Source organism: Hyaena hyaena, unplaced genomic scaffold (assembly GCF_003009895.1).
Source record: "Hyaena hyaena isolate Hyena2069 unplaced genomic scaffold, ASM300989v1 scaffold_175, whole genome shotgun sequence".
NCBI lineage: Eukaryota > Metazoa > Chordata > Mammalia > Carnivora > Hyaenidae > Hyaena > Hyaena hyaena.
This window is the reverse complement of record NW_024080808.1, coordinates 913869-1058047: the sequence shown is the minus strand read 5'-3', so window position 1 is coordinate 1058047 and position 144179 is coordinate 913869. Positions and strand designations below refer to the sequence as shown.

At 45.1% G+C, this 144179-nt stretch overlaps 1 protein-coding gene and 1 non-coding gene across 4 annotated transcripts; both read left to right on the top strand.

The window, feature by feature from the left end:
* The first annotated feature begins 18038 nt into the window (after positions 1-18038).
* Positions 18039-18145, top strand: LOC120237295. Its single transcript, XR_005529912.1, has one exon. It is a non-coding gene; the product is annotated as a U6 spliceosomal RNA (small nuclear RNA).
* A 22311-nt stretch (positions 18146-40456) lies between these two features.
* On the top strand, positions 40457-137167 carry SAMD4A (sterile alpha motif domain containing 4A). Of its 3 annotated transcripts, none has more exons than XM_039240502.1 (12): positions 40457-40748; positions 54234-54752; positions 88687-88950; positions 100376-100485; positions 102715-102801; positions 110433-110766; positions 113015-113100; positions 118300-118418; positions 122684-122885; positions 124216-124342; positions 132441-132524; positions 136947-137167. In XM_039240502.1, the coding sequence occupies exons 2-12, from the start codon at positions 54341-54343 to the stop codon at positions 136973-136975; spliced, it is 1854 nt and encodes a 617-aa protein (XP_039096433.1). In that variant the 5' UTR covers positions 40457-40748; positions 54234-54340; the 3' UTR covers positions 136976-137167. The 3 variants fall into 3 exon arrangements, with proteins under 3 accessions (XP_039096433.1, XP_039096432.1, XP_039096434.1); XM_039240501.1 differs by lacking the exon at positions 136947-137167 and adding an exon at positions 132816-132994; XM_039240503.1 differs by lacking the exons at positions 88687-88950; positions 136947-137167 and adding an exon at positions 132816-132994.
* Positions 137168-144179: the final 7012 nt, after the last annotated feature.

The window sequence follows — 144179 nt, the reverse complement described above, 5'->3', positions numbered from 1 at the left end:
AAGATGCACACTTTGAGAATCATGGGCTTAGTACCTTCAAAAGCCATAGCAGAGAAGAACAGATGACAGGTGTGGCAGAATTAATATGCTGGCTTTGGCTAGTAAGCATACATGGCCCCCTCTGAATTTCAGCTACTGAAGGCAGGAAGAACTATCTCGGGCTCCAAATGTGTGGAATATGTATTCTCATTTTATTTGTTCACTGGCATGATGAACTTTTAAGCAATCAGTACAAAATGATGTCCACATGTGCTTTGAATTAGAAATCTTTTTTCTATTATTGTTTTGTTTTTCAGATTTTCTAAAAGACTAGTATGATTAGTTGTAGCCTGCCCATTTAACCACTTTCCACATTTCACTTTTAAAATGAAATCATCCTTCTTGCATTTAACTAATGGAAAGTTGTTCAGCTTGCCAAGCAAGGTTCCACGGTTCCTGAAATAAATTTTCCAAAGAACTGGAAACTCTATGCAGCTTTTATACAAGAAGCAGAATAGAAATGTTCAAATTTATGTTACTTTGATACATATTTTCCATGATTTGATATTTAAGTAATATCCATCACTGTATCTGAAGACATTCACTTGACTCTGTAAGATGCGCAGTTTGCCTTTGAGATTTCTTCTTCATCTGGCTTTTAATCTCAAGTGTTATTTAAATTTATTTTGTTCACAAGTAGCTAAATTGATATCGTTAGCTGACATTAATGAGTGATCATCATATACCAACCATGGCTGAGAGAGATTGATGGGTCTGATCCCATTTAATTATCACAAGTCTATGAGGAAGACAGTTATCATTTTCTCCACTTTACAGGTGCTTACACTGAAAATGAAGGATTAAATAACTTGCCCAAGATCCCTCAGGACAAGAACTCAGAGGCAGGGTAACTCCAAGGCCCAGGTGCTTTCCTGCTATGCAGCCACCCTCATTAAAACATGCTTTTGGAAGAGCCATTGGTGCTCGGCATCATTAAGTATTGGCTTTGCCCGCAAGAGCATTCAGCCTAAAACAGTCAACCTTACTGAGCAGATAGTGAAGGCATAAAAACTAATTAAGCACTGAAAAAAAAAATAAAGATTGAATAGTTATATATAAATATTCCCTCTGCACAGGAAACTTTCATGAAGGGAAAGTCATGTTTATGTGTGCTGAGGACAAGAGTATGGAATGTATCCTTCCCTTAAAGTTAGGGTACTACTACTACTGAAGGCATTCTTCCCCTCTCAGGGAAGAAAGTTTCAGGAGCTCCCTAATGTTGAGACATGATGTCTTGGTAAAACTCGGTTGAAAGGGCTTGTTGGTTATGGGATTCATTGTCCCAGAACCATCTGTTTGGGGAGTTGAGTAAATTTTCCAGAGGGGATAGGTTCCAGCACTGCCCAGTAGAGCTTTCTGTGATGATGGAAATGAACGGCAGGGTACCCGCTAGCCACATGTGGCCACTGAGCACTTAATACGTGGCTAGTGCAGCTGAGGAACTGAATTCTTTGTTGTATTAAATTTTAGTTAATTGCAGTGTAAATAGCTATGTGTGGTTAGTGGCTATCATATTGGACAGTATAGGGACAGTAGAAGGCAATAAAAGGACAAAGTAGTGGGAGGCAGGAATGGAGTCTGACATGGATGCACTTGAACTTGGGTATAGAAAGAAACCCTTGCCAGCCCTCGTAATGGGCTCTTGTACAGCAGTATGAGGAAGCTAAGAGACCAGTGGAGGCATAGGATTTCAGACCTGAGATGACCAGGACAGAAGCAGAACTCTGAATAAAGGGAGGAAGAAGAAAGGGGGCAAAAGTGAGGCATCCGTGATAGGGGATGTGGTGGGATTTGGCACCTGACTGATTGTGGGTGGGAGCTGCTGATTGGAGGTTGGCAGCTGCTTCAAGGTTTCCAGCCTGGTGATAGGAAAACAGCTCAATTTTGCAGAGTCTAATTTGTGTTGGCATGAAGCATCTAGCTTGAGATGCCTTGTAGACAGAGTGTGTATCCTGAGGCTGGATCAGAGAGACAGGTGTAGGTGGATAAATAGATTAAACATTTGCATAGAGATAATATTTAGTCCATGTGCACAGATAAGATTCAGAGTTATATATTTTAAAAAATGGCAGGAAAGTCAGCATGAGTGGAGTTGGATGAGCAAGGCAAAGTGTGGTTGGAAATAAAAGTTAGAGAGGTAGCCTTGTAGGTTACAGGGCTACCAGGAGCCATACCTTGGGCTTATAAAACCTTGGGCTATCTTCTAAGTGTGACAGGACGCCTTGGAAAGTTTGAGAAAGATAATGAGTTTCACTGGGCTTTGTAAATGACCACTCCAAATGGAGTACAGAGAAGGAGTGGAAGCCGGGAGCTCAGTTGGGTTACTCCAGTATTCCGGGTGAGGGATGCTGGTGGCTTGGACCAGCATAGCAGTGGTGGATATAGAGACAAGTGGTTGGATTCCAGAGATATATTTTCAAAGCAGAGTCATCAGAATTTGTTGTTGGATGAGATGCATGGTGTGAGAGAGAGGAGTCAGCGATGATTTCGAGCTTTTGCCCTAAGCGATTGAGTAGTGCCATTTGTTGTGATGGGAAACCCTGAAGAAGTACCGGGTTTGCAGCCACAATCAAAAATTCAGTTTCAGACGTGTTGAGCTAGAGATGCCTATTAGACATCCTAGTGGGGTTTCAAGTGGGCTGTTGGACATGTGATTCTGGAGTTGTCTCATGATTTGATGAGTTAGGGTTTGCAGAGGTCTTTAGGGGGAAGGAAGGGGCCAGAAGAGAAAGAGAAGCTGAGTGATAAGAGTATTCAAGAGTGGGACGGAGGTTTAGGAAATGGGAAGTTACAGGATCCTGTTTTGGAATGGAGGTGCTGACCTAGGGGAGGACACGCCATTCTGGTTATGGTGTTGTTGAAATAGAAAAGGTGTTTTTTGAAGAGACCAGTGTAGTGGGGGGGTGGGGGGTGGAGGGATCACTGGGAGAAAGGTCCACACTGGGAGGCTTTGGTGTGTTCTCAAAGAAGGGAGAAAGGAGGGAAAGCAAGAGTCGAAGATGGAGCTCAAGTCAAGGTTTAGGAGGGTTCCAAGAGAGCACATGGGTAGAAGTCAAGCTACAGCATGACTTTGTTATGTATAAGTCAGTTTTTGCCTGCTCCTTGTGCATAGAAGCATTTTTAGGCTATTTAATCAAATTTTTATGCCTCGGGGTTGAATAACAGAGTGGGAAGTGTTGACTTAAATTGTTTTTTCAAGCAAGCATAAATGTCAGAATTTAGGAGAATTGTATGCTGAAAAAAGAGTAGTTTATTTTAGAAGAGGGAACTTTTTTCTAGTTTTTCTTATTTGCCTATAAGGATTTGTCACACAGAATCATCTTGCCTGCTTTTATAAATGTAGGATTTCCATTTACATGGAAATGCGTACTTCACATTTTTTCCCCCATCAAAATGGCCAGTGTTGAAATATTCAGTATTCTAGTTTATTCTTGCTTCTAGTCTATTCAGGCTTTTAACCATTAGACTGTTTGCTATTAAAAAAAACTCAGGGGACGCCTGGATGGCTCAGTCGGTTGGTCGTCTGACTTTGGCTCAGGTCATGATCTCATGGCTCGTGGGTTCGAGCCCCACATTGGGCTCTGTGCTGACAGCTCAGAGCCTGTTTTGGATTCTGTGTCTCCCTCTCTCTGTGCCCCTCCCTTGCTCATGCTGTCTCTCTCTGTCTCAAAAATAAATAAACATTAACATTTTTTTAAAAATCAGGGTTTTCTATTATAGTGACTTGCTTATAATATACCCACGGGGCAGTGGAAGGGGTTATAGAGAACTCTTACTTAGGGAATGAATATTCCAGAGAGAACTTCATTTGTAGTTCGCTGATTCTCACTTGACAAAGTTGACAGAAGAGTAGTGAATGCAAGTAAATTAAGTCCATCAGACTCACAACTTTTTTTTTTAATATTTTTATTTATTTCTAGGAGAGAGAGAGAGAGATAGCGTGAGCAGGGGAGGGTCAGAGAGAGAGGGAGTCACAGACTGAAACAGGATCCAGGCTCTGAGCTGGCAGTCAGCACAGAGCCCGACGCGGGGCTCGAACCCACGAACCGCGAGATCGTGACCTAAGCGAAAGTCGGACGCTTAACCGACTAAGCCACCCAGGCGCCCCCAGACTCACAACTTTTATCAGATAAAAGACTTGGAATAGAGGGTTTACATATTGTTTATAGATAAATTAAATCACGTATTGATTGACCAGTCCCTCCTGCTCCTGAACCTGTGTAAGTAGTTAATAGCGGCTTAAATAGATAAAATTCGAACTCCTCCCGTGAGTCCTGTGTATAGGCAGGGATCAAGTGCTTTTTCCCTTGGCACGTTTGTTGGCGTAGTCCCACTGTCAGAGGTCTTGGGGCACTAATTGGATGGGACTCCATTTTGTCCCCTTTGTCCCCTTGCTCCCTCCAGCTCCTGCGACTGGATTACACTTATGTCTTGTGGGTTGGCAGTAGGGAAGAGGGCTTCCTTCCGACACTCGTGCTCAGGCAGCTCTTTCTCTTTCTCCAAAAACTCCAGTTTCCCCAGCCCCTAGCTGGTTCCTCCCTGCTAGAAGCCCGAGCCTGCCAAAGTCTGCTCGACCGAGCTCACCCTGTGATGGTATAAGTTACCCCATTGCCTTTTCCTCCTCCTAAGCTTTTCCCAGCAAAAGCTTTTCTCCTCTTTGTCAAGAGTTTACTTTGTCATCTGGTTTCCCTCCCTTCCCCCCTCTCCCAAATAATCCATCGTTTCCCCACCAGACTCCCAGGACAGAGGCGTGCCCCGTGTCATATGCTTGTACTGAGCATTCTTTCAGTGCTTTTTACTTGCTTGACCTTTTAGTTCTTTTCTTTCATCCCTATCAGGATCTCTAAACTGAGGTCATGGAAGGTCAGAGTTAAAAACGATATTGACTGAATGCTTTTCTGCAGAAAACTGAGCACCACACTTTGTGGGTATTTGCAGAAATTTTGCCTAGTCTGCAGTGACCCTCGCCACACATTTGCTTCACTATTTTTGTTTCCCAGTTTGGAGGCCCTGATGATAGGAGGGAACTATAAATAAGAACAACCCTGAGAGTGATAGGATGAGCTCAGATGATCCTTAACTTTTTGGCCTTTCTCTTGGTTTAGAATTCCTCAAGGCCTATTATAGTGACTTATTTCACCTGACTCAGAATATCAGGAGTTCGGAGCAACCTAAGTCACTTACAGAAAGGACTCATGGTAAGGCTATCTGTCCACTTGCTGCTTATTGAAATATCTTTTATTTACGATGCTCAAAGTAAAGAGAGGCAGAAGCGGGCACTAGCTTAATGATATTTTACAAACACACGTAATTCCACTTAGGGAGTTCAGCATTACGTGAGTCGTGACATGAAATGACTAAGTCCTCTACTTCTCTTTTGCTTGACAGGTTCAGCTGTCACTCAGCAGATTTTCTCCATGGGAAGTAACTTTGTCCTTGCTGAGGATGAATGAGTGCCTTGCAACTAATTCTTGGTGTGTTGGAACTTAAACATAAAGAGTTAATTCTTTAAAAAAAAACAAAACTTGCTAGTAGCCATGCACTACCCAAAGAGATTTTGAAAATAATCTCTTCTGAATGGTAAATATGATATGTAGTCTTGCAGATATCTTATTCTGAGAGTTCCACGTACATATATCGATGCAAGCTCCTTTAGTAAGGAATACTCTGTGCATGTGTCTGTGTGTGTACGTATAGATTCCGCAGCAGTAATATATTCATCACAGGATAAGCCTGCGTAATCTTTCCGTTACCCCTGAAGGTGTCTGGAGTGTGGAAGGGCCATTGCTATTTCCTCATAAACAGAGTCGTAGGCCGTGGCTTTTATACAGACATCTGAGGAAATGCCAATGCCACCGCAGCCTTTGCCTGCCCACCGTCGTAATTGCAGGCACCATCCAGAACATTATTCCTTGTGGCTGATTCATCATGCTCCTCTTTGCTTCCCTTCCCCTTGTGAGGGCTTCTAAGATCAATCACACTCAAGAGTTAGCGTTTATCCACAAGGTCACACCCCAGGTTGCAGAAAGAAAACCAGAAATGTGTGCTGCTACCCTTTATCTTCATTCCTTGCCTGTGCTAAACCTCTCAGGATCTGTAGCCACGTCATATGATGGTCTGGAATTCTGCATGTTTCAGCCGACCAGAGAGAACTGTAGTCTGCTTCCTTTTGCATGTTTCCCGGCCATATAGGAGAAACCCTAAAAGAATGAAATGGTCCGATCCCTAACCTTTCCATTTCTTTTCTTTATAAATGAATAACAGTGATCTAAAAGTGAAAGAATGTAGCTAACCAGTGTCATTTGGGATCTTCTAAAGTAGTACGGAAACTCTGCATTCTTCAGACCAACTTGTGGCACGCCAGCACATTCCTCTCCGATGAGGTGGAGGGATGCTGGTGGCGGGGCTGGGGTTTGTAGGGCTGGGGCGGGGAGCTGCTGTTTAAAAATACATTTAATTATATTCCTTCTCTGCAGTCATATTGATACCATTTTTAGCCCATTACAAATACTGTGATTTTCATTTAAATCACGTCCATTATCTTATTGACCTAGTTTTTATTTTGTAATCAAAATGTTCTATTTCCGGATAGCTTAGCCCAGAATCCCCCCCCTTTTTTTTTCTTTTTAAAGGCTATGGACCCTTTGTGGAGGGTTTTTTTTTTCCTTTCTGTCATAGCCGCGTACAGACGGGCTGCCTCTCTGTTTGCTGTATTAGGGAAAATGGGACTGTATTGCTCTCCAGAAGAGTGAGGCTTTTCTCTATTTAGTTTGGCAGGATGCCATGGAATCTTACATCTGGTGACGTTTTTTGGGAGCGGATGGGGAAGGAGCTATGAAATTCTATTTCTATTCAAAATGAGAGGTAGGGGCGCCTGGGTGACTCTATCGGTTAAGCATCCAACTCTTGGTTTCGGTTCAGGTCATGATCTCAGGGTTTGTGGGATCGAATCCCAAGTCGGGCTTTATGCTGACAGTGTGGAGCCTGTTTGGGGTTCTCTCTCTCCCTCTCTCCCTGCCCCTCCCCTGCTCAGCTCTCTCTCTCTCTCTTTCTCTGTCTCTCTCTCTCAAAATAAATAAATGAACTTAAAAAAAATGAGAGGTAGAGGTCTGACTCTTCCCCTTCTTTCTTTGCTCTTTGACCCTTTTCTGCTTTTCTCTACTGAGAGGATTGCACTTCTATTAGACCTTGCCTTTTCTCTGTTTCTTCCCCTCCTGCCTTCTTCCTGCTCTTTTCCTTAGTTTCTCTTGGCTGCATTGTAGGCCCACTTCTTCCATTTCCTTGCTCTGGCCGTAAGCTCAGTCTGGGGAGACCCCCTGGAGATGCCCATGGGGTCTGTTCCACTAGCTCATCTTTCATCAGTGTCTAATCAGGACCTCGAGACACCTGAGGAACGCTCCATGTTTCCTTTCAGTTTTATTTCCCAGTGTCCTTCTTTACCTGAAGGTACCTTGCTCTTTCCTCCAGACAATGACCAGAGCCAGAGAATGTTAGGATTCAGAGCAACCAAACATGTTATTTTGCAAGTGAGGAAGGAGAAGGCCAGAGTATGATTTCTCCTAAGATTCAAGGGGAATGTGGTGGCAGAGCCAAGTCAGCGACCCCCATCTCCCATGTTGGGGTTCTCCTCCTACTTTCTCAGCCAGTAAGTCATATCGATGTGGCGCCTGGTTCCTTTTAGCGTTCATTTCTCTCCATCACCATCAGCCTTCTTAAATATTTTTCTGTGTAAATGTATTTTAGGGGAACTGAGTCTTGAGTGTGACACTTTCTTGTCGAAAGAAGACATAAAAGATGCAGAGCGGTAACAGGAGTCTCTCCCTGAGTTGTTAGGGATTTTCTCAGGAATGGTATTTTGCTCCAAGTCATTTCTGTTGATGTATTCATTCCTTAGAACCGGTAGATGACTATGACATATAATATTTGAGCTTGAACTCCTTCCTGCCTAACTGGAGTCTCTCTGTTAATCAGGAAACCACATTTAAAGCTGTGTTCTGAACTCTGCCCAGCATGTCAGCTTGGCCAGGAAGGATAGGGAATTCCTATTGGTAGCAGCCCCTGGGGACCAAGGGAATAACTAGAGGTCAGATAGGGGCTTAGCAAGGAAGCCATTGGCAGCACGGGGTACGGTTCAGCCACTGGGATTGTCTCTTGTTTTCTGAATTCCCCCTGTGGTTGAGGCTGGACAAAATCCAGACTATCAGTCCCCTGGGCCAGTGACCTTATGCTTTGGAATTTTATGATCTAAGAATTTTTTTTGATTGAGGAGTTTCAACATAGGGTTATTAGCTTTTATCCTGAGAAGTAAGGATGTTAAAAAAAAAAAAGCAATAGCAAAATTGCCGTATGATGTTACAATCCTTTCCTAAAAGAAAAGATATTTTAACACCAGCAGTAGGGAGAATATAATCTCAGAATAAGGGACAGTCCTCTATACCATACCCATAGAGCTTCCGGGAGAACTCCTATTGTATTGTGCAGCTTTTTCTTATTGAGCCCCAGGCCAGCATAAGTTTTGTCCCAGAAGCAATGTTAGTGTGCGATACGTGGGCTCCACGGCCTTCCTTCTGGGGCTGGTAAGCTCCTGTCCCTCTCTCCAGGGAGCATACGGAAGGATGTGTGAAGAACATGGCACCGATTAGTGTCTACCACGTACATAGTAAGTGCTCAGTAGATGAGCACTTTTCTTCTCTCTTAGAGAAGTGAATTATGATGGATGACTACTTCAGGTTGGATTTCAAGGGACACTGTGATTGTTTGTCTTGCTTTTATTGTGGACTTGGGTCTGATCTTCAGCTTTACAGATCTTTAGCATGATTTCATCAGTTACCTCATAGAAGGTTAGGAGAGACATGCGCCTCCTAAGTTCACAGGAGGGTAATCCATAAACAGAGATGCCAGTTCATTATTTTGCAAATAGACGATATGCTTTTTCAGGGACCACATCAGTATATTGGTCTGCCCAAGTCCCATGGCCTCTCCACAGTGGGGAGAGGAGACATGAGTGCTGGGGTGGCAGTCACGATGTTCACTGTCCTTGGAAAACCCAGAATAAAGCAGTAGGAATTTATTCACTGAATTTATTCCAGCAAGCTTCAGATAGAACCCGTTTTATTTCACTGGCCTTGTTTTCTCTGTTTCCTTTGGACATTCCTCTTCATGAAAGACAGTAAAGCGTAATGGTTAAGAGCAGAGGTTCCAGAGGCAAAATGGCCACATGAGAATCCAAGCTTTACCTCTGACCGAGTGTGTGACATTAGGCAATTCATTTGACCTCTTTGTGCTTAAATGCTGTCTTCCGTAAAATGAAGGTAATAATAATTGAATTTGCCACATAGATTTGTTTTGATGAAGAAAGGAGTTGATACATGTAATATGCTTAGAGTGTTTGGCATATAATGAATGATCAACAAATATTTATTTTTTTTTATGTTATTGAGGAAGCTAGTTTTGTGGTGGGACATGGAAAAATGAATAAAAATCAGACGGGCAGGATTATAGATTCTAAAGGGTTAGATTTTTTTTTTTTTGAAAGAGAGAGAGAGAGAGAGGGTGCAAGTGCATGAGGGGCAGAGAGTGAGAGCGAGAGAGAGAGAGAAACCCATGAGTGGCAGAGAGAAGGAGAGAGAGAGAAAGAGAAAGAGAAGTGGGGCTCACCCAAAGTGGGTCTTATGTTTTTTTTTTCTTTACTGGAAGCTCAAGCTCACCTGATGTGGGATTCGAACTCATGAACCATGAGATCATGAAGTCAGATGCTTAATGACTGACCCACTCAGGTGCCCTTAAAGAGTTAGATTCTTACCCTTAACTTCCCTTCCTATAGAATTCAGGTCTCCAAAAATCTTTAGCTTCTGTGTTTTTTAAAGTATTTAAAGATTTTTTTTATTTTTAAAGTTTTATTTTATTTATTTTGAGAGAGAAGGAAGGAGAGAGAGGCAGAGAGAAGAAGAGAGAGAATCCCAATCAGGCTCCACACTGTCAGCGCAAAACAGTTGCAGGAATTGATCTTACGAACTATGAGATGATCACCTGAGCCGAAATCAGCAGTCAGTCGTTTGACTGAGTCACCCAGGCACTTCTTTAGTTTCTGTTTTTACCCTCCAACATTTTGGTAGATTTTCATATCCCATCACCTTGTCCAGATTGTTTTTCATTGACAACATTTTTGGTTGGCTATTCTCTGTTGACATATGGAGAGATACTTTGAAGCTATCAAAGGCTTTTCTCCCCAGGGTGCTTGTTTGGAGAAGCTTCTGTTCTTGGTGTGCTGGACCCCTCTCAGGGTGTCTTCCCTAGGTCACCCCTTCCTGGCCTTTCCCCCTTGAATTTGGACTTGCCTTATTTGGTGGTATTAGGAGGACCCCCGCCCCCCCCGGTTCATGATAAACCAAGCATGAACTTGTCTGCTGAGATACAGACAGGTGCTGAAATACTTGCACAGATATCCTCTAAAATAAGTAGCAAGAATTATGGTAAAGCTGATTCTGGGACTAGCTTTTTATGTGCTTTCTCCTATTTTGCCAAGCCCACAGGGCAAGGTGACAGATAACCTGATCTTTTGCCATTTCTCCATTCCCTGGAGAAACTTAACATCTATTTTCCAGTGGAAGTCAATGCCACATTGACTGGTACTCAGGATGCCTTGTATAGGAATGCATGCGTTCTATTTAATCTATACTTGTGTCTAATACCTGTAGTATGATCATTTTTCAGTTTCCTCACTAAACTTACTATGGTACATTATAGTTAATAATGGCCATTAAAATATTTTACTATAAAATATTCCAGGTACATTGGCCACTGAAATAGGTTAGTCCACCCACCATCTATCTGGGGTGTAATGAGAAACCGAAACTGATAATTAGCTAAAATTTTCCCTCCATAAGTAACACAGTCATGCCATTCTTGTAGGAAGACTTTTCCCCGCTGCTCTGTTGCATTCCCATTTCTTAAAGTGCAGCCTTCTCCCCGATTCTTTTTTTGCTTTTCAAGACAGCTAGAACTATGTGATGGGCTGTTTGTCTTACTTATTTACTGCCGGTTGAGGTCAGAGAGATGCTAGGTTTTTGGAAGGGAAGAGCAGAGGTCAGCTGGAAGCGCTATTTCTAGCTTTGTAGTCAAGGTTTTTTGCCAAGAGCATTGCAGCCTTGCTGTCAAAAGTTGTGCTGGGTTCTCTGCTAAGGCGTAGATACCTGTCTGTCCTCTGTGGTGGTACAGTCACATCAGATGACTACCAGCTCCTTCCTAAGGGCCAGCTGCGCCAGTAGGACAGTCAACCTTGCAGACTGAGTGACAGTTTCGGGAAGCTTCCTGTGAGGACTGTTGAAATGAGCCAGGGAAGAGCCAACCTCCTTTCCACCTATCTCTTGGAAGTGAGGATGTCCTCTTTGGGTTCTGCTTTGCATTTCGGTACATCTGGATAGTCCAAAGATTGTATGGTGGGGAGATCCCACTCATGCCAGGAGCTGAGGACCTGCAGAGTGAAGATTCTTTCAACAGCTCAGTTCAGCTTTGTGAACCTAAAGTTCTAGGACCTTGAGGTCCAGGTTCCAGGACTTTGAAGTCAAAAGTATTTTTTAATGGAATCACATGAAGTAGATGTGAGAGGAGCTTAAAGGGAAGATGCAATTATTTTGCTCTCTAGTTAATCATAAATGTTAACCTAGGGCCACAGAGCTCCTAGACCTCCTTACGGAGGCTCAGTGAGCCCCTCCCGATCCAGATTCTCTGGCAAGGTCTCAGCCAGCCCATGATTCAACCTTCTTCTTTGGGCAAATGACTGCCAACTCCCATCTCCAGGTAGCCCCCATCCTCGTATCCCTGCAAGTTTGTTTGACATTCTGCTCTGGTAGGTAGCCATCTGGCTCTACCACAGTCAGACTACCCACCAACAGGAGTCTCTTCCCCATCGAGCCATTGCCTACGGCCTTACCTCTCTGTGCCATTTGTGGCTCTACCTTCTTCCCATTTCCACATCCTTACTTTTCACTTTTGTTTCCACTCTCACATCTTCTAAGATTACACTCATTAGAAGAGAAGTCAGACCGAGGAATTAGGAGTATGCCCTGGCTGGGTACATTTTACATGCTGTGGAGGAGGTAGAGGACGAGAATAGGGGCCAGGCTGGTGCTTAGAAAGGGATGACACTGGGCAAGTCACTTGGCTTCTTTGAGGCCCGGTTCATACACCTGTCAGCAGTGGGCACCTTGTTCACGGGCTGCTTGCGAGGGCCTGATGTCATAAGTGAGGAATCGGACAAGGAGATAAATGAAACTGAGGAACCAAGCATCCAATTTATATCTACCTCTCTGTATTATAAAGAGATGTTTAGGATTGCAGTTCCACATTGCTATGTTCGTTTTGGGGTCCCTTACATGACCAGGAACATGGAGAAAGCTAACGTGTTCAGCGCACTGGAGTCCCCCAGCTACCCTGGGCTGTGCCCAGCTGCTCAAGGGTTAAGGGGATCAGTACCTCCATAGTCCTGTGATGCTTTTGAGATGTGTCATAGTTAGGAACTCAGTCTCACAATTCATGAGAGACCTGCATCTTCCCTTGTGGTGTCCATTCTTATCAGGACTATTAACAAAATTTTCTGTGTTGGGGGGATTTTTTGGTGGGCGGTGTCTGGTTCTTTTATGACCCTTCCTTTATCTGTACTGTGAATAATCAACTGATGAATCCTTATCCCTGTTCTCATTCTTCAGCAAGCATTTCCCAGGGATGCTCTTCTTGGTGCTTTAGGGTAAGAAAGATGGATAGAACACCTGAAAACACACACACACACACACACACACACACACACACACACACACACACACACAAACAGTCACAGAACCCAGCTGTCAGAGTACTGGCTGCCTCAGGACTCTGGAAAGTTCCTTTGGCAACTACCTGTGCTTTATCTCCACCTGGGACTATGTTTGAGACAGCCTCAGCTCTCCGAATAACACCCTGCGACAGAGTTTAGGTGGCCCAGTGTCATCATGGGGTGTGTGTGTGTGTGTGTGCTTGGGGCTGGGAAAAGGAAGTGGGGAAGTGAGCCAGGCCCACTCTAGAGGTCCTTTGTCTGTCTCCCTCCCCTGGTCCCAGGGTCTTGGCTAATCTCATTTCCCAGGCTTCACTGATATCTAAGCTCTTCTCTGGATGGTGCTGTGTTGTTCTCAAATTACCTTACTTCCTTTTAGCCTCATAGGAACATGGGATGTAGGTATTATTTTCATTTTCTCCATAATGAGGGAACTAAGAGTCCTCTGAGAAACTGGATAACTTGTTCTGGAAAGTGATAGACTGGGGACATAAGCCCAGACAGTTGTCACACTGTCATCCACATCTCTCTAGGGACATTTACCCCTGCACAAGCTTTGCCACAGGTGTCTTCTGTTTGCAAAGAACAGGAGAAAGTTCCTTCTACTGCTGAGGAATGTTCCTTGGGAGTTTGTGGGAACAAGAGTCCAGGGGACTGTAAGTCTTCAGGACTGGAGCAGCACAGCCCAGGAGGACTGCAGCCCAGTAAAGCGAGAGACACCTTGATCGGCCAGTGGTGGAGAACATGTCAGTAATCATGACTCATTCTCCATTTGGCTGACTTAAACTCTCCATGTGCCCTGGATGGAATGACTGGATAGAACCTCAACTTCAGAGTTTTAAAAAAAATGTAGAATCTCATGATGTCTTTTTTTCTATTCTTTTAATGTTTATTTTTGAGAGAGAGAGAGAGAGCGCACAGCAGGGGAGGGGCAGAGAGAGAGAGAGAGAGAGAGAAAATCCAAATCAGGCTCCAGGCTCCAAGCTGTCAGTGTAGAACCCAATGCAGGACTCGAACTGGTGAACTGTGAGATGATGACCTGAACGGAAGTCAGATGCTTAACCAGCTGAGCCACCCAGGTGCCCCTCATGATGTCTTTTAATAGCATCCCTCTTGAACCACATTTATAAAGTAAACCATTTTATAAACTGAGATTCTTGCACAGTTTTTCACCAGTGACTTCAAATGGCTTATATCAAACTTGAAATCTAATCATACATGTCCAATCCTTTTAGCCACAGAATTGTTTGCCTATTAAAATATGCATTTCTGTGGGCAGACATTGAAAGCCCAGGTAAGCCAACTAATGACACAGTATTTGTATCTCTTAGTCCTCTGAAGGGATCTTTTCCCTCTTGGACTCGATCAGCAAACTCTTGTCTCATGAAGGGTAGAAGCATGAAAAAAAAAACAAGAGGCACAGCCAATGTTGAGTCAAACACTAGGATTCTAGACTCCAGTCTAATCACTTTTTTCTTTTTATATATATAAATTTTTAAGTTTATTTATTTATTTTGAGAGAGAAAGAGTGAGTGGGGAAGGAGCAGGCTCTGCACTCTCAGCATGGCACCTGACATGAGGCTCTAATTCATGAACCATGAGATCATGACCTGAGCTCAAGTCAGATGCTTAACTGATTGAGCCACCCAGGAGCCCCTCACTTTTTTTCTGAGCCTCGGTTTCCTTATCTGTCAAGCAAGGTTGTCATAATGATACCACACAAGGGTAGCATTAGGAAGTGCTTTATAGATAGAGAAGTGTGATTCAAATCTTATCTTTCAGTCTATGTGCATTTTTATACCCAGGACAAGGATCTACATTTACTTGCCTTATGAGATTAAAATAATATAGAATAAATATTTTTATTTTATTTCATTCTATATTAAAACAACAGAATAAAATTTTTACATACCTATATTTCAGATACACAATATAGAGTCTATAGATTTCTTTGTTGTCATTTTGTTATTCCTGCAAAATTCAAAGCCCTCCCCCTGGTGTGTCTGTCATACTCCCAAGTCTGTAATTGGTTAGTCAGATGGTTAGGATAAAGCGCTGATTAGCAGATAAGAGCAGACCACTGAGGTAGACCCTTAGGGAATCTAGCCCAGTATTTTCTATTCTGTGAAGGTAGCTTCCATTCCAGTCAAGGCCAGCATTTGGATCATCTGTCTATTCATTAACCTCAGTCCTTAGTGAATCTGCTAGTGTGGGTCATGGATTCATTCCCTGTGCATGTAAGTTAGCTTCATACTATTCCATGGCCAAGGGTCTCACCCAGAGCCTTTACCAGCTATTTCCGCACATCTGCTATTGGTTGAGAAAAGGTTGGTGGGAGAGTCTGTATGACGCATGCAAATCTGTTCCCACTAATGGAAAAATATGTTCAGATGGTCTGAGGCATCTCTGTTTTGTCTGAGGACAATCCCTTACATGGACAAGTGTGTACTAGGTGCCGAATGCTATTTATCCTGTCAGAGAGCAGAATTACCAGAGTGCAGGCTAGCTAACAAGGATAGATGATTGAATGCGGGGCTTTATTCACTGTTGGGGGAAAGTAGTAGGCATTGAGATCATCGGCTGCCATTCTTAAAAAGAAAAGCAAGAGCAAGGGATTGGGAACCTGAAAAGGTGGTCAAATAAGAGTGGCTCTCAGGCACAAGGACATTCAGGGACTTTCGCTTAAGCCACACGTGGCAGTGCTCACCCTGGGGTTCTTAAGTATGCCTGTGACCAGTGTTTTCATCACTAAGATGTAGATGGAGAAAACAAGCATAGTTAAGTTAGGTGATCTGTTCAGCCCCACAGGATCATGGCAGATTGAAGTAATGCCTATGGATCCTTTGTCCCATTTAGTCAGAGACTTGATAGGGCTGGAGGTGGGGGGTGGGGGATCCATAGTAGCTGAGATTGAGGCTTGCTCTTTATCTTGTTTCTCACCAAAGGGTGGGTGATTATTGAACATATTAATGGAGACCCCTACTGGCTCAGATACTTATTGGTGGCCCACATATTCCCCAGGGAGGGTCCTTGAAGCTACCCTTCAGCTTCCTCTGCACAGGGTGTGGAGCTGCTGCTGGACTCGTAGGTGGCCACACCGCACGCCACCGCCGGGAGGTCTTGACACCAAAGGGGATGCCCTGGGAAGGGCTGCCAGAATTTCCTGTGCTGCGGGGGCCATAATCCAAAGGTCACAGACTCTGCAAAGGCACCGCCTTTGTTGCTCAGTGGAAGGCCCAGACCACAGGGGTCCAAGTTAATTGATCACACTGGGGAAACAACTCCATTGAAGTTGGACATAGTAGGATGAAGGAGAAGTGACTGAACTGATTAGGAAAAGGCTAAACTGAAGAGCTGAACTGCCCCAAATCCTTCATGGAAGGAGGCAGGATGTAAATAATAAGTCATAAATAAATAAAATGCAAGAGCTAAATAAAGGCCCTTTAAATATACCATCCCTCACAGCTGCTAGCGCTGCCAAGTGGCCACAAGTGAAATTGGCCAGTAAGGATGATTGTGGGCTCTCACTCCTTGTCCCTGATACTGGATTCAGCTTCAGATACTTTTCATCTAAAACATGTTCATCCAAACCCCATATAGCAGCTATGATGAACAAAATAATGGACTGAGGTCTAAAGTAATGAATCAAGGCAAGTAAGCTGGTTTTTCAGTCCAGCTGGAATTTTAGGGATTAAAGATTGTCATCAAATTATTGTAAGATACAGTGTGAACCTCCATATCTCATGAATCACCATCAGATACATACATGCATACCATAGACATGTATATATACTCTTAGAGACATATACATACATACACATATATATAACTGAAAGGCAGAATATACAGTATATTTAATATAGAAGTATATATACGTTAAAATCTATAAAATAAAAAATATGTACTTTATAATATATATTGTATATATTTATGCTTATATACATATAAATACATATACATGTAAATATAAAATAAAAATATTTTATAGTATGTTACATATGAATATAATGTAAAATATATATACATTTTTATATATGTTTTAAAGAATAGATGCTTATCTAATACATATTTATATATACTTCTACAATATATATTCCACCTTTCAGTTTTTCTGTTTGGCCAAAAGCATCACTATTCTTTCTTTCTGTTCTGTTTACAGCAGTATTACTGCATCTTATGAGGAAGTTTATCCAATAGTCTGTAAGATAAAAATTGAGCAGACAAAATTACCCTTGAGCGCCTTAGAAAGGCATCGGGTTAGAGACTAACCTACAGTTCCTCCCTAAGTCCTACCTGATCCTTTTCTTCCCTTCCTGTATGAGAATAGATCATTAGCTGTTCTTTTGGTTTTGAGCCTCAGCTGAGATTCAGAGATGCTCTCTGGGTCCATCTCCAGTCAAGCATGTACCCTCATTCCCCCCCCCAACCCCCCCCCCCCCCCCACTCCCTCCCCTCCCCCCCCCGCAAGCATGCCCCATGCCTGGGGGCCCTGTGAGGCAGCTGCTATCCGGGGACCCTCCCACTTCCCCGATCAGTGCAGTCGGAAGCCAACTGAGAGCTGTTTGTTCCCAAGCCTGTTTACACCAGTTGTACTTTTTCCATTTAAGACATGTAACTAAATATTATGTAAACACATGATATGTGAGTGTGAAAAGGAGAGGTGTTTCTATGAAGCTACACCGTCATCTTGGAAAGACTTGTCAATGATGAACAAAAATTGTGGGCAGGGGCGCCTGGGTGGCTTAGTCGGTTAAGCGTCCGTCTTTCGCTTAGGTCTTGATCTCGCGGTTTGTGGGTTCGAGCCCCGCGTCGGGCTCTGTGCTGACTGCCAGCTCAGAACCTGGAGCCTGTTTCAGTCTGTGACACCCTCTCTTTCTGACCCTCCCCTGCTCTCTCTCTCTCTCTCCTAGAAATAAATAAAAATATTTAAAAAAAAATTGTGGGCAAATTAAGCATAAACAGCATAACTCTAAAAGTTTGTGGGGAAAGTCATAAAAATCTAGGCAGACTCTTCAGTGAGATTGCCTTTCAGCTGTCTTTGGATTTTTTATCTTCTTTAAAGAAAGTGGAACCTGAAAATCATAACAGATTTTTGGTTTATACAGGAAATGGGAAATTCCCAAAGACAAGGCATTGCTCCTGTACCAAATTTGTGAATGGGTGCACACTCATTTATATATCTGTGAATATAGTGCTCACTTAAGCAGCATGTATACTAAAATTGGAACAATACAGAGAAGATTAGCATGGCCCCTGTACAAGGATGATGCATAAATATCTGTGAATATATATAATGAATATCAATGAATATATACATATATGTTATGAGAGTATCAGTTTTATGATTCTGTGCTTAACCAGCTCTTTTAGACTATCAACCCAGTCGTGTTGAATTGGAGGGTTTCTATTGTAGCTGTGGTTTGCTGTGTAAATTATATGTGTCCACTGAGCATGTCAAGATGCTTCTACTATGCAGGTTACAAGAGAACTGAGCCAGGCTTGGGAGAAAGCAGACACACATCTCCCTTAGCATGCTATTCAAGGACCCGTGTAACTGGGGACACTGTGGGCAGAACTGTCTACACAAGCTCTCTGACTGCACTCACTAACTTTCTCCCACCCTCATTCTCTCACCCCCTCTATTTTTCTCTCTACATCTCTCTCCTGTCTCCCTAACCAATGTAGTCCCCCTAACCAAGAAGAAGTCTACATTCTTCCAATGGAGAAACCATTTGGAGTTGAACAACAGTATTTTTCAAAGTACTTGTTTTCAAGAAAGATCACCTTTGGCTTAAAAAGATTTGAAGTATTTATGTGAACCCAGCACACACACACAAACACACACACACATAGAAAGAGAGAGAGAATTCCTTTAAATGATGAGATAATGATATTTATTAATATGTGATTTACATGTGATAGTTCAGGAATATACCTTTTTCTCATGAAGGGAGATCAGGATATAATGAAAGAAATCTTATCTTAGATGTCCTAAAGTCCAATGTGATTTAGGTCATTTTCTATCCTCTTTGGTCTAAAACATTTTGGAAAGAACTTCCATGGTCTCTGTGCTCTGTCTAGACGCTATATCAGAGCACAAACAACTGCAGGAAAAACGTAAGAATGCCTGTAGATACTGGACACACTAACAGAGGTATCCGAGAGCCCTCAGGAAGAATAATATTTTACCATGAGGTGGTTGTTGTCTTTAGCAACAACAGCCATATGAATGTGCTTTAATTTTTTGCTAATGTGGATGCTTAAAATCATACAACAGGTATGATTATTGGGTTCCTGTTCACCCAGGGAATGCAGTTCCCACAGATGAGTATGCGGAACATGAATTTTGTGGGAAAGCATGAATCTACCTACCTCCAACAAATGAGACTGTCCTTCATTTAAGTAATAGCTCATAGGGGTTTAATTTTGATAGATCGTGAGGGTATTTTATTCTAACACATAGACTAGATGCTTCTCTCAAGTTAATGGGCAACAATTGATGGCTGCCAGATTAACTAGAAAGGAAATGTTTCTCTCTGCAGTTCTGGACAATAATGCAGTTTAATGGTATTTCACCTGGGTGGACTTTTAAGATGGATATATTTGTCTTTTGCCTCTCAGTGCATAGGTCCAAATTTGGAGCAGATGGTGGGAAAGATGGATGGCCACAGAGATCTCCAGGTGAAATTGGTTGGAGTTCTGCAGTGTCCTCATTAATTCCAGGTTGACCATCCATCTCCATCTCTCTGAGCCTACATAATGAACTCTGATTTCCGAGGGTTTTCTGTGTCTCGAATAACAAAAATGTGCTGACTAAAAGCTGAACAGATTGAAAGAAGGGCTCTCCTGATATTTCAGACTTTTGGAAGAAAGGGGATGTCTCAACCCCCTTTCTTGTCTCAACAAGAAATCTTGTTGTTTTGACTTTGAGCAGTAGTGGATTTTCTTTCCTGGTAAGGAGTCACAACTGGGCAGGGTATGACTCTAAAGCTCAGGGACTGAGTTTAAGAGACCGATTTTTTCCACTGTTGTTCAGGTAAAAGAGAGACTTTTTGGTTCTTTTTTAAAAAAGTTTATTTATTTTGAGAGAGAGAGAGAAAGAGAGTGCAAGCAGGGGAGGGGCAGAGAGGGGGAGAGAAAGAGAATCCCAATCCACATTGCCAGTACAGAGCCCATCGCAGGGCTCAAACCCATGAACCATGAGATCATGACCCAAGCTGAAACCAGGAGTTTGACGCTCAACCGACTGAGCCACCCACATGCCCCAGACTTTTTTGGTTCTTACGTTAAGTCTGATGAGGGACTTATCCCCCATGACCAAGCAAGACTGACCGTGTTCACCCAAGCCATGGATTGAGGTATAAGAAGAAGCAAGTGATTGTGAGAAAACCCCATAAGCATTGTTCTAGACTATAGAGGTAAAGAGGAGACCCCCAAGATCACTGGAAGGAGGGGCCCATGGAAAGTACTAGAAATTAGAACAATGTCTATGTGAACTTCTTGATCAATGGCCTGATGTTTTTGTTCACTTCCACATTAGGGTACGTTTATTGACATAGTTATTTTTGCTCATACTCAAGACTCTTCCTGATAACCGATTTGTATTACTATTATTTTTTATTGCATTGTATTTGCCCCCATTCTGAGCCAGATGCCCTCTGTTTACAAACATTGTGAGAGACTTAATTAAGAGGACACATGATCCCCATTGAAGATGAGATTTATGTGTGACTGACAGGGTGATCATTAACCCTTTGGTTGTTGTAGACGCAGAGATACACGTGTGCTCCCACATGTTGGAGGAAGGGAACATATGAGCAAACAAAATCTGACAAATCGCAGGTGCTTCCGACCATAGAAGAAAATGCCCAGGAGATGTGCACTTAGTTTTAAGAAAAGCTAAGTTAAGTGTGACATTTTCGATGGGCTTTTTCCTTCACTTGAGCAGAATGACAGTATTTTACTAGTCAACCAAGACATAAATCAAGATTTAAACCAACTTCTCACCTTTCATGCAAAGCCTAACCTCAGTAGTTATTAAAAATAAATGGGATTTAAATAGATGTAGAAGCACCTATTTTATTTCCAATTTCACGCTCTTGTATTTTGCACTGCGGTTTTTAGATCTGTTTGTGAAGGCAAAACAGCCCTGAGAGACAGCTGGGAAGGGAACAGGCTTTTAAGTCCATGACAAAGTCCTAGGCTCTGGGTTCAGCTGTTACCAACTCACCAAGTGACCTCAGCCCAATTTCCTCACCTTGACAATGAAAGCAATAACGCTTACTGTCTTTTAATGGTATGCAGTGGTATCCATGATTGGCACCATTAGTGATTTTAGACTGAGCGTCTGAGAGGAGGTTTAACTCTCTTCTCTTCCTCAGGGACTGTAAGTCAGGGATCCAGGTCCAGGGAAGGCATTGGCTTTATTTTCTCCCTAGTCTACATAGCAGTTACCGTGCATCATTCTGATTAGAGTCAAGGAGAGATACACTCCTCTTCCCCACATCCTGACATTCTCCTGGATTACCAGATCTCTCTCTGTCGTACTCTCCCTGCTCACCTGGGCAAAGTCTCCAGGGGGTCCCTCCCTTTGCTGTCACCCGCTATGTGTTTCACTAATAACTGACTTCTAGGTGAATAGTAATTCTTCATTCTCAGCTGCTCTCACATGTGTCACTTTGCTTTCTTGAGAAAAGCAAAATTTGCTTTGTTCTTACCACGTGCAGGCACTGTGCTTACACTTTGCTGTGTCATCGTCTTGTGAAGTTGAGAGAACTGTGAGTAAAAAGTGACGAGTATACCCCGGACTGGACAGCTGTCCTGTGGGGGGCCTGCCTCCGGAGCCCGCACACCTCCCCCCACCACCTCTGAGTCTTCACGCGTGTCTTGTGCAGTTGTCTTCCAACTGTTTGCTCTCCACCTGGTCTATCCTGCAGGCCACCACCACACATGTCTCCTCACACTGCCGTTCTGGTATTTTCTGCTCCTCGTGACCTGCCCGTTGTTGTATTGCACACCAGCCCTTCAAGAGCTCATCTTGTCTATTTTCCCTCCTGCTTTCCCCAAACCAGTTCTCAGCTGCCACCAAAATGTGCTGTTTACTAGTTCCCAGCTACTTTTGCACCTCCGCACATTATCCTTTGTCCCCATCTCCCAGCCTCCGACTGTCCTTAGAGCCAAGCATAAATTCGGAGCCCCGATGCCTTCTTATGACTGGCCCGACGGGAGACCATTTCTCTTCCTTCTGAGTTGTGGTTCTTACTGTATCATCACTCAGGTGGCACAGTGTGTGGGGCCTGGCTGGGTACTATTGCTTTCTGTTGCCAAGATCTCTAGAAGGGTCTTGTGCTTACAGGGGAGGGCGCCTCAAAGCAGTTAGTGACGGTGCTGGGGCCAGAGCACCGTTTCTCTAAATCCCAGACTGGTGGTCTTTTTCTACTATAGCTTTTTACATTCTGTCCTTCCTTGGGGGACAAAGACACTACCTGTCTATATGCAAAGTTTATGTGGCATCCAGTGTAGAGTCTTGTATCTAGGCGATATTCAATAAGTAGTTATGGAAAGAAAGCAAAGGAAAGAAGAGAGGAAGGAAAAAAAATACTAACCCTTACATGGCACTTTTGTTGTAACTTAATCCCTTTTCCAGTCTACTCCCTTGAAATCCCAATGAAATAGGTCCTGTTATTCTCAGCCCCATTTTACAGGTAAGGAAACTGAAGCAAGAGAGTCTAAGTAAACTGCCCAAGGTTACAGAGCTGGTAAGTGACACAGTGAGGACCTGAACCCAAGGAGTCTGGCTCTTGGGCCTGCGCTCCTCTTCTGCCATGTTCTGCTACAGGGTCATGAAGGACGGACAGACAGGGAAAGACACAGGAAGAAGGATGAGCCTCAAATCAGTGCCCAAGACAAGAGAGCAGAGGACATTTAGATTAGTCTGCCATGTTTGGTCTTCTTTCCACTGGGAAGAAGCACCACTTATAAGTCAGAGCAGTGGCTGGGCTGCAGAATTCATCACTACTACCTGGATCTGTGGGGAACTGATTGCTGTGAAACTCCCTGAACACAATGCACCCAGACTGCCTGCCTCATATTCTAGTCACTAGAGGAGGCTTAGCCAAGAGACTGTTAAAAAGCTCACGTGCCCCCGACCCAGAGTCCTTTGGTAAGGGGGAGGTTGCCACTTCCTCCCCTGACACTCCCTCCAGAACTCATGCTTTCCGTGGAATGCTTCTGTCAAGGTAACAATCCCAGACTTGAAATCACCATGACTAGAAATGAGTGGCAAATGTGTCAAGTGTGGCTGAATCAAGCTGATAAAGAATATTGAATGGGGGCTTTTATCCTTAGAAGCAGCACTGTTAACGTGGTTGGTTTTTAACCAGGCTCCCAGTAGCTATTAGCATTTCTGCTCACGATAGCACGCCTCTCCCTTACACACACAAAAATCTATCTTAAATGTATTGTGAACTTTAGAGCATGTTAGCAGAAGTGACCTATTGTTCAGGAGCACAGAAGGATGACTTTGCCAGCATCGAGAGAACACTTTGCACCCAGAATCCTAGAGTGAACGGAATACCTACGCCAGCTTTGATGAATCACAGCTGAATCATGTTTAAGTGTGTGCTGCATTTTGAGGGATTCCCTTCTTCCTCCTCCCCCCTCCTCCCTCCCCCCCCCCACTCCAGGGTGAACGGCATTGCTCTTCCTGTACAAAACCATTTTTTACACGCAAGACCACTAAAATGCTTTTGTGGCAATGTTGTGAATGCGTCAGGTGTTTGTTGTGGCCCAACTAAGACAACTTTATAGGTTAATGAAAAGTGCTTTATCTTTCCTCTAAGCAGAACATTGAGTTCTCTCTCTGCCTCTTTGATTCCAAGCAAATCTGTCTGGCCTCGGTCCTTGCCCCCTCCAGTATCTGCACCACTCTCTTGTAGAGCTCATGGTACATTTGATTGACCGCGGGCCTGTCTGTTCCTAGTAATTAAGAACTCTCTGAGCGGTGTGAATGTGGGTCACCGTTCATCTGGTTTCTTGGAAGAACTGTGTGTGTAGCAAAGAATGAATGGACCAGGTAACTTGCTTTTCTTAGTTCCTGGGAGACCTTAGGCATTGCTGTTGTAGTGGACAGAGCCCAGACTGACCCTGAATGAAGCAGATCTGGGTTCACGCTTCTGCGCTCTGTTTCACCAGCTTGTGACCTTGACCAGATGAGTTAGCTTTTCTGAATTTCAGTTCCCATCTGTGAAATGAGGGTGAGAAGGCCTGGCCTGAAGGGTTATTGAAAGGATTGCAAACACTGGATGTAAAGTGCCTGGCACTGGCATGCAATCATTTAAAAAAAATCATTAAAAAAAATCATAAAAAAATCATTTAAAAAATAATTATTCATTTTTGAGAGAGAGAGAGCATGAGGGAGGTGGGGAGGGGCAGAGAGAGAGGGAGACACAGTCTGAAGCAGGTTCCAAGCTCTGAGCTGTCAGCACAGAACCTGATGCAGGGCTCAAACTCAGGATCCATGAGATCATGACCTAAGCCGAAGTCGGACGCTTAACCAACTGAGCCACCCAGGCGCCCCTGCGATCACTGACAGCAGTTTTTATTGTTATTTCTGCTCTTGTCCTGACTGTCGTTGCCACTGCTTCTACAGGTAGCTCTTGTATATGGCAGGAACTGAGGGGAACTTGAGTTCTGTGGTCTCCCATGCACGTAGGACACAGCTTTATTTCCAGGCCACCTGCTTTCCTTACCACAGCAGCTAAAATCGCTCCAAAAACAATAAAAAGTAAATATAAAAAATGCAACTACATAGGGGTGAGAACAAAAAATGACGTGTTTCCTCACTCCAGCAGGGATCCCTTGCTGAGTGGATACCTTCTTCCTTCCTTGTTTACTTCCTTCTGCCCACAAATATTGACAGGTACCCACAGCACATGTGCAGGGCTCAGCAGTGAGCCACAGAGGCCACAGTTGAATCACACATGGATTCTGTCCTTAAGGAGTTTATCATCTCCCAGGAAAGAGGTAGGACCGTAAGAGAGACACTATTAAAGGGCTGTGGAGTTTAGGAGGAAAGAGGTTTTATGAAAGAGGCAGCCTAGCATCATGAAGAACATATATTGGGGGTTGGACCATTGGGTTCAGACCTTGGCCTTGCTACTTCCTCGTTCAGGCTACTTGGACAGGCTAGGTCACATCTCTGTGTCTCTACTTCTTCACCTTTAAAATGGGTATAATAATAGGATCTACCTCTCATTAGGTGAGATGTGTAAGGTGCTTAGAATAGGTATGGATTTTCCCTTCAAGAGAAAGTGGGCAAAATGGTCTTTTTAGATGGTGGAGAAACATGAGATAAGGCAGAGTCTACCCTGAGGTAGAGGGTTGGAGGAGGTGAGAAAGAGGGAGTGGCAGCTTGAGATGAGGTTATGGATGCTCTTGAGTGGCAGGCCAGGAACCTTGGACTTTACTGAAAATGTGAAATGTAATCCATCTTCTAGAGTTCCGTGGTCCGTGTGCGTGAAGCCAGAATCTGAACCTGTCTCAGGGTTCGTCTCTACATTTCAGTTGCAGCAAACCCGGCAATGAACCAGATGTCAGTGGGCATGAAGTTGAAAGTTGGATTAACAGGGCTCAACACATCGGCCTGAATTGATACGTCAGGGAAGAGGTGCAGTGGAGCCCCAGCAGGAAGTGAAACCATGGAGCAGAGGGAGGGGAGGTGTAGAGGCATGGGGGTGGGGAGGGGACAGGAAATGTCCTACCATTACCCATGCCCCGCTTCCTTTTTACGTTGCAGATTTTTTTCTGTAGGGGATAGTCAGCTGTTTGGTTTTTGTTTTTGTGTGCTGTTTTATTTCTTTTGAGCCTTGGGATGCATGCAGTCATCTTGACTCTCTGCTAGGGTGGTGGGAAGGTGGGGGTGATTAAAGCTGACCTCAGGAGACCTTGGTTTCAGTGATCAATGCATGTCGCGCTTTGTCAGGATGTGGATGGAGGGTGTTGCTTGCTGCCTCCTCCTCTATGCACCAATGGTAGGTTTCCACAGGATTTCAGAAAGGGCTGTTCGGGGTTCACAGGGTCCCTGAGAGGATGCCCTCTTATCTTGGGATTTGTCTTTCAATGAAAACTTGGAGGGTCAGAATGCCTTACGTTTGATTCACTTTTGACTTTATAGCCATGACAAGGCTATCTTCAATTTTAAAAATAATCATCCAAGTTCTTATGAGTGAGAATTCTTGTTTGTAAGTTTTTAAGTGGAATTTATTGTTTTTAAGTGTTACGGGGCTGTAGGGCAGTTCCCGAGACCACATGGAAGTCATTTAAAATTCATTGTGGGACCAAATAGTATACGGTAAATCTATGTATGTGCCTGGTCAAGATCAATTTACCATAAAACTTCTGTGTTGCAGCATGGGAACCGGGAAATGACCGAGTGCAACTATAACGTGATCTGTTGCTCTGGAACTCGCTATGCAGCTCCCCACACAGGTGACTGGGAATGAGACACCCCCGTGTCAGCACTTAGAAGTGTGATCTTCTGGTCCAGGCCACATTTGTCCCGCAGTAGAGGCTCACCCAAAGAGATGTTGAGTGATCTCCGGAGAGGTGCCTGGGCCCTCTCTCAAGGGATCCTTGTGAGCTAGGAAGATAGACAAGCACATTCATAAATGATGGAAAGTATCTGTTGATTTAGGCTTTAAAGACATTTTTTTTTTCATCCTCCTTCAGTGTCTCTTTAATAGAGCCTGATAATTCAGTCTTGGAAACTATTAGTTATCCGTCATATCCCCGCTGAAGAGTGGAGTTTGCCCCCAGCTGTCTGATAGCCAAGTCACACTAACTTCAATGGGAACGGCACATGCTTGTCCAGAGGCAGAATTTGGCTTTTAAACTGAGGCCTGAGGGGCCTGTTTAATATATTATGTAAGAAAGAGTGAGGTCATATAAACAGTCGTGGCTCCTACCTTGAACCAAAAGTCGTCCTTATTTGGTGCTTCCAAAGTTAGAAAACAATACAGGCAGTAGAAGCTCTCTCGGGATCAGTGAAGAAATAATGGCTGCCTTGTTCTAGACCATGGGTTTTGTGACAGTGTCAGCAAAGCAGGCTGCCTGCTGCTTTTAGCACTTGAGCTTTGGACTGGTTTCATTTACCCCCTCAGTCTACTTAGAAGGAATGTTCTGGAAGTCCACTGAATCCCCACCTGCTGTCAGGATGCCCAGGCATCATCGGGGGTAGGCTCTGCCATGAGGCCCTGGGCCTTGGGTCCCGAGGTGAGGATCAAGGGCGCTGCAGCCCTTGGAAGGGAGCAGGTCCCAGCCCCACATCCCTGCCGCTCTTCAGGACCCCTCGGCAGCAGAGTCTAAGAAGACAGAGTGTTACGCTTCTCTTGGATCATCATTTTGGCTGCGCTAAAGGTAGATCATATTTCAGCCTTAAATAACTGTCTTCTGTCTGTGTAAACAGCCACAGCCATTAGTCTTAAACTTCAAGCCTCAGCCCATGGATCTGGATTGGTTTCTCTTCTGAACCATAACTCTGGAGGCCACTCTTCCTGTTCGCCGAAGCCTCCGATGCCTCCATCTGAGCGTGCAGCCTACTCTCTGAGTCGTAAAAGAACCATGCTGGGCCACACATAATTAAAGGGGGAAGGGAATGAAGAAAATTCATTCATTTCTCCTTCCTGGCACCTACACCCCTCTTAGGATCCCTCTTGCATCCAACAAGAAATGCCAAAAGATTAAGGCATGGTGTTCTCATTCTTTTCCCTGGGAAGAAGAGGTTATGCAAAGGAGGCCTGTGTCCCTACAGAGTGGGCGAGGAGCCTGGCAAGAGGCTCGTCTCATTTAAGAAGTAAATATATTCAGTGGAAGCAAAGACACTGCAAGTTAATTTATTCCATTTTCAGGGAGACAAGGGCAGGAGTTTTGCTGCTCCTTTATGTTGCTTTTAGATATAAATTTCCACATGAGGTTCTCTAAAAGAGTAAGAACGCAACAGCAACTTGTTTAAAACTTGACCTCTTCAGCATACCCAAGGGTTTGAGGAACAAAAGAGAAGGCGGTGGGTAATTGATTCTGTTCTCCAAAGGCCCATCCTGACGCTGAGCTGATCCTGGCTTGGTTTCTGCCATACAGGTGTTTCGTCTCTGCCAGCAGGAGGACACAGATGGAGTCTACCTTTCTGCAGATGTCTTTAAATGTCAAAAACACGAGGAGGAAATCCATTGACACGTTTGTCACCGTGACAATGCAGTCTATCCCTTAACACTGACGTAGGCATGCCCCAGAGGACACAAATCAGCTGAATGGGGAGAGATTTTAAAAGCAGGCAGAGAATCCCTTGCCATGAAAAGCAGCTCATTTTGTAGCCAGGAAGCCACAGAATCTTCTGCAATTTTTTGCTTGAGGACTAGATTTTAAACTTATTCCTTAGCCACCTGTTAGGTCTGACTAAGCGACAGTGTAAGAACGTGAGAATTCATGCTTCCACAGTGGAAAGCTCCGAAGTCCTTAGTTTGTTACTAAACGTAAAATTTAGGAACCCTGCGATTTAATCAAAATGATTGCTTCTGGTAGCGATTCAGTGGAGTTGTCCTATCAAGTTAAGTTTTAGCAAGTTTTGTCTGATCGGGATATTCACCAATCTGGATCTCCACATGGTGTATGCTCGCTGCATTTATGAAAGTGAGGCTAGTCCTGTAATCTCAATGAGGTCACCTTAATTGGCCTGTTGGACGCTCTGTGGCTATGAGGACATCAGAGCCCCAGTGAACAAGCAAGTAGCCTGTTAGGAGGCAGATCGCTTGCAAGGTTTAGAGAATCGAGTCCTTTAGTAAGTATCTTGCACAGACACAAACCTTAACTAAGTATAGAGGGCTAAAAGAGAATCCTTCCATGGGAGTGCTCCCTTAAATTAGCTCAGTTCATCTTTGCATCTGTGCGTGCTGACTCGTGCCTAAACATTGGAGGCCAAATCCAAAAAGAGAAAAAGCAAGCCTGTGGCTCGGTCCTAGGAAAGATGTAGAACCACTGAGAATTTACTCATCCTGCACAGGGGAGCCAATGAGAAGTGCAGCAGGCTCTTTCTGGAAAGAGGTGTGCCAGCCCCTTGCAATCCCCCTCCCTAATTAAGTTCACAGTGTGGCTTTGCAAGTGCCTGTAGCATATTCAGATATCTCCATTTACCACGATTCTTCCATTTTCAAAGCATTTCATGATCCAGGCTTCAAACTTCAGATAAGATCAGAAGAGATGGTAGCCAACGATGCTTTCAGTGTTTACCCCTTACCAACCTTCCCCAAATATACTCAAATAAGATATTTTTTTAATAGATGACAATGTTCTCAGCCTTCATCTCTTGAACATGGGAACGACTCTCAAGGAAGAAGAGGGCTAGAGAGATTTGGAGTCCCGATTTCCATAACTAGAATGGTACAAGGGAACATGACAGGGTGCGAGAGTCCCCTTGGTCTAGAGCCCGGTGTAATGCATTCCGTTTCCCACCGGAGCCAGAGATGCCTTTGGGCAGTTGGGATTGCTGTGCGAAACACACACATGCCCTGCCTGGATTTTGGCCATGCCTTTCCCTCCCTTGTTGTCTCCTGGAGACTCCCGTTTCACTGTGAAAGTCAGCTAGTGGAAGACACCTGAAGAAGGGACAGCCAGGACAAGGGAAGATGATTGGAAGTGGTCCTAAGGTAGCACTCCATGGGTTCCAGTGGCTGTGACGTTGCCCTTGAAAAGCTGGGATTGATCCTAGCGGTGTTACCACACTGTGCGTTGGTTGGACAACCCATCTGGTCATGGCAAGCATCCTAATAATTGGATGGATCTATGCTTCTTGCTCTTTGGAGAAATGAATTTTATGAATGTTTCTATTTAAGGAGAATAAAACAATAACACACCAAAAGAAAAAACAACAACAACCAATTTCTATTACCTTAACTCCTCCTTGCACATAGTATTCTAATGCGGTTTATTCCTGAAACTGACTCATTCAGCTTTTCTTCTGGAAGTTGTCAGTATGTATGCCTGGTTAATGGAGAAAATCAGTGCAATGCCCAGGCACAATGCCATGACTCATTCCTGGCATTTCAGGGGCTTTGTAATGGAAATCATAGTTCCAAGCTACAGTTCTTACCAAGTGGATATGTGAATATTAATGAAACAAAGCAAGTCTCCACAGCTCCTGCCTCACCCTCACCAGAGAGTCCGTGTTTGCTCATGAAGTGAAGGTTTCTCTTCATAACCCACGCATGCTGAATACCACAATATTGTTTTAATTAGTCTTTTCATGCGCAGTAAAATATTTGGCTTTGGTGAAAGGAGGAAATTCTCTCATACGTTGGAACTATTTGGTTAAAAGGGCATTTTTGTCTGCTGAATTAGTCTCTTGGGGTTTATACTAGCATCTGAATGCTTTTTAAAAAGTCTCCAATAACCTGCCGCCAGTTCTCGCCCATTCATTCTCCTTCTCTGTGTCAACCTGCCCATCTATAATTGTGTGTGTGTGTGTTGTATGTGTGTGTGTGTGTATATATATGTGTGTGTGTGTGTGTGTGCATGTGTATATATAGAGAGAGACACCACACACACACACACACACACGCACACACACAGGGTCTACTGAGAAAGCATAAAAAATTGAAACCCTGAATAATCCCAGCTTTTTAATTTACCTAACTCTGCTTGACCCATCCTCGTCCCCAAACTTCTTTCAAGTAACATTCCCCTTTTCTTTGTGCTATGTAAGACTTAAAAGTAGTAAAATAGCCAAAAAATAGATAGCAGGAAGAAGTAGGGGAAATAAGGAACACAGGTATTTCAAATGCTTATTTTTTTATTGACTCGAGTTTGAATTTTATGTATGACAGACTGGTATGACTTTGTGGAAACACAGATGAGCCAGTTTCCCATCATTCTTGGAGACTGGGATAGAAAGTCAAATATTTAAAGTTGGTTTTTGGTGATTCTTATATATCTAAAGTCCTTTGGATCAGGAATATTTTGTTTATTGTTGTTTTTTAGTTATTTTTTAAAAAATAGTTTATTGTCAAGTTGGTTTCCATATAACACTCAGTGTTCATCCCCACTGGATCAGGAATATTTTGGAGCTGCTAATTGGAAGTAGACATTGAGGAGATATTTTCAGCCAAAGAAAAGAATGAGCTATGTAGCTTATAACTCAGCTAGTTTATTCTGATCCTGTCTTCTCTAACAATATAGCTCCCTGCTCCGTGCTCTTAAAACACAAGTGCTAATATCATGAGAAACCAGTTTCATGAAAAACAGCCTAATCTTTTCTAAAAGTGCTAAAAATACCAATCTGCAACCAGGAATGTTTCAATTCTCTTCCCTTTCCAGAAGATGCAGGATTCTAGGCAAAGACTGGATTTCAGAGGATACCCTAAGACGTGGGCATGAGTGGGGGTTGTAGCTTGTAGGAGTAAAGATCTTTAGACAAGGACATTCAAAGTGAATTCCTTATCATTACACTAGTGCCGAGTCTTTAGATACACAAGCCATTGTTTTCCTGGTCATTGCTTGGAAGTGGCTGGTGATGGAAGGGTAATATGTTTATTTTTTTTTTTTTTCTTATGAGGAAACTGAGGTACAAGAGATTCCATTCCAGACTTAGAACCTAGTGCTACGTCCCTGAGGTCCTGTCTGCGCTTGGGAGACCATGTTTGCATTGCTCAATTCTGCATAGCAACTCTTCCATCTGCTTATCCTTACCAGATCAAGCTCTCAGAATGTGCGAAGGGACATACTTCTGTGTGACAGCCTTCAAGATTTGGTGAGGGGCTCTTCTCTGGGACCTGAGATAGAGAGGACAGGAGGGGATAATGACCTAGAGGACTTGGAGGCAAAATGGTGGTGGTGATGGTAAGACAGGTGCATGTGTGTCCAGAGAAGATGAGCATGTGTGTTCAAAGCCCCACTGGGGCCACACATCCTTATCTTCCAATCATAGGTGGCAAATGCCTTGTCCTCCCTCACCATTGATTGCTGTGTGTATCTGCTGGGAGATCTCACAGGTATGTCTGAAGTCACTGTGTATTGCTTCACACAACAATCTTTTAAAAAAATTCTTTTAATGTTTATTTATTTTTGAGAGAAAAGCTGAGACAGAGCACAAGCAGGGGAGGGGCAGAGAGGCAGGGAGACAGAATCTGGAGCAGGCTCTAGGCTCCAAACTGTCAGCACAGAGCCCGACGCGGGGCTCGAACTCACGAACTGTGAGATCATGGCCTGAGCCGAAGTCAGAAGCTTAACTGACTGAGTCCCCCAGGAGCCCCCCACAGCTGTCTTCTCTTAGGCTTCATGTGGTTGTAGGACAAGAACTATTGGAATGAAAAGTAACCATGTTGGTCTTAATACAACTGCCACATTTTCTGTTTGGAAAAAAGTTACTTCTCAGAAAATAAAAATTAATAAGAATGCATGGCAAATTGGGCCTCAGGAGCTGCCACTCATTTTTTAGTGTATCTGCTAGAGAGTTACTTCTTGCCAGTGTGGTGTCCTTTTCAGGACTGTGACTGAGACTTGGATTGTGTACATCTCTGGACTGTGAGTAGAGATAATGCGTAGGGTTGTAATGTGCGTATTGAGGCCTTCTTAGTGTCTGATTATTTTCTAATAACATGGCTGTTTTAAGGGAAAACTAACTAAAGTTACTGAAATTTAGCCACATTTGTTAACTATCCTTTTCTAAAAATTGAAAAGTAACTTTAGTTACAGTAAGATGCAGAAGTCTCTGTTTTGAAACAGGGCATTCTTCAGTTTATAATGTTAAGGGTTGAAGAATACTTAAAGTGGCCAGCATCACTGACACCTAACGAAACAGTTCATATTTTTACTTTTTTTTTTTTTTTTCCCAGAAGCTGGTTGCCATGTAGAGTAAAAGAAACCTTGTGCTTTTAATCTTTTCAGTTGACATTGCCAGTGAGAGTGTTGTTATTGTTAGATAATCATAATGGTATGTTCTAGAGGCTCTTCGCCTCTCACCCGACACACCCAATTCACTCACACCCGGCCTGCAGAGCCAGAAACAGAAGAATAAAGCAACATCTTATTTGCTTTCAGAATTTGATTCCCTGTTGCTTTGGAGACATGCTGGGATTTGCTCTTAAACTACTCTTATTTTCCTAATGTCCATATAGGTTTAGATTCATTGTAAGAAGAACAAAGAACACAGACGAGCTGGTCAGGCTGCACTGGGCAGACTCTTCGTCCAGCGAGCCTTAATTCAACCTCACAGCAAGAGGACAGGGACAGCAGTTCAGGGTTGGGGAGCGGAGTTAGGATGGCAGGGAGGGTCCCGGGCATGACACTTCACCTCCACCAGCCTCAGTTTCCCTACCACCTGCCACTCATGCTTACTTTGAAAATCACATGGGATAATGTTTCAAAAAGGCTGCAGATCTGGGACTCCTGGGTGGCTCCATCGGTTAAGCATCTGACTTCGGCTCAGGTCATGATCTCATGGCTGTGAGTTCAAGCCCCCTGTCGGGCTCTGTACTGACAGTTCAGAACCTGGAGCCTGCTTCAGATTCTGTGCCTCCCTCTGTCTCTCTGTCCCTCCCCTGCTCTCTCTCTCTCTCTCTCTCAAAAACAAACATTAAAAAAAGTTTTTTTAAAGAGTTGCAAGCTTCTTGAGAAAGTACTCTACAGATGTTAGATATGAAGTCAGCAACTAAACCAGAGGTTGCATACATAAATATAATTCTGGGTGTGTATTGATCAGTATATGTGGGGGGCATTGGTAATTTTGGAAAAGTTTTTCATCACTTCTTCATGGGACCTCAAGTAAAACATGTACAAGACAAGTTTAGCGGTTTCTTTGAGTTTAACCAAAGTGAAGATTGGAAGTCTCTCTAAAGGCAAGCGGTAGAAGTAAGGTATGACAGACCACCAGTCCTGATGATGGAAAGATTTATGACTGATGCAATATACTGCTTAAGAAGAAACACAGAGCTCTTGATGAGAGCTGTCATAATATACAATGTTTGGTTACAGGACTGGCCTCACAGAGGGTGGAGGGGTGAATATTATGAACACAGGTGAGGTGGGTGTTCCATTCAAGGGGTGTGTGATTCAGGGCCCCATGGATGAAGAAGCAGCCCCATTCTCATCCCACAATATGGCCTCATGTACGGGGTCATGGGGAGTCTCCTGCATGCATGGGAGAATGTTGAGGTGTGAGTTCAAAGTGAAGAATTTCAGATGTTGAGCTTATTCCCAGGACTCAGAAGTTAATAGAAGTAGCCGGGGCTTTCTCGGTTCCAGGTTGGCCTCCTAGCTCTACTGTTTGATTCCTTCTTTTTTTTTTTTGTTTTTTAAATTTTATTTGAGAGAGATCGAGTGAGTGTGCACACAGGTGGGGGAGAGAAGCAGAGGGAGAGAGAGAGACAGAGAAAGAGAGAGAGAGAGAATCCCAAGTCCCATGACATGGGACTCCATCTCACGACCTTGAGATCATGTCCTAAGCCGAAATCAAGAGTGGGATGCCCAACCTACTGAGCCACCCAGGCGCTGCCCCTACTGTTTTATTCCATTTGCTCTCTTCTGTGGCCTCTCCATCTCCCCAGGCCAGCTCTGTATAGGAAGGAGTCACAGAAAAATAAGGTGGTTTCTAGGGGGCTGTTGAGTGCTGACGGCAACAGTAACCAAGTGACACACACACCATATCTGGGTCCCTGACTTAACCAGCACACATCCCATTGAAGGCTCAACTTGTGAGTCTGACATTCCCCAATTCCTGGTAACCCTGTTGACATTAATACTTACTAGTCATAGTTATATTTTAAGCATTTACTTTTGTTCCCACAAGTATTTAAGATGGACTTTCTCAGCACGTAATCAAGTTCCCAAGATGGGTCTATAGGCCGGCTGTGGCTGCATTCTTAAAAAGATAAATAAAAAAGATAATGCAATGGAGAAGGAACATGTGCCAAATTGAAGCATAAAAGGAAATAAATTAAGACCGAATCCCCACTCTACTAACAATATAGTCCAGCCTTGTTCTTCAGGCATTTGGTAATTTGTGTGCAGCACTGCTACCTCATATTGTGGGCCTGTTGGGAAGGAAGGAAATGAATGAACAAGGAAACACCCTGTTTTCAGCGTTGCTGGCTATGCACCTGGATAACCAACCCCAGGTCTCTGCCGTGTAAAATTGTCCACACAGGAGAATGGGGAGACAAATCTCCAGGTACAGCCATGTGGGCACATTATTTTCTTCCGTAAGGTGCTTTTAGAGGTGGGCCCTCTTGGGGAAGCTGTAAACCCAGCCAGCACCCTGCCTGGTTCTCGAAGGATGGAAGTGTGCACGGATGCTCTGGCCTTCATGGGCTTAGGCTCCAGGACACTGAGGGACAGCTGTCATCATTGGGAGTCACATAGTCATTTCTTTCTTTTTGTTTTTTAATGTTTATTTACTTTTGAGAGAGAGTGAGAGTGCGAGCGGGGGAGGGGCAGAGAGAGAGAGAGATGGAGACAGACTCTGAAGCAGGCTTCAGACTCTGAGCTGTCAGCACAGAGCCCAACGCAGGGCTCGAACCCATGGACTGCGAGCTCATGACCTGAGTTGAGGTCGGATGCTCAACTGACTGAGCCACCCAGGCACCCCTTGTAGTCATTTCCTTTCTGGGGACCCCTGAGGGCGATGGAGTGGCAGGGGGATGGCATCAGATTCTAGGAAGTCTTAGAGGACTGGCCTAAACCCCAGGCACAAGTAGTTGTAAGACAGGACAGAGTGTGAGGCACAGGACCATGCCAGGGCTCAAAGGTAGTTTCTGTTTGGGAAGACCCACGTGGTGGGTGGTGATGCCTGAGCCCATCAGTCATATGTGATTCCTAAATTCTTTACTAATCAGGCTTGTTCAGAGACAGAGAAGTGCTGGAGGGGGCTAAGCATGAGGTTGGGAATCCAGATGACCTCTCTGACAGATTCAGAAGCTTCCATGATTCTGCCATTGAGAATCACTTCTCAGCCTGACTTATTCACCCCTCTGAGCCCACCATACACACAAACTCCTCTTCTCAACAGAGCTCCAAAAACATTCATCTAGCTACATACTAATCAGAACATTTAGATTACTTCTTACAGACTGTCTTTTGTTTTTTTAATTTTTTTAATGTTTTATTTACTTCTGAGGGAGAGAGAGAGACAGCGTGAGCAGGGGAGGGTCAGAGAGAGAGGGAGACACAGAATCCAAAACAGACTCTAGGCTCTGAGCTGGCTGTCAGCAAAGAGCCTGACGTGGGGCTCAAACCCACGAACCCTGAGATTATGACCTGAGCCAAAGTTGGACGCTTAACTGACTGAGCCACCCAAGTGCCCCTAGACTGACTGTCTTATGAGGGCAGAGGAGAAGATGGCCTGGGAGTCTTTTTGAAAGAATTGTTTAAGTGATCATTTGAGCCAAAAAGAAATCAACTTTTTATTATTCAAGGCAAAAGGCTCTTTCAAGCCAGCCGATTGAAGTGTAAAATTGTCCACACAGGAGAATGTGGAGGCAAATCTCCAGGTATAGTCAGGTGGGCACAGGCTTTTAGTGAGTGGTGGATATGTTAGATCTTCTGTGTGGAATCCCCGAAGCCAGTAGACTTACCAAGAAGGAATTGTTTAAAATCTCATCATTTCAAACTCCAGGCAAAATATTGGCATAGAAAAGAGTTTTCCAAAGTCAACCCATCATTGGCTCAGATATTAATAGAAAATCAGGAGTCAAAAAAAGTCAGAAGATAGAGATTTTTTAAGTCAGGACTGGTTTTAATTTATATGTGGTTATTCTAACCAGTCAGTCAAGCATACCCCACCCCACCCCCTTCCCAATCAATACCTTGTCCCAGGTATAAATTATTCACCCGTTAGAGATGAATTAACTTTTTTTAAGGGTTCCACCTTAAGGGTCATTAATTTAGCAAATTAACTGACATTCCTAGAAAAGCTCCATGGCTAGTGCCTGTAAATATTTACCTAGTCAGCGACACTTCAAACGGCACCCCAAAATCGTTGGTCCACTTCCAAAGGGTGAGCAGTTTACTTTCAGGAAATGGATTACTCACTTGTGGAATCAGACCAACACCCAGGCTGTTCAGTTTCAACATACTTTAAAATGCAAAAGGGAACTTTCCTACCTCAAACTTTCAAAGCTTTTCCAGAAGGAGCGAGAGGGGCGCGTGTGCCAAGCCCAGCGAGACTGGTTCAGCCCACACTGTTGAACGCCACGATGGTGGCTACAGCCTGGTGGTGGGTGACTGCTAAGAGACACCCCGAGTGCGTGGAAAGAGACACCTCCTGGGCCTGTCCTGTCTCCATTTGCCAAACACGTACGAGAAACGAGGGAAATCTAGAAAGGCTAAGACGCAGCCCCACTTCACACACTCTATTTGCCTCTCATGGTTTCACTTCTCAGCTGCAGCTGCCCACAGCTGTCTGGGAGGTGGATCTGGGCCTGAGGAAGCGGCAGTAGGAGATGGGGGTGGAATATGGCAGGTTTTTGAACCTGGCCCTTTTTGCTCAGGTAGCCCAAATAGGCAGTTAGAGGCTCCCTGTGTGCAGCTTTTGTCTGGGGGTAAAGCAGGGTGCCTCAGAGGGGGACCCTGGACGGGAGGTGGCTTGCACAGTCTGCTGTTTGGTTCTGGATGCCGGATTTTCAAAGAGACACGGAGTAAACCTGAGGAGTGTGGCCAGAAAGCTGTAAGGGTCTAGAAATCATATTATCTAAAGATTATTAGAAGAAACTGGAGATTTTGAGCCTGGAAAAGAAAATTTAGGAAGATAGCTATCTTGTGAAAGGCGGAATAGATTTTTTTTTTGTATTTTAATTGTAATAAAATGTCCATAGCTTTTGCCATTTGTTCACTTTTAAGGGTACAGTTCTGTTATACTGAGTATATGCCCCTTGTGGTGCTACTGTCACCGCTATGCATTTTCAAAACCTTTTCATCATCCCAAACAGAAACTCTACAACTCTTCACACATTAAACCAATAGCTACCCCTCTCCTCTCAACCCCAAGTGGCCGCCATGCTACTTTCTGTCTCTGTGAATTTGCCTACTCTAGGTACTCCTATAAGAGGAATCATAGGGTATTTGTCCTTTTGTGCCTGGCTTTCCTTTCTTTCGCATAATGTTTTCCGTTTGTATCCATGCTGTAGCGTGTATTAGAATTTCATTCCTTTTAAACGTCAAGTAGTATTCCATCGTATGTATGTACCGTACTTTGTTTATCCATTCGTCTGTTGATGGACATTTGGGTTGCTTTTGGTAATTGTGAATAAGGCTGCTATGAATGGGTGTACAAGTACCTCTAGATATCTTCTTTGTGGTTTCAGAGAAATTGACCTTTGTTGAATGGGAAGAAGTTGCAGAGAGGCCAATTATGTCTTTAATAATCCAGCCCTCTTTGATGGTAGAAGTGGGCTCCCGATGGGTAGGGAGGAGCTCAGCCTTGGTGAGCATCACAGAGGAATCATGGGGTGGGACCCCCACGCATAGTAAAGGAAGGGCCAGAGACTCTGTGAGGGACCTTCCATCTCCAGAATTCTGTGATTCTCAGGCATATGGAGTGCACATCCTGAGGGAGCCATCTGGGAAAAAAAAAAAGTGGTATCTGACCAACTTTCCCCTGAGGAAAAAAAAGACGTGTGATGGTTGAGGGTTAGGAGTGGGAGGCAAGGTCCAGAGTTCTCAGCACAGTCCCCTCAGTCTGCCCAGAAGGGAGGGCTTTCCCTGGGAGACCCGTCGGAGCCCTATCTCCCTGTAGGCTATGTGGAGTCCAGGCCTGGGGGTGAGGGAAGGTGGAGAATGCCGGGCTGGGGAATGTTCAGGAATGAGTGTCAGCTGAGGTGGGGATGCCCTGGGATCCAACACAATTAGCTTCATTCTGTCACAGTTGGGGGTTTTCTTATCATTAGCTGGGGAGGCCTAGCCAGAGAATTCCAGTATTCCAGAGTGAGTTTAATTGTGGGTGATTTCATTCTGCCCTTTTTATGTCGAAGCCAGAGGCTTGCGTCATATAACAGTGAATTCAGGGAGATTTTTTATTTGCATGTGAATCATAGCTTTTCCAGCTGAATGTCACTTACTTGGAATTTTTGTCTGATTTTGTTTTTGTTTTTGTCTCTTGGTGTTTTTCCATCGGGCTCTTTGGCTAACCAGAAAAAAAAAAAAAACTAGAGGAAGGGCTCAATCTGACTGGAGCAGGGTTTGAGTTGGCAACTCAAAAAGAAGAGTATTATGAATGTGAAAAAAAGAAAACGGATGCTTTATTTTGCTTTGAGGGAGGGACCGAGGCCAAGTCAAATTGAGAGCTCTAATTTGGGAATGGTGTTATTACAGGTCACTGGGAGTTGGTTACGCTCTAAATTGGGAGGCCAGTCACATGAGGAGGCAGCAAAGGCGGATCACATGGGGGACAGTCAGGACTCTTTTACAATGAACTTTTATTTTATTTACTACACACTTGAAATGTACTTCTGTCATGTTGAGAAACCAAGTCACCTTACTGACTGATGAGCCCTCCCTATCCTGGCCCATCATTCGTTTTATTAGTGAGCCAGTTCTTGCCATGTGTAGGTTTGCTGGGGCTTTATTTAGGTACTGGAATCTGGAGCAAGCCATGTGCTAAAGGTTATATATCTGCTCTTCACCTTCGTCTACAGATCTTCTGAGGGGCTTGCATCCTTCTCTTCCAAAGGCCTTACCCCATTTTTAATCTCAAGGTCAAGACATTCTGATAAGTATATGTGTGTGTATGTGTGTACACACACACACACACACACACTTTTTATTGGGTTATCTTTCATGTTCTGTTACTATTAATATGAGCTTGCAAAATAAAAACAAAAAAGATGGGTACTGCCCCCCACCATGGGCAGTTAGGAACAAAGTATTCTTCCGACCCCAAATTGTGGATCCATGATGTCCTTGGCATCTCGGGGATGATCCGGAAAGGGTGTGTGTGGTAAGCTGCTCGTTTTTCGTGGAGAATCAAAGTTGGCTTTTTGAACGTAGAAAACTCTGATTAGTTGGCTGTGTTTGAAATAAAAACAAAAATGCAGCCCAATAAGAGTATCTAGAACTCAACGTCCGGTACAGACAAGTTGTGCTCATGGTCCTAAATGGGGCGCGTTACTAAGTCTGTGACACAGAGAGTCTGCTGGTGCTTCCAAAGCATGTGGACCGGCGATGCTTGTGATCAAGGTTAGGAATAGAAGGTGTGTGGAAACTTTCTATAAAAGGCAGCCGAGGCCCCTGGACTGGTGTGGATGAGTGGTCAGGAAACCCTGGCACTGTTCATGGTCATACCAGAGTGTTGCTGCATGACCTTGGATGAGCTTCTCTGTGCCTCAGTTTCCCTGAAGCACAATATTAGTTTTGGGAGGGGAGGATAAAGGATTCCAGAGATGTATGAGGTGTGAGATACGATCAGCAAATGGAGGGAGCGTGGTGCCACGTGGTGTCACAGGAGCCCGAGTCAAGGCCACCAAACACGGCTGGGCCACCAGTCTCCTCCAGCATCGTCCACTGTGGGTGATGCCTCTGACATCACAATACCCAGCTGGACACTCAATAATGATGAGCTGTGCCCAGTGGACACCAGAGGAGGGGAGAAAAGGAGGAGGACAAAGTGGAGAGGGAGGAGATGGAGCAATCCCTTATGTGATAATTCCATCAACGCACAACTTTTCACCTACCATCAGGTTCAATGTAATGTGTTCAGCTCCATATAACCTATACAGCGTCTGTGCCCTCTCCCCCAAACTCAGCAAAATCTTATGGTCCACTAATCGAGAATTTTGCTCCTGTTGCTGCATATCTCGTGGTTCATCGTTGGACCTGTGAGTTGATACTTCTTCACCTAACGGCTCTCCGGAGCAACCGTCTAGAGGTAATGCTCTGGCTGTGTGGCCCAGGCTCTTCTGGGCCAACCGCAGTTCCACCTCCACCCTTCTTAGAGCAGCGCAGAACTCAGCGCAGAACCCCGGGTTGGCAGTTGTGGGGGGGGCATTGTGGGAGGGGTTCCTGAGGGTATGGTTCTGCAGTAAAGATACTTTCAAATGGTAATTCTCACCTGTGTTTTATCCCAAGCCACCCCCAGGCCTGGTCAGACTTTGTTAATGGTTGACTGCATTCTGAAACCCAAGTGGGCTGGTTTGAGGCTTTCCTGTGGAGCCTTTGAAGGTGCTGTCACTCCTTTTTAGTAGCTAGGTTGCTATAAATAGAACACTTGAGAGATCATCCCTGTCCTAGAAATATTATGATGTTTTTCTTGCTTATTTGTTGATTACTTTCTTAAAAATCCAGCAACTTCCTCTAAAAATAGGTCCCTGCCACCCATTGAATTGATTCCCCTAAGCCCTCCTCCTGGTAGGATATTATTTTTCCTACCTGGTTTCACATCAGCCTTAACCTGCTGATGAAGTTGAAGGCCTTGATTTTTCTCTTAGTTCCTTTGACCACTGGTTCTCAAACTTCAGCCTGGATCCAAATCACCCAAAGGGGTTTGTAAGCAGAATTTCTGATTTAGTAGATCTATGATGGGGATCTAGAATTTGCATTTCTAACAGGTTCCCAGGTGTGTGGGAGAGGCTGGGCAGGCTGGGGGTGGCACTATACTCTGAGAACCTGTGTCTTAGGCCTTTTTGGCTCTCCCAGCCTCTTCACCTCTCCCTCCCCAGCCTGCAGGAGAGGATCCCATGAGCATTGTCCTGGTCTCTTCAATGATGGTGACCATTGTTAACAGTTTTATAGCATTCACTATGGGCCAGACAGATTAAATAATTCAAACATCATAACAATCTTATGAAGTATTCCATTTTCCAAGTGAGGAAACCGAAGGATGCAGAGGCGGTTAAGTGAATTTTCAAGGTCATGCCGCTAACCAAATGGATGGTTGGGACTCAAGATTCAAACCCAGACAATACAGCTAGCATCTATGCTCTCAATTGCTATGCTTTCTAATCTTTCTTTTCCTCAAGTCACCTAGAGCACCTGATGCTCCTACAGTTTTTGGTGAATACCTCAGAAAGGACACTCAAGATAACTGAGCCTATCTTCGGTACTTGTAACCTACGTCTTGGGGTCTGAGTCTCCAGACAACTCAGCTCCTACCAGTGTGTGTGTGTGTGTTTGTGTGTGTGGGTTGGTGGAAGGTGGCTCTTTGAGAACTGCCTGAACCTCAGGAGGACCTCGGGAGGAGCTAATGTGAAGACACGAGCGGCATCCAACCCTGAAGGGAGTCCAGAGCCCCCTTCTCCTGGAGCCCACTGTCCCCTCACTATTCTGCCTTAGTCCAAAGGTTTCTTCTGTTGACACGTAGCACCCTAACCAGAGACAGACAAAGCTGGGAAGGAACAGATCTGCTGTGCCATCGGCTATGATAGGAGAGCACATGTATCTTTTGTCCAGTGTGGTCCAGCAAGCCTGCGTGATCAGCAATGACCTAGACCAGCATTAGGAGACACATACATGGGAGGCACTATCCCTGCCCTCAGGGAGCCAGCGGTTTCATCAAGGACAGTGTCATACAAGTGTGTACATCGTTGAGTTGGTCTGTGTGGTAGAGAGAGGCAGTGAGGGCCAGAGCAGACCAACAGGATTCAAGGGAGGAAGCAGACTCTTAAACCACGTCATGGATGATGATGGGGAGCAGGAGGGGAAGGGTTTGGATGTATGCAGGGTGTATCTACAGCCGAAAATATTTAATGGTAAATCATGATCTCTTTTAAGATTTGAACTGCCACAAGTTGTCTCCATTGGTGTAGTGATAATCAATTAAGCCCTCCCCCCCCCCCCCCCCCCCCCATGTGTTGGATGCTGGTTGGAGGTCTGCTGGAGGTACTGGGATTATTTTAGAAAATGGATTCTATTCCTTACAGAGTTGCTGGTTGGTTCTATAAATGGAAGCCTTCCTAAAGTATTTTTTCTCCCTCTCTCGTCTGGTTCTCTCCAAATTTTTTGTATTGCGGACATTTCTGTGGGGTACAAAACTTTTCCCATGGCTAGCTCTGACCCCGCACACCCCATTAAGGAAGACAGACCCTAACACTGGGCCATCTACATTGATAGGGACTAAAGATAAAGACCCGATGGCTTAATNCACCCTCCTACACTGTTGGTGGGAATGTAAACTGGTACAGCCCCTCTGGAAAACAGTGTGGAGGTTCCTCAGGAAACTAACAATAGAACTCCCCTAGGACCCAGCAATAGCACTGCTAGGAATTTACCCAAGGGATACAGAAATGCTGAGGCATAGGAGCACGTGTACCCCAATGTTCATAGCAGCACTCTCCACAATAGCTAAAACATGGAAAGAGCCTAAGTGTCCATCAACAGATGAATGGATCAAGAAGATGTGGTTTATCTATACCATGGAATACTACATAGCAATGAGAAGCAATGAAATCTGGCCATGTGTAGCAACATGGATGGACCTTGAGGGTGTTATGCTGAGCGAAATAAGTCAGGCAGAGAAGGACAAATATCATATGTTTGCACGTATAGGAGGATTAGGAGGAACTTGATGGAGGAACAAGGGGGAGAAGAAGGGCAGAAATGGTGGGGGAAAGGGAGAGAGGCAAACCATGAGAGACTCTTGAATGCTGACAAAAACTGAGGACTGATGGATGTGGGGGGGAGGGGGGGATGGGCATGGAGGAGGACACTTGTGGGGATGAGCACTGGGTGTTATGTGGAAACTAATTTGACAATAAACTATTTTTAAAAAAATAAATAAAATGTACAAAAGTAAAAAAAAAAAAAAGGTGGTGGTGTAAAGCTAGATTAAAACAAAACTTGCCACTGCTGTCACTCCCAGCACTGGACCAGTGTTATCTAAGTCTTCTTGCTGTTTTCAGGTCTTTTTTTGGTTTAGAATTCTAGACGGTATGTTTGAGGCTCAGGAAGGATGAGCTAGAAGCCTTTGTCGATAGTCTTTAAAACTGTGGGCTGTGAGCTCTTGTCTCCTACAACTTTCCCACAAAGTCTGCTAAAGCAAAGCGTCCTCATCTGGTCAGTGCTCCTGATTCTGGTCCAGCCACTGACCTCTGGGTCTCTTTAATTTCATAGTGGGATGCCCAGAAGGAGGGAATGGCCCAGGAGGAGGGAAACAGCCTTGTCCATTCTCATTTCTGATTATAGAACTTTATCCTTTTCCATTGTCCTTTCTGCCTTTCTTCCTTCTTAATGAAGGACTTTAGAAATTAAAAAGTAGCTCCCCTTCTCAGGAAAACCTAAAAAACCTTATTCTGAGCATATCGACAGACGTACTTCCCTAAAACGAACTTGGTGCACAAAGAACAGGTGAAAAGAAACTGCCTTTTCTGCTCACCTTTGCATAAATTCCTGGAGTTGGCTAATAGCTCAAGAGAACCAGAAGGAGAGGTGTGCCTCTCACTCCCTCTACAGGGCTATACCTAATGAGGAAAAGCAAGCAGGATTAGAAATGTTTGAGGGTTGCTTACCCAACTCAATCCTTACACAGTTGAGGAGGCCCTTCTTTTCAAATACAGTAACAGTTCATTTGTGACCATGGGTTTGAATATCCTCCTTCCACAAAATTGTCCATTCTCTCTTCCCCTAGAATAACTTTACATGTATTTCAGATTTCATACCTAAGTGAGTGATACATGAATTTTACTATCAACTTTTCTGGCACGTCTATTTTGGGGATGTATATGTGTGGTTCCTCGGTGACAGTATTTACACACATCACAGGGCTCTTAACGTTCACACTTACACTTTTGATTCCCATCTCTCAGGATGGGAAATTTTGCCTATAACTTGCTGAGCAACTTCCACATTATTTTAGAAAGCGTGAGACTTAACAACCCAGACTCATTTAAAGACATAGAATGGCCCCCTGTTGTCAGGGATGAACCGGCCCTTCCCAGGCTTGGTGAGGTTTGTAAACCTATTGTGGGAAGTGGCTGTTGTTCAGTTTGGGCTGTTGGATCAAGCACGAGCTATTCCTTTGAGATCTGACCTGTTTATATTTCTCTCAGGACACTCCTTATTGACTCCATTGGGACATTGCCAAAGGTTTTGGTCTCGGAGTTCTTCATTAATAAATACGATGGCAGTTAGGCTACCTGGACAACAGTGCACTTCTTTCAAAGCTCTCATTTGTAGAGCTGCTCCTGGAATAAGGCCTGAATCTGAGTGTTCTCAGACAATGCATGTTTTCCTCCTTTGCAAGGTCAGCATAAGGATTGCTAATTCATTATTTTGAAATACTATCGGAGAGTCATTTTGTGGTGTGTGGGGTTTTGTCAGTGGTGGTCTGGGAGTGCGAGAATGGCACTGAAGATTAGTGAGCGGGAAAGCTTCCTGCTCTGGGAACATTTATAGCCTCTCCTCTGAGAGGTTTTTGGTATTAAAAAAACTAGCCAAATGTGGTTTGTAAGGATTTGTCTTGCTTTTGTCAAGAGTAAGGTAACATTTTCTTCATCTCCCATTTATATGACTCTTAGGAGACCTATTCCGGTGAGGTTTTATTAGAACATAATTACTTATGGCCCAAAATTTTGGACGTTACAATAGTTTTAACACAACCCTATTGGCATTGGTTTTCTTTCTTTCTTCAACAGATGTTTGCAAAAGAGTCATATTAAATACATCTAATTCTGCTGTCTCAGCCTAATGAATCTTTATCATGAAGATTACTTTAATTGGTGTCAGTTACAATCAAGAAAAGCACCCATTATGCTTTTGTTTTCCAGCACGTGGGGAAATTTTCCATCCTGACAATGCTGTGAGGGGAATGTAGTAAAGATTTTGAAAATTAAGTTAGTCATTTTATTTTCCTCTTTTACACGTTCCTGTCTTTATTTGACGTTAAAGCTAAAAGAAACCAGAATTCTGGAGAGTCAAACAAGAAAGAGGTGACTGAACTGTTTTGGGTGACCCTTGGTACCCACCATAGTTTGCAGGTCACCGACTCTACCAGTCCTCATTTAAATTTTTTTTTCTTTTTTTATTTCTAGGAGAGAGAGAGAGAGTGTGAGCAGGGGAGGGTCAGAGAGAGAGGGAGTCACAGACTGAAACAGGCTCCAGGCTCTGAGCTGGCAGTCAGCACAGAGCCCGATGCGGGGCTCGAACCCACGAACCGCGAGATCATGACCTAAGCGAAAGTCGGACGCTTAACTGACTAAGCCACCCAGGCGCCCCTCTACCAGTCCTCATTTAAAAGAAATTTCTAGGAAGTGCTTAAGATTTTTAAGTAAGAAATCCCAAAGTCTAATCAACCATTCTCAAACAAAATGCCTGGGAACAATTTTATGTAGTTGTTTAAAAATGCAATTAATAAAGAAATGACAGTGCATGGGAAATGGGGACAACATCACTACCCTCATGGAGCTGTTGTCTAGTGGAGAAGGACAGAAAATAGGTGTGACACACAAGAGGTCACATGATAAATGCCATGGAGAAACATAAAACGGCATGGTGGATAAGGAAGTGGAGGGTGAGGGAGTAATATGGGCAATTTAAAATATTGTGGACAGAAAAGTTCTCACTCAGAAGGCAGCATTTAAGCAAAGACAGAACTGAAAGGGGCTAGATGTGGATCTGGGTGGGAGGAAACGTATTCCAGGCAGAATGAAGCAACAAATGCAAAGGTTGGAGGGTAGCACATATCTGGCATGTTAAAGAAACAGCAAGGAATCCAGAATGGACTGAAAAGCATGAGGGACCAGTAGTGGGAGATGGGGCTGCATCATAGAGGGCCTAATAGGTTATTGTATGGCTTCTACTCAGAGATGAGAAACTGTTGGAATGTTTGATCAGAGAAGTGATATGCCCTATCTTCTATAAAAAGATGATTCTATTTGTTATGTTGTTTGTAAGGCAGGGGGTGAATGGAATGCAGAAGCATGGTGAGAGGTGGTCAGAATCTGGGTATGTTTTTTTTTTTCTGTTTTTGTTTTTTTAATATTTTTATTTATTTCTAGGAGAGAGAGAGAGACAGCGTGAGCAGGGGAGGGTCAGAGAGAGAGGGAGTCACAGACTGAAACAGGCTCCAGGCTCTGAGCTGGCAGTCAGCACAGAGCCCGACGCGGGGCTCGAACCCACGAACCGCGAGATCATGACCTAAGCGAAAGTCGGACGCTTAACCGACTAAGCCACCCAGGCGCCCCAGAATCTGGGTATGTTTTAAAGATTTAGTGCACAGAGTTGCTAACAGATTAGACATGGAATATGAGAGAGTAGTCCAGGATACTCGAAGGTTTCAACCTGAGTTGCTGGAAAGATAGAAGGGCCATTGCTGAGATAGAACAGAGGACCGAAGGAGCAGATCTAGTGACGGTGAGCAGGGAGCTCAGTTTTGGACAGAGTAACTTTGAGGTCATCCGAGTGGACATGTGGAAGATCCAATTGGATGTGTATCCCAGGTGAGACTTGGGCCGGAGATACAAACGTAGGAGTCGTCTATACAGACATGAGGTCAAAACTGAGGCAAGTGGTCAGGGGAGCTGGCCAGTTTAATGTGCCCTCTGGGAATGGGCAGCCTTAGACCTACAAAACTTAGCGATAGCCAGGAGGAGGTCAGAAACCTGAATGTGAATCCCAACCCGAACCTGAGCTCTTGACAGAGATCTCAGGACTAATTGCCTACTGGCCTGGGTTCTTCAGGAGCAAAGGAGTCCTCCTGGAGCACCAAGTCTTGCCAGTGCCCAGGAAGAAGAGTGACTAAGATAGAAAGTCCCCAGTGAAGAGATGACCAGATCACTTGGGAGTAGTAAGTGGGTATTGAAGGTATCTGTTCAGGTCATGCATATGTACCTTTGAGGGTGGTCAATGAATGACCAACAGCTAATGACCCTCATGGTCCCAGAGAAAGCTTTAATGGTTATAATGGGCTATGAAGTCTACTACATAGATCCCTTTCTTTTCTAGGGAATTCAAGGGGCAGTTGCATTTTTGAATGATTTGTCTTTTGTCTTTTTACCAAATAACGTGAAGCTGTAATTTGTTAACTGTGGCTTGTAATACGTCACCCCAAAACTTAATAACTTCACATCATCTTCCCCTCACAGTTTTCTGAAGGTCAGAAATTTGGGACAACCTCACTGAGTAGTTCTGGCTTAAGGTCTCTTGTGCGTTTGCAGTCAAGTTGGTGCTGGCTGTTAGCAGGAGGCCCTATTTCCTCCCCACACAAGCCTCCCCCAGGGCTGCCTGAGTATCTTCGTAATTGACGTGGCTACCTTCCCGCAGAGTGAGGGAGCCCAGAGAGCAGGTGAGAGTTACAATGCCTTCTATGACCTAATCTCAGAACACCTTACCACACTCTCTTGGTCACACAGACCTGTTTGGATTCAGTGTGGGAGGAGAATACCCAAGGGCGTGAATACCAAGAGGCAAGGATCCATGGGAGCCACCTGGAAAGTTGACAGTCACCCTCCTTGAAAATGGAGAAGGACTCTTCTACAGTCCTTTGTATCTGCTCAAAGCACCACTGCAGCTCTAGGGGCTCAGTAACTGCAGGCTGTCCCAGTCCCCCATAACAACGAGTCTAATCCACGTGACTTATAGGGTTCCACCAGATTAGGGGATGTTTCTCCAGTCATTTCTAGCTCAAGTAGGTACCTTGGGAGACGATAGACAAGTACAGGTGCCAGCACAAGAATCTCACCATTTGCCATGTTGGTATTTGCCATTTTCCCCCCGATTCTTTAGGTGCCCTGTCAGCTCATACTCTTACCAAATGCACAGCGTCTGTTATTACTGCTGGCCATCTGTCCCTGAGTTGTGCAGAGTTGCACTACATTTCAAAAGCTTTATTACATGATGTGTCTAGGATTGAGTTCATAATAGAAATCCTTCCAAGGAGAATTTGACCATGTAAGATCCACTAGTATTTCCGCCTTTTAGTGCATTTATTTAAATAGCACTTCTTGTATGTGTGCACTTAATTTCCAGCCATGTCTCGCATGAGCAAATTGCCTAAATACACTTGTGAGAAACCCTTTTATAGTAAATGTTATTAAACCGAAAACAAGAGTATAATAAAATAGCAATTTAAGGGTAATTTACCAGCAACTGGAGCCCTTAAACATTGACATACTATTGTGTAGTAATAACACCAGACTTGGTATTTAAACACAATCTTTGTCACTCTAAGAATCATTGGGGCAGTTTCCTAATCCTCATGGTCTTTTATTATAGCTCCTTCAGGATTTTTTTTTACCACTCCTCTGTCACTGGTTTATAAATTATAAATCATCAACTTTTACCCACATAAAACATCCAGCAAATAACATCTTTGCTCCTTATGTAGAGGAATAATAGAGAAAATATTCAGAGAAAGTAGTAGAGGTGAGTTGGCACCATTGAATCTTGCTGTACTTGGACCTCTGTGTTCCAAAGTGTCTACTAAATAGAGTGGTATTGGAGTGTATGATAGTAGAAACTGTATCACAGAAGTGATTGACTCATTGAAAGTTTCAGGATTTCTAAATCTTCCCCAGTAGGGAGAATCTGTTGACTACACATCTCAGCAAAAGCTCCTTGCTCTCTGGAAGGTGGTGTGGACACCACAAAGAAGACCAGTGGGCAGCTGGACAGGACCTAGCTTTCATGTACCAAGTCCACACATGTCCAGGCTTCTGTTTGAAGGTGGAGATGCTCACTCTCTGATCAGGGTCCTGGGGATGCTCACCCTGAGAGACAGACTCAGTACTAACTAGAAAGTAGTAGATTCTGCAATGCTGGCTTATTAACTTGCCATGGGGAGCCATCATCAGAGGGACCAGATGTATTGAGCTATACTCCATATACCGAGCACAGGAAGGCCTCCACAGGAAGCCAAATCACAACCAGAAAGCATTAAATTGACCTGAATCTTGAAAGAGACGATCCAACTCTGTATGGTCAGGTCATTCTCACCCAGGAATGAAGATACCGGGAGCTAAATCCTAGCCCAAAAGTTGTTTGGTGAGTAGATAATCAGGACGAGGGAGGCTGAGGCGAATGTTTAGTGACAATAGGTTAGCTTCATGAGTTGATCTCAGAATGGGAATGATTTTGCCTGACGGGCTGAACTGCTCAAAGCCAATGCTAATGTTTCCATTTTTCCAGAGGTTATTCCATTTTGGAAGAGGTATATTGGGGTTTTTAAAATCACATAACAGATTACCCCAAAATTAGCAGCTAAAAGAACAATAAACACATTATCACATGCAATTTCTGTGAATCAGGAATAAGAGAGGTTCTAGCTCAGGGTCTTCTAAACGTGGTCCAGAGTGCAGTCATCTGAAGGCTTAAGGGGCTGAAGGTTCTGGTTCCAAGATGCTTCCCTAACATGACTAGCAAGTTAGTGTTGGCTGTTGGCAGGAAGCCTCAGTTCCTCACTTTCAAGACCCCTCTCCCTACTGGGTTCTTTGAGTATCATCATAGTACAGTGGCTAACTTCCCCCAGAGTGAGTAACCCAAAACAAAGCAAGGTAAACGCCGCCAGTGCCTTTTATAACCTAGTCCATGAACTCACACGCTGTCAGTTCCGCTACATTCAATTTGCTAGAAGTGACTCACTAAGTTTAGCCTCCCCTGAAAGACAAATGAATTCATTAGGCTCTCTTAGGAATGTCAAAGGAGTTGTGGACATATTTTAAAACCCACATGTCTCTGTAACTCCTATTTCCCCTGCCCTTCCATAGCTTGCAAGTCGTCTGCTGATCCATGTACTCTATTAATATATTCATATTATTCTTTGTAAATATAATATACATACACACTTTATATGTAATTATATATTATATATCGTATATAATACTTAAGATGTCACATGTTGAACATATTATCTATATTATAAATACTAATGTATTGAACTTATGGCCAGACTCTTCTAGCATGCTAATCATTATGTATCTTTATGCTAATTTGTATATCCCCATTCTGCCACCTCGCTAGTCAGAGGGACCTGAGGCAAATTGCTTGGCCTCTCTGTGCCTTTGTATCCTCATATGTAAAAATTAGACTGTAATCGGACCTCCCTCATAAGTTTCTTGTAAACTTTAAGTGAGTAATGACATTCACAGAGCTTGAAAGAGTGCCTGGCACAGAGGGCGTTCAGTATCATAGCTGTCAGCGTGGTATCTGTAGTTGTTGCAGAAACAGTTTCATCTAGTGGTATACCTCAGAAGACTGCCCTCGGAAGGCTGTCTCAGGCCCATGTTCCCAGCGGTAGTGAACAAAAGTCATAGTGGTCTTCCTGGCTACACCGCAGTCCCACTCCACCTGCGCCTTGTACCAAGAAAGAGGAAAGAACCATTTCAGGCCTGGGAGGGACCAGAGCCAGAGGTCTCTTGTTTTCCTTTCCTCTTTGCTGTGCTTGTACCTCCTGTGGCTCCCAGGTTGCCCCTGGCCCAGAGTGCTTACATGGAGAGAACATGTTTAGTTTGCACTCTGAGTCCTATTTATGTTTTGGTTTCGTTCCTTTTTTTTTTTTTTTTTTTAAGGCTGACCTTTTGCAGAAGGGCAGAATATCCAAACAGGGAAGTGACCTTGCAGAAAACTAGGGAGTTCCTAGGCCTCTTGAACTTGTATTAAGGGTTGTTCCTACATTTATAAATGTACGTTTTCCAGGGTGTACACCAGCTACATCTGATCATCTGACTGATGTCAGATGGATTCATCTTCCTCTCAGGACCTTTTGCTTCTTGCCAGTGCCTCTTTAGCTCCTTGGGATTAATGAATAGATTTTATCTTTATCTGAAGCATATTTATAATTAAAAACATGCTGGGTGTTTGCTGAAAATCTATTGATGGCAAGTTAGAGCTGGTGCTTCCTCCGTCTCCTAAAGCTACTTTAAAAGGGAAGCCATACCTGATGGAATGCACCAGGGTTGCCTTTTGTCAGGTGACAGGTAGCTAAATATAGAGGCAGGGAGCGGGAGGGACCTGCTGAGGTCACTTGTGCCCTCCTGCTGTCTGCCTTCCCCATCTGACTGTCTCTAGCCGGGTCTGTAGCCTCCAGCCACACATGGCTTCTGAGCACTTCAGCTGTGGCTAATTCAAGTTGAGATGTGATGTCAGTGGCAATATACACCCTGGATTTCGAACACCTAATGCAAAGACAAGCATGTAAACTGTTTCATCAATAATCTATACTTGATTACAGTTGATACTTGAAATAATATTTTTACATATTTGATTAAACAAAAGACATCATTAAAATTAATTTCACCTCCCTCTTTTCACTTTTCTTTTAATATTAGGAAATTTTAAATACCGTATGTAGCTCACATTACATTCCTAGCTGGTAGTGCTTCCCTAGCCCCTCTATCTCTATTCTTCAGGCCCCTAGCACATATATTATAAGGCCTTCCTGGGCGACTCCTCTAGGTCTTTTGTCATTCTGGCATGTCATTTCTTCTCCACATCCAGTCTTAATCTCTGTTGCTTCGATTTGAAGACTTCTGTTTCAAATAGTTGGCTGTTCATCTTCTTATGAAATCCCCACTTGAAAAGAGTCGAGCATCTCTTCATATTATTCACCTGGAAGCCCGGTAGCCCCATTTTCTTCCAGCTTTTGACTGTCTACCTCTTCCACCTCTGATACTTTTTAATGACCTTCCCTGGGTAATCCTTAGACTCTGTATATTATTTTTAAAACTCAGGATCCAGAGCCAACCACCATGGCTCTAATGTGGGCCTGACTACTGTAGAGACAAGTAGAAGAAATTATGTCCACCATCGAGTACTTGACCGGTCTTTTTGATGCACACAGGGAGGGACAGATGCTGCTGATAACCATCTTAACTAATGAGGCAATTGAGGCTCAGGTAGAGGAGGTAACTTACCAAGGTTCCACTGCAAATGAAGCGGCAGATCTGGTATTGATGGCCAGGCTTGCCAGATTCTGGAGTCTGTATTTGTTTATTATATATCATGTCTTCCTTGCCTGATACTTTTCTTTAAATACACCCTTGATCTCAAGGGGCTTTATAGTACGTGACTGATGGATTCGTAGCTTCTGATCAACAATGACTCTTGAGCTTGTTCTGATATGTTTGTGTCTTACTGGGATTGTGAAGCCCTTCTGCTAATACCAGATACCCCCTTTTAATTCTGCAGATACTGCATGAAAGCCCCTAGAACTGCCCTGCCCTGGCCTGTTATAGGGTAATCAGTAGGTGAGAGACAATGTCTTCAGATGTCAGGAGTGACTTTTCAGGAAGGGAACTTTCTTTCTTGTGGCCTGAGGTCCTCAGGATAACCATCGGTTTCCAGAACAAGCTACTTCTCAAAGGCCAGTTAGGCAAAGTACACTGTTTATCCATGTTTACCTAAAGGCAGCAAGTGTGTGTTTTGAGTAGAAGGGGACAAGAAGGGATCCTTGAGGGTGTGTTAAAAATGGATCTTCTCATGAACGAACCTTGAAGACATGATGCCAAGTGAAATAACCAGTCACAAAATGACAAATACTGTATGATTTCACTTCCAAGAGGTAACTAGGGTAGTCAAATAGAAAATACAGCAGTGGTTGCCAGGAGCTGGGGGAGGGGAGAAATAGGGAGTGATCATTCAGTGAGTACAGAGTTCAGTTTGAAAAGATGAAAAAGATCTGGAAATGGATGGTGCTGATGGCTGCACAGCATCGTGAATGTCCTTAAAGCCACACAACTGTATGCTTTAAAATGGTGGAAATGGTAGATATGGTGTTATATATTTTTTACCATAATAAAGATAACTAAGCAGATCTTCTATACATGAAGGAAAATAGCTTGTTTATCGTGTGTGATCGGAGGAGCTGCTGGAGCTAAGTCCCATCCCTAGGTTTGCGATCACAACTGTTTTCTGAGGCAGCCTCTCAGGAGAAAGTGCCTCCTTCACCGAGATGAGGGGAGTTTTTTCTTTTCCTGACAGATTTCTCCGTCTAGGAAGTTTTACTTCACACAAATGCATTTGCCAGGGTGTCAACTACTTTTCCACAGATGTCTGGGGTAGGGAAAGCAGCCTTACATCCAAGGATCCAGTGAACCTTTGACAACACTTGCTTTCTGTGGAGATTTTCTTATTCCTTATCCCCCTATCTGAAAGTGTGGCTAGACTTTTCTAAGAAAGAATGCAGGGCTCTTAAGTTCTATTCGGTTGTACCAAAGTTGTTGTAAGCTCTTTGGAGACCTGAATGGGAATTAGATTGAGCACCCGATCCTCTAAGAACATTTGTTGTGTGTTGCATTGATGTCACTGCCCCCCGACATCCCGAAGTAGTCATCCGATCCGATGTGTGGGCCGTTTTGAGAAATGGTACATAGATCAGCCAGGGTACATAGACTGAGACTCTAAACCCGTAGGAATTCTCTTCACAGTACGGTGTTTCCTGCCATTGTGGGTGTATTTGCTTATTTGCCCCGTATATTTTCCTTTTCAGGAATCATTAACCAATGGCAACAGGAATCCAAGGATAAAGTGATTTCCCTCCTGTTAACTCACCTGCCTTTGCTGAAGCCAGGAAACCTTGATGCAAAAGTTGAGTATATGAAACTGCTGCCCCAAATCCTGGCGCACTCCATCGAACACAACCAGCACATCGAGGAGAGCAGGCAGCTGCTGTCCTATGCTTTGATACATCCGGCCACTTCGTTGGAAGACCGCAGTGCTTTAGCCATGTGGCTGAACCACTTGGAGGACCGCACGTCGACCAGCTTCGGCGGCCAGAACCGAAGCCGCTCGGACTCTGTGGATTATGGGCAGACACACTACTATCACCAAAGACAGAACTCCGATGACAAGCTCAATGGGTGGCAGAACTCTCGGGATTCTGGGATTTGCATCAACGCCTCCAACTGGCAGGACAAAAGCCTGGGGTGTGAGAACGGCCATGTGCCCCTCTACTCCTCCTCATCTGTCCCCACCACAATCAATACGATTGGAACCAGCACAAGTACAAGTAAGTTCCTAGGAAGCCCGTAGAGCAGTGTGCTTTGGTGACTTGCTGTGCGTGGCATGTCCCGCTGCGAATGTCGGCTCTGAGCACCCATAACCCTGGGAGAGAGGGGCTGATGGGAATCGGCTGTGGGAAGGGGATCTTTGCATCCCGTCTCTGTTGTTCTTTTGACTCTGGAAAGATAAAAATGCCGGGCAGGTAAAAATGAGTGATGGTCCAAATTTGGGTTCTAAACAGACTGAAAAATACTTTAGAAGAGTAAGTGGTGAAAGAAGGAAACTTCCTGTTTCCACGAGTAGAAATGCCTTTTACCCGCATGCCTTTTGCCCTGGAGTTTTTGGATTTGCCAACACACTGAGTTATGAGTGATTCTCTAAACCTGATTCTAACCCATGGTTAACCAGATGCCCTCATGGGATTTGTGCATTTTCTTTTTTTTTCTTCTTTTTTTCCCCTTTTTCTTTTTCTTTCTTTCTTTCTTTCTTTCTTTTTTTTTTTTTTTTTTCCATTTCACCCTGGAATGTTCCCTCCCTTGCACTTTCTGGTTTTTATCCCCAGTTGTTGGGGGCACTTTTCCTCCTGACCAGGGAAGCAGGTTTGCTGACTTGAGAATGCTGCTCTCTGCTGTGGCCTGGTATGAATGCTTGGGCCTTTTCTTGCTCAGGCTCACCTAGGAGAGGCGGGTCACGAACGGCTTTGCAGAAGGGGAGAGCAGAGGACAGCTTTCTGCTCTTTTGATCGCTAAAGCAAAGTACCCTGCCCGCAGCTGGGAGTAGGGCCGGGAGTCCTCTGTATGGCTCCCCGGTTAGGCTGAGCAAAGTGACAAACATGCCATTTGTGCTTCTGTAAAGTGGCAGTATGGGAGGGGGGCCTGTCATTAAACAGAAATCCTTGATGCTAGTTGCGTGTGTTCATGAATACAGTGTCCGTACTGAGACAACTCTCTCAGTGGAAAAGCTTTTGTAGTTAGACGTTACCTGCCTGTCAACATGCAGGAACCCTCAATTAAAAGATCTGAGAGTATTAAGAATTAGCGGTGACAGCTTCTTGGCCTCTACCTCCACTTGGATCTTTCTGCTAATGGGCGCTTTTAAATGGCTTTCTCAAATACATAGGAGTGCCGAATTATACTACGTTAATTGAAACAGTACCTTAGTGGAATAACCGAGAAAATACTTAAGATACTGCATTCGTAATGCCACAAAACGAGATTTTTAATTCCTTTGTTTCTATTTGTACATTGGGATATTGATAACTGGTACATTTGGGGAATTAAGTGATTATTGCATCATTAATTTATTATGTAAGAGGTTCTGGAGACAGTCTGTTTCACAGACTAGTCACCCAGGGAACAGTTTCACTAGCTTGTGTGCGACAGAGTGATGGCCGGGACTATTAAAGCAGACACATGCAGGCTGGATGACAGAGCTTTTTGGCCCAAGTTTCCTGGGTCAGGGACAGAATCTAGTAATTGTTACAAAACTCTGATAGCCGGGAGAGATGCGAGCTCTCCAAGCTACCTGTCCTCTCAGAATTTGGTCTTTTATATTTTCAGGGGTTGAATTTAGTGTCATTTATCTTCTAATCATTCTTGGGTCATCATCTTTCTGTCTCTACTGATTTGCACATTCAGGGCTGTGTCTTGACAAGATTTGTCCATTCATGATGGTTTTCGGATTGTAGTCAGCGGGCACTTTCCTTTTTTACTGTGGCCCTCCAGCCTACAGAGGGCAGGTGATACAGCCATGACTGTCATGGCCTCCCAGATCTCTGAGTCCCTGTGTAGCCCTTGAGCAGAAAAAGACTTGAAGGTTTAACAAGATAACGAGATTACATATGTCAGGAAGAAGAAAGGGGTGGGAGCTCCATTTCAGAGCACTGGCAAAGAAATCTTAGATCAGACTTCCAGAAAGTTTCATGCAAACAGTTAGGCCATGTCAACATTGATATTTCAATATCTCTTTAACAAAACCTGAATGTCCTCTGCATTGTCGATGGTGGTGAAATTCTGTTTGTTGAAACTGCACACTTTTGGGTCATTCCTTCACTCATGCCTCTATTAAATATCTCCTGAGCACCTGGGAGGCAGTTTGACAAAATGGAGAGGACAGGACCTTGGTGTCAATGCCCTGCTAAGTCCAAATCTCAGATCTATGATTTGCAAACTACAACTTGGCCTCTCTGAGCAAGGTCCTCACTTGTAAAATGAACATTCATGATACCCAGCTTTGAAGGGTTGTGGGTGAAGGTATATTAGATTATATACGTAGATGCCCAGCACTGGCCAGAGCTGGTAACATGGTCTGCTCAGTGAATCAGTGAGAATGGGAAGGACAGTGAGGAGCAAAGTGCTAACACTGACCCCCAGAGTCTGTGCCCGCATTTGCACCTTCTGGTTGTCTGATGAAGCACCTTCCCTGAGCCCATGGCCATGCGGAGTAGACTAGGGGTCCTTGGCCATGCTGTGACTTTTGGCCATTTCACCACGACAGAAAATGGTTTGGACTGAAGGCTTCAGGACCTCTTCTACTGCACTGAAGAGCTTCTGTCTTTCAAAATGGAAAAAATATCTACACAAAACAACGTGATTATAAACCATAGTAAGAGAACTGAGATCATTTAGTGCCTTGCATTTTCAAATTATCAACCACATTAATGACAGTTCATGAAAAGAAACTAGAAGATAACTTCCTTTCACAGTTTTTGGGTTAAAAATTTTTTATTATTTATTTTTGAGAGAGAGAGAGAGAGAAACAATGCAATCAGGGGAGGAGCAGAGAGAGGGGGAAACCCAGAATCCAAAGCAGGCTCCAGGCTCCTAGCTGTCAGCACAGAGCCCAATGCGGAGCTCAAGCCCATGAACCATGAGATCATGACCTGGTTGAAGTCAGATGCCCAACCACCTGAGTCACCTAGGCACCCTAGTTTGGGGGTTTTAATCTTGGTTTATTCCTCTAACGTTTTGTCCCCTTGGTCATTACACTTCAGCAAAGTGCCTTAGCCTTCATGGGTTCCTATGTGGATTTTGTGTCATTCAACTGCACTGAAAACACTATCCACCTCCTGGGTGCCTAGTACTGTGTTTGAGTCCATGGAAAATATAAAGAAGCTTAAGGAAAGTGATTCATTTTCAGGGAACCTATAATATAACTAGAGAGAGAAGATATATCAATCAGCTTCACAATTAAAAAAGAAATATTTTCCTTTAGCCAGACTAATCTGCAAAATTTTTACATAAAAACCCATGCATTACATAAAAGCGCAGTTAAAAACAAATAACTCTAACAGCTGCCATAGGGCAATATAGGATTGTGTCAACTGAATGGGGAGTCTGTACTGTAAGCACTGTGAGTGTGTGAAGTGGAAAGATCCTTGTGAACTGCAGGGTCAAGAAAGCTTTTGCAGGGAATGGGGCAAGTAAGCTATGATGGAGGTGGCAGGGGTGGGGGTGAGGGGCCAAGGGTGGGGACATTCATTGCGAGCGAAAGGGTGGAAGTTACAGTGTGCACACAGGGTTGGAAGACAGTGAAGAAGGAAAGGTTCATCAATGCTAAGGCACTTTGCTGAAGTGTAATGACCAAGGGGACAAAACGTTCATGGAATAAACCAAGATTAAAACCCTATGAAGGAAAAAGAGCTCATGAAAGAAAGCAATAAAAGTAGACTGAGGGAGGGGATCTGAGAGCTCTAAAGAGTCCAAGCTTAACACCATGGGCATGACAGTGATGTGAGCAATGCTGAAAGGGGGCCTGGTCTGTTCTGTGCACACCAGATGAATGACAAGGGATGGGTACAGTGTCAGTGAGTTTCAAAATCTCAGTTGTGAGATAGTAAAGGTATCATGGGGATAGGAACAGGCATGGAGCAGAAGAACGGACACTAGAAACGTTCCTAGGTGTAATTATTAGAATTTGGATTCAGTATTGATTTGGATGTACATTATAGATTCATTTATTTGTTCGTTCATTCACTTAGGAAGTGTTTATTGAACGCCTACTACATGCTTAATGTACTCAGGGCTCTCGGTACATCAGCAGACAAGACAAAGATGCTGTCCCTTGTGGAGTTCCATCTATACTATTATAGTATATGAGGAAATTATAAATTTGATAAGTGGCATAGAAATAACAAAAGAGTAAGGTCAGTAGGGTCAGGCCTAGATAGTGAGGAAGCTATAGTAATAAATAGGGTGCATAGGGTGCTCAGGGTAGACCTCATTGAGAAGGTGATATGTGAACAAAGACTTGAAGGAGGTAAGGGCGTTAGCCAAGTGGGAGTCTGGGGGAAGAATAGTTCAGCCAGAGAAAAAGCTTAAGCAAAGATCCCAAGATCTTTTCCCAGCTTGCTGGGAAAAAGCAAGATGACCAGTGGCTGAAAGGGAAGGAGTGAAGTAGACAGTGGTGGAGGTTGCATAGGTAACAGGGAAAGAGAGATCCTACAGGGCACTGCCGGACATTGCAAGGACTTTGACTTCTGCTCTCAGTAAGCCAGGAAGCCATTGGAGGGTTTTTGGCAGACAAGGTGGGCAAGACCTGACTTACATTTTAAAGGGATCTCTTTGGCTTCTATATTAAGAATCCACCATATAAGGGCAAGGACAGAAATGCAAAGACCAGTTAAGAAGCTATTGCAGTAATCCAGGCAGGAGGGTGCTGACTCTGTCTGGGGTGGCTGGAGAGGAAGGGGGGAAAGTGATCAGAATCTAGATGTGTTTTGGAAGTATAGCCAGTGGTATTTCCTGACAAAATAAATAAAGAGTGTGAGGGAAAGAACTCAAGAATGACTCCAGAGCTTTTGCGTCTGCAACTGGAAGGATGGAGAACGTTTCTATTTATTAGGTTTGAAGGTAAGATTGGGAGTTGTGTCATCTGTGATGAATCTGTGTGTCCCTTAGACAATTGGAGGTGTCTAGTAGGCTTTTGGATGCATGAGTATGTAGTTTGGGAGTGAGGACAGATCTGAGATAGACTTTTGAGAGTTATCAGCACATGAGTAGCATTTAGAGCTACGAAACTGAATGAGATTACCAAAGCAAAGATGTCAGTAGGGAAGAGGACCAACGACTGAGCCTGGGCACTTCAACATGAAGGCTGGGGAAGACGAGGACAAAGCAGAAGAAACGCAGGAGAAACCACCGAAGTAAGGAAAAACTCAGGGCTGTGTATATCTTACGAGGCGAAGGAAGAATATGTTTCCAGGGGCAAAAGTGATTGAGTGAGTAAAATCCTACTGACCTGTCCACTAAGATGAGGACCTAGATGTAACCACTGGATTTATCAAGATATATTAGAGGTAAATTGGGAGTACTTCCCAGATGGTAGGCATTTCAGGGATGGAGAAAGTTATGTTAGTGATTCCAAAGAGATACAAGGCAAGATGGGGGGGGGGGGCGGGGGGACTAGCTACAAGCTCAATCTTGGATGTGTGTTGACTTTGAGGAGGTGCTAGAACATTGAGATGGAGAAAAATGATGTTTAGAGGGCATTAAAAACAGATGATGGTGCCATGCAGAGTTTTAGAAGGAAGGGATTAAGATAATGCTAAGAGTAGGGGGCAAAAACTACACTCTAATATAACAACAATCAACCAGTTTTCAGCCATTTAAGCAGAGGCAGGAGTACCTTTTTTAAAAAATTTTTAATGTTTTATTTATTTCTGAGAGAGAGAGAGAGAGAGACAGCATGAGCAGGGGAGGGTCAGAGAGAGAGGGAGACACAGAATTGGAAACAGGCTCCAGGCTCTGAGCTGTCAGCATAGAGCCCAACGTGGGGCTCAAACCCACGAACCATGAGATCATGACCTGAGCTGAAGTCGGATGCTGAACCGACTAAGCCACCCAGGCACCCCAAGAGTACCTTTTTATTAGTTGTAGACATTAAATCATGTGAGATCACACAGGGCTTCTGAGCTGGACCTTCTTTTCCATAAGAAAGAGACAAATGGGTTGGGACAGCAAAGAAGTTGGTTAAGCATTTAGGATAGCATCAAGGTGTTTCAGAAGAGAGGTAAGAATGTATTTTTCAGTATCTCACTCTCCCCGTAAGGCGACTCAGGGATCTGGTTACTGAAAGCAAGAATGTACATGGGATCAGAAAGGACCAAGCTATTGGCCGTCACAGACTGTGCACATATCTTAGTCAACTTTGTTTTGGCCATAATAAGCAATTCCAAGGGTAAGGTGCATAGAACCTGGCTTAGCATCTCTACATTTGCTTCCTGTCTGAAGTCTGCAATAGAAAAAGCAAACCATTAGGAAAAGAACATTCAGGAAAGATATCACCTGGTTTTCTTAAGAGCCCACAAAATTCCCTTGTGTGGAGGTCAGTGCCACCTCCATTACTCCAGACTGCCTTTCTAACCATTTTCTACTCTTTGCTGATGGAGTTAGACCTGGAAGGAAACTATGTGCTATAGTTACAAATGAAAGGAACTTGTTTCTGTTCAGATTGTTGTGATACTTGATTTTTCTTCGCATTCTTTACATTTGGATTTGAAAACATGCTGACCATTGCTAGCCAGCCCTGGTGTGAGGCAAGAACTCCAAAACATTGGGTAACAAAAATTATTCCAGAATATTCCACTTAAACTGCCTGATTCTACAGTCTCATGGTACAGCTTGGAACCTTAGTATTTCTTTTATTAGTCCCGACTGATTTTTCTGATAATGAAAACCATACATTAAAAAAATTTGGTACTATAGGTCATCAAAAGTAAATTAACAGTGGGGTGCCTGGTGGCTCAGTCAGTTACACATCTGACTTCGGCTCAGGTCATGACCTCACAGTTTGTGGGTTCGAGTCCCGCATCCAGCTCTGTACTGACAGCTGAAAGCCTGGAGCCTGCTTTGAATTCTGTGTCTCCCTCTCTTTCCGATACTCCTCTGCTTGCTCTCTCTCAAAAATGAATAAATGTTAAAAAATGTTTTTTAAATCACTTTTCAAAAAGTAAATTAACAGTGATAGCACACAACTGCATATTGTTTACTGCATGTTGGGTACTATTCAAAACGTTCTACATAAATATTAACTTATTTAATCCTCATACCTCTGTGATGTGGGTATTATTGTTATCACCATCTGACAGATGAGGAAAACTGAGGCACAGAGAGGCTAAGTAACTTGCCCAGTGTCACAGATCAACTAAGTAGATGATTTGGAGTTTGAACCCAGGCAATCCGGCTATGGAGTCTGGCTCTGAGCTTGAGGAGACATTGCTGTCCCTCTTAATCCTATCTTCAGGGACTGACTCAGTTACTAGCTTTGTTTGACCCTGAAATTGTCCCCACGTGGGCCCACCTCCCTAGCACCAAGGTTTCCCACAGCACACAGATCTAAGATTCTGCCCAAATTGCGCCCCAAGTGCACTCTCTTTGCACTGACCCATATACTTCAGGATCAGCCCTTAGTGTTCTGTGTCACTATTCTTGGTTGACAAGTTTGCCTTCTCTTCCCAATCACAAATTCCTCGAGGACAAGGGTTGTCTTCTTTATCCCTCTTTGCAGGCACCTAGAACGCTGTGTGGATCAAAAAGTCACAGAAACGTGGGAGATGGCAATTCCCTGGCATCCGTTCAGCTGCCATTCTCCCGTGGCAGAGTGTCTCTGTTAGATAATGGCTGTCTCTTGCTAAGGCCAGATGTGGCCTCCACAGCCTCCTCAATATGCCCCTCAAGGCAGCCACTATAATTCAATAAGAGATGGCATGTGACCTGAAGCCTGTCAGCCTGCCTTGCCATAAATGTTTGCTCAACACTAGGAACTTAATAAATTCCTGGGCTCACAAGGCAGATGTTCACGAAGTTAATGAATTTCCAAGATAAACGAGAAGACGTCCTTGGGAATTCACTAAGTATTTGGTGAGAATATTGGTCATTTAGCCTTCTGTCATAATCCTCAGAGTGACATTTGTTGTTACTCTTGCTTTTTCTGTGTGACTTATTTTACCAACTAGGTCTCAATACTCACAGACTTTTAATAACCTACTGTGATCTTGATTGTGGGCGGTACTTATATGAATTTATTCATGTGAACAGTGCCATAGGGTTGTACACAAATTCAGATGCCATCCCCCTGCCCCCCGAAAAATCAGAGCTGTTGAGATCTGAGTAAGGTCTACCATAGGCCTCATTAACTGTGTTATGTTAATGTTGAGTTTCTGGTTTTGATATTGCCCTGTAGTTAGATAAAATGTCACCTTTGGGGGGAGCTGGGAGATTGGATACATGAGGCCTTCTAGTATTTTCACTGTTTCTTGTAAATCTATAGTTATTTGAACATTGAAAGTTAGAAAACAAAAACCAGTGAGGCATCCAATGCCTGGATATTTCTCGGGCTTTGGTCCTTGTTACTTGGCCTTCTGGGAGTGTGGAGGATCCGTCCGTTTATGGGAAGGATGGTTACTGGAACACCTGGAACAAAAGGACTCCAGCAGGAAAGGTGAGGAGCAAATGTTGTGGGTCTCAGGGAAAGCGGCCCCTTTGGAGACCCCTGACCCACCAGTGGGAAAAACCCCTCCAGATCCATCAACTGACCCCTTCAGCCGGGGCCATCTCCTTCAGAGATATCTATTTGGTTCAAGAAGTCCTTTGCCCTCTGCCCTTTATGTTTTCTTTCTTTCTTTTTTTTTTAATTTGTAATATTTATTTACTTCTGAGAGAGAGAGAGATAGAGCATAAGCAGGGGAGGGGCAGAGAGAGAGAGACACACACAGAATCTGAAGCAGGCTCCAGGTTCCGATCTGTCAGCACAGAGCCGGACGTAGGGCTTGAAGTCACAAACCGTGAGATCATGACCTGAGCCGAAGTCGGATGTCTAACTAATGGAGCCACCCGGGCACTCCAGCCCTTCGCATTTTCTTAACAACACCAGCAGCCATTTCAAACTCATTCCAGTCAGTCTACAAAAAACTACCAGAACCCAGATATTCAAGGGAAGAAGAGACACCATACAGCTTCAGGTAGGCCCGACAAGAAGAGAGGTCTTGTGAGTGGCCTCTTGGAAACTGAAGAGGAAGGGCAAGGCCTGCAGACCCTGATTCTTTTTTGCAGGCAGCGGGTCTCCCCCATCCTAAGCCTCTGGTGTCATTGGGAGTTCCTTTTAAATCTTCATGGAATTATTTTGCCGTGTAGCAACAGACTTTCTGGGTGGAAAATTTCTTCCTCCCCAACATCTAGCCAACCTGGCATGTAACTGAAAAATTCCATTATTTCCTTAACCCCTCATTTGCTCTTCAAAGAGGTAACTCTAGTTGCTTTGCTTCCTTTGAGAAGCATTTATAACAGCTGGCATGATATATTTTTAGCTGCAGCTTCCTTCCCCTTCAGGGGAAACTTTTTTAGGCATGGCCCTGGCCTTCCTGATACTACAGTATGACGATGGCTTAGTGAGATTTCATAGGACCTGACATGGCCACCACCTAATCCTCCTTTTCCAAGAGTCTGAGGTTTTACAGGACCGTCCTCTTCTTCACCACGCTTCATGTTTATTTTGGGGGTGTGGGGAAGAACAATCGAAAAAACACTATAGTAAGCAAGAAGTCTGCTCATTTATTGCGAGTCAGCAGAGATCGGACTGCTTGGGAAAAGTCGAAGACCTCAGGAGCCGTGCGCCTTGGGTCATGAGGCTGTGCCACCAGTCCCCTCTCCAGGAGGATTTTTTTAGACCCTAATGACAGTGAGCGTTGTTAAACACTAGATGAGCGCCAGAGGAAGACAGTTGTCTTCTAATGCTCTATTGTAATTGAAAAATAGGATGGATTCTGGCTGGCATAAAGGGCTTAGATTGGACTAGCCCAGAAGAAGGAAGGAAGGAGGAAGAAATAAATAACATGGCTTCTTTAAGACTTTTTGAGCTCTGTAGTCTTATGATTTCTATTATTTCACAAGATTTAAAGTCATAGTCTAATAGTGGCTACTACACACACACACACACACACACACACACAATTGGACAAGAAAAGTTTTAATCTTGCACTTACTTATTTTTTCCTTTTCTCACTTTTAAGATTTCCAAGGACAAACTTCGGTTACTTTAAAGGTGTATCATGATGTAGCATATATATATATCTACATATACATCTATACCTATATATATCTGTGTGTGTATATGTATGTATGTATATACTTTGACATGTTTAATATCAAGCAAATTAAACTTGAATTTCATGGTTTCAACTGAGGGCAAATCTCAGTGGCAGTAATTACTGTCAATTTGGGGTATATTTTCTAACTCTTAAATACTGTACATAGCATTCCTGCCACCCCCATTCTGAGCATTCTATCAGATACAGTATGGTATCTGAGTATAGGAAATCTCAGAAAGTCCATTAAGAGAAGGATATGGAGACGGAGAAGCAAGGAAGATAGGGGGTTCCAAAATCTGGAAAATGCTATATAGGATTTTGTGGATTGGAGAGAGGCTGAAACTCCTAACATACCCTGGAGTAATCATTCTTTGCCAAAAGTCTGGACCATTTCCATAAACGAATTCCATGGCTAGAATTAGAGAAACCAGTGGGAGCACAGGGTTTGCTTTAGAGATTTGTTTCACAGCCAACCCTGCTGAGATGCATCCTTTCAGAAAAGCCCAGCAAATCCATATGGAGCTAAAAGATTCATAACAGATTATTTTATACTTCAGTCTTCTGCCTCACACAGGAAATGATAAGGCTAAGGGCATGTTAGATATTCAATTTTGGGGTATAAATGATGAGGCAGTTTCCATCCAGATCAAGAACAGATACTTTGGTTTTCAATTGCAGCTCACCAATCATTAGCTGCATGGTGAAGGACAAGCTACTTGACCTCTAAAGCTCCTTTCTTCATCTATGAAATGGGAATAAATTTCAATGGGGGACCTTTTAACTGACTTGATCAGGATGTGTTGATTGTAATGGCTGTTTAAAGCAGGGAATCATAAAAAAAGTGTAAGACCATGAGATCATGACCTGAGTCAAAATCAAGAGACAGATGCTTACTCGACTGAGTCACCCAGGTGTCCCTCAACATTAGATTTTTAAGCAAAACAATGACTATTTCTAAAGCATGTAACAAAGTTTTTGTGCAATTAACTTTTTTAAAATTCATGTCATTTATTTTGTTTTTTTTAAATTCTTTTTTTAAAGATTTTTTAAAGTTTATTTATTTTGAGAGAGAGAGAGAGAACAAGTGGAGGAGGGGCAGAGAGAGAGGGGGCAGAAGACCCAAAGTAGGCTCCATGCTGACAGCAGAGAGCCAGATACAGGGCTCAAACTCATAAGCCGTGAGATGACGACCTGAGTGAGATCAGACTCTTGGCTGACTGAGCCACCCAGGAGCCCCTGTCATCATTTGTTATACTTTTTCAAATGATATATTTACAGTAAGGACAACTGGCATAAACAGGTCTGGGAACAAGTTCGATGGGCTCTGGGTACACCTGCAAGTCCACTGGTGGGCGTAGAAATGCACGATCAAATTACAGTCCTTGAGGAGCTGGTGCATCGTGGGCATCAGGAAGTAGTCTAAAGGGAAAAGAGAGTACTGGTTGGTCCAGCAAGTTAGTTAAAGTGAAGATGAGTTGAGAGCTTCTTAGAGTTGTTGTGAGGATTTAGTGAGAAGTGTGTGTAAAGCAATCGCCAGCAGGGGATGCTCAACAAATAACAGCCCTCATTATTATTATTTCCACCCTGGTTGTTAATGCCAATATAGTAAGGGTGGCTTCTTTCACCAGCCCAGGCTCTGCAGTAAGTGCGGGTGAAATAGGCTTCCTGGGGGCAGCCCTATGACAACTGATTCCTATGCGCTAAATTGAAATCAAGATACTTTAACTCAGCTCCATAAAGAGCCAGCCTTCCACAAGTCTCAGTATTCTCATAAGGGTTGCTCCAAATGATATATCTTATCAAATGCCTTAAAATGGGTCAGAACAAAAAGCAGAGTTAAGAGGTAAAAATTTGTCATTGCTTCTTTGGGATTTATTGCTAACAAGAATGATTTTTTTTAAATTAGTGATAAGTGTAAGGATAATATTCAAATTTATAAAAATGAGCCTTAAGTAACAGAATTGGATTTCATTGAGATCTAATGAGGCTGCGCACGTAGACACAGGCCAGGGGAGTGTGGCCAGTGCCCGGAGTTCAAACGTTTGGAAGGAAAAGAATGTGCCATGGTGAAAAGAGCAGTGGATTAGGAAAGTCACTCCACTGCTAACTCGGTGTGTGATCCTGCACTCGTGGGGACTCCCACTTCTTTATGAAGGGCATGTGGTGGGATGACCCCTCAGGACCCTTCTTAGTGCTCTCAGCCTGTGCTTCCAAGGTAGAAGCTGATGACTATGCAGTGCTGCTACCTGGCCAGGGAGCGGGGGAAGGAGGGTGCAGTGCCAGCGGATGTGTTGGGCTAATGTTGGAGAAGCAGCACCTGCCAAAGTCAGGGCGAGGGTCCCCTGATATGCTCAACATGAACTACACGCTCCCTGAGAATCTGATATGATTTTGGTCCCCATCATTGTTAAAAGACTGTGAACGCCCACAGTCACTGCTACCTGGAATGTGGAACTGGAAGGTCTGGCAGACCAGGCTTGCAGTGGAACCACATTTCACGCTACCTTTGCGAGTGAGTCCATGTTAGTGCCATGTATCGCCTATTAAAAATAAAAAAATATATATATATAATGAAAACGATATGAAGATGTTAGTGAAGAAAGAGAGAGAAGAAAGATCTCCTAAAAGAAAAGAGAGGGTGAGTTAGCCTGGAGTAGTAGTAATGCTAAATAAGGAGTGATCTGATTGTTTAGAAGGATATCAAAGTATATTAATGGGAAGGGCACTATCCTGAGTTTCCTTGGCCTTTGCCATATAGAAAGAAAAGAAAATTGGCAGTAGTTCCAGGTTAAGATCTTGGTGATGATGAAACACTCCTGAGCATGTCATGGTTACAAATGTGGATTTGCTCTTTTCTGAGTTAAAGAAAATACATCAAAGGATTAGCAGGTTCAGTTGCCCGGCATCTGCATCCCAGGCCACCTGAGAGCCGCTCCTGCTCTGTGCTTGTGGCATCATCTTGGTGAGATTCTTTTGGAAGAAAAGCGGACTGGTCTTATTCATAATTGTACCATTAAATCAAACAGAGGGAGCGGGGACATGAAGCTTGGGGCTCTGTGTCAAAAGCTACTACCCATTTTGGATTAAAACATACACACACAACAACAGCAGCAACAACTTTGGCTATACCCAAGTCAATATATAAACATGTACCCCTCAGTGTTAATTTCCTGAGGAGCGGTCTCTGAGACGTGTCTGTGGGTGGTGATAACACCCAGCATGACCTTACAGAGCCTAGAAGGTCAGCTTCTCAGCAGAAGAGGGGTGGTAGTGACAAGGACTAAGACTCTGAGCATACTCAGGGCGCCTGGGTGGCTCAGTCAGTTGAGCATCCAACTCTTGGTTTCAGCTCAGGTTATGATCCCAGGGGTCATGGGATCAAGCCTCGTGTTGGGCTACCCACTAAGCATGGAGCCTGCTTAAGATTCTCTCTCTCCCTCTGCTGCTCTCCCTGCTCACACTCTCTCTAAAATAATTTTTTTAATTTTAAAAAAAGACACTGAGCACACACTCCTAATCTAGCTAGTATCAAGTTGAAGCATAAGGGAGAGCGCATATAGTATAGACTAGTTTCATTTGCATGGTGGCTATATTCTTTCAAAGTTGCTTGAAATGGCCTTTATTTGAATCAAATCATTTTTCCATTGACTAGAACTATGATTTGGGGCATACATTATCTTGGTTTCTAATTAATCTTCATTGACAAGAGCTCTTAAAATCAGGCTAGAGTCCTCAGTTCCTGAGAGAGTCTATCAAAGTCAATAATCTATAAAGCATTTTAAGATAACAAATATTTGAAAGGATTTCATCGGGTGATTTGTTTTTGTTTTTTTTTTTGCAATGTGTCTAATAGTCCTCTTCTCCGATTAGTAAATTAGAATTCTTTAGATGGCCTTACCAAGTCCCACCTAGGTGGCATTGGATGGGCAGGGCAGGTGGTGCCCTAAATCCCACCTCAGGCTGCATTTCTATATGTGCAGAGTGCAGTCTTCCTGAATACTTTCAGGAACGGGAGAGAGAGAGCTTGCTGAGGAGAGATGCTGATGTGAGGGCTTGGCTAGGGTAACGCCTGGGTCTGTATCCACTGGGTGCAAAGGGAGAATATTCAAGACTGCAGCATTCTTGGGAAGTTGGAAGAGTTTGGGGGTAGTCATTAGGCCTCAGGGAGCTAGGCTGTGAGAAAGGAAATTATTCACATATGTTCATCATTATCCAAGAAATCATTCTGTGCCTCTGATATTGTTATTAACTCGGCTGGGTTTAGCAGGATAATTTAAATATCCCAACTGAATGTTCTACATAAGTATTGCTCGAAAAGGCAGAGCTCGCTACAAGTACAATCATGGCGACTTTGGGTAACTATGACCACATGTGGACATTTCTTTACTTTTGGCAACTAGCTGCAAATTCACCTGGAATCTCAAAACACTGTGTGCTCAACTTCAGAGTCAGAGTTTTTGATTCCCCAGAGCGCCTCTACTTTTGGGTATGAGGCTGACAACGTGATTGAGGTCAGCCAGTCCCTAAGTCTGGATCTGAGCTGCAGACCCTAAATTCAAGGTAAGTCTTGGTGCATAGCTCACGGTCACTGAGGAATAAGTATTGTCAATAATCAGGGTGGGTGTGTGGCTTGAAGGCTTTCTTTTCAACCTATGAGATTTGTGAAAAAGAGTTGAAAGTTTTGTATGGTCACAGTTCTCTCCCTAATTTTCTGTTGGTGATCTCTTTCTCTCTAGTTAGAGACAGCTGCATCATTTTTATTTGCTTCTAGAGTTATTCTCTTGCTCCTCTTCCCCAGCCACTCAATCTGTATGCAGTTCCAAGAGCGGCTAATTATGGGGTACTGGAGAAGCAGTTGCTCAGAGAAAAGCTCTTCAAGCATTTGACCAGGACGGCTTGATGCCGAGGTCACGCTCATGACTCTCTCCTCATTCACGTCCACACGTCTGCATGGGAGCCGCCTTCCATCCTTGTGCGGTTGCAAGAACAAACTTTTCAGAAAGGTCAACACAAGAAATAAGTGTTTTTTCCAAAAGGACAGAGCAAGTAGAGGATTTCACGTTTACTTCTTGGGTCTTCACTCTGGAAAAAGAGCCACAAAGTGGCCAAGAGAAAAGATATGTTCCTTTCCTTAACCAAAGCGTGGTATTTTTGGCTTCCCCTGCAATGGCTTAGGAGCAAGATGCTTTGCTTTATACATTCAGGGGTCGAACCCCCAAACTGGTGTGACTCCAAGCAAAAAGGCTGCTAAGATTCCTTGCCCCAGGTGATTGCTTTTGCTTGCAGGTCATTGTTTTCAACTCCATTTCATCATAGTGAATAAACGGTTTACTTCCAGAGACACTAACCCTGGAGACGCTCTGCCACCCTAAATGGTAGGGACTGAGAGAAGCACAGCACTTACAAGGATAGTTCACTAAGAATCCTGAATTGGTGGGGGTAAAAAAAGAATCCTGACTTGGTGGGGGTAAAAAAAGAATCCTGACTCTGGAGAAGAGGGGTACAGAGGAGCACTTTCCCCTCTACCTCTCCCTCTTTTAGATCAGCTTAGACTCAGCCTCCTTGGAATCATCCAGATTGGCAGAGATTTGAATGGGCCCTTGGCTGAGCTGATGTAACTCTAGGAAAAACCTGCTTGATACCCAGATTTCTCTTCAACCTAATGAATCTATAGAATCCCAATGCCAAGACTACCCAATTGGAACTTTAGTGGAATTTCTACCTCAAACCAGTTTATGATAATCGTGAGGAATCCCACTGGGAATCCTATCTCTGGACCCATCACAGACTGGCACTGGGGGTGGGGGGGTCTTCCTTCGGTGCTGGAGAAGTCTGATTCTAGGACTGCAGGGAGAGTTAGGGCAGATGACCCCACACTTCTCAACATTCCTTCCTTGGTTATACTCTCGGTAACTCAAGAACATGTGCTGGGGGCACAGATCTGGCAAGGTCACTAATATACTAGGTTGCAGAATCAGAGTCCAGAAAGATCTCAGGCAATATCAAGTTGTGGTTCAGAGCACATGCTTTGTTTGGAGTCCGACGAACCTGGGTTTCAATCCCATTGCCACTGATTACTAGCTGTGTGACCTTGGAGAAATGCCTTAACATCTCTTGGCCTTGATTTCCTTATATTAAAAAGAGGGGAATAATCACCACCCCATGAGTGATAAAGTTCTCTTGGTGTTTTGTCTTAAAGATACCCTTACTGGAGCCTTCTATCCTATTTCATTCCTACTCTAAAAACATGTTCTCTTTCAGTTCTAGGTAATTTTCTCAGATTTTAAAAATATTTTCTTCTCACTCATTTCCTATCTTTTCTTTTTTAAGAACTCCTTTCAATCACATACTAGCTCTTCTCTAGTGATCTCATAATTTCCTTAACTTTTCCACTCCTATTTCCAATCTTTTTGTTCTACTTTCTGGGTGATTTCTGCAACTTTATGTTTCAAACTTATAATATCATTATTCATCTCTCTCACATTTGCAAACTGCAAGCGATCTTTCTTGCAATTTTTTGAATGTTCCTTTTTCTGTTGCATTCTGTTCTTATTTCGTGGATGCAAAATCTTTGCTAATAGCTCTGAAGACATTACAGTTGAGATTTGGGTTTTTTTTTTTTTTTTTTTCCAACATTGGGTTTTTGTTTTTCACTGCATTCCGTTTGTTTTGAAATTTGTTTTATTTCTCCTGCTTGGGATCACTTTATGCCGTTTCATTCTAAAGAAGGTGTACGTTTTTTTCCCACAGAGAGATCAGGTAGGGATGTGGCCCGGCTGCTTTTGTTGAGGGCTTACGCAGTATACCAGCTGTACTTCTTTTCTCATGGGTCGGNTTGCAATTTTTTGAATGTTCCTTTTTCTGTTGCATTCTGTTCTTATTTCGTGGATGCAAAATCTTTGCTAATAGCTCTGAAGACATTACAGTTGAGTTTTGGGTTTTTTTTTTTTTTTTTGCTCCCAACATTGTGCTTCCTTAGAGTTACTTTTTCCGTTTGTTTTGAACCCTGTCTCTCAAAGCAAGAGTCCTTTCACTTAATGGCAAGGCACTAGAACTTTATATGTGTGACTTTTCCCACAGAGAGATCAGGTAGGGATGTGGCCCGGCTGCTTTTGTTGAGGGCTTACGCAGTATACCAGCTGTACTTCTTTTCTCATGGGTCGGTCCATTTCCCCTAGAAGAATCCTTGTGTCTTCCTAGAAGATTCAGGACAGACTGCCAGGGTTCTGGGGGCTGTTAGGAGAATGGTGCTAAGATGCTTGGTTTTATGGGGTTGGGAAGAGAATTTAAGGGCCTCCTTGTGCCTTAGAGGTAGTTCCTACCAAACCTCCTATTTCGGCCCCCTTCCTGCACCTCTGCCTTCAGAAGTACCTGGTCTCTGAATCCTCAACTTCTTGGGACACCTGCAACATGAATGGTCATACCTCCCCCTCCTATGGACATACCCGTCATCTTTGTCTGGTCTGCTGAGTCAGTTATCCCATGCCCTTCTGTTTCCAGCTTCCAAAATGACTTCAGTGGTCTGGTGATACCCACCGTCTTTTGCTATCCTCTCTCCTGAATTCTTTTCCTTATGGTTTATGCATTTGCTGTCATTTTAGTCGGTTTCCAGAAGGAACAGAAGAACATCTGCATAAACTGGAAGTCTATTTTAATTTGCATACTTGTTTATGATCTTTCTCCTCCACTTGAATATAAATCCCAAGACGTCAGGATCTTGTTCATTGCAGTATTCCTGTTGTCCAAAACACTGCCTGGCACTGCATAGATGTTGAATAAATACTTAGTGAATGAATGTTTGTATGAATGAATGAATGACATGTAATGTAGATCTCTTTGTACAATGCCTACATCCCAGTAAAAAATAACTATCTTACCCATACCATTTCCATCTCTGAGGATTAGGCAGTGAAGTAAAACTTTATGCTACTCATACCCATTGATTTCAAATGAGGATACATCTGCTCCTTTTAAATTAAAATCTTTAATGGGGGGATGTCTAAAATATCTTTACCTCCCCTAAAACTTCCTCTTCAACCTTGAACTTTTTTCCTAATAGTGATCTTCCCACCCATAACTCTGGATAACTAATAGGATGTTGCCTGCTTCTGTTAAAGTGAGGGCTGCATTTGGATACTCAGAGACTCTCAGAAGACCTCATGGCCAGGTAGAAGGATTCTTGGAACTTGAGATCACTGCCTCTCATTCACTGTGTGACCTTCAGCCTGTCAATCATTTTCCCTCAGTTTTCATTGTCTTACCTGGGAACAAGGCAGCAGAGAACAGAAATATTGATTAAATGATTCCCCCAAGGTATTTTTTTCAGGCTCTAAAATGACAGATTCTGCAGTTCTGCTAATTATGAAGCATCAGTAAATAATAAATAACCATCTCCAAGACCCAGGTTAGACAATAGGGACATCCCAGCGAAAATGCCCCGTCTTTTCAAATGACAAATCGGTTGATTCATTAGATGATTAGGTATATAAATGATGGCTTCTAGGTCTACATATAGATATCCCAGCTGCACACCTCTCTGTAATGTATTGTCGTAATTAAAACCACAGAATTAAATAAGCACAATCCAAACTGATGAACAAGATTAATTATAATAGGGACAGAAGTCTTCCACAGGTGAAGACTTTGACTATAGAAAGTGTTGCTTTTACCAATCCACAAACAACACTTGATTTCACATCAGTGGTGGCAATCTCGCTAACCAGTTAGGAAAAATGAGAGGGTCCTGTGGCAGATCTAGAGTGGTGGATGGCTAAACAGTGTGGCCAGCTAATATGAGAAGGACAGTTGCACAGAGCACCCAGATCTGGAAAATGTCAACCCAGCATGAAGATGCAACAGCTCTGGCTCTGGAAAAACCCTGATGGCGTATGATCATTTTGGGGATGTCCTAGTCCCTGCTGAGTTTGGGTTACACTGTTTATGTGGTTGTACAAATCTACAGTTGTCAATAGTTGGGTTCTGCAGTGTATTACTCTGGTGTTAAATGGGGGATCATCTGTTTTAGATCACAGATTTATTATTCTATTCCTCTTTATCAATGACATTGACATGAAGACTAATAACCATTGATGTAATATGAATGACAAAGACCAAAAACATCGAGGCTCTAGTCTTAGCTTCAATATCAACTTAGTTGAGTGGCCTTAGGCAGTTGCTATATTTCTCTAAGCCTCTGATTCTTTAACTCCTAAAATGATGAGGGGAGGGGAGGGTGGATTAGATGATTCCTAAATCATGTGTTTAAATTCCTTTCCTGCTTTAAAGTTCTGGAATTCTGAGATAATTAGGAAGTAAATAAATGAGAGAAATAAATTGCAATATTATACCTTCCAGTCTTCTGAAAATAATATTTTTGGAGGAAGGCCCCAAGAAATGTAGCACCATCATTAAAATTCCATCAGGACCAACTCCACTGGGCACCTAAACAACAGCAACATCTACTTTTCCATAAAACATTGGCATTTCTCTCTACCAGTTCTCCTGAGGTCTTGCCTCAGGAATGAAAAGCTCTGTATCCATCCCTTCAAGCACCTGATGAGTCAGTGTTCATTTCAGGGAGAATCATTTTTGAAGCATAGCTTTTTGTTTAGGGAAACATTGTGGTTATCTTATATCCTTGAAGGGAAAAAAAGCTAGGTTGTTTCTCTTAAGTCTGCTGCTCCTACAGCATTTAATTTAAAATGAAAAGATCCTGGTTTGGCTCTTTTATGCAGATGATTGCCTGACTCTGCCCTCAGACCACCCACATAGGACCAAAACCATAAGCTTTATGAGTCATTTGGGGAAAGCCCAAATGGAAAAGAAATGCTTTCCATGTGGTTGAGCAGGTGATTTCTAATTCAGTTATAGGGAATCTTCATGCATCTCAGAGCCATGGATTCTAAATGATTGTATGGAATAGCCAACTTACAGCCAAGGAAGCAACATGCACATTTACCGTGGAAGCAAGAGAAGAGCTTTTTTGACTTTGATATATTTCCCGCTACTGTCAGTCTAAATTGAAGGGTCAGGATTCAGAGAGGCAGCTTGGTCATGGTATATTGCCACCTCCTGAAAAAGTCTGTTTAGTCCTTGAGATTCAGTGGTGAATTAATTGAAACTGAAATCACCCAAAATGTTTACTTCCTTCAGCATTTCTTCACCTTAATGCAAGGTGTTACTTAGAATATCAGCACTGCCTTCCAGTTCCCAGCTGCTGTGTGCTTCTAACCATAGCAGGTGGCAGCTTAATACACAGACGATGCTGACTGATCTGTGCAGCCCTGTCTCCTATTATACTTCCCGTGGCATCTGTAGCCCCAGTGACTAGTCCAGTGCCCAATGCATAGAGATACTTAGTTTGTTGAATGAGGAGGTTACCTTAAACTCTTTTCCCAGGAAGGTAACAACTCACATTTCATCATTTCAAAAGCAATTTTCCACACATCATCTTAGTGGGTCTTGATCATCCATCCTAGTGCCCAGCATATACTCAGCACAGGGCAGAGGCTCAACAAATTGGATAGATGGATGGATGGATGGATGGATGGATGGATGGATGAATGGATGATGGATGCATGGATGTATAGATAGACGGATAGGTAGATAGACATGTGGATGGGTTGGGATGAGGCAGGCAGCATGTGATTCCACAGCAACCCTGGGAATTGGGTAGAAGAGGTATTACTATTGCTGTAACTATTTTCCAGACGAGATCCTAAGACACTGAGGAGCCAATGGATTTGCTCAGGGTTTTGGATATTGAGTGTTCAGTGTCGGGGCTAAGAGTCTAAGCCCAGGAGTTCTTTCTGTCACAAGAATCAGTGTAGTGTTGATCTTAAGAAGGTAGGTTTGCAAGTCAGAGAAACTTGGTTTTGAACGCTGTCTCTTGCCCCTTCCTGTCTCATCTTTGACAAGTCCCTTATGCTCCACACCTCAGCTTCCTAGCTGTGGAATTTGTGTTGGGGAGGAATGGAAGGAGGAGTAATGATAGAACCTACCTCCAAAGGCATTAAATGAGGATTAAATGGAACAGTGTGTATCTGTGCATGACACTTAGTTGGCATTGGCAAATGGTAGCTGGTGCTGCTGCTGTGCTCACGGCCCTATGACCTCTTCTTCAGAGAATGAAGGACCAGAAAAGGTGGATCTTAAGGATAGGTCTTTTGGGTTGCATTTGGGGAAATGACAGTACAGTATCCCCAGCCTGGGGGCAGGTAAGAAAGAAGTAAAGTAAGGAGACAGGGCATTCATTCATCCAGTCACCCTTTCATGAGAGCCTGAAATGTGTGGGAGCAATGAGAGCATTGGGAAGAGCCAGGAAGTGGGGGGAGGATGATACAATTTAGTGCCTTCCCTTCTCCAGAGCCTCGCCTGTGGTGAGCAGCTGGCAGAGCCTTTGCCCTGACACCCTTGGCTGGCTCTTCTCTTGGTATTACAAGGCAGACTTTTAAAAAAATATGCAGAAATAAATAATGTGGAAATACCTTGTTCAAATGAAAATGGCACTCCATAAATATGCTAATAGCATTATGGAAGATTGGCTCAGGGAGGGGCTGAAAGATCATCCACTAGGCTATATTGGGTTTTTCAATGTTGTACCCTCAGCTTATAGAGTATGGAACATGGCAGGCACTCAACACGTATCAGATCCATTCCCCTTGTTTTGTACCTGCAGAATCCAGTGTTACCCAGCCACATAATAGGTTCTTAGCTTGAATTTCTAAATATAATGGAAGTACTTAGAATTTTCTATTTTGGGGGTAGTTTTTTATTTATTTATTATTATTATTATTTGTTTGGTTTTGGTTTTGGTTTTCTGGAGATACTTAGAATTTTCAAGAAGGACTTAAAGCAATCAGTATTGCTTACCAATGTCAGGACTGAAAAAGAGGTCTCATGAGGAGTTCTGGATACTGAAATCTAATGGTAAAGAAGGTAATTCATATGCCCTGACCCTCCAGAAAATAAAAATGAAATGTGTGAGAGGACAGGAAAGGCCAAGTTGAGTCTCAATCAAAGGAAGAGGTCTCTGATTAGGGCAGAGAAAAGTTTGTCCATGTAAGGATTCTGAAAGAGCAAGGAAGGTACTCTTTTTGGTACAACAGACTATGGGGGAAATTTCTCTCTTATAAATCTGTGAAACACAGATTATCAATTAATCAGAGATATTTTTCACACCAGACATAATATACTGAAAAGGATCCAAGAATGTCATTAGATTGGCTAGTACTTTGAGTTGATTTTTCCACTAGCAGTGTGGATTTACACTGAAGTATTCTTATTCTGACTACTAATAGCGAATAGTTTTGTAGCACTTCACACTTTGCAAAACCCTTTTATGTGTATTAGATGATTTGACTTTTTCCAGAAATTCCAAGATGTAGCCTTTGATAGCTACCATTGGGAGAAACCAAGGCACAGAAAGGTCATATGACTTACTACCCACATCCCAAATTCTTGTCACTTTAGGAGGCTGTTTTTTGTATGATTGACACCTACCTCAACGTCAAGAGAACAGTTGTCAGGCCAGCAGTTCAGAGCTGGGTAGAAGGCAGTGTGTCTTAGCCTTGAATATGCACACAAATCTAGCATCTTCTAATACAGATCCTGCTTCTCTAGATCTGTGGTAAGGCCGAAGAGTTCAACCTTTCTGACAAACTCCCAGGTGATTCCAGTGCCGCTGGTCCATGGAGCTAGAGCACAGTTTTTGTAGTTTGTGAATCAGTTATGCTCTCACCAGTGGAATGTCCAGACTAAGAGAAAATAAGCTCAGAGCTTCCTGCAGCTGATTCACATTCAGAAAGGACCTCCAGCTGGCCCCTGACCCTCTCTTCCTACTCAGCAAGAGTGGAATGGCTACAGCAAGAAGCAGGTTCTATTGTTCAGGAGTAAAAACATGTGTCTCTGGAATCTTTGGATATTTGTGCTCACATATCATTAAGGTTGGAATTCTAGAAGCAAAATATCATTTATTTTACTTGGAAGACAGGGCAAGAGTGATAAAATCCTGAGCGGAAGAGCCTGCACCGAGGTCTACATGTGAATCCAAAGCAAACAAGACTGGTTTGGTAGGAGAAGCGGTGATTTGTATGTTGTCTTTTCAAAGCCACTTGAAAAGTAAACAAGATGCCCATTCCTTGTGGGCATCTTATGAAGACCAGGCAGAAATGACATCCAACCCTGGGGAAGTTTGCAATGTCCAGGATGTGGGACAGAGTTTGGTGTGAACACTCAGGCAGCAAGATAGCCCAAGACGGTAGTTTTCAGCCTGGCTAGCCATTAAAAGTACTCAGGTGCATTAAAAAAGTATCAATTGTCCAACCCCACTACAGGGAACTTTCTATTAGTTTGCTCTGGAATGGGGCCTGGGCATCAGGAGTTTTTTAAAGGCTCCAACAGGGTTGACTGTGCAGCCAAGGTTAAGTACCACTAGCGTAAGGCAAAAATGTGGCAAATGTGACAAAAAATGTCCCAGGATGGGAGGTGGAATAAAGAGTATGTATCAATATATAACATGGTGTGTTATTATTTGCAATAGTTATGTTCTATAAAGTCACTGTGAACACTGATTAGCAAATCCTGAACCATGGCTCCTGGGGGAGATACAGGGTTATGATCCTGGAAGCCTCAGAACATTTTCATCAACCAGTCAATGCGTAACTTTGTTTCATGTGTGTTTAAAGACATCTTATGTATGTCTTTATACATCCATATATATGTATACATGTATACATATTGTATAAATATATTTTTATAATATATATTATATAAATATCTATAAATATTATATATTTAAAGACATCTTATATATTGTTGATGCCTTAACCTGGAACTCAAGGCCAACAGCACTATCACTCATACCTGAATGAAGCTTATCTACTCCATCTCTTCTCTCTCTAGGGCACATCACAGCCTTCTTGCACTTAGGAATCAAACAGCCCCTCAGCACTACTACACTCAGAGGCCATGTTAGTTATTTGTTTTTAAATGTTTATTTTTGAGACAGACAGCGACAGAGGGTGAGGGAGCGTGAGCAGGGGAGGGGCAGAGAGCCAGGGGAGCACAGAGGATCTGAAGCACGCCCTGCGCTGACAGCAGAGAACCCGACACGGGGCTCAAACTCATGAACCATGAGATCATGACCTGACCTGTAGTTGGACCCTTAACCTACTGACCACACAGGTGCCCCAGGGGTGGGAGGAGGCGTTTTACATACCAAAATCACCAAAGAAAAACATCAAAGTGAGAAAAACATGGCACTAAACAGACCTCGAAAAGGACACCCATTTATAGGATGAGAGAAGACACAGGAAGGCAGAGAGCAGTGCCTGTTCAACTTCAGTTGGGAATATGTGCCCCAGAGACTCCTGTTTTGCCACTCTGAGCATGTCCATGAATGATCATGACAATACTGTGAGTATTGATTTGGGGCTTACAAATAAAGTTTAGCAAATAGGTGAATGCACAAATATGGAATCAGTGAATGCAGAGAGCCACCAGTATATGACGTATAAGAGCAGAATACACACACACTATTCAGTTTGTGTGATAGTGAGCTGGCCATGTGGGTTCGACCCAGCCCTCCCAGTCACTCCCCGGCCCCTTTCTCTCTGACTTCGGATCCAAAGTCTCCAGACAGCCCTTCCCATCTCATCTCCTATAAGAAATGAATGCTGTTCGATTCCTGTCCTTAAACTAGAACAGTCCTGGGGCCTGAGTTATGCCAGGAACCTCATGCCTGCAGTGTCTCTGGAAGTCTTTTATTGCAGGACTGATTTATAATACCCAAGTAGATGAGTTGAGAGCAATTACGTAAATGCCGTTTCTCTGGGGTAGAGAAGAACAGTACGGTTTAAGTGAAAAATGCAGTGCCGAGTCAAAAATCCAAATCGTGATGTGTAATTACAGACTGCAGTAAATCAGTTTTACAAACACAGTACCAATATCACCATGTTCCGACACCCACGGGGGCTGGTTGTGACAGTGTGGAACCCAAGAAGATATCGAAGGTGAACTAAGACGGGAATTGGGATGTGTGAAGCCTCAATAGCTTGTCTTGAATCACATGGTGATTCAATCAAATATAATTAAGAAGCCAGGAGAGCCTACACCATCCAATTTCTCTTAATTAACAAAAAAAAAATCATCTAATTAGCAATGTAAGCTCAAATTGTGGGTTTTTTGAATGGTTATTTATGTGTATTATTACATTTGACATTTAGATTGAATGCTTTAATGAAAACAAGAACCAATTCCCTAATCAGTAAATTGTCCTGTGAGCAGCAGCGCTGAGAAACTCGGCTTCTCATTCTTCTGTCAAGTAACTAAGTTAAGCATTAGTCAGGACCACATAATACATCTCTAATTATTTATCACCCTTCTCCTCACACTACAAAGAAAAGGGAAAAAAGAAAGATTTTGCTCAATCAAGGCAAAGTTCAGAGTTTCGCGCTCAGAGAGATCTTGGCACCAGTCATGCATTTGGCTGGCACTGAGTGGAGGCCCCGATGGCAGGATTTATGCATCTAACTTGCCTAATGAGTGCTGTGGCATTTAAGAGCCTACCTTGCCCTCTTATCTGGGAGCCTTTAAGTTCCAGCGGCAGACTTTGCCTGTGGTTCAGCTCAAGGCAGTTCAGAGACAAGGTTTGAAAATATCCTTTGTGAGTCCCTTTCAAGGGGTTGACCTGCCTCTTCTCTGGACCGGTGTCACTAGCAGTGTCAGGATGTAAAAGGATACCCTGACGATTTGTTCAGTGACTCTGCCGTGGCTTTGGTACTGGTGCTCTGAGGGGGGCTAATGGTTATTCAATCAGGAAACCTTGGCTATTTGCATTTCCATATGAGGACTGCTTTTCCGGTACCCATGCTCAATTAGCAGCCCTGAAGTTCTTAAACACAGGATGGACGTCACATTTTGTAAACCTAAGAAGCACTTCCTAGATAGGCATGAGCTGAGGTGAGCACATCAGCGGTGGCAATTTGACAGTTATCTTTTAAGAAAGGGGTAGGAGGGAAGTTTTGGCATCAGCCTCTATCTCTCTGAGTTTCTCTACATTCTTCCTTCAACACAATGACTGGGGCACTTTTAGGGATACATTGGAAAATGAGGAAGGAGATGCCCTTGCAAATCCACTCCTGGCCACTTGCTTGACTTAATTATTTACTCTGCTTGGTGTCATAAACAAAATGATTCAAGTTCTGCATCTCTGTCTAAATTCATTTCTGGGTTTCATCTCTTCACTCTCTGTGTGGGTAGAAATTCCATGGACAAGCCTCAGAGTTGAGTGCATATAGGTATAAATATAGATAGGAAAAGAAACATAATGCAGGAAAGTAGAAGTTACCCCAGTATTCAGGAACTTTAGAAGTGGCTGGCTTGATCCCACAGTCTGTGGAATGGGTTTAAGCATCTGCTTTCAGTGGTGTCGAATTACTTCCATAGTTGATGTCATTGGTTTTGATAGAATGGAATCAGGATCTGGGCAGTTTCCTTTTAGGACTGCTTGACTTGAAGTTAAACCTGTGGGTAAGATTCAACCAATTTCTATAAAATGTATATATTGGCTTCTTGTCTAACTTATTTCATAAATAATGACAATATAAAGTCAAATAGCAGTTATCTAAAATAGATTTTCTACTGGATGACACCCAGTTTTGCCATTATAGAAACCGACAAAAGAGAACAAATGAAATGTACCAAAGATTAATGCAGCAATAAAAGTGTGCCAGAAACATCCTAATTTACTTCTTAAAAGCCCAAATGTTTAAGTGATAATGTGAAGGCAGAAACATACATCTTTGCTCTGCCCAAAGGCTGAGCCGTCTGTAGAGTAATAAGAGCTGACATTAATGACAAGGACTCACATTATTGAAGAAACCTCTCCAGGTGCTTTTCCCTGCATCAGAATGCTTTCATTTCAATATTGTATGGAAATGAAACTTAATAGGGAAAAGGAGATTTAGCAGGGTGTATTTGTCAACCTTGCTGTGATGTTCTTTGCGGCTTCATCTCCTGCCAGAGTCTCCCTTTGTTTTGTTTTGTTGCTTAGGCAAGTGTACATTTTCTCTTCCCAGAGAGTGTGTGGCTTCCTCTCTGGGCTTGTCGGGAACACCCCATCCACGAACCACATTTTCGCTTTGCCATGTTCTCTCTTCTTCCACCAGAATGAGGTGGAGTCTGAAGCTGTTTGGGGGAAATCATCTTCTGGTGTCCAGATGTTGTGAGCACTGCTTTTCCAAACCTTTGAACAAGAAGCAGAGAGCAAGCATGCAGAGTTGAGGCATATAACCTTCTAGATTTGCTTTTAATCTATTCTCTGAAGCAATGATGGCAGAGCATGTTCATTTTAACCTTAGTCATTAATCCCCCCTTGCCCCCCCTTTTACACAAATCCATACTTGGCCATAAACATGACTTGTTTTTTTTTTTTTTTTTTTTTTTTTTTTTTTTTTTTTTTTATTTATTTATTACCTTGGTTTTGTTTTGTTTTTCAATGTATTCTTGCAGTACTATTAATCTTTTCTTCCCCAAAGATTCCCACTACAGGGCCTCAGGTTACTGGTTGTGGCACCACAAAACCAGCTAAAGAAGAGGAATTCATTTCAGGGTCTAATATCGTTTCACCACTGAGTCTCTAAAATGCTGGCCTTTTTTTTTTTTCTTAAGCAAAGCCTGGAATCATTCGTACAAGTGGAGTTAACAGAACTCCAGTCTTTGAAAATGGAAAGCCTTTTTTTGTAGCAGTTCCTTAGATGCTCTGAAAGTACTCTCAGAAGAAATTCGTGGATGACACCTGAACGATGCCTGATAAGCAGGCCTTAAATAACTAAAAGGATGAACAGAAACACTCCCCCAGTAACTTGGAGATGATTTGATTTTGTAGTTGGCAGTGCGTGGTGCTCTTTCTCCTTTAAACATGACAAGTATCGAACCATCTCCTACAGTACAATTTAAGAACTATATGATGCGAGCCCTCAAGTTGGTGTATTCAGCAAAGGTTCTACTGATACTCTGAATTTCTTGTGGATGTACGTCTAGAAGATACGGTGAAAGTACACCATTAGCAACTTATAAGTAACATATTCCCTCAGCTTTATAGTAGTATATTGATACAAACAGCATGTACCTCCAGAGTAGGGAATTGCTACGACCTTTTAATATTGGAAAGAAATTTGAAGTTCATGTTTTAAAATAATACACAAATGCTTAGTTTCCTCGTTCTCACTTTTGAAAATCCCTAAATTAGAATGAGTTATGTTTGCAAAGTTTAGTCACGCTTGCAGTTGGACTGAGTTTTATCACATGAGCGGCTAGAATTTGAAAATTTTAATGAAGCACAAGTGGCTCTGTGAGAAAGGGCAGCTTGTTGGATTAGAAACGGAGAGACTGGCTTAGGAGGAAAAGAGATTAAAATTTCAAATCCCGTCTATGTGGCTGTACTTATAAGGAAATGATGAGAATGAGGAACTCAAGACAAACTATTTGATTTGATGAAAGAGTGACACAGTAGGAAAATGGGAGTATTTCCTACTCTTATTCAAAAAGAAGACACCAGTCTGCGTTGGTGGTATAGTGGTGAGCATAGCTGCCTTCCAAAAAGAAGTCACCTTCAATTTTCTAAATTCTAAACTCTAGGACAAAATGTTAAGCCTGTAAATAGGTGGAAATACAGGGGTAGTGATGCAGAGTGATGGTTGGCAGAATTTGAGGAAAGGGTATAAGTATGAAAGGTGTGCAGGGCATGAATTTGAGCATGGGGTTCCTGAGGCTACCTCTATTGCCCATGAAGACCTCACTCAACAAAGCAGAGGACAATAATCATCTCTATCATTTATTGAGTTTTGTCCTCAGTCAGTAACATTAAAAAAACGGGGTCCCCATAAAACAAGATTTGCACTTTGAATCTGTTCAAAGGGAAAAAAATGGCCAAAAGAGCTATGAATTTAGCAACATGTAAATTAATTTATATTGTATTAACTTTAATACTCTGCATATATATAAAAATTATTTGCAACACAGTATTTCATCTATTAACAAAGTGTGATGCATATAGGGAATTCAAAGTATTTCCACTACCCAGGGGTCCACAGCTCATAATTTAGGGATTATTGAATTACCTTCCAGGGGGCTTCCAGCTTTGAAATGCTATGAATCTATGTTCATAACAATAATTTAAAACAATTTTTTTCTAAGTTTTATTTCTTTATTTTGAGAGAGAGTGAGCATGAGCTGGGGAGGAACAAAAAGAAAGGGAGGGAGAGAATCCAAAGCAGGCTCTTCGCACCTGATGTCAGTGTGGAGCCTGGTGTGGGGCTCGATCTCACAAACTGCAAGATCTTGACCCAAGCTGAAATCAAGAGGCTGCCGCTTAACTGACTGAGCTGCTCAGGTGCCCCATAACAGTAATTTTTAAAGCATAAATTGCATTTGGTGTGTAAGTTTGGGGAGAACAGGAAAGTATGCAAGCATCTTTGAAAGTCTCCATTAAAATTTGTCAGGATAAAGTTTCAGTGTAACAGTGGAGCTTCCGTTATCTGGACAGCTCGCTTATGGGGATCACATCTTCTCAGCTGTGAGGTATAATGCTTAACCTGACAGTGAACCAAAGAGAGAGAGTTGGGCCAGTATCCCCAAACTTCCTCTTTCTACAAACTCTATCACATTAGAAAGCAGAAAAAATAGTTATACCTAATTTTCTTAAAAGAGTCTATCCCAAAAGTCTTTTACTGAATTTTATTTCAGTAACTAAAATTGAGATGAAGTCAAGGTTGGTCAAAGTAAAGGGGTAAGAAATCTGATTTCCAAGCTTTCAAGAAAATACTTCAAAGAACAGAACCCAGAGCCAGGTATTGTATTTTCCTCTAGAAAGACATTGAAAGCAGTCTCATTAAAGATAGTTTCGAGATGAAAAAGAAATCATGAGGTTACATGAGGTCAGAGAAGTTGGCTAGCCAAGAATGGTAAGACAGAGTTTAGTGCCAGATTGGAAGACCCTCTGTACTCACAACACACAGCTCTACTGCTGTAGCAAGATTAGTTTTAGATGCTTTTTCCATATTTCAACTAGACCTATTCAATAGATATTAATTTTTGGTTCACTTGAACTCACAAATGACTCCATAGATTACAGTATTCTATTGACATACATACACATACACACATATATATGTGTACATCCCGGACATTTCCTGTAATAAAATGTAAGCCATATTGAATCTATATTTCCTTCAATAAGCAATATTGAATCTATACTGTACACAGTATTAGTTTTAGCTTCAGTTTTTCAAGAGCAAAAAGAGGCACAGCTTTGTTCCCCTGGGTAATTTTTAGTAGCATTTTCAATATAATGAGTCTACCCTGAAACATGCTGCCCCCTCCTCCCTCACTACGATGAAGTCACAAATACAATATAAATTTAGGACTTCAATTCTGCTGGAAACTGCCAATTTCTAATCTATATTGAGATTGTTTTCTTTCAAGGTGTACTTCTGCCACATTCGAATATACCTGGGGGCACCTTAAGTCTGAATGGAGCATTGGCCATTGTCTGGTGCATAGCAGCCCACAAGCGAGAACATTCGAAAGGTCTGCCTCTAGCTAGAGTCTTTCTGGGACAGCTAACACAGAAGACTGTTTTCACTGCTCTCCCTCCCTACTCACAGGAAAAAGAATTTTATTTATGTGTTTATTTCAACATCCATTTTCCCTCTTTTTATCACCACTTCAGATGAGTTCTTTTGGTTAAAAAAAATGGATTGATGGGACAGTCATCGATACTCTCTCTGCCAGTGGCCACCTCATTAATTCCACAGCAGTGCTGCCTGTCTTCTTGCACTCTGCCCATGGCATTTATTATTTCCTCTGCTACTCCGTGCCGAACAAAGTGCTCTAGCACATGGAATAACACAAAAATTGGCTTTGTGGTCAAGGCTTCCACCTCTACCTGAAGATTTGTCTTCACCCCAATATGGTGCTGTTGGCAGGTCACCCATCACCCGCTTCTGTCTCCTTCCCAGAGGAAGCCAACCCTGTATTGCCTGGGGCCTTGGTTCTCTTTGCAGAAATGAGGCATTTGCCCAACATGACTTCACTCTTATTTCAGTGTGGCATCCAGCCTGGGTCTACACGCATGGCCCTCTCTGCAAATCAGAAGCTTAGTGTGAGGCATTTTGCTTGGTTGCAACAGTAGGTTGGCTCCTAAGGAGATCTTTCTGTTTTGGTGCCCAGCTGTAGGCGTCTCTATGATACAGACAGGGTGGGGCCTTCAGCAGAAAGTTACTGCGAAAAGGCTCTGGCACCTCAGGTATAATTGATTTTTTATGAGAGGTAGAGGCCGAGTTCATACCACATCCCCTGTGATGTCAGTCAAGCTCAGGAATATATGAAGACATGGGTGGAGGTTTCTGTGAATAAATCCCTTTAAGTCCCATTAAGTTAGGTACCTACTTTGTTCCGTTCTCAATAACCAGGGGATTCCTTGGATATTGACAGCCTTTCCAAGAATGCCCATCAATGGGGAGGTAACTTGGCTTTTAAGAAAAGTTGAGATGGAAAGAAGCAAATTGGCTCCATCCAACAATGGACTTCAACTGCTTATTCAATACGTGGGGTATTGTTCTCAGCATCCCAAGATGGGGACTCCCTTAGCAGGGTTACTACCCATGATTATAGATTTACGTGTCACCTCAAACCAGGCTAGGTGCTAAGGGTTCTGCCACTTCAAAGCTGTGTGTCTCCCTTTGGCAAGGCCTGTTTTTATGGTTTCTGGCTTACTCCAATCCAGGCTATGAAGAGGAGCCCCCAGTTCCACTCAAGGCCCACTTGGCTGGCACCATTGGGAGCATCCACCAGATACTCTGAAATGGTTGCCAAGGTAGCAGGGAGCAAAGATGTCTACGCTGGACCATCCCAGCACTTGGTGCAGGCTGAAACAAGTCTGCCCCATTTTATATAAATACTTAGACAGGCATGAAATGGATTTTCTGGATGTCTGGCTTTTCTTTCTATTGGCTTCTGTCTTCATTTTTGCTGCTGCTTCCTTTTTATTTATTTTTTTCTTTCTGCTTTTTTTTTTTTTCTTTTACTCTTGCTACTTCTGATCCAACCAGGTAGCAATGCATTTTCCAGGGTGCCTTTTAAAATAGTTTCTTCCCTAGTCTATTTAGAAGAAAGGAAAGCTATTTCAGCCTGTTAGGGTAAAAAAAAATTTTTTTTTTAAACAACGTTCCCTTCGCATTTTTTAAAGTTCGATGATGATTCCTTGCCTTTGATAGAATTTACCTAATGTAGAAACTTACTGGGTTACAAATGGTAAACTGGGCAGCTCCCTCTTTCCCTCCCTATTTGGTTAATAAAGAAGTTTCTAGCCCTTCTGATTGCTCCCCTTTCACACACTGCCCTTCTGGCCATCTGAAACCACATAGAAACACTGACAAGAGAGATGTGAGCCTCACTGCTCTCAGGGCCTGGTTGATGCCAGCTGACCATAAGCTACTTTCCCACCCCACCACTGCCCAAACACACTTTTTGGGAACACCCAGCCTTTTGGTGCTGGTCTTTATCTTTCAAATGGGGGCAAGGTAATCTGCTCAGGTCTTTGTGTGGTGGGTGCTCCCGCACCAGAAATGCAGTTTAACGAAGAACAGAACTTCTGACGTTGGGATGTCAGGTCTGCGGACTGCAAAACACAGAGATTAACACCAGCAAAGAAGCGCTTGTCTGGACTTGGGAGAGCAAGTACCTCACTGTAGGGGATACGGCCTGAGATGGAACTTAATGGCTTCCCTGAAAAATGTTTAAAAATGCATGTGGCTCGATTCCATGTTAGCACTGCGGCAGTCAAAATAAACTGGACCTGTCAGGGACCAGTGCTTGGAGAGAGTGTTATGAATAGACTTATTTTGTGAAGTTGTCACTTGACACGCCCAGAAAAACCAACCAAGGGTACCGTCGGCTCCCTCGGCGTTGATTTTGGTTAAATCCCTCCCTCGAATGACCTCCATTCAATTTGGCTAGTTATGTGAGTTTTGTTGCTTTTTCCTAGTTTTCTGGAAAAGAAATTTAAGACGGGGGCTACGTAGATGTTGCCCACCGTGCGGAAGAGTTAAACATGCTGGTAAAAACCACCCCTGGCTTACTGAGCGCACCCCGCTGGCTTCTGAATGAAAGCCTTGTTACCTGGAAGTGTTTTCAAGATGAAGTTTGGCATTAACCTGTGAAGCCAAGGGAAAGAATCGGCCCTTTCACACACAGCGGCCAGTGTCCCACATGTACCCTGAGGTCTGGTTTAGTACAGCAGCCCTCGCTGAGGCTGCGCCCTTTCAGAGGCGATAGTTACCCCTGATTCCATGGACGGAAGGACTAGCCTGCCTTCTAGCTCAGCTCAGCCCAGCAAAGATCCCAAATGGTGAGCAGCCGCCTGCCTGCCCTCCGAGAGTCTACCCTAATGACATGGGTAATGCTGGGTTTTGTGTGTTTAAAAAAAAAAAGAAAAAAGATGTGCAGCACATGTTCTTTTCCCCCTTGGCAAATAGCCACTTTGCCAGGCCGCCAAGCCTCACCTGATTTATAGGCCTACTGCCACAAATCCTGATTTCTAGAGTTAGAATGAGAACCAGATCCTGACCCACAAAGCCAAGGCCAGATGCTTGGCACTGTAGGCATAGCCTCCCTGGGGAAACCCAACCCACCACGCGGTCCAGACAGCCAGGCCTGTATTCAGCCTGCGGTGGCCACCGATAGAGTCGTCAGACAGGTTAGCATCATCTCTCAGGGTTAAAAGGTATTGGGGGTTCTCTGTGGCCCAGGCTAAAGGGGGGGGAATAACCTATTTCATTTTATTTTTTTTTTCCAGTTCTCTCAGGCCAGGCACACCACAGCCCTTTGAAACGATCTGTGTCCCTTACCCCACCCATGAATGTGCCAAACCAGCCTCTAGGACATGGATGGATGTCTCATGAGGACTTACGAGCTAGAGGACCCCAGTGCCTCCCATCCGATCATGCCCCCCTGTCTCCACAAAGCAGTGTAGCCTCTTCAGGAAGTGGTGGGAGTGAACACTTAGAAGATCAGAACACTGCTCGTAACACATTCCAAGAAGAAGGTAGTGGTATGAAAGGTGAGTGACTGAACGAGAAACCACTGGGAACGGAGTCCGTCCCTTTGTTTGGAGTTAGAAGGGTGAAAAGAGAGGTAGGTAGTGAGCAAGAGAACAGCCCCGCCCCCTCTCCAGGCTTCTGCATTGGACCCATCCCTTGCAGAGCCTCAGGGTTGACCATTCCTGGGATTCCCCTTCCTGGGAAGCCTGGGAAGCAGGAGCCAAAGCAAGAGAGGTCAACACTTTTTTTTTTTTTTTTTTTTAATGCAGGGACTTGTAGGCAATTAAATGAGTCACAGCTAACGGTGACAGGTCTACTGTTTGCACGTACATTCCTCAGCCTGCCCTGTTTGTAAAGGCGCTCAGCTATTCCAACCTTTTACCTCCTTGCGTGGCCAGGGAACCGTCAATAATTTAGCAAAACAAACCACAGTACCTTTTTTTTATTTTTTTTTAGTCTCTCTTAATGCAGAATCGTAGTAGTGTTTCCTTTCTCTCTCCCTTTTCCTTTGATATCCAAAGAAACTTTTAAACCCTTTTCTCTGCATCTGTTTAAGGGACATGAAAAAAATACCACTGAGAATCTCTGACAGTGTTTTAAGCCTGATAACAGATTTGCATACAGGTGATAAAGGCCTTTTTGTGCAGCATAAATAAATGTTTGTACATTGCCCTGTAAATCTGTCCTCTTGTTAGATACTCATCAGGAGATAGAGAATTTCCAAATTACCTGTGATAGGCTCAAAGAGGATACGTGCATTTTGTATTTTTAGATGCTAAGTTGTTCAAGGTCTGGGAAGTCCTTAGGGAAGGATGCTCATCAGGGACGCTAATAACAATTTTCGATGGAGGAACAATAACCAGCCATTCTTCTGGAAATATAGTGCTGGGGCGGGGGGTGGCTCTTGGAGCGCCCTCTTTGCTGGCATCCATGGTGCTAAGGTTTGTGTCTCTGACCTTCCCCCCAAGAAGGGGGGACAGTGTTAACACAGAAGGCTGTCTACCAGAGTCCCCTCGCCGCCATGACAGTATGGCACAGAAAGATGCCCACGACCACCCAGGGGCGGGCTGTGAGAGAGCACCAGGCTGAAACATGGAGCCTGTCCACTAGGGGAATGAAGTGCATTCCTTGAACATTCCTCTCCCTCAGCCGCAGGCCTGTGGGCTCCCCAAGCCACCCCCACCCCGTGATGAGTGCCCAGAGTGAGTGGGATGTGTCTTGATGCTTTCTTCTGCAGATACAAGTGGGTCTTTAAAGGTGTTTAACAGGCAGCACAAACAATGGCTCATTTTGGCATGGAGGGGATGCGTGTCCTCTTTCTCTTTCACAGTTTTCAAGGGAACGTGTCATAATTTTGGAGATGTAGCAAAACTCACTTCTGAGTCCACGCTACGTGGTTATGGGCTCAAGCGGCTGAGCCCCAGGTGACGGGTGGCAGGTGAGGCTCAGCCAGGCTTTAGGTAAGCCTGAAGGACATCTGTCACTGGGGCACCCGAGCACCTGAGGGACCAAGGGAGGCAGGTCAGCCACTGTTCTGGACTAGCTTCTTCCCAGGCGAAGTGGAGTGTCTGGGCGGCATTTTTCTGAGAAAGCAGATGTGCTATTCTAATTGGTAACTGTGGGAAGGAGGCCTTGGCCTTTGTGCTCAAGGGCGAGGAGGGTCCTGTGGGAAAGCTCTTCTCAGGATACAGACCTCTCCCAGAGAGGAATGCTGGTCCTGTCTGGTTATAAGAGGTTTGCTTTCTTTTCTTTTTCTTTCTTCCTTTTACTTACTTTCCTTCCTTCCTTCCTCCCTTTCTTTCCACCTTCAACATTCTCCCAAAGTAGGTAAAGGTATGCTGTGTGCTGTCATGTTGAGGTGAGAAAAGAATGATGAGAGCATTCTTTTAATGTTTTTATTTATTTTTGAGAGAGAGAGAGTACGCGAGTAGGTGAGGGGCAAAGAGAGAGGGAGACACAGAATCTGAAGCAGGCTCCAGGCTCTGAGCTATCCTGATGCAGGGCTTGAACTCACGAACCATGAGATCATGACCTGAGCTGAGGTCGGATGCTTAACTGACTGAGCCACCCAGGTGCCCTGCAAGCATGCTTTTAAAGAGAAATGAATGAGAGAAAAACCTGAATACATTTCTTTTCTTTTCTTTTCTTTTTTAGGAGTAGAAATTTAATTTAATTTATTTTTTTACAAATAGTTTATTGTCAAATTAGTTTCCACATAACACTCAGTGCTCATCCCCACAAGTGCCCTCCTAGAAAAACCTGAATACATTTCTTACAGCTGCATTAGAATAAAAGCCAAAATCAAAGTTCAAGGAATATCCCATATATAAGTTTCTTCTATTCTTTTCTTCAGAATTGATAAGAATTGTCTCCTCAGAGATTCTTCAGTCAGAAAGCGAACCAGATAAGCTCTTCTATCCAAGAGTTTCTTTATAGGCCTAAGGGATATGGCCAGAAAACAAGCTATTTGATGACCAGACAAACCAGTGAACTCTTTACTATGTATATCCACCTTCTGCTGACCTATTGAACTGCTTGCTCCCAACGAATTGATTTGGGATTCAAAATATAAAGTTCATAGCAAAGCAAAGTGCAAAATATATTTGAAAGAAGACATGAGAAACATTGAAGGATTCTGTTTGTGGGATAAGTATATTGGCAGTTCAGCTGATAGGTCAAGCAGTAGACATGTCCATACCCCAAAACAGTTAAGCATCCAGAGTTGGGGGCCAAAAGCCACCTCCTGGCAATGCCTGGAGAGGTCTTCTCAAGAAGGCCACTGCTCAACTCTGTCAGCAGAGACTATGCAGGATGGCCTCCCAGGATGCACCCAGGAAGCAGCCCTCACCACACCCAGCCAAAGAGGTTGTCCCTGGATTCCCACCTCCAAGAGCGGGCACCCGTTTTAAGTTCCAAATTAATTCATGCTTTCTGGGAAATGAAATATGAATTCTAAGGAAGTGCTTCTAAAAAGAGCCAGCTCTTCCTCTTGAATCCACATCTCTTTCTTGGGACCAGGCCCTCTGGCAGAATTATTGGCCCTTGGGGGCTTCTTTCCGGTCCACCTCGGGATGCCATCACTGAATTGCTCTTTTCCTACATTTTTTTAAGAAAACCTAGTTTACAAAAACAACAAGGTATCTGTAGTCGAATTTGGAGGCGTTCCAAATCTCCAGAAGATGCATGTCAGCCCTCCCCTACACCTTGGGAAAAGAATAAAAAGTCACCATAATTGAGCTGGATTTAGTATGAATTCATCTTTCTTGCCAACAGCTCTGCATACCTTGCTGAAACACTGTTCATCTCTTCCTTCCTTCTCATCTGGACAACCTGCCAGGTTCGGCTACAAACTGTCCCTTAGGAATGTGCCTCTTGGGTCAAAAGTGTGAAATAAAGCTCACGGCCCAGCATTCTTCTTTTTAAGATTTTCACAGACATTGATCTCTCCCTCTTTTGTCTTGGTGTCAGCACGCCCTGTCAGGGATCGTCACTAAGTTCTCTCCCAAGTAGACCAACTTGTGCTCTCAGAGGATTAACATCATCTGCCTGCTTTGCTTTGTTTTTCCTTTTATAGTAAATACCCATCCTGAAGATGTAAGTCAGCTCCAAAGCACAGATTGGATGTCCCTCAGGGTAGGGATCTCAGACTAATCTCAGGCTAAACCAAGAGTGGGATTAGCTACTCCAGGAGCAATTAATGAACAGAAGTGGGAAACAACAGGAATATGAGAGTTTCCCCTCTTCACATGCCCCGTGGAGGCTACTGGTTTTACATGTTTGGATCAGATATCCTGATTGTGGTTTCTAAATTCAGTTGTCCTTGTTTGCAAAAACGTCACTGTAACGTTTCCCAGGGGAAGAATCCCAGATTCATGATTCCCGAGTCGATACTCAATTATAATATCCTCCTTCCCCTCGGCATCAACATGAGTGGAATGTGCTCTCTTACCTTTTCTCTCACGCAAAGCCTTCAGGTGAGAGGAAAAAAAGACTTTCCCACAATTTCCTGAAAGGAGGAGAGAATATAGAAGAGCAGAAGTCCATTGATGGAGGAAGCACATCTGCCCCTCATATTAGCATCATGTCATCAGAAATGATGCATAGACACAACACCCAAAGACTTCGCAAAAGGCCAGCACTGCTGATGAGTGATGTGGCTGTGTGCTATGGGAGCAGAAAGGAAGGAAGACTTAATAAATAGGTTTTACTTTAGTCCTCATCAAGTCAGTTGACTTTTAAGCACCTGCTGAGAGAGGCTTGGGGCTAGTTACTGGGGAGACAGAGAAAAAAAGAGGCTGTACCTGCCTCAGGGGGGTCCCTGTCACAGGAACAATAAACAGGTACCTGATGCAGGTGTACGGCTATGAAAATCTCTTATCTTCAGAGACTTGAGCTGGGTCAGGACAGGCACCAAGGAGGAACCTAATACAAAGTGGAGAGAAGTCAAGGAAAGTTCCTGAGGAGGGCAGGCCTGGAGCTGAGTCTTGAAGCGTGATTAACGTTAGCCAAATCTATAAGGTGAGGGAAGGGTGTTCTGCGCAGAGGGGAAAGAATGCATGAAAGCATGGTGATGGGACAGATTGACTGAACGCCCCTATGGCTCGAGTGTCAAAGGCACATGGGAAAGAAGTCTGGAGAGGGGAAAAGCAGATGCTAGGCTTTGTGAAAGATTTGACGTTTATAGAAGCTGTTGAAGGCATTTAGTAGCAGAGCGACCTGCTTACATTTGCTTATTAGAAATCAGACCCTAGCAGAAGTGTCAGGGTGACATGGAGAAGGGGACAAGAGGCAGGGGATATTTTAGTGACTGAGGAGGAAAATGAGGTGGGTCCAAGGCAGGCAGCAGCGAGAGGATTCAAAGGAGTATGTCTGCGTGGTCTCCATGAGGTAGAGTTGAGAGAGCATGGAACTGAATGTGCACTACTTAAATGTCGATGGTGCAGGAACAGGAGGTATTTAGGACAATGTCCAGGTTTCTGCCTGGGACAGCTGGGTAGCCCATGGTGTCATCCAAAGCAAAGAGCATATAGAAGAAACAGATTGAGGGTCATTGTGAAGAGTATGGGAACCTATAGAACTTTCCAGTGGAGGTGTGCCAACACCACAGTGCACCATCTTCTTCCCTGGCCCAGCCTCCCTAAGCCCTGCCTCCCCTCCTCACATGCACAGGTTAAGCATTCCGCCTACCTGTAGGGAAGCTCACATGGAGAACTCCAGTCCAGATTTCTGGCTAGCAAGGCTCATAGCTTTGGGCTTCTAAGAGTGAGAGGCTCTATGACTTTCTCATTGCAACTGTCAGTGTGAGAGGGGTAGAGGTTGGGGTGTTTCTCTTGATAGGAGCTCCAGCCTTGCCATAATGGGTAACATTGACTGGGTTGACTTATGATGTGTGGCTGTTATATTAGTACAAAACATGGAGGTAATTGAAACTGTTACATTGTTTGTATACAATCCTGTGGCTTCAGGAACCATGATAGAAACACAGCAGTTAAGAGTGGACGGGACTGGGGACTGTGAAAATAGGCTTGGTTGCCTTTTCTAGAGAGTCTTTCTTAGATGAAACTTAAGTAAACTTTTTTTCTCTGCAGCAAAGGAAATATATTGCCTATTCTGAAGGACCCAGTTGTGGGGTTTTGAGTTATTTTTGAAATGTAAATCTCTGAACTTCTGCCGGTCTTAGAATGAGATTAGAAAAATTATTGAGAAGTATGATCCTCTTTAAGACAAAGAAACCCTGACAGCAACCTCTGTGAGCAAGGTTGTGAATACAGCATTTCTGAGGGTCATAAAGTTGTGACAGAGTGGGAGGTGGTTGGGACGCTTTTCAACATGGCTGCCAGGGGAACAAGCCACTATTTTCTGAATGTTGACTTTCTAGATGCTGTCTTGAATTCGTCTACCTTCAAGGCCAGGAGTTAGTAAATTTACTTCACTTTCTTTATTCCCAAATGCCAGCATATAGCCTGCATGGATGGACAGGTCCTAATGGGCTCAGATCACGTCCCCTCTTCTAAGGCAGACCGAAGCCTCCTTGTCCTTGAAGAGCAAATTTCCAGGATTCCCCCAACTTCTAAGGGTCATGAGTCTTTTAACCGCCATTCTTGGCCAAGCACGTGTCTTCTGCTGCAGTGCTTTCAGAACTGTGCGGGCATGCAGAGGGCAACTTTCCACGTGGAACCCAGCCGCTGTTTAACGATGCAATGCGAGCTGCCTGTGGAACACCACTTATGAATGTCATCGCTAATGGAAACTTTGAGAAATTGAGTCCCTGTATTTGTATCCAAACCATCTAAGTGGGTATTTCACTCAACCTGTTTCTTCACAGAGCCACACGTACCCTCCATCTGCCTGGAACCCCTCCCGGAGGGGACACCATGCACACTTCCCAGGATCAAGGAGCAGCGTGCTCACAGTTCACAAGAACCATAGACCAAGGCGCCTTTGCTCAGAGGCTGGAACAGCACTGGGCTGCTCATTCTGCTCTGGCCAGAAAGAGACAGGCTTCAGTAATATCAATGCTGTTCCTAGGCTTCTGCTTTGGATTTGAAAGGGATCTTTCCCCCTCTCACTTGAGCACGGAAGAGTTAGTCTCTTCTTACCCACCTCAGTTGGCTTTCTTCTCTCCCTCAAAGACCAAGGATGCAGTTTTGTCCTGGGAAGAGAGAGAGTTGTTTGGGATTAGCCTGGCTCTCTGTGGCAAGTGGGAGTTTCTCTTCTGTCTGCAGGTGCCAGGACCTCCACAGGTGAGGTTCCTTGTGGAAACCAAGGCTGTTCATGTTTCTCTCTTCCAGGGACGTTTTACTCCCTGCCCTTTATGATGCTTCCCATATCGGGCCCTTCTGCAGTACTGGTTCCATCTTTCAATCTTGTGGAGCCTCTGTGTTTGTGAGGCAGGTTCTGCATGGCCTGTTGAGTGGTATTTGCAGCCATCCCAGCAGCAAATATTTGAAAAAAGCAGCTCAAGTTCTACTTGGAGCCCAGCTTCTGTGTGAGCTATTGTGTGCACCACAACACTTCTTTGTGGCTGGTTTGTCCAAACTCTAAAATCAGCATAATTGGAAATTGATCCCATTGGTAAAGACTGTCAGGTAAACACAGAGCATGGAAAAGATGAGTGCAGCGCTATTCTCAAAAATGGCCTTGTGAAGATAAACCACTATGGATTGCAGCAAGATCTAGAAGGAGGTTTATGAAGGATGGACATTGTGCATGGGAGCCACAATCTGCACATGGTACTTTCTCCTAGAAACCTCCTACCCCTCGGCTTTCTCTTCCCAATTTTCTTCATGGGCTTCTCCTCTCACACCTTCTGCTAAAAGCCTCATGATCTCAGGGCTCCATCTTCCTGTTCTCATTCCATGCTCTTTCCCTAAGTGACCTCACCCACTTCCATGGCTTCAAACCACCACCATGTGCTGCTGACAAATTCTCCGGCTCAGACCTCACTTCAGAGATCTTTCCAGTTGACTTCTCCACCTGGAGAGAGTGGAGGCAGTAACACTCAGCTGACATGAAGTGGAGCTCACCATCTCTCCCCTGTCACCCCAAACCTGCTGCTCCCCTATACTTTGTCTTCCCAAGCTTGAATCAGAATAACCACCAGTCTCCCTCATATTCCCAATTCCCAGATCATCAAGCTTTCCTTCTCCTCACCACTGCCCTTCTAAGCCATCTCCAAGGGCTTCGGCTCATCTCCCAGCCTCCACTCCCACATCCCCCAGTCCAGGCTTTACACTGACAGCCATCATCTTTCGAACATACTCATCCAATTGTGCCTATGCTGCTCACATTTCAGCAGTTCCTCATCACCCAAAGATGAGGTCTACTCTCCTTGTTTTCAGCATTATAGATCTCAATCATTGGACCCCTGCCTATTTGTCCCACCTTGTTATATACTAGCCATTCTCTATCATTCACCCAAGTGCTTGCTCAGCCCCAAAGGTTCTCCTGGCTTGGTGCTTTGCTAATATGCTGTTCCTGCTTCCTGAGATGGCTTCCTCAGTAGGTCTGCCCGGTGATTCCAGGACTTCCAGAAGCTACCCCTTACTCCCCAGGGCAAACCAGAATGCACATTGTTCTGTGCCTGCCTAGAACCCTGAGTTGATTTAGCACTTGTCCTGAAACTATTATAAATGTTTTGTGTGAGTCAGCTATTTTCTTTGGATTAAAAGTTCCTTGGTGGCAGGGACATGCATGGCCCCCACAGCAAACATTCAAAATGTTGAGCAAATATCAGGATGCCCACACTTGCCAAGGAAGTCAAGCCAGCATACAGCAAAAGCATCTTAATCTTTCCCACACTGCCTAAGAGAGTGACTTTCTAGTCTGGGATCTCCATTGGCACGTCGATCAGAAGCAGCCCAGATGAAGCTAAATGGCTGTGTGCCAGCCAGAGGTGGGAACCCAGGAGGCATGCATGCCATCAATCATGTACCAGCTCCCACAGAAAACACCCCTGCTTGTCTTTGTCTCTCAACCATAGCCACAGCTTCGCAGAATGAAAAAAAAAAATATCTGAGGTTATGTGAGGTGGTTCTTAGCTTTGCATCCAACCCTGTGGCACCTGGACCACAAGAAAGGACCTGAACTTTTAGTTCGACTCTGCCTCTGGGTAACATCTTCACAGAATCTAGCATCCAAGTCATTGGAATTCCTGGCTTGGGAGGCGTGAAATGGTCCAGGTGCTCTCACTTTACTGGTTTATTTCCCTCCTCGTGGAGTTTTTTGTTTTAATTCCTGGCAAAGGAAGGTACCTTTTCTCCAACCAGAGGATGAAAGATTAGTAGGCTATGTTCTTAAGAACTGGGATTTCTTCTTCTTTGGTCATCAGTTCATGTTTCAAGAAGGAGAGCTCTTCAAGCACACAACACTGAGCTAGGCACTGACACCCACTTGCTATACAAGCAGAGTCAACATGTGCCTGCCTCAAGGAACATATGGCCAATCGGAGCTTACATTTCCCAGGAACATTATCTAGAGGTAACTTCTCAGGAAGGCCTGACTCACCATGTTATGTAGGAACCTTTTGTAGGAAGACAATTCCCAATGACCTGCGTTTTAACTATACAGGTGAGAGGGTCTTCCAGCCCTCAAATAGAAATTCTAGTTGTCAGATCTTTTGTGGAAAGGAATCTAGTATTGATTAGAGTATTCGTCTTGCAAAGCCCAGACTTTCACCTCTTTCTCCCCCAACTCTTAAAACCCTATATTGTCCTTTTGGCTTATAAATGACCCAGTTTACAACAATTTAGTAGCTGAGAACTCTGTTTTATCTTTGGTGGATTTTGCATGACTAAACTGTAGGGCACCCAGTGAAAATCTGGCCCATGAGATGCTCCATAATCTCTGGGACAGATTTTGCCCAAGTGTGCCTTGGGGTTACTCAGACTTCTCTGAATCATGATCATTGAGTTTTCTGGGCAGCAGCTTGGGCCTTTTCAAAGTAGCAAACATGAATCCTGGTGCCAAAGTTGTTAACAAGTCATTGGCCCAAAAGCCGGAGCTGTAGTTATTTGCTGCTCGCTCTGCAGAAGTATTAGCATTGTTTCAGCAACAACAAGACATGGTGGAGAACAAAGTCTGGTAAAATAGGTCCAGGATGTCACAGAAGGGACAGCACCAGAGCTGGCAGGGTCTGGACTCTGCCGAACCAGTTTGGGTCGAGGAGAATATAAGGGGTTGGTACTGTGTGCCTGAGGAAGCCTTGTCTCTCTGTGGTTACTGATGATCCCAGAGGGACCCTCCGCTTGTCACAATAGAATGAAGGGCCTCCAAGCACAAAATCAAGTGATTTCTTGCCTGAGATGACAGAGTTTGTTCTTAACATGGCGTGGGATATCCAATTCTGTTTCCCTAGAAGTTCCCCTTCTTTGGCCTTCATGTTACTGCACATCAAGAAGTGACCTCCCCAGGGCTACCCTCCCCTTGTATCTTTGAGTTTCAGGAACATCCCATACCCCCTTTCCGTAAGCCTATGTTTGGTTCCCCCGGGGCGGGGGTGGGGCAGGGCCTGATTTCAGCATAGGCCAGGTTTCTTTAATCAATCCCAGTTAACTACTTTAAAAATTTTTAATTGGAAGGTTCCCACTGACTCTGGAGTATTTGTCAGTGCCTCAGAATAAAGCAGTTGGCAATAGACAGTGTCTTGTAATCAACATGGTTAGTAATGGATAATACTTTATAGGAAACATGAATAATATTTACCCAGTACGTCAACATTTCTAAGTACTTTGCCGTCATTGTTTACCCAGCCCTAGCACTGACGGGCTATTTGGCCCTCATCTCGCGAGAAGTCGATACGATGTAGGTAAAAGCTAGGAATCGGGAGGTCTGGTTCTAGTTCCCAGTTCACCACATACTTGCTCCGTAACCTAGACTTAATGACTTAATTTTGCCATCTGTAAAATGAGCAAGGAGTGGATTCTAGAATCTACTAGCTGATTCTAGAGATGTCTCAAAGATCTTATCAGCTCAAAAACTCTAAGAGAGCATGGGCAAGTGCTTTGTTCTGGTTGTACTTAGCAAGGTGATAATTCTCATGAATTCTGATACAGTTTCTATTTAATTTTCCCAACTCTAGAGTCCCAGATTTGGGCTTATTTCAGATATGCTTTGGAATTTCTATTGTCCTATTGTCTAGCCAGTCTCTGGGCCCTTCCAGTCCTGGTACCTTTGTCGTCAATATTCAAGAAAAAGGTTAGGAACACATCCAGATACATTCCATAACTTGGAGAAGAGGTCAGCAGTCGCGCTCGCGCACCTCCCCCCCCCCCCCCCACACACACACAAGTGATAGTTTGGAGTCTGATGCCCTAATTCGCACTGGAGCAGGAAGGCAGAAGAAAGATTAGGCTAAGAATGACAACAGCCCCACCCATGGAGCCCTGCAGTTGCCTGGTTGACCTATCGCTGTGGAAAGCAGAGGAAACAGCATGTGAAGAGCTACACTGAACCTAGAAAGACGTTTTCTTTGAGATGAAGACTCATCATATGTAGTTTTAGCATTCTAAGTCAGTAATGAAGTAGTCTGACCAAAGCAGTGGTTCCTTGGCATGTTTTTGGTCATGAACCCCTCTGAGAATCTTATGGAAACTATGGATGCCTTCTGCCCAGAAAAATAAACATATTTACAAATTGGGATATAATTTTAAGGAATTTCCTATATGCCCTGAAGCCCACAGACCCCAGTTAACAACCCCTAGTCTAAAGTAGATTAAGGGAACCCAACAGCAAGAATATCAGGGCAAGACCAAGATTTTGAAGTCCAGAATTTGCTGCCAAAATTGAATTGAACGAATAGTAACATACAGGGTTTTTTTTTTTTCTTTTTTTTTCTTCCCCTCTGGCCATCACTTTCCTTTCCTTTCTCTACTCCCATATCTTTCGTCATCTCTTCTCGTTCCCTTTCAATTTCTCTCCCCATCTCTTGCGCATCTTGCACCACAGATGTTCCAGCCTGGTTAAAAAGCCTCCGCCTGCACAAATATGCCGCGCTTTTCTCCCAGATGACCTATGAGGAAATGATGGCCCTCACTGAGTGCCAGCTGGAGGCTCAGGTAAGTGCTTCAGGCGACCGTCCCCTGAGAAGCTGCCCCAGGTGGAACCTGAAGCTGAAGCCCAAGACAGACCTTGTTTGGACCCATACCTATACCCACCCAGTAGCTTGCCTTATTCTAGGAACTGTCAGGTGCTGGCCAGCATTGCATGGTGAGTAAGGCTGGGTTCTTGCCTTCAGGGTCCTGTAGGAGATGGGGACCAGCAGGTAACTAAATGAGACTCAGTGAGAAAGAGTATTATGAAAAAGGTATGACCTAGGTGCACGCTCTACGTTCAAGGTGCCAGGGAGGAATCAGTGGAGTGGCCTAGAAGTAATATTTGACCAAGGCCTCAAAGAGTCTGTGTCCCTGCTTTTGCTTTCCTTGCCCTGTCCCTCCATCTGTCCAGCTAGGGTTTGTTTGGACAATGACAAATTGGCTGTCGGTTGTCCAGTCTCGTTTTCAAATCAGCTAAATTTTAGTAGTTAATGAGTCAAAGCACCAAGTCATGCCTCAGACATTCCCCAACACAAAGCATTTTCAGACTGGACTCAGCTGAGATTGGAGTAAGTTGTACAAAATCCTTTCTCTTTCTTCTAACTACCTTGAATAATGTGGGATAGTCGTAGAGAATGAAATTACTCCAAGGCTCAGATTTCATTTCTCTATGTTTGCCCATAAAAGAACAAAGTTCTCCCTTCCTTCTAAGGCATCTTTCCCCAAGTGTGGATACCAAAGGCTAGGCCGTCAATAGACACTCCCCCCCAAAACTAAGCATGCTTCGTACCATGCTGTGCTCGAGTAAATAAATCTGACCAATGTCTTTGTTTCCCTTGCTTAAAATGCCATTTGCATGTTTCTAATTGACCTCAGTTTTCCTTTGAGCAATGATTTAAAAGAATTAATGGTCTGAACAAGCTAACAGTATTTCCCTTGCAGGAAGAGGAGATTGTACCATTTGGGGCAGGACTGCTCTGGACACATACCTCCCAGCTCATGCTGGTTTCCCATTGCATATTCAGTACCCTCAGTTAACCTCTGCAGGCCTGGCTGAATACCAGTATTGAGAAACAAGACAAAGCCCAAAGGCACTGCACATTCTCAGAGGATGAAAGGCACTAATTTCAACTTCCTAACACTTCTCCTGCTGCTTTTTAGATCTTGATTGCTCCTTGAGATCCCAGGGGTTGATGAAAGCTACTTCTAAGAGCATTTTTTATGTTTGGGGTCAGAGTTGAGGGGAAAAAAACTAAGTCCTCAGTTACTGACTGGAGAAAACAAAAACAAAAACCAAAAAACAAACAAGAAATAATTGACAGAGAGGGCTAAGCCAGAGGCCAGCACAAACTTTTCAGAGTAATTTAATTCACTTGAACCCAAAGTCAAGGTAAACAGAAATCTGCCCCCTAGCACTTCATCTTAGAGAGTGAGTTCAGTTGTCATTTGAATGTTAATATCTCTGAAGGAGAGGTCTCTGGTGTGCCCCCTCTTTTCCTTCTTTAAGAGGAATCCTATGACTAGTTGCAGGAAGTCACCAGAAGTTTGTATTAGAGACCTGACTTAAGAAAGGATCTTCTGCTCAGAAATATGCAGTATGTGTCGTCAACAAGTGTTTAAATACATCTGTAGGCTCTGCATTGCACACAGTTAAGACAAAATCCACAGCCCTAACTGTGAATCCTAATCATTTAGCTGAAGTGATGACTAAACTATAGTTTTACGTTCTGTCCTACTCTGGTTTTCCTTATGGAGACCAAAGATGACCTGCAAACTGCCAAAAATTGCCCTGTGTTATAGGACACACAGTGAGAATTGTACCAGCCGTCCCATGTTCTTGAGTTGGGAAAACCTAGGAAAGGTTTGAGAAAACAGTGAAGATCTGGATGGGATTCGAACCTTCAGGCAAACTGAGGGGCTGAAATGATAAAATACGGAGAAGAGGGTGTATGACTTTAAAATGATCCTTTGCAACTGTGAAGACATTTCATGCTGGGTGGGTAATTGCCTATTCTAGCCCCCTCTCTCCTCTCCTAAAGGTCGCCACCAAAGGACACAGGCAAATGGGTAGACAGATGTAGTGAAAACATTTAGTAAGGAGAGGTTTTATGACAATGAGTACTGAAGAGAGAGACAAATGGATACTTACTAGTCTGCAAATGTAGGAACCAAGATGACAGTAAATAGCCTCCAAGAGTCTCTAAACTGGTTCTTAAAAATATATCTTTAAATGCAACTTTTGTTTAATTACAGAATGTTACCAAAGGTGCAAGACACAAAATTGTCATCAGTATTCAGAAACTAAAAGAAAGACAAAACCTCCTGAAGTCTTTGGAAAGGGTAAGTTATCCCCAGGTGAAGGCACATCTCCACCTTCATCACAGGGAAATTCTCAGTTGAAGGTGTCCCCAGCAGACCTTACAGAGTGTATCCCTTGTTTCCCTACCAGAGGCAGAAAAACATGAAAGGATTTTCAGGTGAACTGTCCTGGTCCCCCATGCTTCTGGGTAACCTGACTGCTGAAATGTACTTATTCCCTGGGTTGAGGCAGCCTGTGACTGGCCATCCCGGAAACTCCCGGTTCAGTAGAGAGAATGAAAATCATTTCGCTGATAAGCACCTATCAGCTGCTACTGTCCCTTTTTGTTTGTTGCTTAAACAAGTTCTCTTCCTGTCTTTGTATCCGGACATCACCCTGGTAATGATATTTTTAGGACGTGGTGGCTTTATGATTTCATCTGAGGTGTAGAGGAGAGCAGGCCTGTTCCTGGGCTGCCCTCTGCCCCAAGTGGGGATTCTTGTGCATTGCTGATGGGAGGGGGTCGGGACTGGTGGGTGGAAAGTTCTGTAGGGATGTGCCACCTGCAGCGCCTGAGTGGTGAGGTCTCTAGAGTGTCCAGGCTGCCTTTGGAAGGAAACAAAGTATTGAGAGAGGAAGGGCTAATGCAGGTTTTGAGAACATAAACATTTGAATGCAGTGAGAGGGGTTTTTTTAATATATAAAACTGGGGGGCACCCGGGTGTCTCAGTTGGTTAAGCATCCGGCTTCAGCTCAGGTCATGATCTCACGGTTCGTGGGTTCAAGCCCCACGTCGGGCTCTGTGCTGACAACTCAGAGCCTGGAGCCTGTTTCAGATTCTGTGTCTCCCTCTCTCTCTGACCCTAACCTGCTCGCTCGCTCTCTCTCTCTCTCTCTCTTTCAGAAATAAATAAAACAATTTAAAAAAATTTTTTAAATGGGTGTATATAGGGACACCTGGCTGGCTCAGTCAGAAGAGCATATGAGTCTTGATCTCGGGGTCATAAGTTGGGTGTAGAGGTTACTCAAACAAATAAAACTTTAACAACTGTTTTAAAAGATGTGTGTATATAATTTTGCATACAAAACATAAAGTTATATTTAATGCATATCACATAAAATATAAAATATAGGTGTAGAATATGCATACATAACTTTATAAGGAAAGTGGGTTTTAAAACCATGGAACAGAGAGAGGCTACTCACATGCCCATCGTGCTGAAAGGTCTGCCCTTAATTAAAGTGAGTCACAAATGACAAGTGACCTATCCAAATGAACCCGAGGTTATTGTTCTTAATTTTATGATAACTCCTTCACCAAGCAGTTTGTCTAACAGAGTGATGATTATCATCTTTATTATAAGAAACCATTCTCTTTTGGGGACGATTCAAAAGGCCGGTTTCCTCCTCCTCTGTTAGATCGCACAGAAAGCTTTCTGCATAAGGACTAGCTTGCTAAGTATTACGGTGAATGGGTGACTGTCTTCTCTCCCCACCCCCCTTACCTCCGGAGCATCCTTCGGGAACTCACAGGAACTCTGGCATTGAGGAAATGCACCGACCCGAAAGACAGAGATGGAACTGCTGTTTGCTCTAGTCCCTGTGGCCTTGGGCCATATCACAGGGTAACAAGGGCACAGGGTGGCAACAGGTGGCCTTGATATGCCACAGACTTTCTATCTGGCTTTTGATAAGTCCGTGTCATTCCACACCTACGATGATATTGATTCCACAAAAATACTTTCTGCCTGGTTCACTGGAATGGGAACTTTTTTAAGTTTATTTTTATTTATTTTTGAGAGAGAGAGAACAAGCAGGGAAGGGGCAGAGAGAGGGAGAGAGAGAATCCCAAGCAGGCTCTGCACTCATGAACTCGTGAAGTGTGAGGTCATGACTCGAGCCGAAATCAAGAGGCTGATGCTCAACTGACTGAGCCACTCAGGTGCTGGAACAGGAATTGATAAAATGATGACAAATGTAATACAAACTCTGAGAGCAGCAAATGGTCAAGAGCAGAGCAGTACTGAGTTTACTTTGACATCCTTGAGGAGGGAAGCTTATGTGTCTATGAGACCAGTGCGTTAAGCTTGCTTCGGAACACTTGCGTTGGGACACCTGAACTTATCCCTTATCCCTTTGGGAGCTGATGACCTGGGGTTGGGGGTCCTCAGCAGCCCCTTGGCTGTGTTCTCTCTCCTCTGGGACCAAGGCTCTCCTACACTTTGAGGGAGGGAGTTTACCACTTGGGCCACCAGTGGCAGACTTGGTCAGTCCTGTCTCTGGTGATCCCAGATGTCCTGAGCGGATTATGCTGTTGGAAATGCTGTCATCAGGCCCCTGCTTGCGTACAGCATTCTTACCTCACACAGAACCTGGGGCCCCGCCCATGGCTAGTTCATAATCAGAAGTTGCTGCAGATAAGCTCCATGTCCAGATCTCTTCCACTCAGCCTGAACACTTACTAAGCAGCTGCCTTGGACTAGATTTACCCCATCCACTGGAGGCTAACCGTGAGCAACACAGTAATATGTGGCTCCTGCCTTGGGGAGCTTGAGATGCACACTGCGACGCATACGTGTGGCAGAGACACAGCCGGTGCTCTCAAATCCCCTGTGATCAGTGCCATCACCAAGGCAGGTAGGAGAATCCTCCTGGGATGAAACACAGCACTCTGCAGTGGTGACAAAGAGGGAAACCTTAGAGGGCCCGGTACTGGGTGGAAGACTCGTCAGGAGCCTACGGCCAGACTTGGTGTACCCTTGAGCTAAGGCAGGGGCTGCGGGGGTGGAAAGGGATAAGAGAGGTCATTTAGCAGAAGTCCATGCATTGGCCTCGGCGCCATGCCATTTGGAAACAGCAAATATAGGAGTGGCCAGGTTTGGAGAAGTAGAGGTCAGTTGGACCAATCGAGTCTAAGGTGCCTATGGGACACTCAGGCAGAAAAGGCAAATTAGTGGCCGGAAGAACAAGGTGAGAGTCCACAAGGGCTTGGAAGACGCGTCCTTGGGTCATCTGTACATAAATGGCAGTTGGCTCCCCGAGAAGTGTATGCTAAGTGGTTAGAGCTGAGGCCACGCCCTGAGAAGCACCATCCGGAAGATATGGAAGGGTTGAACAGTGACAGGCTGAGCCCACCCAGGGGGTGGGAGAAGCGTTTGAAGGAGCGAACCCCATCAGGTGCTGTGGATGTGTCCCCTACAGTGAGGACTGAACAGCGCCCCCCGGAACTGGCTGCCAGCGGGTCACTGGTGGCCATAATGAGAGGGGATACAAGGAGAAGGGAGGGATAGAAGCAGAAACCCACGAAGCCAGGAGTGTGAATGGGTGATGAGGCCATGGGGTAAGGAAGTACAGACTTCTCAAGATGTTTGGTGGAAAAGAAAAAGTTAAGATTAGAATGGTAGCTGGGGCAGACTTTTCACCATTGATCTTTAATAACAGAGTGTTTCCACGTGCTTTTTATTCACTGTCCTTTTTCAACTAACTCCCGAACTGTGAAGCTAAACTATTCCCTGGGAACCGGGCACAAAGAAAGGACACACACACACAGTGTCCCCACAGTACCCTGTCCTGACTGCACGCGCTCACTGTATGGGCCCCAGGAGCTGTAAGCATCTCAGGACAAGGATTCTGTTGCATTTGTTTCTAGGTCCCTGATGCCTCGCAGTGCCTGGCTCCCAGTAGGGCTCAGCTGGAGTGTGGTGAAGGAAAGGTGGCAGGGGAGTAGGTTCAGTAAGTGCACGAGTGCTGTCTACCATGTGAGAGGTCCTGTCCTTCCCACCCGGGGGCCACGGTCAGCACGTAAGTGCTGAGACCCTGGCTTCCCCAGCTCTGTCTTCCAGATGATTTGCCCCTTGCGGCCATCATGTGCCCTGAGAAAGGTTCCAAACCAGTCTTACTCTAAGACCTAAGAAAGCCAGGTAGGGGTTGGCAAGTAGCTGCCTATCCTGCGCGTGGGCCCTGAGCTGTGCCACCAAGCTGATTCCTGGCCCTGGGGAGCCGGCCTCCGTGGAGCCCCTCTGTCGTGAGCTCCTCAGCGAGGTGCATTAGTGAACGGACAGCTTCGTTTTGCCTCTTTGTGTTTATAATGTAGGGGAGTGTATTTATGGTCTGAAAGATCAAGAGACTTGGGTTGGTTCCCTATTTTTGTCAACATGGAGAATTAATTCCCACAGCTAGTTGAGACACTGGATTAAGTCCCACTTGGGCCATTTTCTAACTTCCTTCTCAACTTGGGCACTCAGTGTTGAGTTCTAGAATTGATTTTTGAAGAGTCAGATAGGTAACCCCATGGAGGCTGGCAAAAGGGGCATGGTTAACCTGTTGTTAGCCAAGTGTTTTCTTTGAGGCAGTGGCTTCAAGTCAATGGTGGGGGGGGGGGGGGAGCCAAACAAAGCTCTGCATGATTCCTGATAAGTTATGTTTGACAGAAAATGTCCATCATTATTCGTTAGGTTTATGGTTTCCTTTTTGGTATGGTTGTCTCCAGTGGAGTAAGTTAAGATTTGAACTTGGGACAAGTGTATGTTTCCTGTTTCAAAGAGTTCAGCTCTTAGCATAATCAAAATCTCCTTCCTCCATCACTGAGTAACTACGGAAGCCTTTTCGCATGTGACAGGAGCAGGCAAGGGTTGTTTGGTGGCAGTGGACACAATGTCACAAGGGTACATTTCTCACCTCAGTGGTAGCTGTCACATGGGATGGCATGGCAGGGTGCATGTGATCTCCCAAATAGGCCGGCCAGCTCTGCCGCCTCAGCTCCCACTCAGTGAGGAAGCTTCATCCCTTCTCTCTCCTTTCCCTTTCCCCCCTGCCCCCAGTCAGGGGCTGGAGAAGATCAGAAGGCCCCACGTCCCAGGTGCCTGTTGGCGGTGGGCAGGAAGTGGAGGACCTCGAGACGGGAATCCCTGTCACCCCAGTCGGCACATAGTTGGGTCAGGAAAGGCAATAGGTGCTCTCCTGGCTTAGGTCAGCTAGCTTGCTTCCATGTGCCCTGCCCTGATAGATCAGCAGGTCCAAAACAAGGGACCAGTCATGTGACTCCATGACTCATGCATCACGTTTGCTGGCACAGGCAGCAAGCTAAGTCTTTCCTCCACCATATCCACCAGGTTTAGAAGGAAGGCGGTAGACTCTTCAGCCCTCCTCTTTGAAAGAAAAATGGACTCTCTCCTCTACAATGGGCTGGACGTTCTCCTCTAAACCCATCTCTGGCCAGGACTGAAACAATTCTGATGGCTACTTAGCATTTCACTTTTCCTCAAAAGCCCTGGGTGCCAACTAGGCTAAGTTTCTGCTTCCAACCTCCTGAGCAAAGCAGGTTCCTGCCAGTGGTGGGGCTGGGCTATTGGTGTTTTGCTGCTCCGGAATGAAATGTGCCTGTCCAAGGCTGCCATCCTCCAGTTTCCGTTTTCTAATCGATTGGTAGGAAGTCCAATGTGCTATCCATTGCACTACAGACCCTCTAATCGACTGATCAGAAAGTCAGGGTATAGACGTGATTGTGTTCCTTGACACCACCAAGCAATTTTTCTTAGAGGATCCCAGGAATGGACTGGTACTCATGCTTCAGGCTTTTGAAATTATGTCCTTGCTATTCTGGGCTCTCGGGAGATTAAATACTTCATTAGTAATCAGGGCCTTGATTGTCAGTGTCCTTCCCAGGTCCCACGAAGAGGTCTGTTGCAAAAGCACTGGGGCAGCACTGGGGCAGAGGGCTGGACCACTCTCCATGCTAAAAAACATTCCCAGGCCCTGACCCCCAGCCACAAGCATCAGAGTCTGTTCTGTACCTCTGTGAGGATCTGGCACATAGATAAATGTCAATCAGAATCAGCATTCACTCCTTTTCCTAATAAATAACGGCCTGTATGTCAAACTGTATGTGCAGAAGGGCCCAATTTTATTATACAACATATAAAGCCATTTATATTATATATAATTTTAGTTGATCTTTGAACAGTAGGGGGCACTGACTCCTCCCCTGTGCAGCTGAAAATCCATGTGTAACTTCTGACTCCCCAAAAACTAAATACTAATAGCCTACTGTTGACTGGAAGCCTTACTGAACATACACTGTATGCTATATGTGTTATGTTCTGTATTCTTATAATAAAGTAAGCTACAGAGTAGAAAATGCTAAGAAAATCATCAATAAATTCATAACACTGTACTGTATCAAAAAAATCCACATGTAAGTGGATACGCACAGTTCAAACGCATGTTGTTCAGGAGTCAACTGTATAGTATACATATATTATCCATCTTTCTCTCCAGAATGATTCTTTGACAACATGTCGCTCCCTTGCTTAAAACTTCCCCTGAATGTCCCTTCTCATTTAGAAAAATTCCCTGCGTCCTTGCCTCCATGCTCAGGCCCTGGTAGAAACCTCATTTCCCACCTTCTCCTCTCACCATCCGGTTCCACCTCCTTGCTATTTCTCATACACCCTGGGCATGCCCCCCACTCATGCATCTGCCCTCACCGCGTCCTCTGTAGGGAGCACGCTTTCCCAGGACCCTCGTGCTCACAGTCATTTGGGTTCCCAGTCCAACGTCAGCCCCCAAGAGCCTCCCCTCACAGCCGCCCTAGCCTGCACCCTCGCACAATATTTTCATCTCAGGCTGCGGTGTAGACTCCCCAAGGGAACCAGAAAGGCTCTTCCCACCATGTCGTCTTGCCTAGCACAGTGCTCAGTTCATCAGTGTATCAGAGCGCTTGACACATACCCATTAACTTAACAAAGAAGCACATGACACAGTGATCTGACCCTGACCTGCAGCTTTACAAATATTAACATCCTCAAAACTACCCAGTGAGGCAGATCATGTTATCTTTATGTTATACATGGAGAAACTGAGGCACAAAGAGGTTATTTACCCAAGGCCATACAGTAGTGTCAGAATTTGAACCCCAGCACCTGTCCTAGAGTCAGTATTCTTTAAAGTTTTATTTGTTTTGAGAGAGATGGAGAGAGCCAGCAAGGGATGGGGAGGGAGCGGGGGGGTGGGGGGTGGGGAGAGAGAGAGAGAGAGAGAGAATCCCTAGCAGTCTCTTCACTGTTAGGGCAGAGCCCAAGGTGGGGCTTGATGCCACATACTGTGAGATCATGATCTGAGTAAGATCAAGAGTCAGACACTTCACTGACTGAGCCACCCAGGTGCACGCCCCCCTCCCCTGCCCAGTGTCTATATTCTTAACCACTACGCTGTGATGCTGGTGTTGTGGGCTGAGTGAGGGTGTGAACGAGCAGGTCCCTTCATCCTACACCTGTGTAGGTGACAGGAAATTACCACAAGACCCCAGCTTTATTATATAGCTTCTAAAGTGTGTGCATGTAAAATATATAAATGCTTTTTATAGAAATTCAGTGAGGAAGCCAGGGAAGGAAATGTACAAAACCGTTTTAGTGATCACCTCTAGCTGGTGGGATTTTCAGGTGATATATATTTTCCTCACTATGCATATCTGTATTTTGCCAAGTTTTCTACCAGGGCTAATAATAGAATGATAAAATTAAAATGGCTGCATTTCCAAAGACTGCTGGGATAAAGGGGCAGCAGCTGTGAGTCCCGTCTGGGAGCAGCTCCGGGCACGGGTGGGAGGGAGACGTCGAGGTGGGCCACCCCCGGTGCTGACCCTAACAGAAGTCTTCTCCCTTTGGCCATCCAGGACATCATCGAGGGGGGCAACCTGCGCATCCCGCTCCAGGAACTGCACCAGATGATCCTGACTCCCATCAAGGCCTACAGCTCCCCCAGCACCACCCCTGAGGCTCGCCTCCGGGAGTCCCAGGCCCCCCACCCGCCCTCACTGATGGGCCCGGAGGCCCAGAGCCCTGACTGCAAAGACAGTGCCACGGCCACCGGTGCCACAGCCACCGCCTCCGCTGGGGCCAGCGGTGGGCTCCAGCCACACCAGCTGAGTAGCTGTGATGGGGAGCTGGCCGTCGCCCCCCTGCCGGAGGGGGATCTCCCCGGGCAGTTCACACGTGTCATGGGGAAAGGTAGAACCTGATTCTCTCACCTCCCCCACTGTTCTCACAACACCACTGATCAGAGCTCCTGGTTCCTGAGGGGCTTGCCCAGGGTGCTGGATAAACCTGTCAAGGTAGATGCCCATTAGCCCATTTGCAGATGAGGAGAGTGAGGCTCAAAGGTTGTCATTTGGAACTGAACTCCAATCTCTCTGACCCCCAAAGGCCTTTTCCTTAACCCTGTCTCCTTTCTCTTCCACTCCCTCAATGCTGGGCCCTCCTAGCAGAGTGAGTACTCCTTGGGCCTCTGGGCCCATGGGCGGAAGGAAGTCAGCCCTTCCTTAATACAGACTGCTCCTTGAAGGCACCGTGGCCATGCTGTGTGCCTGTCTGGAGGGCAGACAGAATTCTCATGTGGTCCTTTGGGTATGAGCACTCTTTCTACCTCCCCTGTGCTGGCACGGTGACTACGTGATTATCTTTGCAAAGTCCAGTGTTAGAGTAATTTGTGCTCACGTGGGGTGTTTCACAAAGTATGATTATTTTAAGAACGCAGTGAATGCCAGTACTTTCCTTTGGGAAGGAGAAACAATTTTTTCTTCTTTATTTTCCAATATTTCAGATCATTTTAAAGAACCCAAGTTTTTACCAAAAGAAATGGACACCTGAGTCTTAGAGGTGCAGTGAGAAACTCCCCCGTGTGTCCATGTCCTAAAAAGAAGGACTTAGATCCACAGGTATCTGGTTCAGAGGAGACGATCTGTATCATCCCTTTGAGCTGAGATGGCCAGGGTGGGTCCCTGGTCTCCTCCCACTCACCTCCTAGCTCTCTCTACTTCCCAGCCTCCCACCCTCTAGGGGGGCTCTTCACAGTGTGGGATTAGAACAGATGACCCCATGGGTAAAGATACCCATGGGGGTGGACACCTGAGTATAACCCATGGTGGGCTCAGAGACCCGAACTCCTCAGGCATGGCTTCTTTTTACAGTTTCGCTACTTTCAAATAAATTATAAATGCATGCTCAACATAAAAAATCAAAACTAAGCAAAACGATGGAAAGTAAAAAATAACCTGCCCCCAAGCCCGCCTATCTACCTTTGCAGAGGTGACTGCTATAAACAGGTTTAGAATATCCCCTCAGGAACTTTGTAATAATCCCATACAAGCAACATGAGAACCTGTTTTACACACAAACAGGTGTTGTTTACACATTTTTCTGCAGCTTGTCTTTCGTACATTATATACTTTTAACATTTCTATCGATACAATATCACCACCCTGTTCTTTTTTAAACAGTTGCATGCTGTTCCACTATATGCATAAAGCGTAATTTAACAGGACCCCAATTAAAGGACACTGAGGTGGTTTTCAAGTTTTTGTTACTACAAACAATGCTATACTGAAAATCTATGTGCAAAGACATAATCTAAGTGGGATTCTGTGACATACTGGCTGTTCAGGATTAGGAAGAGAAAGGAGTCATGATGCCCAGGTTTGAAGCTTGGTCTACTTGAGTACAAGGCATTTTCACTTCTAATTGACATTTTTTGTCCAACCATCTCCGTCACAGCCTTCTATACACCCCCATCAAAACCAGAGCATCAGAGCCTCTAGGATGAGATGCGGATGCTGGCGGGGCCATGAGAACCCCAGTGGGTGTGTGCATTCTACTTGCAGACCGACTCTGCTCGGTCTTTACTGCTTCAGTTACTTGAGTGTGTAGGTGAACGTGTGTGTGTGTGTGTGTGTGTGTGTGTGTAGAAAGGTGTGTTATCACTTTGAGAAAATAACCCTCCACTGATGGAGTAGCAGGCTTCCTGCCCGTCCGTGTGCCCACACACCTCATGTCCTAAAAGATGTGCCAGCCTCATTCCTCCAAATGAGGTACACAGTTCATTCATCAAATTATGGAGACTGCTCTCTGAGAACGTTGATGGTCTTTGATGCCTTTGAACTCTCTTCTCAAAAGGAGCCTCTTTCAAAGATAGAGCTCAGGACACGACTGCATTCTTCTCCCAGAGTGTCTCAGGCAGGATTGCAGAAGGCTTAATATAGAATGGTATGCCTGGAATTAAGCAAAGGGGCTTCTCAAGGCGAGGGCTCCTGTGGTGACCAAGCCTTTGACTTCAGTGGAATGAGGAGCCTCCTGGCCTTTTTTGTGAACCTTACGTAAAGCCTCTCAAAATACTGGTCTGAAAGGAAATCAGAGACAGATCTCAGAGGTTAGAGTGGGTGTGCATGTTTCTAATTCATCTTTTTTTTTTTTTAATTCACAGTGTGCACACAGCTCTTGGTCTCCAGACCTGATGAGGAAAATATAAGTTCCTATTTACAGCTCATAGACAAGTGTCTAATTCATGAGGTGAGTAGGAATGGCTTTCACAAAACTGTTTTTCTCCTTGCTTAGAAATGGTTCTGAGAGTTTCTGGGATGTGATCACTTGGGTCTCCCGACAACTTGTTTTCGAAGGGTAGACGGGCATTAATAATAGCCTGGGCAGAACCAGTTTGAAGCTATGGCTTCACACCTAAGCATGGCGTGTATATGACTTTGGTGTCGAGATTAGACTGAGCTCTGAAGTGAGGGCGAATGCCCGAGATACTCCTGACTCTGGAACAATCCCTGAGTGACCGAGCCTGAGGTGGTTAACACGCACCCCTGCCACCTAGCTTTGGTGTCTTCAAGTCCTTTTAAAATTTTGTGTTGAAACGTTTTGTCTTTTGGCTCAGGGAAAGTTGAGGCAACGTGGAAAGTGTGCAAAAAAAAAAAAAAATCATGGGCTTGTGGGTCTGTTGTGTGTGGTCTGATTTGTGATTTTTATAGGAATTGTGTTGAGCCACATGCCCTTTTGAAGGAGAACTGAGACCACGGTGCTGGAGGCGTTCCCATTAGACTCAGTGCGAGTGCAGTCTTCCTGATGGGGAGACCAGGTGCAGGTGCCCTGAGACACATGTGGGGACAGGGGATTGTGTCTCAGACCCAAGACCGCGGTGGCTTCTGGGGAGCACCCCCTCTGAAGAGTCATAGAGACAAGAGTCACAGTGTGGACTTTGGATAAACTTAACAGCACTGAGGTCTTTCTGTGGGATTTTAATGTTAGAGTAAGATGGCAAAGGCCCCCAGGTCTCCTCACCTTTGCCAGGTTAGCAGCCTGAGCCCCAGAAGTGCAGTGGGGCCCCAGTGAAGGGAAACACCTGGCACAGAGGTCTGTCCCCACCCTTATCCACCACCCTGCTCACACTGCCCCCATCCCGCCAGCTGCCACACAGGCCCATCTGTCAAAGGCGAGTTCCTGGGACCCTACTCTTCTGCAGTCTGACGTCCCACCCCTCATGTGCAGGTTTTGGTCTCCTTCTGGGCTTCCTTCCCATCCACTGACCCACAGTCCCCTAAACTCTCCTTTTTGCCGTTTCCTCTCTCCGCAGTGCAAATTCTCACGTCCCTCTCCCCAGCCCCCAACTCACTCCTTGCTGTTTTCCATCCTGACACCCTACTTGTTTTGGCCAGCAAAAAGCAACAGGGAGAAGAGAAGGCAAGAACATGTTGAAGAATTTTAGAACTCATTCATTCCACAGATCTTTATTAAGTGCCTAGACCCCGTCCCTGACTATGTAGCGTATGGTGTGCGGGTAGCAGGGGAGACAAAAGGAAACCAGCTCATCACATACATGAGGATAAGGCTGTCCTGGCATCCCACGGGGCCCAGATGAGGAGCGAGGCCCCCAAATCCAGAACCGGAAATGGCTTTTCCCCAGAGGAACTGTCTCCAAGCTAGATCTGAAAGTCTTAGGGGTAAGGACTCCATACCGAAGGAGGTGGGAGTACTCCAGGCAGAAAGAAAAGCATTTGAAGAGCTCTGTGTCTTACTGGGGAGGAGTAGGTTTGGAGTGGGTGGGTTTGGAGGGGGAACTGATCAGGGGAGGATTTAAGCTTTTCTGTAAAGCAGCTAGAACCTTGCATCCTCTCCCTTGCCCACACTCACACCAAACCTTCAAGCTACGGGACGACAAGTTACAAGTTACTTTCCACCTTGCCTCAAGTCTGCTGAGCCCACAAGACAAAATAATGAGCCCTCCAGCTGCCTCTGTTGGACAGTGCACAAGCTTCCTAATTGGCCTCCGCCAGCCCCAAAGCTGTGGCCTGACGCTTCTCACTTTCCTGCCACTGTGCATGGCCTCCTTGGGCAGCCTGGCTCTCTCTTCCACTTCCTTAGAATATTTAGAAAATGCCTAGGTTTTTTTTCTCCCTATCTGCCCAAGTGATTAAATGCAGACATGGCACCGTGGGGACTCATCTGCTGCCTCGATTATAGTAGAGGGACCTGTGGCTGCTGGGAGTCCTGGGCTGGAAGGAGCTTATGCTATGTCTCTTTGCCTGAATTCATGTCGGGGTGGAGGGGACAGCACTCTGCTTTGGAAGGGAAAATGCTGGGCAAGACCTTTTATTATTATTTTAGTTCAAGAAAGAGGAAATGTGTCTGAATAATTTTCCACAGGCTTGGGTTATTCTGCTGGGCAGAACACACCCTCCCTGTGAGGCCCTGTCGAGCCACGCGGTCTCCATCCTGGCTGAAGTTTCACCTGGGCTCCGTGAAACAGGACTCCCTTTCACAGCCCGAATGCGCCATTCCTTACCTGACCGGATGGGAGAGTGCTGACCAAACCTAGACACCTTCCTTCCTCCCCAGGGACAGAGGGACCAACTCCCTACAGTAACAGAAGGGAGGACAGGAAAGCTCTGAATTTCATTTCTGATACCAGTCACTTTGTCTCCTGCATTATAAACCCTGGCTTCTTGCCTCCTCATTGTCTCCAGGAGGTTCTGCAGAGATGAGTTCTTGCCTCTTTTCTGAGACTTTAAATCTAGCCACAAAAGCTATGGGGCACACCCTCGCCATCTTCTTCCAGACAGACTCAATGGTTTGACCCTGATAGTGACACAGGACTCGGAAGTGACTGACTGGCTATGTCAGTCTGTATACTATGGAGGCTTCCTTCCCCTCCAGTCCCTGAGGAAGCTGCTACCAGCCCAACCCAGAGCTGCCAGTGGAATGGCTGAGGTCAGGTGTCAGCCATCCCAGGGGATAGAGCTCCCACAATGGAGGGCTACTTTGTAGACACATACACAGAGACCAGCTTTGGGAAATCACTCATTGCCACCCATGACCTAGCTCCCCTCCATGCCTCCCAGCTGCAGCCTCTAGGACTGAGAAGAAGTGGCCACCACACTCACTCAGCGTGGCTAAGGGGCTTGATTCTATCTGCGACCCAGAACTAAATGATGGCCAGTGTTGAGTGAATAGCTGACCTCTCTGGGTTGTGGGCGGTTATAAATATTTCCATCTTCTTGGATGTTGTCTGCTACCATGGGAGATGTCATCTACGTACCAGTGTCCTTGGAAGCACTTTGGATGTGCGTCTATACAGTAACCCATTTCCTCCTTTGTCACTTGGAAACTCAGGCCAGCTGTCCTTCAGGCTGGCCCTAGACCAGCTCACTATTATAGTTTTGAGAACTTGAAGTCATTCAAGTTGGGGCTAAAGGTGACTGTTGAATACAATATGTGACAAACATTCGTATACCACCACCAAAGGACTGGTCTGCACAACCGAAAAAACCCTGGTTAGAGTATCTATGAGCAGCAGTTATTGAACCATTACTAAGAGCCTGGCATGTTCTAAGTATTCTAATTGCATTTTGTGTATTGCCCCATTTAATCCTTACATCTTTTTAGGGAGATATTATTATCCTGGGTTTTTAGAAGAAACCGAGTCTCAGGTGAAAGGAGCTTGTATAAGGGTCTTCAGGGATTCAAACCCTACCCATAGCCATGCAGAGCCTTCTCCAACCAACTGGGCTAGCCTCTCCTCGCCAAGTCATCTTGATCAGTGCACCTGCATCCTGTGTCCTCAAACTTTAGCAGAATAAGCCAGTCAAAAGCAGAATCTATCCATCCCTTTCTTTATCTGTCCCGCAGCGATACTTACCTTTCAAGTTTTCAGAGACATTCATGTATAGTTGGACACTCACCAAGCATTGCCAGCAGATGAGAAGGGACCACAGAGTAGAACCATGTCCTTACCTTGTAACCATGAGACCATCCTACCATGTACCTTAAGCAGTGTCTGCACCCCTTCAATGAAGCATGGACTCATTGGGTTGGGTAGCCCTCCTTGGTGAATATCCTTATATGTGTCTGGCTAAGGTCATCCAGGAGAAAAGGGTTTGCAAGTCAATAATTTTTTCACAATATAACTAATATCTTTTTGCTTTTTTGTTCACATAGCTCTCCTGTGTTTAGGTCCTTAAAGATTAAATGTCATCTGGAGAAAATTAAGCTGTCATTTTTTTCTGTTTAAGGAATCTGTTTCCTTTATGGGAAGTAGTCATATAGTCTGCTACTCTAAGTAATAGCTTATTGCTACTTAAAGGATTTTCTGTCTTATTAACAAAACTACATGGGTATGTTATCTCCATCATTGTTACTGCTAATCAGTCAAAGCTGATGGGTCTCCCACAGAGTGTGGCCTACAGTTCTAGGCTCCTGACAGGGGATTACTATATTGCACATGGAGTCCTCAAACCGTCTAGAATGCCAAATATCCATGTTCTATCTGCAGCAGAATTACCAGGGCACTTGTTGCAAACATCGCCTAACCTCCTCTCCAGACCTCTCAAAACAGGCCCTAGGTATGTGGGAAGGGGTCTTGGTCTTCTTGAGGGATTCTAATATAACACAGATTTGAGTGTCTCTGCCTTGGGGACTCATAACCTCTATAAAGTCTTCCCCTGGGCTTCAGCATACACAAAAGAATGCATAATACAGAAGACAGTGTGTTATGAAGCGGGCAAAACGCCCCCTCAATGCCAATTTTACTAAAAAGGATTTGAGAAAGCATCAGATCTACTGGTTTTCCTAAACTTTAAGCAAAATTTAGGTCAAGATTGGTGTACTGGGGTTTTTTCCTTAGGGGACAGGACCCCTTAACTGGGGATTTCTCAGCAAAGCCCTATGCCCTACAAAAACCCCAGTGCACCACTCCTGATGTATATAGCACAGCACAGCACAGCATAGCATAGCAGAGACTATACTCCATTTTCTGAAACCCTGCAGGCCACTCCAGGGTGACCACACACCATCAAGCAGATTGATTATTTTTGGAGTGGTTTAGCATTTCCATTGATTATGAAAACGTAGGGAGCCTGCAAAAGCCAGAGTATTTAACAATCCATTTAGCAGTTCATTCCTGGTGAATCTGTAGAGTCCAGAGTGGAGTCCGGAGGAAGGGGAAGGTGAGTGTGGACCTGTCAGAAATGCAGCCAAAAGCCAGGGTTGCCAAAAGCTTAATGCATGCACCTTACCAGGCACCTCCACTGTCAAATAACTTTAATTGTCGGTACAGGTGGCTCCCAAGTGAAACTGACTGCCATCAGGATCAGGTAGGGAGCAGGTGAGGAAAAAGCGACTGCAGAGACTCCGATGTTCCCCCTATTAATCGCATGTTTCTCCCTCTAATGCCAGGCTGCGCCACCCATTAAAAAGTCCTGTTTGTTTTTGCAGGCATTTACAGAGACTCAGAAAAAAAGATTGTTGTCATGGAAACAGCAGGTGCAGAAGCTCTTTCGGTCTTTCCCTCGGAAAACCCTCCTAGACATATCAGGATATCGACAGCAAAGAAAGTATGTTGTGATTTCATTCTTCTTAACGCACGGTGGGTGCCTGTGCATCACTGCCTGCCTGGGCTCCTGGGCAGGACTATGGCACCCTGGTCCACAAGGGTGCCCTGTGGGGAGCTGGAGATGCCACTCCTTAAACAGGTGGGGTTGGGGAAAGCCTATGGAGAGAAAGCATCCCCAGAAAAAGAACTGAACATGATCTTTTGTAACTCAATTTACCTGATCAGAATGATGGTATTAGTCCAGATGGGCAACGAGGGGAGATGGGTAGGATTTAATAAATGCTTGCAAAACACGTGGTGGTTTAGCCACAACAGGGGGCCCTGAAAGGACAGAAATGGGTTGTTCTATCAGCACCTTACAAGGTAGTGTCATTTTTTTCTCCCTTCTAGCTGCAGACTAGCTAATTATAGTTGGTGGCGGGGTGAAGAGCCCAGTGCTGGTCTATTTTGGTCTGAGCTGCAATCTAAGAGTGGAGCAGTACCATTCTTGATTTTTCATAGTACTTCAGCTTCTTGGATGCAGTTAAAAATAAGCCTCGTTGTACTTTAGAACCCATTACCTTAATCTGGTTTTAAATTGAAGAATCCAATTGCATATTAAAGGCGAATTACAGTGACAATTCAGGGGGAGAATCGGGGGGGTTGGGGGTAAAGCCTTCTACAGTGACAGGGAGTTGGGGGGAGACAAAAGACTGATGGTACAAACATCCTGAAAAATCAACTTTCTATTTTACATTTTTAAACATGAGCAGATAGTTTTTTCACTTGCACCTAAAAAGTTCTGAATTCATTTCTTCGTGTATATATAGAGAAGCTCTGTGTTGTTAAAAATTTTGGCATTTATTTGCATAAGTGTGCCTTAAAACATCACTGTTTTACATTATTTAAGGGAGATAAGGATAGTTGGGGTTTACGAAGTTTTCATTAAGCATTAATGTAAAAATTGAAGTGTCATCACATTCTAGCATATATAACACCGTTATTTATTAAACAAACATTTAGTACTATGTGCCAAGTGGTATCCAAGCATTTTAGGAGTATTAATACGTTTAATCCTTGCAACAACCATATGAGGTAGAGTTGCTATTATTAAATTGAATTTACAGAGGAGTCTGTAGGCAGTGGTGTCCAGAACTTGGACCAGGCAAGCCAGCACTAGCTGCAGAGTCAGTGCTCTTAACCACTTTTCATGCCAGGCAGCTCTCACAGTCTCCAGCTGATGTGCAGAAAAAACAATCAGGAAGAGCAGCCCTCTTTACGGCAGCTCCCTGTCTCCAAGCTCTCTGGGGCTGCCCTTCCTGGCAGGATGGACTGGACCAGCTGTGCACCCTGAGGATTCCCAGGGACCCAGGTGAAAGGCAAGGCCTGCTCATAGGCCTCTCAACCCCGGGGACTGCCCCCTTCCCAGGCTCGCGCTCTCTCCTTGTAAGGGCAACCGTGCCTCTCAATCGAGAGGATGAGGTTCCAGACCCCTCTTGCAACACCAGGCCCTTAGGAAACAAGTTCCAAGGGGAAGAAGGACTTCAGAGGATAAAGATAAAGATAGAGCTTTTAAGCTGCTTGGCTCTCTCAAGACTGTCATCCCCTGCCTCTGTTCGGCTTTGTCCTTGGTCCATATGAGAGTTCCCAGTAACCCTGGCCTCTCTAGGGTGTTATTAACTAACGTTTGTCTTGGCCTATCCAAGGTTTGCTGTATTGGAATCTTGATGGACCTGTTTGTATTGATTAGATAAGAATAAGTTAAGTCAATTGTGGACATTCAATTGGAAGTTGCCAAGGCTCTAGAAAATAATTTGTTCTCATATTTATTACGTCTGGGATCTTTTTATGCTATTTATTTGCTTTGAAGACCTGTTCCTCCCATAGTACAAAGGTAACTGCAGCCCAGCCCCTGCTTGAATTATCACAAATCCCAAATTAATTTGTTCTTATTAATGTTATTTTCTCAGCCTTTTCACGCATTTCAAGGTAATGAAATCAGCTGGTTAGATTTAGGAAAGCAGAGATGGGCAGAGCAAAAGAATGAGGAATGAATACTTACTTGTGTCACTTTGTTCTCTCCCCAGAGAGGATGATTATGTCATTAAGCCTAGTGGTCTTAAGTAACCTAAGTATTTACTCTGGTTGCCAGAAGTGGCAGCCCTCAACAACTCTGGCTTTGAAATAACCAACTAAGGATGTCACAGTAGGGCCCCCCAGACATTAGAACGATAGCCTGGCCAAATTCTGCCCCCTCACCTGTCCTGACCCCAAAATGTTCTGGGCTCTACCTGCTGCATACAGCCCAACTCCTGCATCCTAACTTAAGGAGTCCCTTAGAGCCCTCCTTTCTTCAGTGACTGAGTGTCCCATAGCAGAAGCCTCTGCCCACATTGCGCAAGAACATAGTCTTGCCTTCCTGGAAGCACAAATCATTTTAGCATCACTCATTGACTACTGTACTTTGCATATGAAATAACTTTTTAAAAATCCAACCCAAAAGGAAAATGAGCAAAAAAGCTATCTGTACTAAATCAGGAAAAGTGTTAGAACACTGAATCATCCAGCAGGTGGCCAATATTCCAACCCTAAAAACCAAAGGACTAGTTTTCATAGTTTAAAACAAAAACAACCACTTGCTCCTCGTTTCCACCTGTCATGGATCTCAGACTGTCCTTCTCAAAGGAGGTCTCCTAGATCGTGTGAAATTACTTGTATCCCCACAAGGCCCAAATTTCTTCTTTCAAACCAAAAAATGTTAATGCTAGTAAAAAAGAAAGAGGTGGGAAAGGATGAGCTAGATACCTAGAACCCATGAGTGTCCTTCTTACCACATATAGATGAGCCCCTAACAGAAATCAGGAACCTTTTCCTTGGCCACAAAAACCTGGAAGTGGAAAGACTCAAGGCCAGAGATCAGTTGTGGCCAGCTCACCCGTGGAATTCTCTTCCCCACCCCCTTTCCCCCTAGGAAATTTAGGCATTCTGGGGAGAAAGAGAAAGCATTTTCTGAGACCTACTGTGCTGATGGCTTAGATGCCCCTCTCCACCCCCTCCCCACAACCCTCTTTCTCAGGAAATGACTGTTTTGCAGCACCCCTGCCCCCAATCATCTTCAGCCGGTTAAACTACGTCAGCCCTGTCTCCCGGAGTCTCCTCACAGGTTTGGTACAGACCTCCCCTGTCTGGCTGGGAAAGCAAGTCTGTTCCATCTTGTGGCCGTTGGAGGTAAAGCACTGTGAGTTAAACACCAGTGAATGACTAAAGCTGACTCCTCTTGGAAGGAATGTGCTGTTTCTGAAACCCTACTGGCTGCTGTGTACCCTCCCAGAACCTGAGGCATGTTGGAGACGATGAGTTCTTGGGCGCTGAGGTCACTGGAGCAACGGCAGCACAGTGTCCAAGTGCAATGCCACGGGTCCCTGGCGGCCTACCTAGGTCCATGTGGGAAAGCACGCAACCTCCCGGTCTTCCTGCAGGAAGGGTCTGTGGAGCGGGGAGCTGTCAGCATCCTAGGTCCGGAGCGCTTCCAAACATCATCATCGCTGTTCTTCTTCCCTCTCTCAACCTGGGAGGCAAGCCCCAGACGTGGGATCAGCTTTTCCACAGGGAGAAGCATCGTGAGGACAGAGATTCATTTATTCATTCAACCTGCCTTTGCTGTGCCGGGAGGTGACTCAGGCATGGGACGTGCAGGACTGATGAGGACAGACGCCACGTTTTCTCTCTTGGAGCCTATGTCCTAGTGAGGCTCACAGGCTCCTGTCTCTACGTGTGCCATACAGACAGACATCAGAGAGACTTGGGAGGGTGATGGAAGGAGCACTGATCCTGGCTCGGCGGCTTCTGTGCCGGGTGGCTTCTCGATGGGCCCGGGAGTCCAGCATGGAGGAAAGCTGGAGAGCACGTTGGTTAACCTTAGACTCCTAGTGCAGCCCTGTCGCCTGCTGCTTGTGTGACCTTTGCAAAAGTGTTAAGCTCCCTGTTTTATTTCTCCAGCTGTGAAAGAGGATGGAGCACCCACTTCATAGGCTTGTCGTGAGAACTGAAGAATTAACGTGGTAGTCCCAGGACAGTGCACATGATAGTCACTCTCAGATGTCTCTTAGCTGTCACTTTAATCATAGCCCTTTCCTGGCACAGAACCACCCCCTGCCCCCTAGATAGACTTCATAACTGTCAAAATGTAAGCAGGTTCCAAGGAGGCATCCCACTGGCAACCTGGGCTTTGGGAAGGGCTAAAGGGCGACTGACAGTCTCTCCATTCTTCTCTGTTCCCTGTCACAGTCGCGGCTTTGGGCAGTCCAACTCCCTCCCGACAGCCGGCTCTGTGGGCAGTGGTATGGGCAGACGGAACCCACGCCAGTACCAGATCCCCTCCCGGAACGTCCCTTCCGCCCGCCTTGGCCTCTTGGGTACCAGTGGATTTGTCAGCTCCACCCAGCGCAACACCACAGCCAACCCCACCATCATGAAACAGGGGAGACAGGTTTGTTCTGCCCCAGGAAGAGGGTGGGCGGCCAAACACAGGCCCTGAGGCTTCAGGACCTACCCCCACATGACCCCAAGGTGAGCGGAGAGGCCAAGGGAGGCCACAGTAAGATACAGGTGTCCCTGTGCTCAGAGGGAACCAGCTGTTTGCACTGTTTCCCTGGGAGACACAGCAATTACATGGCTGCACCTGCTTCGTGTTGACTTAACTTAGGATACCCTATAACCACGTTAACCTTTAACTGTGTGGGCCCTGCACATGGGGCCTTTAGGAAGCAATGCAAGACCTATCCTTTATTTGCCTGGCTCCTTTTCCTGCCCCAGCAGACCTCAACACCTCCCAGATCTGGGTTCCAGAGGAGCTGGAGCATCTAAGGAGCTCCTCAGCCTTTTTACTCGACGGATAGCTCCTCTGTCACGGTCCCAGCTGTGGTGGAGAATCCAAAGAGGAGCCTGAGAGAGGCTACCAGAGGGAGAACTGGAACATTCTCTGCCTGTTCAAGGCCAGGCTGCCCAGAGGTCTTTAAAATGGGATATAGAGCTGACTTCTGTCCCAAGGCTCCTCGCCCCCCAGTCCTGCTTCCCTACCCTGCCCAATGCATTCCACCCGGGTGCCCAGCTCTGTGGGGCTCTGCAGGTTGGGGCTGGGACTGGAGGGACACACTTGGGCCTGGGTTGTCATGAGAAACTTAGGGATGATAGATCGGTTTAAAAACAGGAAAACAGCTCCAGGCAAGATGGGCAACATTTACTCCCTAGACGACAGGACAAGGTATGAGAAAGCCCCACTATCTGACTGTTGTGGGAAGCCCCAAATCAGTTCAAGAGGAAGTCACCACTAGGACACCCGCATAATAATAAACGCAAGCTCAGTGTGCCAGCTCGTTGCCAGCTGAAAGATTCTTTTTTCTCCCCCTCGCTTTGTAGTAAGTTGTAAGAATCTCAAAAGGAAAATCAAATGAGAGCCTTGAAATAGTTTGTGCTCTTCGTTGCAAACATTTATAGAACTCTTCCGATCCCTGAAAAAAGTGATAGGAAAAGCAGAGGCAACAAAAGGAATAAAAAGAGTTTTGGAGATAGGGAGAGAGCAGTCCAGATTAAGCTGGGGCTTAGAGAGGCCTGGGGCTTGGAGAGGGGGATAAAATGAATGGAATCTAAACCCCCTCTCTATAAATATGCAGAAGGGTAGCACTGGCCTGCAAGCCCTTTTCCAGAAGTTAGCAAAGAGTTTTCCAGGGGTATTTGCCTCTTGAATTCTGGCCGGTGGCCCTGCTCCGCACCCCCTCCCCTGTCTGGACTAATGGTTCCCCCTTCGTGTTTCTCATTAGAACCTCTGGTTTGCCAATCCTGGGGGCAGCAACAGCATGCCAAGCCGCACCCACAGCTCAGTCCAAAGGACCCGCTCGTTGCCTGTGCACACTTCTCCACAGAATATGCTGATGTTCCAGCAGCCAGGTAGGGTCCTGCACTTGATCTCTCCCTCTCACCTCCCCCTGACACAGGGGAGGCCAGGACGCCAAAATAGATGGCCCTGTGAACCCAGCCGGAAAGTGCTTAGCCTCGACTGTCACCACGCATTCTTTTGAGCTTATAGAAGCCTTTCCTTTTTTAAACTGTGCCTTGCCAGCATGAATAGCGGCTGGTTGGCTGGGAGCCAGCACATGGAGCCCCAGAGTCAGTTGCAATCTGACGGGGATATTTTTGATACTAGTCATATTTCTAGATTGATTAAACCAGAGATATCACTAGATGGCTATTTGGGGGAGTTGGGAGGGGTTCCATGTGTAGTGTGTGTGTGTGTGTGTGTGTGTGTGTACTTTGTGTATATGTGGGGGGATGTGCAGGTTTGAGACAGAGAACTTGACAGCATTTGGCACTAAGAGCCTTACCCCTGGTTTGGGAGTGTCTTGCAAACATTACTGGACCAGCCATCTTCCCTTTACTTGGTTAAAGAACAACTTGCTGCACTTCAAGTCAGTTGCACCTCTCACCACGTGCCTCCTAAAACAGAGCAGCCAGGATCATGCAGAGACCACAATTGCTTGCACACTTTGTCTATGCAGACAGTGACCTCTTAAGACTCCATGAGTCCTATAAAGCCTTGCAAGCAATTACTATATCTAGCTAGGTGACTTCTAGGCGGGAAAATCCGGAACGGGTGTCATGCCTGTAGAAAAATACCCACCCTAGTAGACACGCTCTGTACAATACGTCTGGAATTTTAAGGAGACGAAATGTCGCTGTGGCCTGGGTGGGCAAGACAGCTTCTTAGAACTGGAGCTGAGCTTCAGGTGACACGGGGTGAAGAAGTGAAAAGAGGACGGTGGAGTTGCAGGCAGAACGAGTGAAGGGAGCAAGACTGCAATTGTATCAAGTATCTCAGTGAGTTCCAGAAGCCGTGGCTGAGTCAAAGGGTCAGACTGAAGTAGCAGAGAGTAGACCAAGGGGGCTGGAAGGATAACGGCTGATGATGAGGGCTCTGAATCCAAGGCCAAGGAGCTCAGACCCCAGCTACTCTCAGTGTGGCGTGTATGGAAGATTTTGAGCAGGTGTGTGCCTGGAGGAGGTGGGGAGACACTGAGGAGAAAGGGGAAGTGAGAAGCCACCACAAGGTAAGGTGTGTCAGGAAAGGATAATGATCCAGATGCTTGTTTGAAGTTGCTTCTTGACTTCTAGAACCTTTGCTATTTGCACACTTTTGTTTTAAAGCTCCTTTTCTCTGTTTTGATACTTGTACCTTTCTGGGAAGAGATATTTGCTAAAATTTAGGGACTCTAAAGGTGGTCTCCCTAGGTCATTTGGTCCCAGTCTCTGTTTTGGTGCAGACTTCTATGTAATCCATTCCCAATGAAAGAGAATCTAGACAATATTTGGAGACATTCTGGCTTACAAGGAGATCTTTCACCCTGACCGCAGTCCTGGCCTAACCCGGCCACCTTACAGCCTCACGGGAGCCCTAGCATAGCTGACCACTCTCCTCCTTCAGTCCAGATACACTTGTAGCCTCCTTGCTCCATTCTAACCTCTTACTGCTTCCTTTGGTCTCTTCCAAGTCCTCAGTCCTTTCCCACATTCTCCCTGTCTTAACTGGGAAGACCGGGCCTACCAGAAGAGTCGGCCATCTTCCATCCCTAGGAAGCCTGTTTGAGTCTGTAGATACAGATCCTCCATCTACATTTGTGTTTCCCCTCGGCTGTTGCACAGCAGTTCTGAGCTGCTTGCTCGTGCTCAGGGCACCTGTGACCCTAAGATCATTTGTACCCTCTTCCCATGAAGCCTGTTGTTCCCAAAGTTTAAAAATCAAATAATACAGGAGAGCTTTTAAGGAAAAGTGACTGCCCCTTTCCCCTCCCCCTCCCAGCCCACAGTCTCCTCTCCCAAAGGCAGCCACTTATAATGATTTTCAGTTTCCCCGGTAATTAACCCGAAAGTCTCTAAATAATGTCCTTTGGATGCTGCACCTAGAATTCCAGAACCTGCTTGGGGATTATTTTTTGGAAAGGGGGGATTAAATTAGCCTCTAGCACAAGCATCACAAACCCACTTCCAGCAAGGCCCTGATGAACCCCAGCATTTCTAATAACAGCCAAGGCATGGGGACAGGGCTTCTCCAGATTTCCTGATTGCAAATACACTGGTGAGTCCTGGGCAGGGGCCACTCCTAAGTCCTGACTAGCACACTCCTCGCATGCTGGGTGGCTCTTCCGGGGACATGGTCATGAAGGGTGAGTCAGGGCACAGCCATGACTCAGGATCCCTGGCTAAAGGGAACAGAAGCTGCAGAAAGTCACTGCCATGGGCACAGGGATGCTGCTCCTCAGTCTCCTAGGTCATCCCTGCCCCTTACAGATCAGATACTGGTTTTCAAGACCACAAGTCGTGACCAGAACTCTCTGCTTCTTCCAGAGGAGACAGCCTCCTTCACAGGGCAGGCCCACCTAACCACCACAGCCAGGCCTGGACAAAGTTGTCCTAGATAGACAGGGTCTCTCAGAGATGGGCCCTTCCACTCAAAGCAGCACATCCTTGTTAACTAGCCAGGGATCTAGGGGCTGGTGGCCAAGGCGGCAGGATTAAACTACAAGTGTCATATCAAGGAGTCAAAATCTGAAAAGCAGCAAGTAGCTTTCATCTTTACACAAGTGGTAGTAGTAGTGAGCACAAATGGAGTAGAGATGTATAACCAACCCCAAATTAAATACTCAGAAAACTGTGTTTACAGTACAGCATAGTGGCTTCCACCTGGCCATGAGAGGTCTTCAGAGCATCCATTTTAAACCATATGGGTAAATCTCGGAAACTATAAGACATTCTAATAAAGTTTTGATTCTGTAAACTTAAATACGTCCTTTAAAATGGTAGAAGACTTTAAATGTCTCCAAAGTCTGGGGCCTACAACAAGCACCCAAGTTTTTTTATCAATTGACCAGCCATCTGGCTTGAATCTGCAAGACAATGTCTTCTTTTCTGGATCTACAGGATTTGTGGATCCCTAGGAGGCCATGTCAGGGGTGGTTTTTTTAATGTATTCCCACATAGACAGATTTTAGATGTTTCCCAGGACAAACCAGGAGAGCCACTAAGTGACTGCTGCCTCTCAATGGCCTCTGGCATAAGTAAGTAGCACTAAGCTGGTCCTCTCAGAGCAAGGGGCAGAGGGTCTGATAAACTCACCAGAGGGGTGGCTTGAGCTCAAAACAAGTGTGGTGCCTGGTGAATGATGTCATGTTTCCCCAAAAAGCAGGGTGTTTTCCAAACTGAAAAATGAGTTTGGAAATTGCTCGGAGAATGATTACCTTCTCTTGGAAGCAGATCTGTTCCTGCTCACCCCGGCTCAGCCAACCCTTGGGAGCCAGTCAGAGAGGATCTCACAAGAGCCCTGGTGCGACACTAGGCCATAAACCCTCCTAGCCACCCGGAGGGCCTGACAGAGAAGGGCAGAGGAACCAGAAGCCAACTTTAAAGGAAAAGCAGGGCAAAGGGTAGGCTGGGAAGCCTCACAGAACTACGTTCTGGGGATCTCTTCCTTCTCTTGCACAAAACCATATGCAAACTACCATTGGTGCTGGACGGCCCAGATGGGAGATGAATAAGGTGCCTTACATGGCAGCATTTCGTGGTGTGACGTATCTGTTCACCACAGCCAACATCCCCAGCTCTGGACTGGATCTCTTCCACGATGAGAATCCAGGTGCACACCTGGAGGCACAGTGCACAAAGCTGTTATCATTCATTTCCTCCTTGGTGTGAGTTTCACATTCCTCCCAGAGAATTGCCTTTTGTTTATTTAAAAAAAATTTTTTTAATGTTTATTTATTTTTGAGAGACAGAGAGAAACAGAGCACAAGCAGGGGAGGGGCAGAGAGAGAGGGAGACACAGAATCCAAAGCAGGCTCCAGGCTCTGAGCTGTCAGCATAGAGCCTGACACAGGGCTCGAGTCCATGGACTGTGAGATCATGACTGGAGCTGAAGTTGGATGCTTAACCGACTGAGCCACCCAAGTGCCCCGAGAACTGCCTTTTGAAAGGGTGGAGAGAGGGAGAGTACCATCCATGCACTAGTTCCATTAGGGGATGGGAGGGGCTGCCATGCAGAGGAAGACACCAGAACAGGGACCCACTTAAAGTACCTGATGAATATTTGCCCCCTGACTTCTAGTAAGCCAAGGCGAGTCTTGCTCAGGACTGACAGATAATAGGTAGGGAGGTTGGTAAATGAATCCGTTCTATCACAGCCAAGAACCCAGCTGGGCTTGTGCTCTCCTGCCTCTGAAAGTTAAACTCAGAGAGACCAATCCGGGGCTAGATAGTACAAAATTGTCTTCTACCATATTCTCCTCGTCCTTTTGCATGAAAGTGTGGGTCCCAGAGGATTTCCACAACACAGACTTCTGCAGGTTTAGGAATTAGGCCACCAGAGAAAAGCTTCATTCCCCATACCAGACTCAGGTATGACGGACTTACTCCTGTTCTTCCGTCACCCACCATGACCACCTCTGCGATGATCAATGTGGCTCTGTTTCCTTGCCCACACTCATTTCTTTTCCTTCTGTTACCGCCCTCCCCTTTCTGCTTGGATCCCATCTTCCCTGTTTCCCTTTCTTCCTTCCTTCCCTTATCCAGTCTGGACCCCACTTCTCCACCCTCTGTCCCATCCTTGTCAGTCTCCCCGATTTCTCTCTTAACTTGAAGCCTTCCTAGTTATTCAACAGGTAGTCTTAGCTATCATCGGCCAAGTGGGATTCTAGAGGTTTTTCCTAGAATACTCCATTTATTATTCTAAAGTGCTAAAGACATTGGCCTCTTTACCTCAGCCTCGGGGACTGGGAGTGAGCTGCAGAATTGCACCATAGGGGCCACGTAGGGGACACTCAGCTGAGGTGGCTGGTTTCTGCCAAAGAAAAGCCATTTGGGGGGCCCCCTCTTGGTGGACCCAACAGCAGCACTCCATTAGGAATGGGTGGCTGCTCCCTTCCGGAATCTTCTTGACCCTGGGCCTGAGCACTAGGCTCTATACCTGTGGAACTTCTGGAAAGGCACAATTACAAAGTCTCAGGTCAGCCTAAACCCTGAGCATCCCTCACTGAATACTGGAATGATCTGATGGTCAGAGGAAAAATTCCTAGTTCTTAGAGATGTCGCCTGAGCTAAGGAAACAGGCCTGTTGCAGGCAACAGCAGAAAAGGCTTAGTCTTTCCTTTTTGCCTTATTGAAGGCATAAAGCTATGTCTGCCTGGTCCGTTACAGCTGGGGGCCCAGGCTAAAGGCAGTGAGCCCGTGGGGTCAGCAGCAGACCCAGCAAGAGCTGGCCTGCTCATTCTTGTGGCCCCGGGTGGCAGGAGCTGCCCAAATCCTTCTCAGGCTGTAAGAGCTCGGCCCACCAAAGCCACACTTGGCTGAGGGCTTCTAGCCTGAGATGGAAGCTGTTACCCACCCAGCTGGTCTCCCTCTGTCTTGTATGTGTGGGGGGATGCCATGGATCTGTTTTTATCAAATACACAATTAAAAAGTCACACTATTAGGAAACTCTGGAGTGTGAACATATGGGCTTTTCCCGAGACTTAGAATTTTTCAGAGCCACTCTGGGAGCGGTGGGCGGCGGGGGGGGGGGGGGGGGGGGGGGTCATGACACACTAGCGCACCAGGGGGAAGAGCTGAATGATAAAAAGAACCATGCCAACTTTCAACCTAAAAGAGCAGCCACTAAGGTTTGGAGATTCTAGAGTGGAGAGCCCCGCATTTCTCAGCCCCCTTTTCTGAACACTCAGTCCTAGGCTTGGAATATGGCATTTTGCTGCGTGTTGGCAAGAAATCTTGCAGCTGAAACACTTCTCTCCAAATGTCGAGCATCTTTATTTATCCAAATCTCTCCACAGTGTTTGTTTAAAGGGGAGTGCTAGAGAGTAAACTAAATTTTACAATGAGCATATGGATGGATATAATTGCTAAGGGTTTTTTTTTTTCATATTTGCTAACTGGCTATATATAAAACTGTGTTTCTATTTTATAGATTTCACACCCTGAAGGCTGCTAATTTTGCATGCATATGATTTTCACATGAATGGATGAAAATACTAAAATACTCTTCCCTCTGGATTGTCTAATTGCCCCGACCCTACTCTGAGAGCAACAGCGGGTGGGGTGGGAAAGACCCTTCAATTCTCCCTGGCTCCCAGTTTCCCAGGAAGCCCGATTGTCCTCTGTCTGCTCACAAATTGGCACAGTTGCCTTTCAAACCCATTGATGCTGGCTGGCACTTGTGTGAGAAAGAACCCTATCTGCTCCCCGGTGCTTTTCATATTGATCCATTTTGCCCGTCTACTCTGAGAATTTTAAACAACGGAAATGACATCTGCCTCCGAATTAGCCGGTAATGGGGAACACAGATTGCAGAGAAAATCTAAATGTATAGCTAATCAAGGAAAACAAATACTTTGGTTTAGCCATTGGTTTCAACTTCCTATCCCACTAAACCACCAACCTAACCTCATTTGTAATCCAGCCCTCCAGCCCCAAGTGCCCCCTGGTGGAGATTCGAAGGAGCGAGGAAGCGGCCTGAAGCTTGGGCCACCAGGATCCTTTCCCCACTTACAGATCCCAGAGCTAAGGCACAGTGATGAGAAGTTTCCCATGATCACCTATGAAGACAGTGGCCACGTTAAAATTCCCAGGCCCTCAGAACATATCCCATTGCTGATTTTTTCTGCCCCCACCCCCACTCCTGCCATAGGATTTCACAGTTCTTAGCTGTCAGACTTTCCTTCTATTTCTTGTTCCATCTTGTTCATCACTCAATAGCCATGTGTGAAGTGTGCCAGAAGACCATGGCTGCGTGTGTTATGGGAAAGAAGAGAGCACTGTCGCTGTCGGCAAGGTGCTTCCAAGCCAGTGAAAGATGCTCAGGAGCTTCCCAGGATGAGGGGCGGGGGAGGTACTGACAGGGAGAGCCCCAGCAGAACAGAAGGAGGCTCCCCCGGGCTGCCTCCCACTCTGAGGATGAGGGACTGGAGCCTGGAGAGATAGGGAGGGTCTAGACGGTAAAGGAGGCCTTGTGGTCAGAATGCACACAGCATCGTCCTGGCCAGTGATAACCCCACAGCAGACATCTCAGCCCCTCTACGTGGCTGGAGGTTGACAGTACTGCCAGGCCCTCCTAGCTGCTAGTGTGTGCAGGACAGTACCAGCTCTGGAGTCAGACTTTCGTGGGTTCTTATGTTAGCTGGCCAACCTCACAAGTCCCTTGGCCTCTCTAGGTCCCGCTTGAGAACTGGGCACCTGGCACAGTCATGGATTCGGAAGAGGCACCTGCCACACCGTGGTTTCCGTTTCCTTGTACCAAGCAGACACGTACCAAGCTCTAGGTGCCAGTTCTAGGCACAGGCAGCAGCAGAGCCAAGCCCTGCTCCAGTGAAGCGAAAATTCAACTGGGAGCAAGCAGCAAACACATATAATATGTCAGATGTTGGTGATAGCTGTGGACAAAAGTAAACAACGCTGAGGAAAGGGACACGGCCGGAGAAGTTCTGTTCATATATAATGTCTTATCTAAAGAGACAGCAGCAGAGCCAGAGATGTGAAGGCAGGGAGGGCATGAGCCATGCAGACATCCAAGAAGCACCATTCTGGGCAGAGAGAACAGCAGTGCAAAGTCCCTGGGGCAGAAGAGGGTCTGGAATGGAGTGAAGGAAGGAGAGCCGTACACAGGCAGAGGTTAATAAGGGCCAGATCATGTGGGTCTTGCGGGCCATGGCAGGGTGTTGGCTGTTACTCTGAAGTGAAGCTGCTGGAGGGTTCTGAGCAGAGGCCGGATAGACTGACTGTGACCAGCTATTTTTAGTTACCAGTTTTCTTCCAGCCGCCCATGTTCACAATCGACTCTGCGTCTAACAGACTCAGCAGGTGGTTGAAACCAGGGTGCAACTTACCGCCACACTGACCCTGATGGTCCCCTGAGTCTTCCCAGGGTGAAGTGGGCGGAGCCCCACAGCACCGTGCATACCTACTCCTTGTTCTCAGAGTCTCCGTCACCAACATAACCCTTTGTCCCTTGCAGAATTCCAGCTTCCTGTGACTGAACCTGACATCAACAACAGGCTGGAGTCCTTGTGCCTCAGTATGACCGAGCACGCCCTGGGAGGTGAGTGGGTCCTCCTTGCATTTTACGGCATGCCTGGGAGGACTACAGTCTAGCTCAGGAGTAATGGGAAAGGCACGGGGGGGGGGGGGGGGGGGGGGGGGGGGGGGGGGGGGGGGGGGGCCCCAGCAGGGAGGGGGGAGGCAGGCAGGGGACAGGGAGAGAAAATGGCCTCAGGGTGCCGTTGGATCCTCATCAAGCCATACTACACCTAGTAGCCTGCAGGGCCCTGCTCCTCCTTTTCTGGGAGGTGAGTCAGGGACCTGGAGACCGAGGCTGGCTCTCTTTGCTCAGAGCCACCCACCCAGTGCACACTGAGGTCCCACCACAGCAGCTGTCGCAGCCAAATGCTGTGAGCTGGAGGAGTCAGAAACACAAGACATGGCTTTTAGTGGCAACATCCCCCCACAGAATTGGATTCTTTCCTTCTCGGCACTAGATCTCCCAGTCTGGTCCAAGCATATCCCGGCTTGCTCTAAAAATAGAATTTTTGAAACCAAAATCCCTGCTTGTTTTTCTATCTTCCTGTTCCAAATGGCTTCCATGACGCCTGGAGCCCCACGCCGTCTGAGGTGTCCTTCACGGTGTGACAGGGATGATCTAGTTCAATGAGCCTGCAGGCTGCAGCCCCAAAGGGAGCTCCAGAAGCAGCTGGGTCGTCCCACGTTTGTTTGGTCTGAAGCCCTACGTCATCACAAGAGCCCCAGGAGGCCTTCAGTGCCCTCCCGGTACCAAGCAAGTGCCTTACTCCAGCCTGCTTTCCCAGCCAGCCCTGGGGATGTTTGGCAGGCAGAGGAGAGATGGCCACCCCTTCCTGCCAACCTCCGGGAGGCTCTGAGTCAGAGAGGCCTCCTGTGACCCTTCCCAATAGCCTTCCCCAGTCAGGATGTGCTCACCCACCCTGGAGACGGGCGGTCGGCACACCTAGAGCCAGAATTTGCGCTATCTGGCAGCTGTGGGGAGAAAGGCTGCTTTCGAGCTGCTGTTCCCCAAGCTTGTCCTCCTGACCAGAGATTTTTAGATTTTTAGTCCCTGCAAACACAGTCTTATCCTGACACCAAATGTGAGGCCAATAAATGCTCTCTGTGGAGCAGATCGGAAAGCAAGGACTGCACCCTCCTGACCTCAGCTGTGCAAGGCTCTCCAGAGCCCAGAGAAAGCCTCCACTCAGGACCAGAAAGGAAGCTAGCTGAAGGCCTCCCCGCACTGCTGACTAAACGGACAGCGGGAAGGCACAGCTCCTGATGTGACCTCCCTGCGGTTCCAGGAACCCCATGGGCAAACACTTGGCCACTCCCATCCTAGAGGCTTCATAGCACCATTGGTCCACGCCTGGTACCACTGTAGGGGGAGGTGCCATGAGGTCTTCTTCGCCAGCTCACCAAGGGGATTGGGTCAGCACAGTGACAGCCCCCTGTGAGTAATGGGAAACAAACCCGGGGCCCATCAGCAGATGGAAATGGATGAGTGAAATGTTGCATAGCCAGACACCATGGCGTCATACAGCCATGCGTGGAATATCATACAGCCCTAAAAAGGAATGTGCTAACCAATACACGCTACGATATGGATGAACCTTGAAAACGTTATGCTATATGAAAGAAGCCAGACACAAAAGGCCACACGGTATATAATTTCCATTTAGGCAGATCTGTAGAGACAGACAGTATAGATTGGTGGTTGTCAGGGGCCGGAGGAAACTAGGAGTGGAGAGTGACTGCTCGATGGGTACCAGATGAAAATGTTCTGGAATTAGATAGTGGTGATGGCTGTACAACTCTGTGAATATACGAAAAACCTCTGAATTGTACGCTTTAAAAGGATGAAATTTGTGATATGCAAATTACATCTCAACTTTTCAAAAAGGGAAGCCTCCCAGACCCTGAGAATTCAGGCCCAGCTCAGCCCACTGCAGGCAGCCCAAGCGCCCTCCCACGCAACAGTGGCTGGGGGGGTAAGGAACTCCTGCTGCCTTTGAGAGTCAGCAAGGAAAACTGACCTTCTCCCCCAGGGCTTGATGCATCTCAGATAATTGGCATGTTGGAAGCCCTTATGAAACTGCTAAGTGCTAACATTATCATCATTAGGAGCAAGAATGCCAAATGCTCTTTATTAAAGGGAGGTTTTCATTTTTCAGGCTTCATTTTTTAGCCCATTCTTCTGTATTTACAGAAAACCTCTTTGAACTGATTTTTTTTTTTTTTTTTGCTAATGTTTTCATCTTGTTCATCTCCTAAGCCTTTGTATTGCTATGTTTTCCCTCAATAATCCTCTCTGGTGGGAAGCCTCGTAAGCAGTTTCCTGAGCAAAGAATGCAAATTACGTTCTGGGTGGCCCAACTGGGCACAGTGGCATTGAGCCCTCCCACTATCACGATCTCTGCTAGCCCACCTCTAGGTGCTGGGGAAGATGACCTTGCTGGGGACCGAATGCCAATGAATTAGTCAATTTACAGGAGGACGAATAATAAGGGAGAGTAAAGCAAAGTAGAAGAGATTCCTCTGCCTGTGTCTCAGGACAGGAAGGGAGGGTGTCCAAATTCCCGGGAGACCACATCCTAGGATGGTCATCCTAATGTGGCTGGTCCATGGACCCCAGGCCTTGGGAGCCCAAGCTTTTGTGCTGACATCTCTGTTCTCAGTGTCCTCCACTAACTGCAGCCCCCCGCCCCCCCCCCGCCCCCACCACCATGTCAGTCTAAGCCATTTTTCTCTTTGGCCTTCCCTTTCTATCTCTTCTTTGCCCTTCCCCTGGCCCCTCCAACAGCACCAAGATGCCTCTGCCATCTTGGTTTGTGAATGTTTAAGGCCTTCATCTGGCTCTACTGGGCCTGCTCATGACTGGTGGCCCCAGATACAAAGGAAGACTCAGGCCTGGCTGCTATCTTCCTCCTGCGGAGGGGTTATATGGGCAGGAACAGCCACAGCTTTACAAAAGCAAGGCTCCTTCAAGCAGGATGAAGTCTGCAGTGAATCCTACCATAAAGAGGAATGCCCAGTCCACTCTCTGATGCTCCAGGACTCATGTTTTCCCATGATCCCCTTGCCATTCCTTCTGACTTTCTCTCCCTGAACACTCTGCCACTCATCTCTCACACCTGAGTTCTGGCTGCTGCATCCAGATGCTCCTTCTGGTAGACCACGTTAGTCACATCGGAGTTTAGATCAGGACACACCTGCTGGTGTTTGGGTATCAGTAAAACCAGGGAAGCATCCTGCATCCCTCCCTGGCCTTCACGTAGTGGTCACTGAACACGGTTGCTTCTGCCTACTGCAGGGGCGAACCCACGCTTCTCTCTGCTCACTGGGTAAGCCCTTGCACAGTCCCGGCATGGACCGCTGTTGGGGCTCTCCTGCCATGGGCCTTGTCCTCTCTTAGGTCATCTGACACAACTGCCAGAGAAACCGTTCTAAAATGAGATCTAACTACTCGCTTATAATGCTCCAGTGACCAAGCCCAAGCTCCCGTTCATAGTACGCAAGACCCTTCTGGCCTCATTCTGGGGTGGGGACTCTTCCTGTGGTCCCACGTGTAAGCAGACAAGCGCAAGGGAGCTGGGCAGCCATCAGCTCCCTCTGCGGTCTGTTTCCTCATAGCCTCTGTCTCGGACATGCACATCCTCCACTTTATAGCCTGGTTTCACCAACCCTCCATAACGTAGACATAGCCTACCCTCCAGAGCTCACAGCAGTCACTCACCCACTTCCACAGGATCTTTCAGTTGCCAGTGCACACAGCCTCTAACGATGGTGTCTGCCCCAATCGGATTCTTGAGACTGAGAAGCTGGATCGTTTTGGGTCAGATGCATAGCCCTGGTCTACTCAGCTGTGACCAGGGCTCAAGAGTCACAGCCACCTCATGCCCAGTCTTTCAGCAGGGACTCGGTGACGGAGAGGATGTGGCAAAGGGGTGTGGGCTGAACAGACAGCCCCCCACCAGCTCTTCGGCACACCTCCTGCCACTCTTCCATTCCCCAAGCCCTCATTCTAGGCCTCCATCCAGCCCTCAGCCCGACCGTTTGATGACCAACATCACACCTGTACATGAAGTGGACGCCCTCCTCAGCCTCTCCCTTTTCTGCCTCCTCTCTCCTCCTACGAGTGCCGCCTTTCAAGTCCTTTTCTTCCTCTGTGAAACTGCCCTGGACTTCCAGGCGCAACTTAAACGTTCCTTCCTCCATGTTCCCACTGTGCCTGGTACATCTCCATCATAGCGGTGATCACTCCTACCTCACTGTGGCTTGACAGGTCTGTCCCAACTAGGATGTGAGAGGACTAGGTCTCTTCCTCTTGATTCCCAGGCCCATGACAGCTCTGGGGAAAATGGCTGTTCTCCGGATGCTGAGTGGCTGGGTGTGTGAAGGAAGGAGCGAGGGAATGAGTAAGTTTGGCTCCTGTGCCCCTCACGTGCTCTCTCTCTCCCAGACGGGGTTGACCGGACCTCCACAATCTAGAAGCTGAAGATGAGAGCGACCGCGCTGGCCGTGAAACCGACTGCTGCGGGTCCGGTGTCAACCATCTTCAGGGTTGCACAGAATCCTCCGAGATGCTTTGCAGCCTTTTTTTCCCCTGGTCCCTCTCCCATTTTGATTTTGTGAGAGCGTAGGTCGTCCTTGTAAACATATCAGTAGACCGGGGATTGGTAATTTTGTCATTTGTTTCTGTCACGGGATGGCTTGGTGTGCGGGGAGGGGAGGGGTCTCTAGGGAAACGAGGGAACGCAGGTGGCCTCCTGGATGGAAAGGGGGAGAAGAGAACACAGTGGCCCCGCGGAAGAGAGACGGGAGAGCCTCGGGAGGGAGGCAGAGGCCTCGGGCCTGGGAGCGCCTCGGAGCTGCCTCCGCAGTCAGGCCCCAGGACGCAGTCGTGGGGGCATGCGACCAAAGCCACATGGCGGCCCGCCCTCCCCGCCGCCCGGATCGGCTTCCCCCCCCCCCCCCAGGACCCGCGGGAGAGGACCGCACGGCNCCCCCCCCCCCCCCCCCCCCCCGAGGACCCGCGGGAGAGGACCGCACGGCGCCGGCGGAGGAGGGGGAGTGTCCCCTCCGACAAAATTGCAGAGAAACTTTGATTTGTGTATTGTTTACATAACAATTTTAAAGGGTACATAATGTGTAAAGAGTTTGGATAGAACTTCTCTTCATACTATGGTTTTTGTAAAGGATTTGTTGATAGGGATTCATTTTTTTTCCTCTATTTTTATAATAGCAGCAGGGTGGTCTCTTACAATGGCTGCCGAGCGGTGCTTGTCGGGAAGGCGGATGGCACGTCACGTGGGCCTCACGTGGGCCGAGGCGTCGGGCTCCCCCTCCCCCCCCGCGGGAGGGAGGGGGGAGGCGGTGCGCGCAGGAGGGTTGGCGGGAGAGCGTGTGGCTGCAAGCGGCAGAGCCCTGGGTAGGTACCGTGTGATCAGGGTGCGTTGGCGGGTCACCAAGAGATTGTAAAAGAATCCTGCGGCCTCTTTCTGGGCTGGGTTTGCCTCTCACCCAGAGACCTCTCTTCCAACCCCACCCCACTGCAGGGTTTCACCCTAGCGTCGCTGCACACGTGCGCGCGCGCGCACACACACACACACGGGTTCAAGTTTCCTTGGAGGAAAAATGGCAAGGACCGATGTTTTTGCCTTGCAAAAGGCCTTAATTCCAGGTAATGAGCTCAAAAACCGCTTCCGCTGCGGTTGCGCTCTGGAACCCAAAGCTGGGGGCTTGCATTGCATCGCCCCGGCTCGCCCACTGCTGAGGAAGAGAAGAGAGCAAGGCCCGGCAACAGTGTATAACCGGTCAGTGAGCAAGTGGCAGAGAGCGCCTGCGGGGCGACCGCGCGGCCAGGCGCCCACCCTGCCGGGTGGGCAGTGAAGGAAGATGTAGGAAAGGTCAACTTTGTGATGGAAACGTGGTTCTATCCACCTACACGTCAGGGATTTGCTGTGTTGTTGGCTGATTTATCTATCCAGCCACACACAGGAGAGAGAAAACCAGTCCTGACATAGTGAGAGATTAACAAACTATGCTACCACAAAGTAATAGCTCTGTTTCTTAAGGGCAAGAAAGACTACGTTTGGGATTGGATACAATGGAGGGTATTAAAGGAAATCAAAGAGGAGTTGTGCTCCGCACTGGAAAATTGGGTTGTGTAAATGATGGTATGAACGCTCAGCCAGAGGCGAGATCAGGGAGGTGGTAGAAGGCCTGTTTATTAAGTGGTGAGTCTGGTGCCATTTCTTTTAGCAGAGTCAGAATCTGAATTAAAGAGATCACACCATGAAAATCACTGCACTCCCGTATGGTTATTTAAAAAAAAAGAAAAGAAAAGTTAATGAAGTAAATACAGGTTTAAGAGGCCTTAATGCAATCTAAACAACTTTCTTTTACCTTCAAGATTAAAAATGTGCACCCCACACAGCCTTGCTTTGTAAGTCTGTTTAAGGTTTAAAAAGGTGGGGGCATCTTAACCGTAGAGAGCCTTTAGCGAGCAAAGGGGGCTTGAACCCATGATACCATGCTTTGCATTAAGAAAGGAGACTTCCCCTTGGGTGACTACATTCTAAAGATGCAAATCCATGTGCAGAGAGAGGCAGCATGTTTTAGTTGATTTTTTTTTTTAACCAAGTGCCATTAACATTCATCCTCCACACCCCTTTTCTAAAAAGCTTAGTGTTTCTTGGGGAATGTGTTGGGATGGACGATCACATGTAAGGCAGGAAGAACAGATCAAAAATGTTGAAGGCCAAAGGTAAGACCAGAGGGTTTGTGAAGGTGTTTCTGGATGCTGAGGAAGTTAATAAAGAGAAGAAAAAACAATGGTATTATACATCTTGTGGAGAAATGAGAAAACATTCAGATCTGCTGCAAAACACATATATCCATTAAGACTTGGGTTGTTCAGAAAACAGATTGTAAACACAATCACATTAGCATGAATCCTTTAAAAGGAAGAAGACCTTAAAGTATTTGCAAATCTGGATTTCTATTTATTCCTTCACTGAATATAGAAACAATGGTTATCTGATTATTAGAGATATTATTTTGGATATGTTACTTATTAACTTGCTATGGCTGGTAACCATGATAAAGTCTGTTATTAATAACAACATAATTCTTTTTTTTTTTAAAAAAAAGAAAAGCTTATTTTTCATCGACTGTGTATAGATTTATCTACTTAGTTGTGTTTTGCTATTAGTGTTTTAATTTTTTTTTAAGTTGAGTGTTCTGATAAATTTTAGGAGCCTTGTCCCCACCTTGTTTTGAGTCCTGTGTTGACTGCAGGTATACAGCTCAATTTTAAAATCCTGAAGCAAAAGAACTTTATTTATAAAGAATCAAACAGTTGCATGCGTAAGGCTGTGAAGTCCGATATTTAGTAATAAAGCGGCAGTGCCTTTTTTTGTATTTACCCATTGACCCCCAAATGCAACTGTTTTATATTAATAGTAAACATGAAAAATCTCAGAGTAAAATCTATTTCACTACATGTCCCCTCCTTTTTTTTTTCTGATTTAAGCAGTATGTGTTTGGCATCTCTACACTGTCCCAGGGACAGTCGCGGTCTACGATATTGTTACCATGTATGACGTTTTATTGGTGCTTTTTATTCATAGAGGTTTCTTAACCAGAAACAGTAGGAAGACACACACGAACTGTGTACAAGAATTGAAACATTGCTGCTGATATGTGTCTTTTTCCACGTGCTTTTTGAGTTTCACTTTTTAAAGGAGGGCCAGCAAGCAAACGAGATGCTGCTGGGTCGGCCTGCAGAGGGCGGCTGTTTTGCACCAAGCTCTCAAATCCTGTGTATTGATGGTCCCTTTTTGGTACTCAGGATGGGAACTACAGCTGGGCCCCCATCTCCCATTCATTTGAAGAGACACTGAGGGAAACAAGGTTTTCTTTTGAGGTGTCGCTGGCTGCCTTTTACTGAATGGGAGCCTTCTCCGGGTCTTGGGTTCTTCTGGATCTCCTGTAGCTACTGCGGTGCAAGGTTTGTAGATGTGCGTTCCCCAGCGAGAGCCAGGATCTCACCAAACGCCGGGCTGGGGGACTGAGCTGGGCTGAATGCACAGCCATGCAACCAGGAGGGCAGCGAGGGGAGGAAAAGCAGGCCCCAGTCTCGTTGACCCCCTGGAGGCATCTGCAGCGGGCAGCTCCGGCTTGGGCGCAGGGAAGCGGCCTGACCAAGGCACTGGGGTGTGCCTGTTACAAGGAGGACCTGCGGAAGGATCATTTGCACATGGGGCTGTGATAACACTAATGTTTTGTTTTGTTTTTTTTTTTACAAGTCATCAGAGATGTTTGCAAAGTGCGTTTTATTTTTTTGTAATTCCTTTATCTTTCCTTAAAGGTGAATGTGTATTCCTCTGGGAGGAATAGGAAGAAAACAGGAATGTTAATAATGTCAAACAGAAGACTTCCTCCCTTATTAATATATAACCCTTGTGTATTTATGCCTAATGTAAGCTGACTTTTAAAAAGCTTTCTTTCGTTGCATGCCCCATGCAGGCATCCCTATTGTACATGCATGCCTCCGTCCTGTTTTCCTGTATAAAGTTAGTGAACAAAGAACTATTTTTGCCTAGTTCATGTTGCCAAGCAATGCATATTTTTTAAATTTGTCATATATGGAAATAGCATGTTTGTTACATGTAAAGCTTTACTGATATACAGATATACTAATGTTTGAAGATGCTGTTCTTTGCAAGTGTACAGTTTTCAAATGTTGTTACCAGTGAAACACCCTTGTGGTTTAAACTTGCTACAATGTATTTATTACTCATTTCCTCCATGTAACTAAGAATCATGGCTATATTTCATATCAATGTTATATTGAAAGCGAAGGGAAATGATTAATACAAGGTTTTGTAACACTGGTGTGTGTGTCTTTTTTTTTTCCCTTTGTGTCGATATGATCGATTAGAAAACAAACTGAATCTTAGAAATAAGCCAGCAAGGAAGAATGAGCATGACATCCCTGTAAATTATTACCACTTGACCACTGTATGCAGACTATGTCTTCAACTTTGAGTTGTTTTTTTACAAAAGAGTAGGGTGAGAGGTATAAAAATTTGTGCAGCTTGATACAGGCCCAGAGTAGCCAATGAATGCATCACCTGACTTGAAGGCATGTTTCTAAATCTAAACCCTATCCTTGTAGATGATATTGCTTATAACTTACTCTCTATCCTCAGTGCCTATGAAATCGTATTTCAGCCCTTACCCATGGCGTAAAGAAACAGCAGCAAGTTTTGACTACACATGGCTTGAATCTCATTCTAATACCTCCCCTAATTCCAGTCCACTATTTGATATAAATTCTAAATAATGTCAGTTAAGCCTATGGCTGGAGAGACTAATATGGGTTCGAAATCTCTGGCTGTGTGATAGGCAACAAGTCACTTAACCTCTCTGATCTTTGGCTTGGTTTGTTGTTTGGCCTATGATACTCCAGGTTTATATAATTAAACCTGTAATCCAGAGAAGGAGAAGACAAAAGAAAAAATAGAATACAGAAGTTATTGCTACCAAACCAAGATTTCTCTGAGGTAGCCATAGCTCGATATTGTAACAATGACCACACAGCCACTCTTTTTACCGGGCTCAAGCTACTCAACTGAAATGCAACATCGAAAATGGTCCCTGGAGACATGTAGAAATACCTCATAAACTGAGATGTTAAGTGAAATTCCTCCTGAAGTTAAATTCTCAGAACTCAAATGAGATACAGCTCAGTGTATGACCAGAGTCTTCTGAAGGGAAGGGGATAATGTGCAAGAGAAAAGTTGAGCCTCACTTCTTCAATGTGTGGAATGAGGGTAAAGGTGAAAGGTAGGAGATTAAGAGAAACAGGGCTCGGTATTGTGCCTGAAAGGAGTTGGTTAGTGATTTTTATCAACAAAGATGTGGCTCTTTGCCATTGAACTTAGTAACAGAATGTTCAATCCTGAAGAAGTTACTCATATGGTAGTGCATTTAGGATGCCCCATAGCAGCCCTCTCTGCAGAAGAGACTTAATTCCATTATTAAAGGGGGATGTGTAACACCTCTCTAGCGTACTGGCTGGGAAGAGGCTGCCCAAGGGGGCAATACAAGGAGAACCAAACTCCTGTGAAAGAACCTTGGCTTGGTACCTGGAACAGTTACTGTATTCATCCATGGCCCTGACTCCCTATCATCCCAAGACTTGGACGTTGAGAGGGGAGCTTGAGGACAGCAAAAATCTCACCCATAACTAGAACTTCTCTATAAAGATGTGAAGTGGTCAGCGTACACCTGGCCCACACAAGCACAGTATGGCAGCCTGTACTTCATCTATTTCCCCCTTCCCGGTGGGCAATGCTAGCACATCACACACCAGCATACCTCACAGATATCACTCCACAGTCTTCCACAAATGCTTCTAGTTTCTATTTTCCACCCACCCCTTCCATGAGCGCTTCACCTCTGGATTGTCAACGGCAGCTCTAGGATGCACTAGCTCACTGTTTCTCAGACCATCTGTGAATTACGGTTGTAGTGGTGGCTATTTATTTCTAATCCACATAGCCCAATTCTTTTGTAAAATACAACAAAAAAATCCTTTTAATTGCAAGCCCTCTATGGTACTAGATTCAACAAAAATATTCTGTCAAATTGCTATAAAAAGTAGCACTGTTCTGGCTCCCTATGCTCTAGGGTCAGTCTGCAAAATCAGTCCAGGATATTGCCCTCAGGGTGAGATGATGGAAATCATAATGCCGACATCTGCCCTCACCTAGGTCAACAGCGCCCACAATACGGTAGAGAAGTGCCCATCAGGTCAGAGGAAAGCCTGGAAGTTGGCCTAAGAACACAGGGACTTTGTTCCCTAGTCATTTCTAAGAGCTGAAAACAAAATATTTGAGAAAGGGGATGTGCCGGGAGGAAAGGAAGAGGAAAATCCAGAAGGTAATGGGACAGATCATGGGAGGTACGAGCCCGAAGTTGGAGTCTCTGGAAATGGGTCAAGCAATAGAGCACTGTTTCCAGAGCATCCCTGAAATGTGTCTTCTCACTTCCCACACTCTGTGTCTGGCACAGATGGATTGAGAATGGAGGGTGGCTCCTCTGTGTGTGCATCTATCTTCTACACATTTAGGATACGGGTAGCATGACATAGGAAATGTGGGTGACTGGGAGATTGGAGATCTTTGGCAGACTGAAGCATGACATTGCAGACATTACCGAGGAGCTCCACTGCAGTGAATGGTCTTTTGCAGTGTCCTCCCAGGCAACAACCTGGCCCAGGGCCTCCGTCTGACCAGCTTTGCCCATGGGGCTCTTGCACCCAGATATGGACTTCTCTGTGATGTAAACTTGGGAATCCAATGTCTGAGAATTTCCTCCATGGAATATTTTTCACTCTTAAGTGGTTTCTAGTTCAATTTTTAAAACTGACGGAGAAGCATTTTGGCAACCTTATAAAGCTCAGACTTTATAAAAAGACAGCTTTGTGTTTACACTTGACTCAGAATGCATGTTTTTAAATAGTGTGTTCCACGGTTTTTTGAAGTTTTTTTTTTTTTTTTAAGTCCTATCCAGGAGAAATAAACTCAGAGCCTTGGTGAGTGAATCAGTCTCATCAGAGCTGTTGGATCCCGTGATGGCAGAGAGGTTCCACTTAAATCCTCCTGTGGGTGCCACACCCAGG

What these genes read in the sequence shown, in the direction of transcription:
- SAMD4A (XM_039240501.1), top strand. Translation starts at nt 54,341, where the DNA reads ATGAAACTGCTGCCCCAAATCCTGGCGCACTCCATCGAACACAACCAG. An exon ending in CACACGTGTCATGGGGAAAG is followed by an intron (nt 110,767 to 113,014) that starts GTAGAACCTGAT and finishes TTTAATTCACAG; the next exon opens with TGTGCACACAGCTCTTGGTC. An exon ending in GGATATCGACAGCAAAGAAA is followed by an intron (nt 118,419 to 122,683) that starts GTATGTTGTGAT and finishes TCCCTGTCACAG; the next exon opens with TCGCGGCTTTGGGCAGTCCA.